The sequence below is a fragment of the Phyllobates terribilis genome, unplaced genomic scaffold (assembly GCF_046119375.1).
Source record: "Phyllobates terribilis strain yellow unplaced genomic scaffold, ASM4611937v1 Scaffold_7__3_contigs__length_470593459, whole genome shotgun sequence".
Classification (NCBI taxonomy): Eukaryota; Metazoa; Chordata; class Amphibia; order Anura; family Dendrobatidae; genus Phyllobates; species Phyllobates terribilis.
Window position 1 is genome coordinate 292,924,847 of NW_027362767.1, and position 144,179 is coordinate 293,069,025.

The 144,179-nt window shown below is 45.4% G+C and overlaps 3 protein-coding genes across 3 annotated transcripts; all 3 read left to right on the forward strand.

Moving 5' to 3' along the window:
* Positions 1-27,586: 27,586 nt before the first annotated feature.
* On the forward strand, positions 27,587-42,519 carry LOC141155503 (mitochondrial ornithine transporter 1-like). The gene is made up of 6 exons (XM_073642370.1): positions 27,587-27,656; positions 32,041-32,299; positions 36,283-36,423; positions 38,650-38,816; positions 38,894-39,052; positions 42,392-42,519. The coding sequence occupies exons 1-6, from the start codon at positions 27,587-27,589 to the stop codon at positions 42,517-42,519; spliced, it is 924 nt and encodes a 307-aa protein (XP_073498471.1).
* Positions 42,520-47,480: 4,961 nt separating this feature from the next.
* On the forward strand, positions 47,481-64,337 carry ITGB1BP2 (integrin subunit beta 1 binding protein 2). The gene is made up of 12 exons (XM_073637880.1): positions 47,481-47,573; positions 48,225-48,439; positions 48,560-48,609; positions 48,702-48,758; positions 50,688-50,851; positions 55,945-56,048; positions 56,133-56,188; positions 56,270-56,340; positions 60,632-60,743; positions 62,515-62,625; positions 63,670-63,732; positions 63,878-64,337. The coding sequence occupies exons 2-12, from the start codon at positions 48,325-48,327 to the stop codon at positions 64,103-64,105; spliced, it is 1,131 nt and encodes a 376-aa protein (XP_073493981.1). The 5' UTR covers positions 47,481-47,573; positions 48,225-48,324; the 3' UTR covers positions 64,106-64,337.
* A 4,170-nt stretch (positions 64,338-68,507) lies between these two features.
* Positions 68,508-74,557, forward strand: LOC141155504 (ras-related protein Rab-38-like). The gene is made up of 3 exons (XM_073642371.1): positions 68,508-68,709; positions 71,736-72,010; positions 74,402-74,557. The coding sequence occupies exons 1-3, from the start codon at positions 68,508-68,510 to the stop codon at positions 74,555-74,557; spliced, it is 633 nt and encodes a 210-aa protein (XP_073498472.1).
* The last annotated feature ends 69,622 nt before the right edge of the window (positions 74,558-144,179 follow it).

Below are 144,179 nucleotides of genomic sequence, written 5' to 3' on the forward strand. Positions count from 1 at the left end.
CTAGCTGTGTGTGGGACTTGTTCTATTAATCAATCTATACTGACCTCCATCAGGTTGCAAACTGAATATAATTTTTTTCTGCATCTACCTCTGAAAAAATATTTGGCCTTCTAGCAGTGTGTGGGACTTTCTCTATTAGTCCATCTATACTGACCTCCATCAGGTTGCAAACTGAATATAATTTTTTTTTCTGCATCTACCTCTGAAAAAATATTGGGCTTCTAGCTGTGTGTGTGACTTGTTCTATTAATCCATCTATACAGACCTCCATCAGGTTGCAAACTGAATATAATTTTTATCTGCATCTACCTCTGAAAAAATATTTGGGCTTCTAGCTGTGTGTGGGACTTGTTCTATTAATCCATCTATACAGACCTCCATCAGGTTGCAAACTGAATATAATTTTTTTCTGCATCTACCTCTGAAAAAATATTTGGGCTTCTAGCTGTGTGTGGGACTTGTTCTATTAGTCCATCTATACTGACCTCCATCAGGTTGCAAACTGAATATAATTATTTTCTGCATCTAGCTCTGAAAAAATATTTGGCCTTCTAGCAGTGTGTGGGACTTTCTCTATTAGTCCATCTATACTGACCTCCATCAGGTTGCAAATTAAAAATAATTTTTATCTGCATCTAGCTCTGAAAAAATATTTGGCCTTCTAGCAGTGTGTGGGACTTTCTCTATTAGTCCATCTATACTGACCTCCATCAGGTTGCAAACTGAATATATTTTTTTTCTGCATCTACCTCTGAAAAAATATTGCGCTTCTAGCTGTGTGTGGGACTTGTTCTATTAATCCATCTATACAGACCTCCATCAGGTTGCAAACTGAATATAATTTTTATCTGCATCTACCTCTGAAAAAATATTTGGGCTTCTAGCTGTGTGTGGGACTTGTTCTATTAATCCATCTATACAGACCTCCATCAGGTTGCAAACTGAATATAATTTTTTTCTGCATCTACCTCTGAAAAAATATTTGGGCTTCTAGCTGTGTGTGGGACTTGTTCTATTAATCCATCTATACTGACCTCCATCAGGTTGCAAACTGAATATAATTTTTATCTGCATCTACCTCTGAAAAAATATTTGGGCTTCTAGCTGTGTGTGGGACTTGTTCTATTAGTCCATCTATACTGACCTCCATCAGGTTGCAAACTGAATATAATTATTTTCTGCATCTAGCTCTGAAAAAATATTTGGCCTTCTAGCAGTGTGTGGGACTTTCTCTATTAGTCCATCTATACTGACCTCCATCAGGTTGCAAATTAAAAATAATTTTTATCTGCATCTAGCTCTGAAAAAATATTTGGCCTTCTAGCAGTGTGTGGGACTTTCTCTATTAGTCCATCTATACTGACCTCCATCAGGCTGCAAATTGAAAATAATTTTTATCTGCATCTACCTCTGAAAAAATATTTGGCCTTCTAGCAGTGTGTGGGACTTTCCCTATTAGTCCATCTATACTGACCTCCATCAGGTTGCAAATTAAAAATAATTTTTTGTCTGCATCTAGCTCTGAAAAAATATTTGGCCTTCTAGCAGTGTGTGGGACTTTCTCTATTAGTCCATCTATACTGACCTCCATCAGGTTGCAAACTGAATATAATTTTTTTCTGCATCTATCTCTGAAAAAATATTTGGGCTTCTAGCTGTGTGTGGGACTTGTTCTATTAATCCATCTATACTGACCTCCATCAGGTTGCAAACTGAATATAATTTTTATCTGCATCTAGCTCTGAAAAAATATTTGGCCTTCTAGCAGTGTGTGGGACTTTCTCTATTAGTCCATCTATACTGACCTCCATCAGGTTGCAAATTCAAAATAATTTTTTGTCTGCATCTAGCTCTGAAAAAATATTTGGCCTTCTAGCAGTGTGTGGGACTTTCTCTATTAGTCCATCTATACTGACCTCCATCAGGCTGCAAATTAAAAATAATTTTTATCTGCATCTACCTCTGAAAAAATATTTGGCCTTCTAGCTGTGTGTGGGACTTGTTCTATTAGTCCATCTATACTGACCTCCATCAGGTTGCAAACTGAATATAATTTTTTTCTGCATCTAGCTCTGAAAAAATATTTGGCCTTCTAGCAGTGTGTGGGACTTTCTCTATTAGTCCATCTATACTGACCTCCATCAGGTTGCAAATTAAAAATAATTTTTATCTGCATCTAGCTCTGAAAAAATATTTGGCCTTCTAGCAGTGTGTGGGACTTTCTCTATTAGTCCATCTATACTGACCTCCATCAGGTTGCAAACTGAATATAATTTTTTTTTCTGCATCTACCTCTGAAAAAATATTGGGCTTCTAGCTGTGTGTGGGACTTGTTCTATTAATCAATCTATACTGACCTCCATCAGGTTGCAAACTGAATATAATTTTTTTCTGCATCTACCTCTGAAAAAATATTTGGGCTTCTAGCTGTGTGTGTGACTTGTTCTATTAATCCATCTATACAGACCTCCATCAGGTTGCAAACTGAATATAATTTTTATCTGCATCTACCTCTGAAAAAATATTTGGGCTTCTAGCTGTGTGTGGGACTTGTTCTATTAATCCATCTATACAGACCTCCATCAGGTTGCAAACTGAATATAATTTTTTTCTGCATCTACCTCTGAAAAAATATTTGGGCTTCTAGCTGTGTGTGGGACTTGTTCTATTAGTCCATCTATACTGACCTCCATCAGGTTGCAAACTGAATATAATTATTTTCTGCATCTAGCTCTGAAAAAATATTTGGCCTTCTAGCAGTGTGTGGGACTTTCTCTATTAGTCCATCTATACTGACCTCCATCAGGTTGCAAATTAAAAATAATTTTTATCTGCTTCTAGCTCTGAAAAAATATTTGGCCTTCTAGCAGTGTGTGGGACTTTCTCTATTAGTCCATCTATACTGACCTCCATCAGGTTGCAAACTGAATATATTTTTTTTCTGCATCTACCTCTGAAAAAATATTGGGCTTCTAGCTGTGTGTGGGACTTGTTCTATTAATCCATCTATACTGACCTCCATCAGGTTGCAAACTGAATATAATTTTTTTCTGCATCTACCTCTGAAAAAATATTTGGGCTTCTAGCTGTGTGTGGGACTTGTTCTATTAATCCATCTATACAGACCTCCATCAGGTTGCAAACTGAATATAATTTTTATCTGCATCTACCTCTGAAAAAATATTTGGGCTTCTAGCTGTGTGTGGGACTTGTTCTATTAATCCATCTATACAGACCTCCATCAGGTTGCAAACTGAATATAATTTTTTTCTGCATCTACCTCTGAAAAAATATTTGGGCTTCTAGCTGTGTGTGGGACTTGTTCTATTAATCCATCTATACTGACCTCCATCAGGTTGCAAACTGAATATAATTTTTATCTGCATCTACCTCTGAAAAAATATTTGGGCTTCTAGCTGTGTGTGGGACTTGTTCTATTAGTCCATCTATACTGACCTCCATCAGGTTGCAAACTGAATATAATTTTTATCTGCATCTACCTCTGAAAAAATATTTGGCCTTCTAGCAGTGTGTGGGACTTTCCCTATTAGTCCATCTATACTGACCTCCATCACGCTGCAAATTCAAAATAATTTTTTGTCTGCATCTAGCTCTGAAAAAATATTTGGCCTTCTAGCAGTGTGTGGGACTTTCTCTATTAGTCCATCTATACTGACCTCCATCAGGTTGCAAATTAAAAATAATTTTTATCTGCATCTACCTCTGAAAAAATATTTGGGCTTCTAGCTGTGTGTGGGACTTGTTCTATTAGTCCATCTATACTGACCTCCATCAGGTTGCAAACTGAATATAATTTTTTTCTGCATCTAGCTCTGAAAAAATATTTGGCCTTCTAGCAGTGTGTGGGACTTTCTCTATTAGTCCATCTATACTGACCTCCATCAGGTTGCAAATTAAAAATAATTTTTATCTGCATCTAGCTCTGAAAAAATATTTGGCCTTCTAGCAGTGTGTGGGACTTTCTCTATTAGTCCATCTATACTGACCTCCATCAGGTTGCAAATTAAAAATAATTTTTATCTGCATCTACCTCTGAAAAAATATTTGGCCTTCTAGCAGTGTGTGGGACTTTCTCTATTAGTCCATCTATACTGACCTCCATCAGGTTGCAAATTAAAAATAATTTTTTGTCTGCATCTAGCTCTGAAAAAATATTTGGCCTTCTAGCAGTGTGTGGGACTTGGTCTATTAGTCCATCTATACTGACCTCCATCAGGTTGCAAACTGAATATATTTTTTTCTGCATCTACCTCTGAAAAAATATTGGGCTTCTAGCTTTGTGTGGGACTTGGTCTATTAATCCATCTATACAGACCTCCATCAGGTTGCAAACTGAATATAATTTTTTTCTGCATCTACCTCTGAAAAAATATTTGGGCTTCTAGCTGTGTGTGGGACTTGTTCTATTAATCCATCTATACAGACCTCCATCAGGTTGCAAACTGAATAGAATTTTTTTCTGCATCTACCTCTGAAAAAATATTTGGGCTTCTAGCTGTGTGTGGGACTTTCTCTATTAGTCCATCTATACTGACCTCCATCAGGTTGCAAATTAAAAATAATTTTTATCTGCATCTAGCTCTGAAAAAATATTTGGGCTTCTAGCAGTGTGTGGGACTTTATTAGTCCATCTATACTGACCTCCCATCAGGTTGCAAATTAAAAATAATTTTTTGTCTGCATCTAGCTCTGAAAAAATATTTGGCCTTCTAGCAGTGTGTGGGACTTTCTCTATTAGTCCATCTATACTGACCTCCATCAGGTTGCAAATTCAAAATAATTTTTTGTCTGCATCTAGCTCTGAAAAAATATTTGGCCTTCTAGCAGTGTGTGGGACTTTCTCTATTAGTCCATCTATACTGACCTCCATCAGGCTGCAAATTAAAAATAATTTTTATCTGCATCTACCTCTGAAAAAATATTTGGCCTTCTAGCTGTGTGTGGGACTTGTTCTATTAGTCCATCTATACTGACCTCCATCAGGTTGCAAACTGAATATAATTTTTTTCTGCATCTAGCTCTGAAAAAATATTTGGCCTTCTAGCAGTGTGTGGGACTTTCTCTATTAGTCCATCTATACTGACCTCCATCAGGTTGCAAATTAAAAATAATTTTTATCTGCATCTAGCTCTGAAAAAATATTTGGCCTTCTAGCAGTGTGTGGGACTTTCTCTATTAGTCCATCTATACTGACCTCCATCAGGTTGCAAACTGAATATAATTTTTTTTTCTGCATCTACCTCTGAAAAAATATTGGGCTTCTAGCTGTGTGTGGGACTTGTTCTATTAATCAATCTATACTGACCTCCATCAGGTTGCAAACTGAATATAATTTTTTTCTGCATCTACCTCTGAAAAAATATTTGGGCTTCTAGCTGTGTGTGTGACTTGTTCTATTAATCCATCTATACAGACCTCCATCAGGTTGCAAACTGAATATAATTTTTATCTGCATCTACCTCTGAAAAAATATTTGGGCTTCTAGCTGTGTGTGGGACTTGTTCTATTAATCCATCTATACAGACCTCCATCAGGTTGCAAACTGAATATAATTTTTTTCTGCATCTACCTCTGAAAAAATATTTGGGCTTCTAGCTGTGTGTGGGACTTGTTCTATTAGTCCATCTATACTGACCTCCATCAGGTTGCAAACTGAATATAATTATTTTCTGCATCTAGCTCTGAAAAAATATTTGGCCTTCTAGCAGTGTGTGGGACTTTCTCTATTAGTCCATCTATACTGACCTCCATCAGGTTGCAAATTAAAAATAATTTTTATCTGCATCTAGCTCTGAAAAAATATTTGGCCTTCTAGCAGTGTGTGGGACTTTCTCTATTAGTCCATCTATACTGACCTCCATCAGGCTGCAAATTGAAAATAATTTTTATCTGCATCTACCTCTGAAAAAATATTTGGCCTTCTAGCAGTGTGTGGGACTTTCCCTATTAGTCCATCTATACTGACCTCCATCAGGTTGCAAATTAAAAATAATTTTTTGTCTGCATCTAGCTCTGAAAAAATATTTGGCCTTCTAGCAGTGTGTGGGACTTTCTCTATTAGTCCATCTATACTGACCTCCATCAGGTTGCAAACTGAATATAATTTTTTTCTGCATCTACCTCTGAAAAAATATTTGGGCTTCTAGCTGTGTGTGGGACTTGTTCTATTAATCCATCTATACTGACCTCCATCAGGTTGCAAACTGAATATAATTTTTATCTGCATCTAGCTCTGAAAAAATATTTGGCCTTCTAGCAGTGTGTGGGACTTTCTCTATTAGTCCATCTATACTGACCTCCATCAGGTTGCAAATTCAAAATAATTTTTTGTCTGCATCTAGCTCTGAAAAAATATTTGGCCTTCTAGCAGTGTGTGGGACTTTCTCTATTAGTCCATCTATACTGACCTCCATCAGGCTGCAAATTAAAAATAATTTTTATCTGCATCTACCTCTGAAAAAATATTTAGCCTTCTAGCTGTGTGTGGGACTTGTTCTATTAGTCCATCTATACTGACCTCCATCAGGTTGCAAACTGAATATAATTTTTTTCTGCATCTAGCTCTGAAAAAATATTTGGCCTTCTAGCAGTGTGTGGGACTTTCTCTATTAGTCCATCTATACTGACCTCCATCAGGTTGCAAATTAAAAATAATTTTTATCTGCATCTAGCTCTGAAAAAATATTTGGCCTTCTAGCAGTGTGTGGGACTTTCTCTATTAGTCCATCTATACTGACCTCCATCAGGTTGCAAACTGAATAGATTTTTTTTCTGCATCTACCTCTGAAAAAATATTGGGCTTCTAGCTGTGTGTGGGACTTGTTCTATGAATCCATCTATACAGACCTCCATCAGGTTTCAAACTGAATATAATTTTTTTCTGCATCTACCTCTGAAAAAATATGTGGGCTTCTAGCAGTGTGTGGGACTTGTTCTATTAATCCATCTATACAGACCTCCATCAGGTTGCAAACTGAATATAATTTTTATCTGCATCTACCTCTGAAAAAATATTTGGGCTTCTAGCTGTGTGTGGGACTTGTTCTATTAGTCCATCTATACTGACCTCCATCAGGTTGCAAACTGAATATAATTTTTTTCTGCATCTAGCTCTGAAAAAATATTTGGCCTTCTAGCAGTGTGTGGGACTTTCTCTATTAGTCCATCTATACTGACCTCCATCAGGTTGCAAATTAAAAATAATTTATATCTGCATCTAGCTCTGAAAAAATATTTGGCCTTCTAGCAGTGTGTGGGACTTTCTCTATTAGTCCATCTATACTGACCTCCATCAGGTTGCAAATTAAAAATAATTTTTTGTCTGCGTCTAGCTCTGAAAAAATATTTGGCCTTCTAGCAGTGTGTGGGACTTTCTCTATTAGTCCATCTATACTGACCTCCATCAGGTTGCAAACTGAATATATTTTTTTTCTGCATCTACCTCTGAAAAAATATTTGGGCTTCTAGCTGTGTGTAGGACTTGTTCTATTAGTCCATCTATACTGACCTCCATCAGGTTGCAAACTGAATACAATTTTTTTCTGCATCTACCTCTGAAAAAATATTTGGCCTTCTAGCAGTGTGTGGGACTTTCTCTATTAGTCCATCTATACTGACCTCCATCAGGTTGCAAATTGAATATAATTTTTTTCTGCATCTAACCCAGCCAATAGTTTTGGCCTAATACCACAGTTTGGCCACTCAGCTCTGCTCGGTTCCCATCCATTGTTTTTTTGTGCAAACAACTCCAGAGTTGTGAATTAGTTAACCACCAAAATGAGTGGAAAAAGGCCTGCTGCTGGTGGAAAGGGGAATAGACGTGTTGGGAAGGGGAAAAAAGGTTGTGTCCGTGGGGTAGGTGTTAAAGCAACAGTAACATCTGCTGAAGAAAGACCATCTTCCAGCCAAACTAAAATGTCTACTTCTTTTAGCGGACAATGTGATAAGATCCCTTTCTTACGGCCACGCCAATCGCTACAAATTCCAGATGAGGCACAAAAACAGCAGGTGCTTCAACGGATATCAAGTGCTCCTTTAAGTGGGCTCTCCTCCACATCAACTTCAACATCACAAATACTCCAGTCCTCAAAGGTGTCACCCCAATCTCACTTGCTTCCTCACAGCTCCCAAATCTCCAGCTGCCCGTCTGAGTATGAGGTAGAACAGATGGTTGAGTCTGCAGAGCTGTTTACTCATACTATAGCCTGGGAATCAGAGGTCGACTCCAGCGCTTCTGTGAATCCAGACGAGGAAATGATCTGCACTGATGCCCAGAATCTTTATGAGTCGGATCCAGGACCAGACGCAGAAGGTTCTGACCATAATGTAGACCCTCATTCCCAAACTGTAACTCCTGTTGGTGGAGACATTGAGGAAGACGATGATGAGACTCAAATACCTGATTGGAGCGACAACTTTAGTTTTTTGTCAGGGCAGGAACAGGTTGGCTCTGAGGACGACGGGTGTGATAACGCACAGGGTGATGATGATGAGGTTGGAGATCCCACTTACTGTCAACCCACAGTCAGCCAAGAGATGAGGTCAGCAGAGGAGGTGGAGGAAGATGCTAGTGACGACGAGGTCAGGTTGCGCCTTCCTGGACAGAGACATAGTACTGGAAGCACGTCAACAACTGCATCCTCAAACACAACTGCCTCTCACCACAAGTCGTGGTGGCTCTTCAGGTCGCATGGGTGCTAAGCCTTGCATAGCCTGGGCATTTTTTCAGATCGATAAAGGTGACCCAACTCGTGTTATCTGTAACATTTGTCAGCAAAATCTAAGTAGAGGCCAAAAAATACATAGTTTGAGTACTTCATGCATGAACCGGCACATGGACATGAAGCATAAGTTGCAGTGGGAAGCTCAGTGTGCTACAATGCGGCCTAGCCGGCCGGGCCAACCACCGTCTGCCATATCTTGTGCATCCGCGGCCTCTTCATCCTCTGTGACTGGGGGGACAGCAGTCACACCTGTTTTGGGGCGCAGACCTGCCACCTCTTTACCCGCAGCAGCCAGCGTGATTGGCAGGTCATCATTTTCTTTGGAGGTGGTAACACCAGCTGGTGTTGAGCGCTGTCCGACATCGATAGCACCACCTTTGGATCAAGGCAACCTAACATGTCCGCCAGCATCTTCCTCACAGACCGGCAGTTTGCCGGGGACACCCTTATCAACCCCGTCTAAGCACAATAGCCAGCCCTTGGTCCCTCAGATGTGGACAAGTAAAAGACCATTTCCTCCTACCCATGAGAAAGCTAAGAGGTTGAATTTCACCATCTGCAAGCTCTTGGCTACAGAAATGCTGCCTTTCCGCCTGGTGGACACAGAGGATTTTCGAGACCTTATGTCCGTCGCAGTGCCCCAGTACCAGATGCCCAGTCGGCACTACTTCTCAAAGAAAGGTGTGCCTGCGCTCCACCAGCATGTCGCACACAACATCACCGCTTCTTTGAGAAACTCTGTGTGTGACAGGGTGCATTTCACCACAGACACTTGGACGAGTAGGCATGGACAGGGGCGTTACATGTCGCTGACTGGGCACTGGGTAACTATGGTGACAGCAGGACAAGGGGCTGCTGTCCAAGTCTTGCCGTCCCCACGAGTTGTGCGTCAATCCTCTTTATGTCAAAGTTCCTCCACTGCTTCTGCCTCCTCAACCTCCTCTCGGTCTTCCACCTGCACCCAAAGCCTGTCTGGTCATGCCACAAGCTTTCTAACTGCACAGAAGGGATCCTGCACACCTCCTTACTATGCTGGCAGTAGGGCTCAACGTCATCAGGCGGTTTTTACTTTGAAATGTCTGGGAAATGTGAGTCACACAGCTGAGGAGTTGTGGTCAGCTCTGGAGAACCAATTTCATGAATGGTTGTCTCCACTGGACCTGAAACCAGTGAAGGCCGTGTGCGACAATGCTGCAAACCTGTGTGCGGCCCTTCGCCGGGGCAATGTCACACACGTGCCTTGTATGGCTCACGTGTTGAACCTGGTTGTCCAGCAATTTTTAGCCCATTATCCCAGACTAGATGGCCTTCTGCAGAGGGCACGGTCGCTGTGTGCTCACTTCCGCCGTTCGCATCCCGCAGCTCAGCGACTTACATCTCTACAGAAGTCGTTGGGCCTGCCACTTCACCGGCTAAAATGCGATGTGCCTACCCGGTGGAATTCAACTCTGCACATGTTGCAGTGACTGTGGCAGCACCGACAAGCCCTGGTGCAATATGTTCTGACGTATAGCCTGGGCCAACGAGATCCAGAGTTGGGGCAAATCACGCTGGAGGAGTGGTCTCAGATCAGGGACCTATGCACCCTTCTGCACAGTTTTGAAATGGCGACGAAGATGTTTAGTGCTGACGATGCCATTATCAGCATGACTATTCCGGTGATTTACATGCTGGAGCACATGTTAAACAGAATTCGGAGTCAGGTGGTGGCACAAGAGGAGGTGGAGGAAGTAGAGGAGGAGTTGTGTGCGGAAGGGCTAACATCTGCAAGGTCCAGACGGTCGGCAGCACCAAGGCGTCAGGCATGTGAGGGTGGGGGAGATGGTTTTACCAGGGCGCATGGTAGCAGCCAAACTAGTGAGGAAGGTGCAGGAGCCCAGGAAGAAGTGGAGGACGAACTGATGGAAGACTCATCAGATGAGGGAGACCTTGATCACATTTCTGTTGTGCGAGGTTGGGGGGAGAGGACAGGAGGAAGGAAGCATGATTGTTACCTCGCCACCAGCACAACAGGGACTTGGTGCTCCTGGATGCGCAACACACATGAGTGCCTTCTTGCTGCACTACCGGCAACATGACCCTCAAATTGTGAGAATTAGAAATAATCCTGACTACTGGGTTGCCACACTGTTAGATCCCCGGTACAAAAGTAAATTTGCAGAAATTATTCCTGCCATAGAAAGGGATGCACGCATGCAGGAGTATCAGCAGAGACTGTTGCAGAATCTTACATGTGCTTTTTCACAAGACACCAGTGGTGCACGTAGTGAATCTCACAGTTCCAACTTGCCAACCGTGGGACCGTCAAGTGTTCAGCACTCAAACCGTAACAGAACCACAGTATCTGCTGGTAACATCAATTTTGCGGAATCATTTCACCACTTTTTTAGCCCATCCTTTGCAAGGCCACAGGAGACAAGAAGTCTGACACATAGTCAACGCCTAGAGACGATGGTACAGGAGTATCTCCAAGTAAACATTGAAGCCATGACTGTGTCACTGGACCCTTGCTCTTTTTGGTCTTCCAATCTGGATAAATGTCCGGAGCTAGCCACTTACGCCTTGGAGATCTTGTCATGCCCCGCAGCCAGCGTTCTGTCTGAACGTGTGTTCAGCGCTGCTGGTGGTGTGCTGACAGATAAGCGCACGCGGCTCTCCACTGATAATGTAGACAGACTCACGTTCATAAAGATGAACAAATCATGGATCCGAAACGACTTTTCTACCCCTGTGTCATCCTGGGGAGAGTAAAAGCTTGATGATTGGTTAAAATCACCCTACCAACCGTTTTAAGCTTTCAAATTACTAATCATGTTTATCTGTATCTTGGCTGGAAAATAATTTGGGCTTTGTAGCAGTGTGCAGCACTGATTCTATTAGGCCATCTATAATAAGCTCCACCAGATTTAAAATTATTAATCATGTTTATCTGTATCTTGACTGGAAAATAATTTGGGCTTTGTAGCAGTGTGCAGCACTGATCCTATTAGGCCATCTATACTAAGCTCCACCAGATTTAAAATTAATAATAATTTTTAGCTGCATCTAGCCCGGAAAATAATTTTGGGGCTTCGAGATGCGCAAGACACATAAGTGCCTTCTTGCTGCACTACCTGCAACATGACCCTCATATTGTCAGAATTCGAAGTAATCATGACTACTGGGTTGCCACACTCTTAGATCCCCCAAACTTTTCGATCAACCTTTTCATTTTAATAAAGACCAAAAAAATGGTCATTTTTGAAATTATAATCATTAGCAGGTTATTAGAAACTGAAATCAAACAGTTTTCAACTCAAAACTTTATTCTAGGTGATGTTACATTTTCACATAGGACCCCTTGTTCGAAAGGAGCTTCTGAACTCTCTCGTCCATTGAATTTGTCAGGTTTTGGATGGTTTCTGCTTCAATTGTTTTGCATGAGGACAGAATACCCTCCCAGAGCTGTTGCTTAGATGTGGACTGCCTCCCGCCATCATAGACACTCCTTTTGATGATGTTCCAGAGGTTCTGAATGGGGTAGAGGTCAGGGGAGCATGGGGGTCACACCATAAGTTTGTCCCCTTTTATGCCCATATCAGCCAGAGATGCAGATGTTTTATGTGCAGCATGAGATGGTGCATTATCATGCAAAAAAATGATCTTGCTGTGAAATACACGGTTCTTCTTCTTGAACCATGGCAGGAAGTGCTGTTTGAGAAAATCCACATACATTATGGAGTTCATCTTTAGCGCCTTCAGGGATCCTAAAGGGGCCGACAATCTCTCTCCCCATGATTCCAGCCCAAAACATTACTCCACCTCCTCCTTGTTGGCGCTGTAGCCGTGTTTGCGTGGGATGTCCATCAACCAGCCATCCTCCACTCCATCCATCTGGACCATCGAGCGCTGCACGGCACTCATCCGTGAACAAAACAGTTTTGAAATCAGTCTTCATGTAATGTTTGGCCCACTGGAGCCGTTTCTGCTTGTGTGAAGTGGATAGAGGAGGTCGACAGGATGGCGTATGCACAGCTGCAAACCTCTGAAGGACCCTGCATCTTGTTGTTCGGGGGACGTTGGAGGCACCAGCAGCTTCAAAAACTTGTCTGCTGCTATGACAAGGCTTTTTTGCCGCTGCTCTTTTAACCTGACGTATTTGCCTGTAGGAAAGAGTCCTCAATTTGCCCTTACCAGCACGCACACGTGTGTACTGTGAATCAGCTACATACTTCTTGATTGCCAAGACACTTCATCCTGATCATCGCACAATGTTGATTGTAGTCATGCCTTGACCTAAATACTCCACAATTTGTTGCTTCTCAGCAGCCGACACATCCTTTTTTTTCCCATTTTGGCAGAAAATGTAGGCTGCTTAATAATGTGAGACAGCCTTCTTAAGTAGTCTTGCCTTTCATTGGACACACCTGCCAAACTAATTAGCACAGGTGTCTGCAATTGCTTACAGTGATATAAAGAGCCCTGACACACCTCACCATCAATGAGTTTAACTGACAAACAAACAAATTCTTCCCTTATCACTCCTAAACACTTTTTGCATAATAATTTGGAACACAGTGTACATGTGCTTTTCCACAAAACACCAGTGGTTCACGTAGTGAATCTTATAGTTCTAACTTGCCAACCGTGGTCTGTATGGAGTTGTTCAATAAAGGGCCCAAAATTAAGATAACATAGATGGGAGAGGTCTCTATGAATAGGAATTCCTAAGTATTTGATACCCTGTGAGGGCCAGGCAAAGGGAAAGTTGGACTGGATGGAATCCTATATGGATTTGGGGAGGGAGACATCGAGGGCCTCAGACTTCGCTGCATTGATTTTAAAATTTGACCATGTAACAAAGTGATCTATTTCAGCCATAACAGCATGGATGGATATATGTGATTGAGTGATATATACTAGGACATCATCAGCAAATAGAGAGCACTTGTACTCGGTGCCTCCCACCTCAATGCACCTAATATTGGGGTTATGGCGAATTGATGAGAGCAGGTGCTCCGTCACTAGGATGTATAAGAGAGGGGACAGAGGACATCCCTGCCTTGTCCCATTGGTGATTGTGAAAGGTGATGAAAATGTTCTGATGCACCCCCTGGGCCTTGGGACACCCGGAGCCGGACCCTTTTTGGTGGATGCTGGTGGTTGTAGTCTTCGTGGCGGCGACCCGGTTCCGTGGCTCAGGGTGGTCAAACCAGTGGCGGAACTATTTATGTGGTTTTGATGTTTAAATGTCCGACTACGCCACCCGTGGATTGCGGTCAGAGTGAACCGCCGCTGCAGGGCAGACCGCTGAGGCTGGTGTTGTGGGTGCAGCAGAGCGTAGCATAACTCCCCACGGGAGGAGTATAGCCTCAGGGCAGTGTATGCGGAGGATGGGGGTGATGGTGCAGGGCAGCAGCAGTAACGACACGGAGTCAGTGATGCAGTCCAGGGCCTTTACTCACAGTTCTTATTATCCAGACCACGTCTGCAGGTAACGGCTGCCCACGTCGTACTGTGCTCACCAGGTGAGGGGCTCAGACAACTCCCAGATAACTTTGGAGCGCTTCACAGGACCCCCTTTGTGTGTCCTTTGTCTGGCCTTTCTTACCAACCCTTCTGTCCGGCTGCCTCGGGCCTCCTCTTGGTAAACTTGGCGCCAGTTTCCCTGACCCTATGTGGTGCCTTCCTAGCGGGTGTAGCGAGGGGCTGCGCCACATAAAATGTCACAGCCTCCGGTTTCTAGCTGAGGGTCGTTTCCTGCCTCCACTAGTTTCGGGGACCGGTCTCCCCCTTTGGCCTGACCCCTCCACGCAGGTGGATTCGGGCGTGCGGTGGCGACTCGCCCGTCCGCACCCCTGGGATCCCTTCATTCCTCGTTCCTGGAGCCTTCTCCGCTCCTCTTCCTTCCTTCTCCCTCTTCCAGGCCTGGGCCTCTGTTACTAGGCCCGCCTCCGGAGCAGAGCTCATGCAGAGCCCCTGCTCCCTGCCACTTCTGCTCAGACTTCTCTGCACTGAACTAAGATGGTGCCCACCTTTTATACTCCCTTCTCAATGCACCCAGGAACTGCTTCCTCCCTGCTCCTGCACTACAGGGTTCCCCTTCCTCAGTGTTCCCTCCCCCCACTCCAGCCAGGGACAGGGACTGTCGTGCCCATTTCAGAGGCATATTGGTCGCCCTGCCCCACGGCAATGTGGTGTAATGCATGCAGGTGTCGGGTCCTGATCCACACTCCATCCTTACCTGAGAGTGAGATATCACACCTCTGGGTGAGGTGCAATACCTCTGTAGCAACCGAGCCCTCAGGGTGCTACAGTTCCATTTATCTTCAGCCTAGGTGACGTATTGTGATACAGGGCCGTGATTTTGGCTATAAAAGGGTCCCCTAGACCCCTACCCCAAGCTTTTTAAGAGAATCATATATGGCGTGCCAGGAGACTCTATGGAATGCTTTCTCAGCATCCAACGAGAGTATCTAATTACAAATTTTTAACTGCATCTAGCCCAGGAAATACTTTGTGCCTAGTAGCAGTGTCTGCTAGTCAGCGGATTATCCCGGCTGTTAAGCAAGCTACACCACCTGTAGTTTGGACACTTAATTTTTTCAAAGGAAATGCTTCGGGACCACGGGATACTCAGTGAAGAGCATCAGGAGGCACCCCAAGGCATAGGGGCTGGGACTGGCGGTAGGACGCCTTGCGGTGGACAGCCGAGCTCGATCCTTATAAAAGCTTTTTAACTGCAGCAGCTTTAGTGGACGCTACTGGAGCTGCAATTACGCGGTTGCTGGCATGAGATCCTTGTAAATGGATTTAAAGTGTATTCATTCAAATTAGAGAGACAATTTAAATTAAAAAGCTTAGAGCTGCCTCCACCACAGGGGGGCTCGCTCGACCCACCAGCGGACAGGCACCAGTATTGGGAGAGAGGGGCTGGCCGTCAGGGTTCACCGCGGCTCTGGCACAAACCCGGCGACACGGAGGTGGCACGGGCAGGAGCGGACTGAACGTGTCGGCTTCTCACTTTTTGGATTTTAGAAGGGCATGACATGCCTATATCTGTGTCTCCCCCTCCTTTTACTCCTCCACCTCTTTTCTTTTCGCATGACTATATGTACTTGTCACTTTTCCATGTGTTAGTTGTGTCTTCTGAGCAGTTTGTCAGCTTTTGGACACCTTTGAAGGTGTTTTCTATGTGTTTCTATGTGTTTTTGTTTGCCTGCCATTGGTTTTAACGGTGTTCGAAGGTGTTCGACGAACAGTTCGACGAACACACGGGTGTTCGACGAACCGAACCGAACTCGAACACTACGGGGGTGGCTCAACACTACCAATGACGTCCCAGATCTGCACGATGAGGAGACAAGTCCGGAGAGGCTGCAGGCTATGGTAGCTACTTTAGGCCATGCAGGCTGCTCACAGTAGGATGACAAACATGGTCTGAGGTTATCATGTTGAAAAATTGTTCCTGGGACACTTTGGAGAAATCACTGGTTCCACAACCGAAGCAATGTAACGCTGAGCTGTTAGTGTACCTGAAACGAGGACCAGGGGGGTCTGGCTACCGTACATTATGCCACCCCACACCATAATCCCAGGACTAGGACCGGTGTGACCTTTTTTTTTAGAATGATGGTCTCTTTGTGGCATTACAAACCCAGTAAGAAAATTTTATTTGCATCAAAATGATTCATGCCTTCGGCTAAAGTGGCAAAACCATATGTGAACTCTGCGTATTTTTTTTTTTTTTTAAATTTGCAAAGAATGTTAACATAAAAAGGTGGGCACTACCACCATACTTAGTGGGGTGCACCGCCATCTCCAAAGCATTCACACATGTAAATAGATGGCACACCCAGGTGTATCACACAATGTTACTGAATCACTACAGAAAGATGACCTGCACATAACAATAGGCAGAGAACATGCCCTAGTGAGTAAGATACCAAGTAACAAAGCAATATGAACTCAATAAAAATCTAAAATCACCATACATACAACCCCTGGCAAAATTATGGAATCACCAGGCTCGGAGGATGTTAATTCAGTTGTTTAATGTTGCTGAAAAAAAAGCAGATCACAGACATGGCACAAAACTAAAGTCATTTCAAATGGCAACTTTAGGGCTTTAAGAAACACTAAAAGAAATCAAGATAAAAAATGTGGTACTCAGTAAGGGTAATTTTTTTCAGACCAAGCAGAGGGAAAAAATTATGGAATCACTCAATTCTGAGGAAAAAAATATGGAATCATGAAAAACAAACACACAAAAGATCACTAGTATTTTGTTGCACCACCTCTGGCTTTAATAACAGCTTGCAGTCTCTGAAGCATGGACTTAATGAGTAACAAACAGTACTCTTCATCAATCTGGCTCCAACTTTCTCTGATTGCTGTTGCCAGATCAGCTTTGCAGGTTGGAGCCTTGTCATGGACCATTTTCTTCAACTTCCACCAAAGATTTTCAATTGGATTGAGATCTGGACTATTTGCAGGCCATGACATTGACCTTATGTGTCTTCTTTCAAGGAATGTTTTCACAGTTTTTGCTCTATGGCAGGATGCATTATCATCTTAAAAAATGATGTCATCATCCCCAAACATCCTTTCAATTGATGGGATAAGAAAACTGCCCAAAATATCAATGTAAACTTGGGCATTTATTGAAGATGTAATGACAGCCATCTCCCCAGTGCCTTTACCTGACATGCAGCCCCATATCATCAATGACTGGAAATTTGCATGTTCTCTTCATGCAGTCACCTTTATAAATCTCATTGGAACGGCACCAAACAAAAGTTCCAACGTCATCATCACCTTGCCCAATGCAGATTCGCGATTCATCACTGAATATGACTTTCATCCAGTCATCCACAGTCCACGATTGCTTTTCCTTAGCCCATTGTAACCTTGTTTTTTTCTGTTTAGGTGTTAATGATGGCTTATGTTTAGCTTTTCTGTATGTAAATCCCATTTCCTTTAGGCGGTTTCTTACAGTTCGGTCACAGACATTGACTCCAGTTTCCTCCCATTCGTTCCTCATTTGTTTTGTTGTGCATTTCCTGCTTTGGAGACATATTGCCTTAAGTTTCCGGTCTTGACACTTTGATGTCTTCCTTGGTCCACCAGTATGTTTGCCTTTAACAACCTTCCCATGTTGTTTGTATTTGGTCCAGATTTTAGACACAGCTGACAGTGAACAACCAACATCTTTTGCAACATTGCGTGATGATTTACCTTCTTTTAAGAGTTTGATAATCCTCTCCTTTTTTAATTGACATCTCTCGTGTTGGAGCCATGATTCATGTCAGTCCACCTGGTGCAACAGCTCTCCAAGGTGTGATCACTCCTTTTTAGATGCAGACTAACGTGCAGATCTAATTTGATGCAGGTTTAAGTTTTGGAAATGAAAATTTACAGGTTGATTCCATAATTTTTTCCTCAGAATTTAGTGATTCCATAATTTTTTCCCTCTGCTTGGTCTGAAAAAAATTACCCTTACTGAGTACCACATTTTTTATCTTGATTTCTTTTAGTGTTTCTTAAAGCCCTAAAGTTGCCATTTGAAATGACTTTAGTTTTGTGCCATGTCTGTGATCTGCTTTTTTTCATCAACATTAAACAACTGAATGAACATCCTCCGAGCCCGGTGATTTCATAATTTTTGCCAGGGGTTGTAATATAATATACATGATGAAGAAGAGATCTGGGTGTAGAGTTCAGTGCGTATCGCAATGAATGTATATAACTTTCATTTCACTTTGACATTGAAGAGACGGTTTTTTTTTTTTGCATTGAAACCAATAGGCAGGGCTCCACAGCTTAGAGGAGAGGAATGCAAGTCTATGGGTCCGCAAAAAGAAAACATCGCACTTTAATGACATCTGAGTGTGGTCTGATTTTCACAGAATGGAGAAGGTAGAGAAACTTTTTTTTTCTCTCCACGCCCGAGAAAAACTCATGCCACTCTTATCAAAGTCTGATCAGAAATATCAAACTGGTTTTTCAGATGTGGAGAAAATGGTCGTGTGACCCTACACCAACCGACAGACTGTCTTACATCTGAAAACAGACAAACTTACTTGTCTGGTCTATTTGGTGTCTTGTTCCACTTGGACAATAAGTCTAGTTAAAGGGGTCTGTGGTGAAAGCTGCCCATGAAAAAGCCACTACAGAGGCACTCGGACCCAGTAACTTTGCAATTGCTCTAACCCATATGAGGTCTCCATATATAAAGCTGCCCCCACAGAATCTGTTCCAGACTTGTCAGAGTCAGGCCTCATTTAGATGTCCGTTTTCATGGATAGTACTCAGACCTGTGATAGTCTATGGGGCCATTCACATGTCTGTTTTTTTCTGACCGAGCGGTCTGCGGGAAATCCGGAGAAGTGTCCGATCTTGATCCGAGGCTCTGATCAAAATCGGCATTGCTAGTCTATGAGTCCATGAAAAAATTGGACTGCACTCTGATGACATCCAAGTGCGGTCTGATTTTCACAAGCAGAATGCAAAAAGTAGAGAAACTATTTTTTTTTTCTCCGCGAGAAAAATTGATCACACTCTGATCAAACTCTGAGAGCTTGTAATAACAATAACATAATTGATCCGATTCTCAGAGAGAAACATTGCTCCCGTGACCCAGGGGGCCTTATCAAAATAATTGGTCAGTTTTTCTCGTACGGGAGAAATATATATATATATAAAAATAATGGAACTTTACTCCACTTAAATAAATATATATATATAGGTCCGCATACTGTATATTTATTGACTAAGCCTGGAAAGTACACAAAACAATCCACAAGATGGCAGCAGAGAAATATTAAGGTGAGCAGTACAAGCTGAAAGACTGGAGCTTCATAGGACGCTCAGCGAGACAGAGCGCAGAGGTGAAATACACTTATAGCTCCCATAAAAATTGCATCTTTAGGCCTCATTCAGACACTGATGAGTCACGTACGTGTTCTATTCGTGTTTTTGAACTCTGCAACCATGACATTATTTTTTGCGGCTACATTTTGTGTGTGGATTTTCCCCAAAGAATTACATTAGATGCAGAAAATCTGCAGGTAGAAAAACACATGTAATCCGCACAGGACTGTTTTTGTCAAAGCCAAATACCAAAAAATAGACATAAACTAGTGTAAAAAATGAGATAATGCATATTAAAAAAAGAAGTAAAACATGCAATGAAAAAACGCAAGTTACTTAATAGGTGCGGAAAATTTTCATCAAAAACTCGAAAGCTCATCATGGAAACGTAGGCTCCCATTATGAGATTTCGGTGAGTCTTTGATTTTCTGCACTTATTAATTAATTAGGTTACTTGCATTTTTTCATTGTGTTCTTGAGTGCGTTTTTCTATATGTGTTTTTATTGCTGCATTTTTTTGTCTCTACACTGAGTAAAGAAAAAGCGCAGTGGGCAGGAGATCTCTATAAATCCCATATACTTTGCTGGGGCTGTAAGACGCTGCATTTTTGAAGAAGCGAAAATACTCAGCGTGAATAACTCATCGGGGACGATTCCTCAAAGCTTTTATGCCGTGATACTGTCGAAAAAACACTTTGAAGAGCCTGTAAGATTCAACTCCACCAAAATGGGCGAAGCTAGGGAAGAGTCAGCACAAGGGTTGCCAACGCACGATCGTCAAGTTCATCCAAACTGTTGGCGTTTCTTATGTCAGAAATACTCCGCCAGTCCTTACATTTCTGACGAGGCGCACAGAGGTGCGTGCCGGAGAGGAGTTGCTCCAAATTCATTAAAAAAAAAAAAAAAGCAAGTAGCTTTACTCCAAAAAACCCATCCAAAGTATGAGGAGTGGGAGCCAAAACCAGGAGAGGAACAATCAGAGAAAAGGTATAATAGAAACAAGTCACCAATTCTGCATTTATCACCCACTCCTGGTTTTGGCTCCCACTCCTGAGAAAAATACTGACCGAATACTGATCAAATACTGATAGTGGGGCTGTGGCCTAATGCTCACATTCAGAAGCAGGAGGTGCCTTGCAGATAGAGGGTAGGACTGACCAGGGAATTAATGAAAGAAGCTGATTCTCATAAGGTTGGGAGATTTTTTGTTCTCGTATTTCTTTTTAAACACAGATATGGATGCCGCAGTAGCGGTGGTGATCTAGAGGGGTGTAATATAGAGGAATGTTTTGGTGGCTGTAGAACACAAGGCTCAGTCATGGTCAATTAGGAACTTCTAAACACATCTGTTTCTAGAGACAAAGGCAAGTACAAAGCCGGCACATGTAACACAAGTAACTGCTTTCATTGTATCACTTGAATTATACATGTGTATATGCAGAAGGATGACTCTGTGCTTCCCACGGCTGCTTCAGGCATGGCCGCATGTATATTGAGTTTCAGTTAAAGGGGTTTTCCCACAAACAAAAGTTCATTTTATTCAATAGATCTTGGAATAATAATAAGTTCCACAATTGGATGTGATTGTATAAACTGTTCCTGTGCTGAGATAATCTTATAAATGTGCCCCTGCTGTGTACTGTGTAATGGCTGTGTCTGACCGTACAGGGACATGATCTGATCATACCACAGCTCCTGGAGAGGGAAGGAAGCAAAAGAGTATACAGACATTACAGCAGGGGATCACAGCTGATTCTTTTTGGGAGATAAATAAAACAGGGAAATGTTTTATTTATTTTTTAAACAATGTTTTACCTCACAGAATCAGCTGTGATCCCCTGCTGTAATGTCTGTATACTCTCTTTTCCCCCAATTCACACTGAGTTGTTTAAAGAGTTCAAAACCACAAGACTTTCCAGTAGAAACCACTTAACTTTTTTTTTTCCTCTCGCCTGAAGCAGTTTTAATGACTCTTTGGAACCTTTTTCTTTTTATCCCGATTCTTTGCAGCCTTTCGATTAGACGTGTGCCTAGTTTGGAGAGATTTCATTCAGGATTTACTTCAAAGAAATGACACACTCTTTCTTCTTCCAACCCAATGTTTTTGAAAACCTCTTCAGAAAAAAAAGCTTATCATACTCCTCATATGAACTGCAAAGTGGGTTTCCCATAAAAATGAATTGGAAGAGCTTTCTGAGAGTTTTGTAAACTTTTTTTTTTTTTTTTTTTTTCCCCTCGGGGGGTGAAATCATTGTGAACATACCCTTTTACCATGTATGTGAAATAATGCATGGTAAAACCTAGGTAAATTAGAGCCAGTTCAGATGGGCAATTTTTCACAAGGACGGGCATCTATTAGTTTATTCTGTTTTTGGATGATATTTATTATTATTATTAATAATTTTTATAGCACCAACATATTCCGCAGCACTTTACAAGCATTAAACTCAATGTAAAAAATAAAAAAGGATGCCTGCATGATACCAGTTTGTAGAGGATCCATTGCAATAATTACAAACTGTATTTAGCCTTTATACATTTTTTATTTATTTATTTTTTTTAATTGTTGATGTATAACATGGATGCCATACGGATGAAACCGCATATGAAAAATCGTCAGATTTTTTTTCTTTTTCTAGATGATATAGAGATTTTTCATACAGTTGCAGGAACCTGACAGTAGGGGTATATTCACACTTGGCTGTAGTGATTCTTGCCCCATTGGTGAGAACGGTGCTCAAAATAAAACATTTGAATATGACATTAAGGCCACGGCCCCCCTATCAGTATTTGGTCAGTATTCGGTCAGTATTTTTTCTCAGGAGTGGGAGCCAAAACCGGGTGAGGAACAATCATAGAAAAGGTATAATAGAAACAAGTCACCAATTCTGCATTTATCACCCACTCCTGGTTTTGGCTCCCACTCCTGAGAAAAAATACTAACCAAATACTGATAGTCGGGCTGTGGCCTAGAGAAAATCAGGCCAAATTCCAGTGGACTCCTCATATATGGAGGTATTCTGACCTAGACACGTTGCCATACAGCTTCCATGGACATGGCTAGTAAGATTTGTGGCTACATTCCCATGATGACCTTTTGATGAGTTTTTTGATGATGCAGATTTTCTGCACCACTTCGGTACTTAAGTAAATTGGATTACTTCTAATTTTTTCATTGCGTTTTTATCACTTTTTTTTGTGACTTTGTGTGTTTTAAATAAATCTGCTTTGTTTTTGATACATCCTGGTATTTGGCTTTGACAAACCTTTATTGATGTAGTCCTGTGCGGATTACATGCTGATGTGTGATTATGATACTGATGTGTGAATGAGGCCTAAATGCCATTCACTTTACTGGATCTGTAAAACGCTGCATTTTTGACTCAGTGAAAATATGCAGAGTCAAAAACTTAGGCTTCATTCACGTGGTACTGTTTTGGATAAAAAAAAAAAAAAAAAAAAAGTTTAATTTTATTTAATTTTTTTTTAGTTTTAATGAAACTAAAATGCAGCCTTTGAGAGTTATGAACTGCAGTTTTGCAAGGCTAAGACTATGTTCACACAACTAACTTTTGGTGACTTTTTGATGCAGATTTTCTGCACCATTTTTGCACCTATCAAGACAATTAATTACTTGTGTTTTGTTTTTTTTTGTGTTTTTTTGCATGTGTCTTTATCGCGTTGTTGTGTTGGTATGTCATATCTACTATATAATTGTCTGTCTGTCTGTCTGTCTGTCTGTCTTGGAAATCCCGCGTCGCTCATTGGTCCGGCAGCAGCCAATCAGCACCGCGGGATTTCTGAAAAAAGATGGCGGCGATGCAGCGGGGAGATGAGCTGCGCTAGCAGCACAACTACCCCGACCGGCGCCGCTGACCTCCATGCAGCTAACGTCGGAAGATCAGCCGCTTGGCCCGCTGATCTCCCGACAGCAAGTGTGAACGGAGGACCGGGGAGCGGCGCCGCCGGTCGGGATGCTTCTGCTGCGAGCAGCCGCTCATCTCCCGGCTTCTCGCAGCAGAAGGAGCCGCACAGGCTGCGCCGCTACCCGGTCCTCGCTAATACGGAGCCGCACAAGCAGCGCCGCTCCCGGGCCCACATTAATACGACGCTGATTGGTCGCGGGCGGCCACCGCGACCAATCAGCGAGATGGGCGGCAAATTTAAACACCGTTTTGCTGATTAGTCGCGGTTGCCGGCCGCGACCAATCAGCGATTTTGGCGCCAAATTTAAACAACGTTCTGCTGATTGCGCCCGGTCGGCCGCATACATATTCTAGAATACCCGATGCGTTAGAATCGGGCCACCATCTAGTTTTAAATAAAGCTGCTTTGTTTTTGATACTTATTTGTAATTGGCTTTGACAAAACTTTATTGATAGTTATATGTGGATTACATGTGCGTTTTTTTTACCTATGGGGAAATATCTGCACCTAAATCTCAGCGTACCTGCAAGAGAAATTTGCATTGTTGGTTTGAAACACGCACTGCAGGTATTCAGCACAGTGCCTGCCAGGATGCGAGCACACAGGGGAACAGTGTCAGTCACTGACACCACTAGCCCCTCTCTGCCTGCACTCCAGCCATTCCCTCCCTCCCCGCACACAATCGTATTTGTGTCTGTTAGATGCGAATATGTGGCGCCCTGCTGCGCTTGGTGCCACAGGACCCAGAAGGGTGCATGGCTGGATTTCTCCACAAGAGGCCCTCACTACATTCAAACACCTCCACCTTCCACCTCATACCGCAGAGGGAGCCCCGATAGGGATATAAAGGGAAGGTGGAGCCAGGCAGAGAGTAGTCAGAGTCTGAGCCTGAGTTGGAGAGTAGTCAGAGTCTTTAGTCCAAGTCAGATGAGTGTTGCAGTGTGCTCAGACAGTGAGCAGCACACAGGCTGCTGTGAGAGGCAAGCTAGGCCTCCAGCAGCTCTGAAGCCAGACGGAGAGCGTGCCGACGCTCAGAGAGCGGTGAAGACTCAGCACGCCAGCTGCCTTGTAGTGAAGGCCCCGAGCGTGGCCGATGGCGAGGAGAGAAGCAGTGATAAAGGGGGCAGAGGAGCATACCAGGCTCACCCCAGTATATTTACCGGACACCGGGTCAAGCCTACAGGGACCCTTCACACCCAGTAGGGTTAACCGGAATCCCAGGAGGACTACAAGTCCCTGGCAGACCTGAAGCTAGACTCACAGGACCAGGAACCACGAAGGCCCCGATGTCCAGGGAAAGTGGTTACCAACCGGAGGTCCCACCTCAGAGCAACAGGTTAAGTAAAAGCAGGACACATAAGCTAGGCACAGTTGCAGGCTGGCCAGGAGCTTACACAGAGACAGACACGGAACAGGAGGCCTTATACCCGCTCACTGGGGAGAAGTCCAAAAGTGCGCCCTTCACCTAGAATACCCTGGACCGTATCTAACAGCTGTACCAGTAAACGTAACGAAGCAAAACCCCCTGTCTCTGTCCGTTACTCCGGCTGCGCCATCGTTCCATACCTGCACCACAGCGCCCAGCGCACCCACCTCCATTCATTCTACACTGCCCTAAGGCCTGCTCCACCTGTGGGGAGCCGTCCCATCAAAGCTGCCCCTAACATCAGCCTCAGTGGACTGTCGCAGCGCTGGTAACCTCTTACCAGAATCCACAGGTGGCGTCACGAACTTTTATTTTGATATTATTAAACCCCCTTTTTTGGCGCACAGTCCGCCCTGGGCCAGCCACCGTGATATACATATATACTGCCCCAGACAGTAAGGCCCCACCGGGGGCGCGACAAATACAATTGCTGTGAGCCACGCCGCCGGCAGAGGAGCTGTGATCAGCTCCGTACTCCACCGGGAACTCCCGCAGGCTACTACCAGTCTGCACGGCGCAGGCAGTGGAGGTCTGATGGCACGATGCAGTGACATCATCACACCGTCCAGCGCCCACTGCTGCACAAGACAGAAGAGGAGACGGAGCTGCCCTGGATGAGGATCCTTGATTAGGTGAGTATAAGCTTCTTTTTTTTTATTTTTTATTTTACATTCGTTTGCCATGGGGTTGGGGCATGTGGGGACTTGTATACGTGGGGCTGCCTCTGGGGACATATATACATGGGGCTGGCTGTGGGTCTGTCAATGGGGACATAGCAAGAGGGGCTGTGGGGAACACTATACCTTTGCTGTGGGAACATCATACTATATACGATATTTGGAGGGCATCATGTTGTATAGTGGGCTGTGGGGGGCATCATACTACATAGGGATTGTGAGGGACATCTTACTATATAGGGGGCTGTGGTGGGTATCATACTGTATATTGGGGAGCTATGGTAGACATACTGCTTGGGGGGCTGTGGTGTATACTAGGTGAGTTTTGTGGATATACTACTTGGGCTGCTGTGGTGACTATAATACTTTGTAGGGGGGCGGAGTACAGTTTGGAGAAAACATGGTGGCAAGCATGAGGGCATAGTGTAAAAATGGAGCACAGAATGGATATGGAGAGGGGGCATCGTGAAATGGGGGCACAGTATGTAGAGAGGTTAGCATGTCGGGGAGAAAGTGTGGAGATCTATAGAGTATAAGTTAAAACAGTGGAGCGGGGACAGCCATGGTGTAGGCAGTGGTTCATAAAGGCGGACGGTGTGGCAGTTACATCTGATAAAGGCAGACAGTGGAGTGGTTATAGATCATTAATTCACACAGTGTGGAGGCTTATTTAGGGCATAGCAGGACAGATATTTTTATGCAGTGGGCATTATAATAACACTCTTATTTTTAAGGGCACTCTGTTGGAATGTGCTGCAGAAGACTGGAGAAAAGGGAATCTGGAGAGATGAGCTGTAGATGTGAAAAGTCATCGTGTCGTCAGTACTGGATGGAGATGAAAAGAAAAAACAACTCGGATGTCACCTACTGTATAAGATACCTGGATGTAAATGTTTACTTGTTGATATGATACTGACTACATCTCATCAGTATTGCGTTTCCTGTACGGTCCGCAGTCTGATAAAACCCGATAACTCCCAGCATCTCCTTTACTATTCTTAAGGACATACTGGGAGTTGTAGGTTCATGAGATACAAATGTATATGTGCCTGACTTTACATTACAATTGATTGCTGTACTAAGCTTGGTGATGTATTCATGTAGTGATGGTGGTTCTGGTGACGTGGTACAGGTACTCGTGATGTAGTCATCTACTGATTGAGACTCTGGTGATACATTAATGTTCTGAGGGTGGTTCTAGTGACCTATTTATTTACTGATTATAGTTCTGGTGGTGTATTTTGTTTTATTTAAAACATGACAAGGAGACAAAAACCGCAGCTGAAAAGTTGATAAAGCATGTAAGTAACATAACTTGGCTAATTGGTGTAGAAATGGTTCAGAAAATCTGCAACATCAAAAAAGGTACAAAATACTTATCATGGGAATTTAGGCGTTGTATATAGTCTCGTCTTGGGTCTTAATTAAGTTAGTGGTCTTTTATGAAATATACAAATACACTTTCGTGACCTGCTGCTCACATCACTCTGAAGAGATCTCTCAGGTTGGCCTCTTTGTCAAAGGCTTTTTAGGCTTTGTTCCCACCATGAGCTTTTGGTGAGTTTTTGTGGTTGCAGATTTTCTGCAATTGCTTGTGTTGTTGTTGCTTTTTTGGCATGACATGTTTTAAACCAAGCTGCTTTGTTTTTGATACTTCCTGGTATTTGGCTATGAAAAAAAACGCTATTGATACAGTCATGTGCGGATTCCGTGCGTTTTTGATGCTTTTCCGGTGCTGAAATGCACTAAAAATGCAGATTTTCTGCATCTAATGCAGGATTATGGTGAAAAAATATGCACATAAAGCCCAAGAGAAATTGGCATGTTGTAGGTCCGTTTACGCGGAGTAAAAAAGCACAGAGGGGATGAGGTTTATTATCAGTCGAAAATGCACAGCGTCAAAAACTCATCATGGCCACACAGCCTTAATATGATCTTTTATTTTTTTTTTCTAGGTCAATATGTCACCTGATCAAAGCCATCCGTCACATTTAGTACAGGTTTTGATTAATTCGACATCAGGAGCAATGGGTGAGTGATAAGGAGAAGAGCAAACACAAATTACTATCCACACCTTTTAAGATGCCAGAAAGTATTAGACAGTCTTAATGAAAGAAAGTTCAGTTATACACATTGTTAAAAGAAAAAAAAAAACCTGAGCTTTCCTTATTCTACTGCTTTTTTTTTTTTCTATTTTGCGCTTTCACTCCATTGAAGAGATATTCACGTTTGTTTGTTTTCTGGAGCGCAGTATGTGAAGTCTCTGATTTTACTGCAACTGTGCGTTTCTTCACAGTCCTATCTTGAATGGCAACGCCTGGGAGGAAGGTGCTCAATCACAGCTCGGCAGCTGATCTAGCAGTCTCAGATGCTGCTGATCTGTGATTTACAGTTTCTGGGAGGAAGGTGAAAGTCGCATGATTGGAAAGGATATCCACAATTGAATTCTTAATTTAAAAAAAAAAAAAGAATAATAAAGAATAAAAGCATGCGCATAAATGAAAACCATTACAGACTACAAAAAAACAAGGGGGGGGGGGAATTGTAAGTACATATTGCAATATAATGTGGTGATTGCAATATATTAAGAGGATAATAACTTTGATGGGAGAAGTGCTTCTTTAAACAGACCTTCAATAATTTAAATTATCGATCACCGAAAGAGAGGGGGTGGGGGGAGAAAAGGGAAGGAAGGAATCAATCAATAAGGCTTCGTTCCCACAATGAGATTTTGGTGAGTTTTTGATGCTGCAGATTTTATGCACTATTCTGCACCTATTTAAATTACTTGCGTTTTTCATTGTGTTTTTTTAATACCCTTTGTGGTGAGGCCAGGGACTGGAAATTCATATTCCCAGTTATGAAGGTCTCGGCAGGAATGCTAGTCTGTCTGACTTCAAAGGACCCCAGGAGAGAATTGAATACAGGTCAGCTAGGATATATACCTTTTGTAGTGCAAACGCCTATTCCTGACAAGAGTATGGGGGAGCTAATTGAATCATGGCAATGAGGAATAGCTAATTGGAGGCTCCGATCGGTTTGTGACAATTGGTGGCAGCGGGTGGGATTTGGATATCTGTGAACTGAGCTCGGTGCTAGTTAGTAGATCAGACATAGTATACAGTGAAAGCGTGTGTGCGATACTGTACCCTTCCCCCTCTTAGTTTTCTGTCCTATCTTTTATTTGGCTACGGTCTCTGGTGGATGGCATACTGCCTCAGAAGCAAAGGTTCCCAGATGAGTGCTACCAGAGGGGACGCTGAGCAGATGGAAGGTGGCAGTGTGGTGCCAGTCGCTGACAAGACTGAGGTGTCAGAGGAGGGTGGAAGTGCCCCCGACACCCACAAAAATCCTGGACATTCTGTTATGCAATCCACAGCTCCAGCTGGAGGGGCCAGTAACCCGGCCCTGGACGCTCTTATGCAGGCCTACCTCCAGGCTCTGAGAGATGGACAGCAGGAGCAGAGCCAGGACGTGCTCCACGTGTGGCAAGCTGAGCGAGATGCCCAGGAGAGAAAGTGGCAAGCTGAGCGAGATGCCCAGGAAAGAAAGGAGGAGAGGCAGTACCAGCTACAGTTAGCCCAGCTGCGGAGCCGGCAGGACCCACCGGCTCAAACAGCACAGACCCCAGCAGCCCCAAAAGCTAAGCTGCGCTCAGAGGCTCTGCCTGTCCTGGAATCGGACGGAGACCTGGACCTTTCCCAGAAAGGGTTTGAACAGGTGTGTCTCCAGTACCAGGTACCCAAAGCAAACTGGGCATGCACCCTGTCCACCAGGCTAAGAGGGAGAGCCCTGGACGTTTTCTCGTCACTCCCTGCAGCCCAGCACCAGGACTATGACCTCATTAAAGCTGATCCTGATGTACCGTCTCACGCCTGAGGTGTACAGAGTGAAATTCCTCAGCCTGAGGAAACGACCGACCGAGAGCCACGTAGAGACTCTGCTCCAGATGAGTGTCCAGCTTCACAGATGGGCAGCGGGAGAGATAGACAATCCCGACGAAGCAACCTTGGATCTGTTCCTCAAGGAGCAATTCTTAAACATTTGCTCGGAGCAAGTGCAACAATATGTCCTGGACCGGAAACCCCAAGATGCCAGAATTGCTGCGGAGCTAGCGGATGAGTACGTCGCCAACCGGACGTCGCGGAGACCCGTCAGCACGGGTTGTGAGGAAGGATCAGGGGCACGTGGCTCTGATCGGTTTGTGACACCCTTTTTGATGCTTTTTTTTTTTTTTTTCTCTTAACATGCGGATTTTCCGCATCTAATGCAAATCTGTGGCAAAAATTTGCACCTAAAATTCAGGTCAGTTTACGCTGAATAAAAAGGAAATAAAGAAACACAGTGGGCAGGAGACTTCTATAAATTCCATCCACTTGGCTTAAACTGTAAGACGCTGCGTATTTGACAAAGTAAAAATACACGACGTCAAAAACTCACCGAAAGCTCATCGTGGGAACAAAGCCTAATAATGTAAAAACAGCACCATGTAAATGGGATGCAACATGTCAAAAAACTCTGCAACAGGTGTATACCATCTGTGCATTTTATAGGGGGAAAAAAACATTGTATATAGTGTCAGTCAATACATGTGTATATATAAAGTATGATAACAAAGAAATTGATTAATATGAATATAAGACGTTCCATATAAAGCAGCTTCATTTTACAGACAAAAGGAAAAAATACATTTTATTACCGAATTTAACAAACATCACATAACGATGTATTTACATGTAATGTTTTGTCCGCACACTTTTATTCATCTAGGGTATTTTTTACACATTACATAAATGTTAAGTATTAGGTGGTAATCATAGTAATGCACAGCTCATATAATTTAAAAATAGAAGTAAAGAGCATCACAATAGGGAAACTTGTGTTATTGGCTGGAATGCATCCTGTGTGAACGGCCTAGAGTAAATAAGACATGGCTGTATATCAAGCATTTCTTCTTATTTGTCTTGGTGTATAGTATTTTGATTTTGGACATTAGTCCAGCTAAATTGTTCACTTTTAGGAGCTTTATTTACAGTATTGGACCTATAAGAAAATTATTTCACATTTTCAAAAGGAGGTTTTCCCACAAACATTTAATCAATAGATCTTGGAGTACAAATAATTTCCAGAATTGAATGTATTAAGAAAAATATGTTCTTGTGTCTGACCGTGCAGGAACATGGTCTGATCATACCACATCTCCTGGGCAAGGGGGGGGGGGGAGCAAAAGAGTATACAGACATTACAGCATGGGATCGCAGATGATTCTGTGAGATTTCCCTGCCTGTTTATAAACCTGTTTTTTTTTTTTCACAGAAAGAAAAAAATCAGCTGCAATCCCCTTCTGTAATGTCTGTATACTTTTTTGCGTCCTCCCTGCCCAGGAGCTGTGGTATGATCAGACCATGTCCCTGCACGGTCAGACACAGCCATTACACAGTACACAGCAGGGGCACATTTATAAGATTATCTCAGCACAGGAGCATTTTATTTAAACACATCCAATTGTGGAAATTATTATTATTCCAAGATCTATTGATTAAAATGTTCTTTGTTTATGGGAAAACCCTTTTTAATTAAGTGGTCTCACCAAACTTTTTATTGCCTAAACTTGTGTATTTGTAATGCAGTGTAATTGTGGTAATAATTTCACTGATGGCTATAGTGGCATTTGACCCAGTAGAGGCCCGGTGTAACAGGCCAAGTTGACCCCTGTCCAGATTAAACCTGGGTATAGTTTGACCCAGGCCAGAGTACACCACTGGGGATAAACTGTCCTAGGCCAAACTATACCCCCTCTAGGCTAAAATATATCCCTCTATTTTGAGCCCTTGTAAATGGGAAGTGGGAAGGTATTTGTGTTAATCACATGATGAAGACTGATCTCCCAATACAATGTGACTGGTAACCGACAAGTCATTACATCTGACTTTGCCAAGATAGTGCTCATACACTTAACTAAAACCAATGCTGATATTCTGCATTACAGCAACCCTTATGTCCCTCATTTTAAGGGTGGGTGTTTTCCAGTTAAAACTAAGTGATCACCTATCCGCAGGTTAGGTGATCACTTCCTGATCAGTGGGTGTCCCAATCAGTAGATCGGGGATCTTTTAAACCTTTTACAAGACATCTTGGCAAGTTGGACTCTATTAGGGCTGCAGGAAAAAGTCAAGCAATCAGAAGCGCGTTGGGAAATGAAAGGAGGAGCAGCAATTCTAATGGGGATAAAAGTTCCCCTATCTGCTGATCAGTGTAGGTCTCTGTGGTCAGACCCACACCGATCAACAAGTTATCACCTAAATTGTGGATAAATGAAGACGTGTTTTCACCGGACAACCCCTTTTAAGTATAGCATGGATTTATGTAATTTTATTTTCTACATGACTTATTTTTTCTTTTTTTTTTTCTTTAGGTGGTGTTGCATGTGTTATCACTGGACAGCCCTTTGACACGGTCAAGGTTAAGATGCAGACATTCCCATCCTTGTATCGAGGTTTTTTGGACTGCACTGTGAGAACATACCACACAGAGGGATTGCGCGGGTTGTATCATGGCACTGTCCCTGCTTTGTTGGCCAATGTGTCAGAAAATGCAGTGCTGTTTGCATGCTATGGGTTTTGTCAAAATCTTGTGTGTCATCTCCTGGGGATGCAAGATCCGTCACAGCTTAGGTGTGTGCTCCTTTACCTTTTTCTTTAATACGGATCTTTATTGGAGCTCCTTTTTCATTTCTTTGTTACACCAATATGTGACCAATAAAAAAGAACGGAAAAGACCTTTCCAACATATGACGTAAATGTACGTCATGATCAGGAAGGTATTTCAGCAAAATGACGTACAGTTACGTCATGGGGAAACCGGTCACCATGTCTTACGACATGGTCACCGATTAAAGATATCTGCTGTCCCTGATATTAGGGCATCCTTTCTCATTGCCTATGGGAGAGGGTTTGCTACCTTCAACATTGGTGATCACTAGAATTGGTCGGTCAACTCTGACCAACAAATTGCAGTAATGTGGAGTGAAAAACCAATAAAAATGCTTAAAATATTGGTGATTGGTCCTGTCACAGCACCGATTATAAGCTGCTGCTGGGATATGTTGGCGTTGCTGCCCCTGGCGCTGATTGGTGTGATCGGACAGTGATGTTGAACAGACTAATCACAGTGCAGGAGGTCAGTTGACCATCTCTGTGACCGAGCTGCCCGCCTCATTTCAGTGTGGAAAAGCAGTCATTGTTCCTAGCTGCGCTATCCTGCTGGGACTTGTGGTGCCGCAAACTATCTATAATATAATTACCTTTTTAATGTCTTCACATCCTGCTTCGTCCAGATGTTTCCGGATCCCAGAATTCCAAGCGGCGGAAGTTCGCCGACTGCCATATTGGGACACCCAAGTGATGGGTATCTCAATATGGAAACCGCTGGTGGTACCAGCCTCTTGCGCTGTACCACTAGCGGAACACGGGATCAGCCGAATGGTTCACTGACCGCCGCCATCTTTGTACAGGAGGAGCGCATGCCCAGTTTTAATGTCACGCTGCTATCTGCTTGCACAAAGATGGCGGCGATCTGACATACTGCACCTGCATGAACTCCGCGCAGGCGCAGTGAATTATTCGGCTGATCCCGGCGGTGTTCTCAAACGAGAGAACACATGAGGGAAGGTGACAGCACAGGGGTGGAGAGAGAGAGAGCAGACAAGGGGGAGAGCACATGGGGTACACAGGTCAAAGAAGAGATCACATGAGAGGAGAAAACAGCACAGAGGGGAGAGAGACAGCACAGGGGGAGACGGCTCAAACGGGACAGCACAGGAAGGAGAGAGACAGCAGATGAGGATAGCACATGGGGTAGACAGGTCAAAGAAGAGAGCACAGACGGGAGAAGTCAGCACATGGGGGGGAAAGAGAGAGTGGATAAGTGGGTGGGTGAGCACATGGGGGTGAGAGATTCTCAACGCTGCAAAGCCTGTCCCCATCGTGACATTACCGCCCTCCCGACGCGATGGCATCAGGCCTCCATCTAGTATGCCATAACAGCCTCCTAATCAGAGACTGCTCCTTGGGTTTTGAATTGTTCCTGTCCCCAGCCTTACTCTAACTCACTCTTACCCCCAATCTTTTATCCCCACATCCCCTCTCGAAAGTCACTGATTTTGCATATGTGTTTGATTTTTGCCCCTTTTTTTTTTTTTTTTTTTTTCTCCCATCGGTTTATTTTTTGTAACACGTCTGTGTGTGCCCTGCAGTCTTTCAACCCTGATAACTGATGCACATCACTGATCGGCAGGCATCCATGTTCACTTTTGGCTCATGACTTATTTTTCCTGCCTATTTTTTTTTTTTTTTCACTCCGCACCGCCTCCGTGAGTTTGTACTGCAGCTGCTGAGTGCTGCTCTGTGGTGCGCATCACTGATCAGAGTCCGCGCAGGATTTTTTTAAATTTTTTTAAATTTCTTGTAATTTTAATGTGGGTACGGATAGTATTCAGACCCCTTAAAATGTTTCACTCTGTTTCATTGCAGCCATTTGGTAAATTCTAAAAAGTTCATTTTTTTTCTCATTAAAGTACACTCTGCACCCCATCTTGACAAAGAAAAACTGAAATATCACATGGTCATAAGTATTCAGACCCTTTGCTCAGTATTGAGTAGAAGCACCCTTTTGAGCTAGTACAGCCATGAGTCTTCTTGGGAATGATGCAACAAGTTTTTCACACCTGGATTTGGGGATCCTCTGCCATTCTTCCTTGCAGATCCTCTCCAGTTCCGTCAGGTTGGATGGTGAACGTTGGTGGACAGCCATTTTCAGGTCTCTCCAGAGATTCTCAATTGGGTTTAGGTCAGGGCTCTGGCTGGGCCAGGCAAGAATGGTCACAGAGTTGTTCTGAAGCCACTCCTTTGTTGTTTTAGCTGCGTGCTTAGGGTCATTGTCTTGTTGAAAGGTGAAACTTTGGCCAAGTCTGAGGTCCAGAGCACTCTGGAAGAGGTTTTCATCCAGGATATCTCTGTACTTGGCTGCATTCATGTTTCCTTCAATTGCAACCAGTCATCCTGTCACTGCAGCTGAAAAACACCCCCATAGCATGATGCTGCCACCACCATGTTTCACTGTTGGGATTGCATTGGGCAGGTGATGAGCAGTGCCTGGTTTTCGCCACACATACCGCTTAAAATTATCACTAAAAAGTTCTATCTTCGTCTCATCAGACCAGAGAATCTTATTTCTCATAGTCTGGGAGTCCTTCATGTGTTTTTGAGAAAACTCTATGTAGGCTTTCATATGTCTTTCACTGAGGCGAGGCTTCCATTGGGCCACTCTGCTATAAAGGCCCGACTGGTGGAGAGCTGCAGTGATAGTTGACTTTGTGAAACTTTCTCCCATATCCCTACTTCATCTCTGGAGCTCAGCCACAGTGATCTTGGGGTTCTTCTTTACCTCTCTCACCAAGGCTCTTCTCCCACGATTGCTCAGTTTGGCTGGATGGCCAGGTCTAGGAAGACTTCTGGTGGTCCCAAACCTCTTCCATTTAAGGATTATGGAGGCCACTGTGCTCTTAGGAGCCTTGAGTAATGCAGAAATTCTTTTGTAACCTTGGCCAGATCTGTGCCTTGCCACAATTCTGCCTCTGAGCTCCTTGGGCAGTTCCTTTAAGCTCATGATTCTCATTTGGTCTGACATGCACTGTGAGCTGTGAGGTCTTATATAGAGAGGTGTGTGCCTTTCCAAGTCAAGTCCTATCAGTTTAATTAAACACAACTGGACTCCAATGAAGGAGTAGAATCATCTCAAGGAGGATCACAAGGAAATGGACAGCATGTGACTTAAATATGAGTGTCTGAGCAAAGGGTCTGAATACTTCTGACCATGTGATATTTGTTTTTCTTTTTTTAATAACTTTGGCAAATTTTCTACATTTTGTTTTTTTTTTCAGTGAAGATGGGGTGCAGAGTGTATTTTAATGAGAAAAAAATGAACTTTTTATAATTTACCAAATGGCTGCAATGAAACAGAGTGAAAAATTTAAAGGGGGCTGAATACTTTCCGTACCCACTGTATACACACCACCTTAATGCGTGCAGCCTCTGGCCCCTGTGCTCTGATCACTGTTGCACATCAGTGATCAGGTCCCATGTGTGGGGGGGGGGATTGCCACAGGATTTTTTTTTTTCTTTCAAATGATGTAATAAAAAAGAACTATATAAAAAAAAAAGTATAATTTGATTAGTTGATATGGCTAGATATAGGGACAACGCAAAAACATAGTACTTGGCTTGTGCTACTGTATTTGGTAATTGTACTGATGTCTATTTAGGAATTTTTTTATGTAGTTTCTGAATTTTAGTGGAAAACTACTGTAGTAATTATCTCAGTTACAGTTTGACATCAGTCAGGGTTCAGTAATTGTTTTTACTAATGTCTGTTTTAGCTTATTATTTTATTAAATTTTTATATTCTACATTGTACATTTTATTTAGTATAACTTCAAAGTATATTGGATACTACTGTAGTAATTATATTTTTTTGTTTTTTCATTGATTTATATGTTAGTTTTCTAGTTACAAGTAAGCTGAGCAGCCTATATATCCTGACCCTTTTATTTAGGGGTATTGTCAGTCATTATGCTTTATTCTAATCTTATTCCCTCTAGAGACTACCACAAGGCTACTGCAGGCTCCTTAGCGTCTGTCGTCTCCTCCCTGGTCCTTTGTCCAACAGAACTGGTGAAGTGCCGTATGCAAACACTGCATGAAATGCGCATATCTGGATACAAGGGCATGCCACCTAAGAGGTCATTATTACAACTGTTAAGTAGGCAGAAGAAAATGAAACACTGCTGATTTTTACTGTCCAGTTGCCTTCTTTTTTAAATTTTTCTTTTCTTTTGTGCGTCAAGACATCATAAGGGAGTAGTTGCATAACAAATATTTTTTATATACCCTATTAGGTCATATGGACATCATAGAGGGATCCCCTCTTGGTAATTCCCATTATCAATCAAAACCGAAAAAAAATAACACAAAGTAACTCCTGCTGTGGCAGGAGGTAAAAATCAGACATCTAACTAAAGCACAAAAGACAACTTGCAAATCGTTTGACAAATTTGTTGCACATCAATAAGTAACTAATTGAGAGGTTGTCACGCCAAAAAAAGTGTCAGAAATGCAATGATGAATTGGGCGCTATGTTTCCAACAAGGCTTAGAGGCAACCAATAGTGTTGCTAGAGAAATTTGCAGTTATACAGCGATATGGGAGGGAAGAGGTCTTGGGGCTTTCTCACACCAGTATATAATCTGTACGAGTGTGGTCTGACAAAACATCAGATCCCGCTCGGACCAATGTTACTCTATGGGGCCGTGAACAAGTCCAATCTTTTTTTTTTTTTTTTCTCTTCAGTCCAAGGAAAAAAATCGCAGCATGCCCGAGTGTGAGCCAATATTCGGATCGCACTTGGCCATACAAGTCAATGAGTCTGTGGAAATCATCGGACTACACTTGGTTGACATTTTGAGTGCAGTTCGATTTCCACGCACTAACACAATGGAGAATCAGATCACACTATGCTGACACTGATCAAACTCTGATCAGAGTTTAATCAGCGTGTCATTTCCATAACTTTGTCTCGGATGAGAGAATCTATGGCTGTCTATCCCTAGCCTTCCAGTGTTACATATTTGCATGGAAAGCTTCCTTCAGGGATTTTGTCAGAAGGAAAAAAAAAATACCATAGAACTGATGGAAGTCCAGCTCACCAGAGTAAGAAAAGTGAAGCTCCTCGGTGCAGGGAACCTGCTCTGACCTGGCATTTTCAATATAGAATAATGAAGAGTGTGTTCTAACTCCAAAAGGTAAAACTTCAAATGCTTGATTTCTTGATGTATTAAAAAGTCATTTTGCATGCACACCAGTGTTCTAGATCAACTATAGTAAATTAAGAATGCCGGTGAGTGTTCACAAAGAACACCACAAGGCAGGATTCAAGTATGGCTCAGCACACGAGGAGGCAGACTCAAAACACCGTCTTTAAGTAAAAGAGGATATATGTCGGAAGATAAAAATAAGTTTTTATAAAAATGATGTTAATAACATGAATAGAAGGAGAAATAGCTGCCGCATATCACAAAACTATGCTTCAGCTATGGCAATGGCAGTACAATACAAACCAGTGAATTAGCCGAAAGTAGTTTGTAAACCTGATTTATACTATCTGGGTTTTCTGCTAATCAGTCCACTCTGCTACAGCGTCCTAACTAAAGAGAAAACTGAGCTACATCCTCACATAGTACTGTACCAGTGTTTCACTCAATTGTGCAGTTTAGGAATAGATAGACAACTGCTGCTTGGTTCTGTTGTAGCTGAGCCGGATGACTTATGCTTGAGTTCTTCCTCCTGTAGATTTGGTCTCTTCTCTCTTCCAGTCAGGCAAGTCTTATTCCCCTCCCAATGACAAGGGATGGCTGAAACACTGTGTTATGTTACCTCCAGTCCCCAATCTTCAGGGAAGCTGTTCAGGAGGAGCAATGCAGCTCTTTGTTTGTCAGGACTTTGTCCAAAAGTAATCTTGCAATAGTCCAGACTTTCTCTTTTCCCCAGAGAACATAATCAAGTCGTCTTATTATCTCTACTTATCAGGACACAGTCAAACATCCTGTCTGTTACCTCAGACACACACCTCTCACTTCCTGGTTCTTCTCCCTTCAACAGCAAGTCCAAGAGCAATAATCAGAGGGAAGCATGGTCTCTTAAAGCCACAGTGTCATTCAATGTCCAGTAAGAGCTGTAACCCCCCCCCCCCTCTTCCTACACAACAAGAAATAAAGCATTTGAAGTTCAACCTCCTGCAGGTGGAACAGTTTCTTTATTCTGCTATACAAAGTTGTGTAGTGTAGCATGCAGCAGTACTTTTTCACAACGCAGTGCACTCGGCCTTACAATACTGGATTGCCAATCAAAGTACATATTTACCACTGATTTCTTAATTCAGTCTCATCACTGCTTTTTTTTTAATATTGTAGCACGCCATATTCCATTGTTTCTGATATCCTAAAAACAGAAGGTGTTTGTGGCCTTTTCCGTGGACTCAGCAGCACGTGGCTGCGGGAAATTCCAGGGTATTTCTTCTTTTTTGGTGGCTATGAGCTGAGTAGCAGTATTCTAAATCGAAATTCCCAAGATCAACCAGGTAATGGGTAAGAACTCCTCTTTGGGCTTGGTTCCTTTATGAAGTTGTATCTAAGACATAGCTGTATGTATTTACAGGTGCACTAGTGGTCACAGTAAGTGGAGGTGTAGGTGGGTCCTTTTTTTGGCTTTGTGTATATCCAGTGGATTCTGTGAAGTCAAGAATTCAGGTTTTACCTGTAGCATCTCCTACTGGAGGTTTCTTTATCTCTTTCCTGCATATCTTGAAGACAGAAGGTGAGCACCCATATTTCTGTGGATTGTATAATATACATCTAATAAGCTGAACCTGTATATTTTGTCTGGACTCTGACCATCTGATGTGTATGGGGGTCTCTGCACTCTCTCGCAACAGAGGATGTTGGGGAACTTAAGAATCAGGCAGTGAAACCAAATGCAAAAATTATAGGACCCCCTTAACACTTTTTATCTTTACCTTTTAGTTTGTTCACCCTCCTATATTACCTTAACTGTTGTATGTTCACATGTGGCATTTTTGCAGCGTATTTGGTGTGTAACATATGCAGCATTTTACTGTACCAGTATAATCTGAGATTTCTAAAATCTCATGCACACGCTGCATTTTTTTTCTGGACATTGCTGCATTTTTCCCTAGACAGAGGATGTTGATTCTTTCAGCGTTATTGCAGTGATTTTCACCCTTTCAAATGAATGGATGAAAAATACAAGAGTAGAGATGCAGAAAAAAAATGTGTATTGTACCAAGTGTTTTTGGTGCAAAACCACAACACTTAATAATTTTATTTTCTACAGCGCCCACAAATTCTACAGAACTTTACAAATTAAAACATGTGAATATAATCTAACAGACGTTGTATGAGACACATAATTTTGCTTTATTTATGGAAATCGGACTGCACTCAGATGTCATCCGCATTCATTGACTTGCATAGCTAAGGCTGTGTGCCCACGTAGTGTTTTTCAAGCGTTTATGCTGCGGAATTTCCGCAGCGGAAACGCTTGTAAAACGCTAGGTAATCCGCACCCCATGGTCCCCAAGGGGATTCCGCATGTTCTATGCACATGCTGCGGATTTTTCCGCAGCGTTTATGCTGCATACAAAAATCCGCAGCATGTCATTTAATTTTGCGGAAGTGCAGCGGAACTCCCGCCATTGACTTGCATTGAGACGCATAGAAACCGCGACTGTACATTTTTACAAGCGGCTTCTATGCGTCTCTATGTGCGGATGGTACCCAGTTCTGGAGGAGAGGAGACTCTCATCCAGACCTGGGTACCATTGTACCTGTAAAAAAAGAATAAATTAACAAATAAAGTTTATACTCACCTGTCCGGCGTCTTCTCTCTGAATGCCGGCAGCGCTGAAGGACCTTCGGTGACGTCACAGTCATGTGACCGCAGGCCCTTCACCGCTCTGTCTCGCGATATGCCGGCAGCCGGGAACCAGCAAGGAAGCAGCGCTGCAGCCACGCCGGGGCCTCGGGGGTGAGTATAGCTTTATTTGTTTTAATTTTTACGGTTCACACTGTATAAATCCATGATGTTTGCATGGATTTATACAGTGTGACCCAGTTCTCAAGCACTTTCCAAGTGATGCTATCGCCTGGAAAGTGCTTGTCAATCTGCATGCGGAAACGCATGTGGATCCGCATGTATTCTCCAGGAAAAACGCATGCACAATCTGCATGCGTTTTTTTCTGCCAGGGAGATGCAGAAATGCTGCAGAAATTTTCTGCTTCATTTCTGCATCGTGGGCACATAGCCTAAGTGTAATCTGAATATCGGATCAAACTCAGGCATGCAGCAATTTTTTTTTTCTTCTCTCTGTCCAAGGGAAAATTGGACATGTTTACAGCACCATAGCATAACATTGGTCTGGGTTAAAGCCGATGCTTTGTCGGCAGGAGCACTCCACCAAAGGTCTTATTCACGTGTCATTGTTTCATCATTGTTTCTAAAGCCCCCGTCACACTAAGCGAGATCGCTAGTGAGATCGCTGCTGAGTCACAAGTTTTGTGACGCAACAGCGACCTCAGCAGCGATCTCGCTACGTTTGACGCGTAGTAGTGACCAGGCCCCTGCTGTGAGATCGCTGGTCGTGTCAAAATGGCCTGGACATTTCTTTGATCGTTGAGGTCCCGCTGGGTAGCATGCATCGGTGTGTTTGACACCATACCAACGACCTTGTTGGCGACTCAGAACTGAGAAGTCGTCCCTCATCGAGGTCTGAATCGTCTGAGTAGCTGCTATGTGACAGGGTCCCAACGACCGCCGACATCGTTATACAGGTCGCTACGGGACGCCGTATCGTTGCTGCGTCGTTGGGAAGATCTGACTGTTTGACATCTCACCAGCGACCACATAGCGACGCAGCAACGATCCCTGACAAGTCGTATCGTTGTCGGGATCGCTGTAGCATCGCTTAGTGTGACGGGGCCTTAGAGGTCCATTTACACAGACTGACCAGCGGCACAACATGGCCATTGATTGGAAAACTTTTGCTGATTGGTTGTCATTGAAATGTCTGTTTACACAGGCAGACCAAAGTAAACGATGCGCAATCTATACTAGATCCCTCAATGCACATAGGCTGCCATAGTTCTCAGCGGCACGATTTTTGTTTACACAGGGCAATGCGCAGCTGAGAATGATCTTTTGTGCTTTCCACACCAATCTCGCCTGGCGTTTTTGATTTTTTTTTTTTCTCGTTGCGCCATTTATTGATCATATTAATTTATTTTAGATTTTGATATGTGTTTTTTATTTATATATATTTTTTATGGCTCAAAAAAGGGGGTGATTTGAACTTTCGTGTATTTGTTGTTTTTTTAAATTTTCTAAAACTTTTTTTTTTTTTAAGTTCCCTTAGGGGATTTGAAGCTGTGATTGTCCAATCACCTGTGCCATACATAGCGGTGCTTCAGCACAATCCTCTGAGTGCCGGCACGGGCCGGCCGGCGTTCACAGGAGGGCCGTGATGACTGGCATCAGCAAACCCCCAGCTGTCATGACAAACCATCAGCACCTTGTGATAACGTCACGGGAGTGTCGGTGCTTCCTGTCTGCACATGTTAAATACTGCTATCAGTGATTCACAGCGGCATTTAACTGGTTAACAGCAGCAGGTGGGTCTCTGACCACCCATGACTGTTAGAAGCACTTGATGGCTGATTAAATAGGCCATCAAGTGCAGGGAAAGATGTAGGCTCAGCGTGTGAGCCTGCATCAAAGGCAGGGATAAGGCCGATGACTTAAATATAATGGGTTAACCTCATGCTGGGTGATGGACAGCCTGTTTGCACTGCAAGATAATTGTCAAACAATCATTTTTACCACTCATTCACTATTATCTTGCAGCGTAAATGCCCCTTAAGCTAAAACCAGAAGTGGCTCCAAAACACCGGAGACGTCCAATTTTTTTTGCCACTCCTGATTTTGACTCACAACTACTGAGGAAAATGCTGACTACACACTGATGTGTGAATAAGGCCTAACGCAGATGCTCTTGCTGAATTGACATGGGGGCTATGAGATACACCAGGCTTTAATCCTTATGACTCTGCTTTCCTAACCATCTACTACTTCCACATACAGGATTCATCACTCTTTACAGTGGACTAATACCCACCATCATCCGGTCATTCCCCTCCAATGCTGCTCTCTTCTTGGCCTATGAAATGACTAAAAGGACTCTTACAAAATGGTCATCTAACCAGAACTGAGTGAAGAAGACAGTGTTTCCACATCATTCTTTTTCTGTTGTCATCTGTATTTTTGTATTGCGAACTTGAAAATCGGACATTTTACTCGTCTTTACATGTAGATTGAATAATAATAGGCTTGTGTACCTAAAATATTATTCTTTCTTTTGATCTTTGTTTTATTCCATTCATATGTATATTTATTATATAATAAATTCAGAATACTGTGTGGATGCTAAATCTTATGCAAACTTGCTGAATGAAATATCACGGGCCTTAGTAAAACTTGGTGTCCTCCCTGCATTATGCATAACTATTAAAGAGTAAACTTTTTTTATTCCCTTTATTTTAAAGATGGTTATGTAATTTGCAAAAAAATATTGTTATAGGGTTAATCAACCTATTTTGCGGTTCTCCTGCAGAAAATGGATACTGAACTTTCCTGTAACATCTACTTAGATCAGTACATCATATCTTGTGTATAGTGTAGCACGGTACGGGTGGTAGCCACGGGCGAGTTACTGAGCTCCTCCTTTTACACCCGCCGCGCTACATGAAAGTGTGGGTCCTGATAGGGTATTTATACTCGTGCAATGAGGGACTTAGTCCTGTGCAGGCCGCCTGCAGCTGGTGGTGTTGGCCGGCCAGGACCATGGATTCCACAGTTCAATAAAGGAGACTGCCGTTCAAAAATAGTCTTTACTGAATGTTAAATTGGTAAGGGTTATGTACAAGGGATAGCGGGTACAAAGTCTTATGGACGTTTTCTTTTACAGTACAAAACCTTTTCATTCACACAGTATCCTTCCTTTGTGGTCTACTCCAGGGCCAGTGAGGCACACTATTTCACCCTACTTCGTCACAACCCAGCTTCTATGCCACAGTCCTGATCAGCAAGTCTCTCCACTCTCTCAGCTGTTCCATGTCCCATTTCTTCCATTACTGGTGCACGGAATCTACCGCTCGGGACCCCCAAACTCAGTCCTGTTTAGGCCCGTTACCTTAGATGTCGGCAAGCTCAGTGTTTTCGTGATTCTGCATCCTATCCATGGACCCTTCTCCAGAAGGCCAATATGACTAGTCAGTCACTTCTCAGGATCTCACTATCCCTGTCCTTGGGTCTCCTTTTTACTGTAGATCACCCCACGGCAGCACTGCTCTTTCTCTAAACCCTATCTAACTAACTACAGGAAGCAGTCTCTTTCCCTAACACTTTTCCCCTCCCACTATGGGCTAATCACAAACATTAACAGTATCCTATCTCACCCTAACGTCACTATCTGTCCCTATATGATCTAAATTACTTAACAATATACATGACCACATTACAACACGATATATACCAAAGACGCCCAATTCACATTACACAATAAACGATTGGTGTCTTCATGGGTAGGAATGCTGCAGCATAGTCCACCACCCTTACAATAGTTCTACCAACTTTGAGCAGTAGGGAGGACAGTGTGCGCTCTGCCTCCTAACAAACATTGTGAGAGGAGTGTAAGAGTCTGCAGAGCACTCCACTGTGGTTATAATTCCAGAGCCACAGAGCGCGCGGGAGCAGCCCCAGTGACAGGTGGGCTGAGGGGACTTGAGCGAGTGCTTGCTCTGCCTTCTTTATAGCAGTAATAGTTAGAGCAGGAGCAGAGTCTGCACTGCTCTTATTGTGACTGGTATAATTACAGTGCGAGTCTGCTCCTGCTCTCACTATTACTGCTATAAAGAAGGCAGATTACACTTCCTCAACATTGAAATTGCAAAACCAAGTAGGAAAAGGTCATGAGATTATGGAAATCACAGCATGGATAGAAACGTTAATGATATGCAAATGATGAAAAACTGGAAACACAATTTTTCAAACATCTCAATTTATTCAGTATGAGCTCCACTCACAGAAATGCATGCACCTTGCCATGATATCAGTGAGGTTATTAATGCTTGTCTGAGAAATGATCTGCCACGCTGAATGCAGTTGGGCACAGAAATCTTCAAGATCCACTGCTGGCAGCTCACATCGTAATTGCTGACCATTGATGTCCTAGATGTTTTGAATGGGAGACAAGTCTGGAGATTAATGGGACACATCACATTGAACAGTGTTGATGTGTCTCGGCCTACATCTGTTGCGATCTGCCGGAGTGATAAACCAGAGTCTCTCAGTTCAAGGATTCTGTCCCTCTCAGTTTGCGACAAATTACGATAACTGGCACATCGACTACCGAGGCATCTCACAAGACGAGATCTGATTTTTGAGGTGGCATGTGGCTTAAAAAAAAAGGCTTTCAATCCAGCTTTTATGCTCCTCCCACTTGCTGCTGATTTGAGCAATGTTCTTGAGAATTTGATTATTTGCAGAGCTTGGCGACACTTGTTTTTCAAAGCACCACTCCAGCGTTTATTTTTTTTATTTCACAGTTGGAGTGGTATCACTAATCCATGTCCCTTTCCCCTAGTAATATACTTCCCAGTGGTGATGGTCACAAGTAGTGATGAGCGAGCATGCTCGTTATTCAAGATTTACGAGCGTGCTTGGGTGTTTTTCCGAGTATCTTCGGTGTGCTCAAATGATATGTTTGAGTCACTCCGTATGCATGATTTGCAACTGTTTGACAGCTTTAATACATGTTTCCTATGCATTCCTCACATGTATTAAAGCTGTCAAACAGTCGCAAGTCATGCACACGGAGTGACCCAAACATAACATTCAAGCACGCTGCAAATACTCGGCGAGCACCCGAGCATGCTTGCCGAAAGGCTTAACAGAACACGCTCCCTCATCACTAGTCACAAGCTCTCAATGGAAGTCTATGAGATCCTCGTTCTGGCTTTCATGGACTTACATTGACCTCTGGCTCGCCCAGCAAACGCTGGAGCAATCCTGTAGGCAACAATTAGCAGAAGATGACCAGAGTGACGCCAAGAACAGCAGAAGATGACGACCAATAAGGATATTGGTGACACCACTCCAGTAGTAAAAGGTAAAAAAAAATGCTGGAGTGGTGTTTTACTGTTGAAGAGTGTATTCAATTTTTTTTTTATGCAGTAGTGCCTTAGGCAAGCAATTAATTAATTCTAGTGATGTCCAGCATCGCCTGCCTGCCTGCCAGCCATAAATTCTTCTTCAGACTACAAAATACTTTTTCCTGCTTGCGCTAAATTAAGAGTCATTCTTTCTTTGAAGTAAAACATTGTTTAAAAACAGGCAGTGAAATGTTTTTACCTCACAAAAAGAATCAGCTGTGATCCCCTGCTGTAATGTCTGTATACTCTTTTCCTTCCTCCCCCGCCCAGGAGATGTGGTATGATCAGACCATGTTCCTGTACCGGTCAGACACAGCCATTACACAGTACACAGCGGGGGACATTTATAAGATTATCTCAGCGCAGGGACAGTTTATTTAAACACATCCAATTGTGGAAGTTATTATTCCAAGATCTATTGATTAAAATAAACTTTCGTTTGTGGGAAAACCCCTTTAATTAAGGTGATACATATCCATACATACTGTGTTACAGCTTAAAAATCTCGGCATAGTACATCTGTTGGATGCTATATATCAACAAAACCGAAGAAATGGGATGGCTATTTATCAGACAGACTTCAGTGCCTCTAGAAGGAAACCCATAAAAGCACGAAAATGTAAGGAGACAAGACACTGTGGAAGCAGAACAGCGAGGAGGCATGGCAGAGGAGAGGAGTTTGATCTGGACTCTGGGGACAGGGAATCCAGCTGAGGAAAAAACAGCACGTGTGCAAGTTCTGAGGTGATTCTGGCGCCAAGGAGAGAGACGGGAGGAGCAACAGCAGCATCCGGAGCTCCTGTCAGGAGGAAAGGTGCCGCTTTTCCGCCCAGCCCAGATGTCGACGGTCAAGCCCCGAAGATCTGAGCGCCGCCAGTCAAGGTTCCCAGCCCAGACATTGATAGTCAAGTCCCGAAGACCCAAGCGACACCAGTTAAGGTTCCTCACCCGGGTGACGTCTGTGGACAGAACGGGAACAGGTTGCGGCAGCACGGTTCTCAGACGTGTGTGCCAGTGACAGGACATTGCAGAAGCTCCGGGGGTGTCGGTTTGGAGATTCACGGTCAGGCCGGCGACCAGGAAGGACACGTGAGATGGGCCGTTACCTCTTACAGAGACATATGGTACTGGGCACGGATAGATGGAAAGACAATAGTCAGACTTCAGACAGAAAGGCCCACAAACAAACAGCAACTGAAAACCACCGCAGTGAAGGCCTGGCAGAGCATCAAAAAGAAGGAAACACAGCGTCTGGTGATGTCCATGAGTTCAAGACTTCAGGCAGTCATTGCCAACAAAGGGTTTTCAACCAAGTACTAGAAATGAACATTTTATTTACAATTATTTAATCTGTCCAATTACTTTTGGTCCCTTTAAAAACAGGGTGGCACATGTTAAGGAGCTGAAACTCCTAAACCCTTCATCCAATTTTAATGTGGATACCCTCAAATGAAAGCTGAAAGTCTGAAATTCAACTGCATCTGAATTGTTTTGTTTAAAATTCATTGTGGTAATGTCTAGAACCAAAATTAGAAAAATGTTGTCTCTGTCCAAATATATATGGACCTAACTGTATGTTCTCCTGATATTTGTTTTGGCTTTCTCTACGTTCCTCCTACACTCCAAAAGACATTCTGATAGAGAAATAAGATTGTGAGCCCCGATGAGGTAGTGAGTGATGACAATGCATGTAAAGTGCTACAGAATATTGGCACTATGTAAGCGAGCAAATTAAATAGTTTTATTTACCCTGTTATGAGTCAAATCCTTGTGCTCATGTGCATGAGGCCTTATACTGTTGCTTTTAGTTTTTTTTCTCTTGTGCCTCTTATTTCCTATGTATCTGGATGTTTCTCTCTCCTCTAGATCTTTCCTGTCCTTTCTGCAGCCTGGCTTGGGGGTTCTGTCTCGTCACCTGTCACAGCTATTGACATTCTTATTTCCATCTTTGGTGCTGGGCTGGCTCCCATTGAGTCTAAAGATAGCGCCATGTGCCCGGCCTGCAGTGTGGAGCTCTCCGCTCAGTCCGCTCCTGTACTACTGCTCATCTACAGGTACTTGCCTCTTATTTTCTCACTTCCTTCTGTTATGCGTCTTTCTTATGACTAATCTGTATTTTTCTTCTTATTAGTCTTAGGGTCAATGGACCGCATTTCCCTCATCAGAGACAATCGGTCCCATTATGCTACTCACACTTTGATCAGAGTGTGATCCGATTTTCACGGATGTGGAGAATGCAAAAAAAAGTTTCTCCTTCTTTTTCATTCAGTCTGTACGTGAAAATCGAACTGCACTGCACTTGGATACCATCCGAGTGAGGTCCGTTTTTTTCAACGGACCCATAGACTTGAATGGCCAAGTGTGTTCTGATTGTCAGAGGCAAATTGTGCTTGCTGCAATATTTTTTTTTCCTTGGACCACTTGATCTGAGGAAAAAAAATCAGACATGTGCACGGCCTTATTGAATAACATGCGGATGAGTACGATCTGTCAAAACGAAGGATAGCACTTGTCTAATTTGTATGGTCGTCTCCACGAGCCCTAATTCTGCTTTGTGAAACTTCTTCTATCATTACCATTAGTACTTATAGATCCCTGCATTCTGACACCTTCTCAGTTTTGTGCGAATACTTATGTGATTTTATACTAATCAATCAATTATCCGTACCCTTCAGTCTATATAATTCTTATGTTTCACTTTTCAGACGATATTGGATTTTTCTCTTCATTTCCGCACCTCTCCTTTGACTACTTCATAGCCTACTTCCCTTCTCTTCTCTTTGGTATTCTGTAGCCATTCCTGACATGATGAGCTGTCAGGGGATTAGTCTGACTAATACACAGAACACAATGGACCATTATTTGCTATGTTATAACAAGGGATGCGGACAGCGATTCCTCCCCGACAGCAATGCTGCAGGTTAGTGTCTTTTATGTTCAGTGTATGTGCATTTTGTAGAATAAGGGTACGGCATGTACAGGTGGGTAGCAATGATGAGGTATTTATGTAGGAATCACTTTGTGTAACTCTTGTCTCCAGACTCTTGTCTCTTTCATCCGGGATACCCCATTTTTCATGATGCTTTGAAGGTCAGTCTCACGTCTTTTCACCCATTATACAATACTTCTGCTTGCTCAAATTGCCTCTTTTAATTCCTTTTATTATGTGTCTCTCCTCTCAGGGCTGGTCTTGCTGTAAGAAACGCACAACAGACTTTTCTGAATTTCTAGCTATAATGGTATGCTATGGTCTTTTTTTTTTTTCTAATTTTAGCTGAGATTTGAAGAGTTTGTAATATTAATATATCTAAAGTAATACAAAATTGGCATAGCGAGACTTATAGGCCATGCAATGCTGCTCTGGGTATTTAAATAGCTTCTTCAGAGAGAAAGCGGACAGAAACGTTAGTGCCACCTATTGGAGGTCGAAATTTTAAAATTAAAGCCTTCAAAGGGTCTTGTCACATGACTTGGTAGCAAAACGCCTGAAACACAGGTCTGCAATTGGAGTGACTGGTTTGGCTCCCATAGAAGGCGGATATTGATTTTTAGGATTGCTACTAGAGATGAGCGAACCCGAAAGGGGTTCGTACCGGACAGTTAATGTCCAGTGGAAAATGCCTAACACTGACTTCTGCCGGAAGTCCGTTGCAGAAAGAGGAGAGAGAGAATTTTCCTGCTCAAAAGTTCAGGTCCTCATTGTTTTCAATGGGGTTTGGCTTCTGGCTCAAGTTTAGGTACAGGTCTGGTACCTGAACCGAACTTTGGAATAAGGTTCGGGTCGGGTACCAGAACCTGAACTTCCACGGGTCCGCTCATCCCTTCATGGAAATTCTATGATCCCTTCTTAGAGGATAGCAGCTTTTATCTGAGCTCTTCCGCCCCTTGGTTTTATCAATTTGTGCAGATGTCCGCTCCGAGACCTACATTGATTCTAACTTCTCTATTACATGTCTAGGTTTTAGAACTGCTCATACACGTTAACAATTTAAGCCTAGTGAAATGTATTCCCTAGGAGCTGAGATCTCTGGAAATAATGCTGCCGGGAGGGAGGGGAAGGATTATCAATGGTTATATGATAGCTGGTCAGCTGTAAGGACAAGCCCCAAGACAGGCAGGGTGTAAATATGTACTGGTGTACTTTGTCATCTAAGATAGATGAGAGAGATTTTTTTTTTACCAGCTCCAAAATTTGGGTTCCAATTGTTTTCAATGGGGTTTGGGTTCTGGCTCAAGTTTTGGTATCCGAACTGAACTTTGGAATAAAGTTTTGAGTCTGGCACCAGAACCCGAACTTCCATGGGACCGCTCATCCCTACTCATGAGGTACATGCCCAACAGTAGCCAGAGTCTGGATGAAAACTTAATAATAGAGAGCCATAGAAGAAATCTATACCACTGTGTACTTTTCTGTGCAGTGGTCTTCTGTATGGGGATGCGCAGTTCACAGCACTTTTCTATATAATTAAAAAAAGGTCTGCAGGCACCTACCAGCCAGACGCAGGAGAAATGGAGACATTTTTGGCCTCTGTCTGGTAAACGACGGCAGCGTTTCCCCAACTCCGTCCTCACGGCCTCCCCACACATCGTGTTTTCAGGATTTCCTTGCACAGCCGAGAGAACTTGTGGCGGTTTCTGATGCCTTAATAATAATTCCATCACCTGTGCCATACTATGGAAATCCTGAAAACATCACGTGGGGGACCATGAGGACTGGAGATTGGGAAACACTGGTCTATAGGAATGTTAAAGTATATGCCGGGAAAGGTCTGTAACCTATACATTCAGGTAAGTGCTCGTAAGCCCCCCCACCCCAATGCATATTAAAATAACATCAGCTGAACATGCCGATATTAACAGATGCAGCTGACAGTCCGTGTATAGGGTGTCCCTGACAGATGATTATTAGGAGATGATGATCCAGCATGTCCAATTTCAGATTACTGATCCTTTTGCTCTCCTTGAGATAAGCCACACTGAGAGGAGTTTGGCAGGAGCTCTCTCATATTATACATAGGAGCGCTCAGACAAGCGGTTGAGTGCCCTTGTATGTGTTTTAGGTTTTAGTGTCCTTGCTTTGTTTACGGAGTTTTCAGTTCTGCACCTTTTATGTGTTACACAATGTTGCGTTCCCGGTTTTTCGGTATCTTTACGTATGTCTATTCCAGGGCTGCACCAAGGGTTTTCACAGCAATGAGAAACCAGCTGAACCCTTAAAGCCTGACATTTCTGGAAGTAAAAATGCATCTGACGGCCCAGGATCCAAATCATGTACAGAAATCATTGTACAAGGTCCCAAATCTGCAGAAAAGATGCAAAAGGAGAGACCGAGGTAATGACAAAACCTGTAATGTATTTGAGAGATTTTAGTGCATGTTAGCAAGATGTAGGGAAAATATGCTCGTGTGACAGCTCAAAAGTTTGTAGTCCGAAATCATGACATTTGCATAGGTTATAGAAGCGCTCCAACACAAAACACTGGGGAATTTTCAACTATTTCCAAAATTATTTATAATATGTACACATATATAATACATGTATGTACAGTATATATGCAGTATATGTACTTGGACTCAATGGAACAACCAGGGCCGGCTCCAGGTTTTTGTGGGCCCCGGGCGAAAGAGTCTCAGTGGGCCCCTTTAACACATACCACGATTCATGATGCACAGATACCGCAGAGAAATATATATACAGTGTGTATGTGTGTGTATATGTATATGTATATATATATATATATATATATATATATATATATATATATATATATATATATATATATATATATATATATATATAATGCACAGTGCCTACAAGTAGTATTCAACCCCCTGCAGATTTAGCTGGTTGACACATGCGGAATTAACTAGGCATTGTGACATTTGTACTGTAGATCAGCCTGGAAGTGGGAAATGCACTGCAGCAAATTTATTTTTTTATTTTTTTTTAAAAACGTTAAAAGTTAATTCAGAGTGTCATTTATTATTCAACCCCTCAAACCACAAGAATTCTGTTTGGTCACCCTAAAGTATTAAGAAGTAGTTCAGGCACCAGGAATAATGAGCTTCACATGTGTGGATTAAAGATCTCTTTTTCCAGCCTTTTCTGACTATTTAAGACCCTCCCCAAACTTGTGAACAGCACTCAGACATGGTCAACATGGGAAAGACAAAGGAGCATTCCAAGGCCATCAGAGACAAGATCGTGGAGGGTCACAAGGCTGGCAAGGGGTACAAAACCCTTTCCAAGGAGTTGGGCCTACCTGTCTCCACTGTTGGGAGCATCATCCGTAAGTGGAAGGCTTATGGAACTACTGTTAGCCTTCCACGGCCTGGACAGCCTTTGAAAGTGTCCTCCCGTGCCGAGGCCAGGCTTGTCCGAAGAGTCAAGGCTAACCCAAGGACAACAAGGAAGGAGCTCCGGGAAGATCTCATGGCAGTGGGGACATTGGTTTCAGTCAATACCATAAGTAACGTACTCCACCGCAATGGTCTCCGTTCCAGACGAGCCTGTATGGTACCTTTACTTTCAAAGCGTCATGTCAAGGCTCGTCTACAGTTTGCTCATGATCACTTGGAGGACTCTGAGACAGACTGGTTCAAGGTTCTATGATCTGATGAGACCAAGATCGAGATCTTTGGTGCCAACCACACACGTGACGTTTGGAGACAGGATGGCACTGCATACGACCCCAAGAATACCATCCCTACAGTCAAGCATGGTGGTGGCAGCATCATGCTGTGGGGCTGTTTCTCAGCCAAGGGGCCTGGCCATCTGGTCCGCATCCATGGGAAGATGGATAGCACGGCCTACCTGGAGATTTTGGCCAAGAACCTCCGCTCCTCCATCAAGGATCTTAAGATGGGTCGTAATTTCATCTTCCAACAAGACAACGACCCAAAGCACACAGCCAAGAAAACCAAGGCCTGGTTCAAGAGAGAAAAAGTCAAGGTGTTGGAGTGGCCTAGTCAGTCTCCTGACCTTAACCCAATTGAAAACTTGTGGAAGGAGCTCAAGAATAAAGTCCACATGAGACACCCAAAGAACCTAGATAACTTGGAGAAGATCTGCATGGAGGAGTGGGCCAAGAGAACTCCACAGACCTGTGCCGGCCTGATCAGGTCTTATAAAAGACGATTATTAGCTGTAATTGCAAACAAGGGTTATTCCACAAAATATTAAACATAGGGGTTGTATAATAATTGACCCACACTTTTATGTTTAAAATTTAATAAAATTCAACTGAGCAACATAACTTTTTGGTTTGTAAGATTTATGCTTCTGTTCATAAAACCTACTCTCGTTTGCAGTTTGAAGGCTCTAACTTATTTGCATCTTATCAAACCAGCTAAATCTGCAGGGGGTTGAATACTACTTGTAGGCACTGTGTGTGTATATATATATATATATATATATATATATATATTAGTACAAGGCCAAAGATTTCACTTCTTACATTACATGAGCGATATCTATAGTAAATTCTACAATAGCTCAGAAACCGGCGAATCCTTGCAGTGCACAGTGCAGACCGAACAGTATAGTCCTCCATACAGTATTATGGGCACCACATAGTCCTCCATACAGTATTATGAGCCCCATATAATGCTCCATTCGAATACTGGCCCTCATATAACACTCCATACAGGATGCTGGCCCTCATATAACGCTCCATACAGGATACTGGCCCCCATATAATGCTCCATACAGGATACTGGCCCCCATATAATGCCCCATGCAGGCTGTGCCCCCCACATAATGCCCCATACAGGCTGCTCCCACCCCCGACACACATAATGCCCCATGCAGGATGTCCCTTCCCCCCTCCATATAATGCCCCATGCAGGATGTCACTCCCCCCCTCCATATAATGCCCCATGCAGGATGTCACCCCCCCCCCATATAATGCCCCATCCAGGATGTCACAACCCCCCATATAATGCCCCATGCAGGATGTCATCACCACCCACCCCCAATCATATAATGCCCCATGCGTCCATACATAAAGAAAAAAAAACAAATACCTCACTTCTCACCTGCTGCCCCTGCTCCGACCGGACTCCTTGCCCGCACCGCCGTCTTCCCGCTCTGCGCTGCCTGTGACGGTTCAGCAGAGGGCGCGGTGGAAAGACATCACAGCACCCTCTGACCTGAGACGTCACAGTCAGAAGATGCGGAAGACATCTGAGCTGCTGCGGAGGCACGGGGAGAGGTAAGTATTGTGCCTCTGGCTGCCGGGGTCCTGAGCAAACAGGGGGGGCGGGCACTGGCACCGCACCACTCACGGGTCCCATATTGCACAGGGGTGCCCGACGGCGAGTGGGCCCCCCCCGCCTACTCAGGGCCCCGGTACTTGCCGGGGTGCGCCGGGTGCTGACACCGGGCCTGGGAACAACAAAGCTCAAAAGACTCCACCATGTCTTTTTGTGCATTTTCACTTCAGAAATTGCTGCCGGTTTCTTCATTATCGAATGGAGAGAAAAAAAACTACCAAAAAAATCACATTACAAAAAGACCCCAAAACAATGGAAAAAGGCTTGAAAAAATGCAGAAGCTGAAAAAATGGCGATGCAGGCATTCGAGAAATTACCAAAATGACATTTCATGAAAAAAAATGCCAAAGTGCCCTTCCACTTGGAAAACTAGTCAGGTTCGCCCAAGTTAAAAAGGATGTTGTATGCACATACCGTAATGTTGGGGTTCACAGGAACCTTTGATTGCTGCCTTCTTTAAATAAAATTCTTTGTGGCATGCAGAGAGAAAGTTGGGGTCATTACATGATTGGAGTCCATACATTGTATGAGCTTAAAGCCCATGGTCCATTGAAGGGCCCAAAGGCTAAGTGACGATATTATCTGTTGATACTGATATATACAGTATACCAGTATCTTTTTAAAGTTAAATAAAAAACAAAAATCCCTCAGAGATGTAAAAAAATACATATAACCAGACTTTTTTTTTTTAATACATTTTATTTCTTGTAAGTGTATATTAAATAAAAGTCCCCAATAATAGAGATTTTTATGTTTATTTGGTATTGTCACATCCATAACATGCGGTACAATATATTTCTAACATAATTTATAATCTTTGCCTGTCATTAAAAAATTATAATATAAACTGTTGTGAAATTGCTTGTTTTGCCAAAATAAACATTAAAACGCATTAGAGCGAATCAAGCTTCATCCTGTACAAAACAGGTCCTCTTGTAGTTAGTTTGTATTAAAAATAAAAAATGATGACCTCCAAAATGCTAAAACAGAAAAAATAAAAAAATAAAGTTTATGCTCTCAAAGTCTTAATTGTCCCCATCCGCGAACTTCCAGGTCTTTTTAGATTATATTTATTAAGAATGCAGATTTGTTGCAGAAATTTTTCTAATTGTCCCATTTTGTTAACTGGGGCTTGTAGAAATCCATTCAGATGGATGGAGAAACAACCTCCTTCAGTTGCATGTTTCGAGAATTTGACTATCAGCCATCATAAGGGTATGGCAGACTTTATCCCAGTAGTCATTAGATGGCCATATAGATCTCATGATGGGTGTCCAAACTGGATGCTTTTGGCAAGGACCAATTGTTAGAACTCGTCGTATATGGTCCAGCCATCATTATTATAAATAAGGGTATTCAAGTACTGCTGCATAAAACGATCATCGAACAGTATCTGTCTAAATACAGATACAAAGTGCTCCTCAGTGCATAGAGGGTGTGGGAACGGATTGTGATTGAATCTTTGTATCTCCCGCATTGTGTCGGGTCTTCTGGATGTCATGGTGCCTGCGAGGGTTCTGCGCACAGGAGGTCATCGGCGTCATAATGTACACTGTGACTCCTGGATGCCATGGCACTCGGAAGACCTGGTACAGTGCTGGAAAAATGAAGTTTCCATCCTGAGCGGTGGAGCTTCCGTAGATGCGGTTAATTGCAGAGGGGCCGGAGAAGTCAGTGGTGAGGTGAGTATAACGATTTTTCTATTTTTTTAACCTTTTGGATGGCGCATTATGGTTCAAAAAATGGTGGCCAGTGGACGCCATTGTGCTGAATTCACGCGGAATCAAATTACAAAAAAATCAGCAGTTTGGCAAATCTAGATTTTTGTAAAATTCGTGTAGAATTTAATTACACTCAAATTTATTCGCTCCTCTCTGGTCACCAGTGCAATGACTGGCACAGCGTGGAGGCATCAGTGTAGGACAGAGAGAGGAAGACCAATTAGTAGCTAGTTGCAGTAAGAGAAATCGTGAAGAGTAGCTTTTGGCTAAAAGTTATCGAAAGTGAATGTGTAGACTGTATATCTGTAATATCATCAACTGATAGATATTAAAGTAGGCTGAACTGAATGTAACTCTTGAGCTGAAGAAAGTGTGAAATACTATTCTGCAGTATAAACACAAGCTCATTGTCCAGTTCTGGTTACTTCTAGGACACAGGAACAGATGAATCCTCTTGTGCTCAAAGTGTCTCGATCACTTGAACAAGAATTGGAGAAGATCACATTGCAGTCAAATAAAGAATCAGAAAACAAAGGTCGGTGATCGTGATCAGACGTATGGATTATATCAGTACTTTGTGTCTGGCTGCACAATTTTTGAAATGTTTGTCTGGTTTCAGTTGACACGTCAGTAACATTATTGGGGACAAGGTGTAAGCACTCAGGATGTAAGGAGGTGAGCAGTCCTAATACTCTAGTGATGTAACACAGCTATCTGGGCGATGAGCAAAGAACATAGTATGGTCTTCTTATACAGGTCTACCAAGGGCCAGAGAGTGAAGTAGCAAGCTGTGTGTATCACCCCGGGGTGCCCGTCTTCCATGAAGGGTAAGACATACAGAATTCTTATTAATACAAAATTGAAGGCCTCTTTTTATTTTACATCCAGATGATCATCTTTGCATATACATAATTTATGCAATACATTCAGTGTATACATAAAAAAAGGGATTATGGATTTGTAAAGTATCTTAATGTTTTTCTTGCTGCTCTGTAGCATCTTCTTTCTCTAAATTTCATGCTTAGCTTATGGCTTTAGGACTTTGTACAACCTCTGAGATAAATAGAGCCACAATATGGCACCTATAGCAGTCATACCCATATTTCTATGAAAACATTATAGCATGTGACATAGGCCCTCACATTATGGGATTTGAATATCTTTATAATGTGGTGCAAGAACCATGAGGTGGCATAGGTTGAAGCCTTAAAGGGAATCTGTCATGTAAGTCATAGGAAGCTGAATAAAATGATACCTTGATGTCTTATTACAGAGAAATCCACATTTTTCTTATATGTAAATGAGCTGTTCAGGACTATGGGCCGGACACTGATCAGCATGAGAATCTGCCTCCAGAGATTACTGAAAATGAAAAGATGTGAGACATGTAACTAACACAGAACAGCAGAACTGAACTTTGTCTTCTTGCAAACACATTTGCTGCAGCTCTCACAGCTCTGCTGTATTGTAACACCCTCTGCCTGTGAGCTGGAAGCTCAGAGGAGCCTGCAAATGTGTCAGGTATAATCACACACAGCCCTGCAGTGACATCAGGAGACCAGAGAGCGGCCATCACACATCACACTGGTATCTCCTCCTTTTATTTATAATAATCTCTGGGGGCAGATTCTCATGCTAATCAGTGTCCGGTCCATAGTTCTGAACAGCTCATTTACATATAAGAAAAACGTGGATTTCTCTGAAAAATAACATCGGATCACAGATATGAAGATATCATTTTATTCAGGTCCTGTGACTTACATGCCCATATAGACGGGCTAGGAGGGTTGGTCCTACTGACAGATTCCCTTTAAATGGAAGTTTTTTGCTGCCCATCTGAGAGCATCATGATGTAGGGGGCAGAGACCCTGATTTGAGCAGTGTGTCACTTTCTGGGCTGCTTGCTGCAGTTCTGATAAAATCAGTTTTATCTGCTGTAGATCTAGCAGTTCTCTGAATGCTGAGCTCTGTATAGCCCCGCCCACACCACTGATTGGCAGCTTTCTGCCTGCACACATTGTACTCAGAATCACAAAAAGCTGCCAATCAGAGGTGGGGGTGGGGCTATACAGAGCTAATGAATATGGAAGGCTACATGGTGGAAGGTGCCAGTACTGATAATCTCCTGCTAATAAAACAGCAATTTTATCAAAACTACAGCAAGCATCCAAGTAAGTGACACATCGCTGGAATCAAGGTCTCTGTCTTTACATCATGCTGCTCTCAGATTAGGTGGCAAAAACCTGGTGACAGATGGGTGGGTGGGCAAATAAATGTTAGTATCAGACCACTGTCCTTTGTAAACATGTCTGCTGATAAATGCTGATAAATGACAAACATGCTTGTATGTCGTTTGCAACTTTTATGCAGACATTGAAATACTCATTTTTAGGTAGCTCATGTAAATATTATTGTGCTGCCGACAATAATATAACTATGTGAACAGTTGCACTAAAGACCATTCAGTCACATATAGCATAATGGAATTTGAAGTACAATCTATTTGGTCCTATATAGGTTCTTCCCTCCAGCTCTTAGGCCTCGTTTAGACATCAGTGATTTTTCTCGTATGTAAAAACACGTGACTTTGATCAGATTTTTATCTGTGTTTCGTCGATGTTCCTTTTTACCATAAGTATTCCATTAGTGTTTTTCTAAACGTAAAAAGAAAAGAAACAATGGAGAAATGTCTCCCACCCAATACAATGTTAAAATGGATTGCACATGAGCAACAGTGTGTGCTGTCATGATCTTTAATGGATCTATAGACTTGTAACGGTAATTTTGATCCAAGACACGTATGAAAAATTGACACGTCGCCTTTATTTTTTTGCGGATATGTAAACAGCTCCATTGATTATAATGGGCACATGTTCTATCCATGAGATACACTGATAGAATATGTACATGATTCATGGATGTTTGAATGAGGCCTAAAATGATGCATAGGGGACCTAGTTTGTGCTTTAGGGCTTACAGCAATTGGTTCAGGAAAAAGAACTTCCCCAATTTTTTTTTTTGCATCCATTTTGATCATTTTTCCCCAATGAGTCAACGTTACCTATGATATCATAAATCAAGAGTCAAAGCTATCTAGAAGAATTTTAACAGCAACATTTTGTAAGATTCAAAAACTATCCATATACAGTGGGTACGGAAAGTATTCAGACCCCTTTCAATTTTTCACTCTTTGTTTCATTGCAGCCATTTGGTAAATTCTAAAAAGTTCATTTTTTTCTCATTAAAGTACTCTCTGCACCTCATCTTGACTGGAAAAAAAAAACAGAAATGTAGAAATTTTTGCAAATTTATTAAAAAAAGAAAAACTGAAATATCCCATGGTCATAAGTATTCAGACCCTTTGCTCAGTATTGAGTAGAAGCACCCTTTTGAGCTAGTACAGCCATGAGTCTTCTTGGGAATGATGCAACAAGTTTTTCACACCTGGATTTGGGGATCCTCTGCCATTCTTCCTTGCAGATCCTCTCCAGTTCCGTCAGGTTGGATGGTGAACGTTGGTGGACAGCCATTTTCAGGTTTCTCCAGAGATGCTCAATTGTGTTTAGGTCGGGGCTCTGGCTGGGCCAGTCAAGAATGGTCACAGAGTTGTTCTGAAGCCACTCCTTTGTTATTTTAGCTGTGTGCTTAGGGTCATTGTCTTGTTGGAAGGTGAACTTTCGGCCAAGTCTGAGGTCCAGAGCACTCTGGAAGAGGTTTTCATCCAGGATATCTCTGTACCTGTCCGCATTCATGTTTCCTTCAACTGCAACCAGTCGTCCTGTCCCTGCAGCTGAAAAACACCCCCATAGCATGATGCTGCCACCACCATGTTTCACTGTTGGGATTGTATTAGGCAGGTGATGAGCAGTGCCTGGTTTTCTCCACACACACCGCTTATAATTATCACCAAAGAGTCCTATCTTCGTCTCATTAGACCAGAGAATCTTATTTCTCATAGTCTGGGAGTCTTTCATGTGTTTTTGAGCAAACTCTATGTGGGCTTTTATATGTCTTGCACTGAGGAGAGGCTTCCGTCGGGCCACTCTGCTATAAAGGCCCGACTGGTGGAGGGCTGCAGTGATCGTTGACTTTCTCCCATCTCCCTACTGCATCTCTGGAGCTCAGCCCCAGTGATCTTGGGGTTCTTCTTTACCTCTCTCACCAAGGCTCTTCTCCCATGATTGCTCAGTTTGGCTGGACGGCCAGGTCTAGAAAGACTTCTGGTGGTCCCAAACTTCTTCCATTTAAGGATTATGGGGGCCACTGTGCTCTTAGGAACCTTGAGTAATGCAGAAATTATTTTGTAACCTTGGCCAGATCTGTGCCTTGCCACAATTCTGTCTCTGAGCTCCTTGGGCAGTTCCTTTGAGCTGATGATTCTCATTTGGTCTGACATGCACTGTGAGCGGTGAGGTCTTATATAGACAGGTGTGTGCCTTTCCAAATCAAGTCTTATCAGTTTAATTAAAGACAGCTGGACTCCAATGAAGGAGTAGAACCATCTCAAGGAGGATCACAAGGAAATGGACAGCATGTGACTTAAATATGCGTGTCTGAGCAAAGGGTCTGAATACTTATGACCATGTGATATTTCAGTTTTTCTTTTTTAATAAATTTGCAAACATTTCTACATTTCTGTTTTTTTTCAGTCAAGATGGGGTGCAGAGTGTACTTTAATGAAAAAAAAATGAACTTTTTAGAATTTACCAAATGGCTGCAATGAAACAAAGAGTGAAAATTTTAAAGGGGTCTGAATACTTTCCGTACCCACTGTATTCTATAGGTTTGGTTACTATTATTTTAAAAATATCATTTTTTTCCATACTTCATTTACTTTTAGTTAGTGAGATCTTCAGATTTGTTATTTTTATTTATAAAATTTACTTTTGGAGACCTCATCCTTTTACCCTTGAGGTCAAACCATTGTTTATCCTGTGGTTCTCTGTCCTGGGAATCCTATTTTTCCTGAATATTTCTGCAGAAGTGCTGACATTTTTGTTTTATAATTTTGTCTTCATGATATTTGTGCCTTCTTCTGGAGGTATTGTACATTGCAGTAAGACGCTGAATATTTTGTATAGATGCATATTGCATCTATTGCTGATGGTTTCTCTACAGGATGAAGTACTGGTCATGCTGTGCCATTCAAACAAGTGACTTCAATGAGTTTCTAGACCAGAAAGGATGCAGCACAGGGACACATCTGTGGGTGCAGCCACCTGAAAAGCAAGTAAGAGATGAATGTACAAGTATGCATGTAGGCTGAATATCTAATTCTCTGTTTGCACTTGTGTTTTGCGCCCCTTCAGGGTTTCCACTGCCTATTCAGGTACTTTACATTGCAAGAATAGAACAGTGAAGAGTAATATTCTTGTCGTCCAAAATCCTGAAACCTGGGCTTGATAACTGTTTTATTACCGGGATGTGATAAAAATAATAAACAGATCATTAAAGGGGTAGTCCACCTTTGGGGACATTTTTTTTTTTTACTTAAATACATGTATTTGGGGCTTAAAATCATTTTTATAATTGGGTTTCATTAAAAATGTTGAAAAAAAATAAATTACTGTGACGTATATTCAAGGTATAATACATTATATACCTAATACTAAAGGGGCATATGCCCAGTTAGCAAAAAAGTCTTCCACTAACAGGCCGATTAAAACTTAACATTTATTACTTATATAACAAAATTATAGGAATTCTAGATCAAGGACATCTGCTAGATGCATTGATCATATACAGTCATGGCCGAAAGTGTTGGCACCCTTGAAATTGTTCCAGAAAATGAAATATTTCTCCCAGAAAATTATTGCAATTACATGTTTTGTTATACATATGTTTATTTCCTTTGTGTGTATTAGAAAAACACAAAAAAAAAATGAAGAAAAGGCAAATTGGACATAATTTCACACAAAACCCCCAAACGTGGGCCGGACAACGGTGTCATCGGAGAATGGGACAGTGGACTTTAATAGTGTGTTGCCCATGTTTTAATCACTTCTTATCTGGATAGGATTCAATAATAATAGTAGACCATAGAAAAGTTCCTGTTAGTGGAAGGCTTTATTGCTAACAGGGATTCTGCCCCTTTTAATATTGGATACTGTATATAATTCATTATACCTTCCCCAGGTTGAATATATCTCATCGTAATTTTATTATTATTTTTTTTCAACATTTTCAATGAAATATAATTGCTAAAATGATTTTTAACCTCAATTACATTCATTAAGCAAAAAAAAAAATGCCCCCAAAAGTGGAGCAACTCTTTTTAAGGGATCATTTTTTTCTAACAGGCTAAGCAGATCTATAATATGGCACCCATTGCCTGATGTAACTTTGATTTCATATAGATAAATGCAGAGGGTGGTGCGGGTGGGGGAAGGGAGTTGTACTGTTTTTTTTGGTCACGGATACATGTGTAATCTGTAAAGAAGAAAAATCGTGGCGTGTCCCACTGCCTCTGCAGGAGATCAGACAGGTATAGAAATCTGCTTGCAAATTACACAGATTATCTAGACTGGCCTGCACAAGACACTTGGTCCTTTTATGATAATCTCCTGCTGATAAAACACTGATTGCATCGAAACTACAGCATACACCCTAGTAAGTGACGCATCCCTGAAATCAGGGTCCTTTTCCCTAAATCATGCTGCTCTCAGATTAAATAGCAAAAACCTACTGACAGATTCCCTTTAAAGAGGTTATTGTCCTGGATTAAGATGCTTATTGTTCTCCAACTTTTGGCATTTGTAGATATTATTTTGCACCCTGGGAGTCATGACATTAGTAGCACCTGTTACTAGGGCCAAAACCATATGGTAAAATACATTTAGTATTCAGTGAGACTTCTTTCCACTTCTATGAGTAGAAAGTGGCTTTCAGCATACAAGACCAACTGCTCTATGGCATATAAATGGTGATATTTCTTATAGTGATTGCTATAATGTACATGGCTTCTATTGGATGTTTCTTACTCTTTTTTTGTTTCTTTTCAGAAAGTGTCATGTCGGTATGACTGGCACCAAACTAGCAGCCTTGTTGTCATCACAGTTTATGCCAAAACGGCTCTACCAGATGTAACTAAGGTTTTAGCCAATCGTACCCAGGTAAGGAGGGAAAAGTGACACAACCAGAAGATGGGTCGGTAAAGGGAGAAAGAAATGTAAAGGAAAGAACTGACGGCTCATATTATTTACTAGTGACTTTTGGGGGCAGGAATGGTAGAGGTCAAGGGGACAAGAACAAAAGTTTTCTTCAAAAGTTTTCAAACATTTTAATCAATAGATCTTGGAATTATAAATTCCACAATGTTATGTGTTAAAAAATGTTCCTGTGCTGAGATAATCTTATACATGTGACCCTGCTATTAGTGATGGGTCGTTTGTGTAAGAACCTAGACAAAGAGTCAGCTCCCTGCTGTGAACGACGGGAGCCAGCACCCCAGTGAGAGCCATTAAATTCTCTAAATTACCCTCACTGGGCGTAAAATTCCAGTGTTCGGCAAACTTAACCCTGCCCACCTGAACCAAACCCAACTCACTCATCAATTTAATTGGCTGGCTGCAAGTAGGCAGAGTTTCAGTCGCGGGTGGGTGGGGTTTCAGCCTTGTTAACGTTATCTTAATCATATTTAATAGGGATCCATTTAGGATCCAAACGAGTCGGCTTTTTGGTGAGCGGAGCCAAGTGAGCCAGGTTGCCAAAAAGAGCCAAACTGTCCATCCCTACCTCCTATGTACTGTGTAATGGCTGTGTCTGACCGTGCAGGAACATGGTCTGATCATACCACATCTCCTGGGCAGGGGAGGACGCAAAAGAGTATACAGACATTACAGCAGGGGATCGCAGGTGATTTCTTTTTGTGAGGTAAAACATGTTTAAAAACAAGAACCAAAAGCTTTACCTTCAAGAAAGAATCAGGAGCGATCCCATGCTGTCCTGTCTGTATACTCTGTTGCACTGTCAGACACAGCCATTACACAGTACACAGCAGGGGCACATTTATAAGATGCTCAGCACAGGAACTATTTTTAACACATCCAACTGTGGAAGTTATTATTGGTCCAAGATCTATGGATTAAAATTAACTTTGTCCATGGGAAAAACACTATAATGTGGAAATGAATAAACCTCCTTCTCTCTCCTCGCAGTTGGACATTAAGATTACTTTTGAAGGCAAGAAGGAATTCAGTAAACAATTGGAGTTGTGGGGTGTAAGTATGACTTTTCTAACCACATTTGTAGAGAAACCAATGAATTGAACACGTCACTTTATACAAAATGAATCTCCATTCTTCTGGCATGCTGACACCTTCCGGCTTCCATTTTGCATATGAAACTTTGTCAAATTTCTTCCAGGTTATTAACCCCGAAAATTGCTTTGTGAACATGCTGCCCACAAAAGTGGAGATCACACTTAAGAAATCTGACCCTGTGACATGGGCCCGACTGGAGCTTACAGTGGCTTCTCCGCAGATCACAGATGACGCAGAAGCTAAGGAGCCTGCGGGAGCCCCTGCTGTGGATATTGATAGAGAGTCGGATGATGACCTCAGCTGGTCAGAAGATGAGGAGCCTTGTGATTGAGACAACGACCATGTATCTGATCCCTGTTTAAATCCTCTATTATGTCCATACTTTATAACACTTCTAGGTAAAAATAGCCTTTTACTTCATGTACATGTCACTTTCCTCTCTTCCATGTGACATATCCCCTCTCAGTGCTACATTTTACATGTCAGTCTTGGACACTGTGTAGCTAATGCACATATTTGGGAAATCATTTTCTCTTTAATAAAAGTTTTGCTACAATATTGTACTTTTTTATAGATTTGATTGATTTTATTTTAAGAGTATTAGTAGTTACTTCTGTATATCTGACTTGGGCTAGATGGCTGTCACAATCTCTGTGTAGGTCTATGGTAGTCAACCATGGAGACTATATGACCTCCAAGAACAACATTCTCATTCATTGTCCAGAAGGGCCACCTCAGTAAATTGTTTTACTGTACTACTGGAACATGCTTTCAAAAACTTATATTGTTTGTGAGTTTACGTCCAATCAGAATGCCATGCCTAATGGTGCCTGCTATTAATAGTGCCGTCAATGTATCAGCAATTGCAGTGCTATCATAGTGTCCTCATTTACAATGACATTTGGACCCCAAACCAGCAGCACTTTGACTATCAGCGACGTCCTCGTGTGGAAGGCAGCAGTACGGTTCCCTGGGGCCAAATCCAATTGCAATTGAAATAATCAGATTTTTTTAAAAAACATGAAGCACACAGTAGATTTGCTGAAACAAAATGCAACAACATTTAGCAAAAGTTTTGTGAGTAGTCCTTATGTTACAGTATAGCTTTTAAGGGGGCTGTCCAGTGAAAATATATGTTATTGCCTTTATTTTGGATAGGCGATAACTTCCTGATTGGTAGGTATCTGATCGCTGGGAGCTGCACCGATCTGCAGAATGGGAATTTTTATCCCTAACAGAGCACCATTAGCCCCGGTACAAAAGGGAGTAGTAGATTGGATGCCCAGCCTCCGCTCTATTCACTCTCTATGGGGCTGCCGAAAAATCCAAGTGCAGAGCAAATGAATGGAAAAGCAATCAAGCATGCACACTGCCATGTCATTCTAAGAGCTCACGCACACTGGCATATAACAGAGCCGAGGGCTATGTGATGTGTTATCAGATAGCACTCGTCCCAATGCTATTCTATGGAGCAGGGCAGATCTGCAATTTTTTTCTCATGCCAATTCGGCAGGAGAAAACAATTGTAGCATGCTGTGAGTGCGTGTGAAACATCAGACTGCACTCAGATGTCATCAGAGTGCAGTCCAATTACTGCGGACGCACAGACAATGGAGAAATTAAGTACTCTGCCTTCTCCACACCTGTGATATGATTGTCATGCGATATAATCAGATCACACTAAGGTGATACTCGAATCAAACGCTGTCAGAGTTTGATCTGTGTGACATTAGCATGACCTGCTCTATTCTTTCCCATGAGAGAATCGGGGGCTGTGTAATCTCAGCCTTACAGGGATAAAGGATGCCTATTCAGCCAATTGATCCCAGCGTCTGGACACCTACTGATCAGCAAGTTCTTACCAATCCCAAAAAGTGTTGTAGGATCAAAGCTTATAAAGGGGTTGTCCAGTGAAAACAAGTTATCACCGACTTCTCTGTGGAATAGGTAATAGTTTGCAGATTGGTGGGTGTCTGATTGCTGGGACCCGCACCAATCAGGGATATGGGGAATTTTTATCCTCTAACAGTATTTTTTTCCTTGTTACAAAGTGGAGTTGTAGATCGGATGCCTAACTGCCGCTCCATTCACTTTATATGGGGCTGCTGGAAAAAACCGAGTGCAGCGCTCAGAAGCCCCATAGAGAGTGAATGTTTTCTATGTCGAGCATGAGCACTGACTCTCCAGTCTAACGGGTCCCAGTGGCCACACTCTCACAGATCAGCAAGCTGTTACCTAACCCGCAGATAGGTGATAACTAGTGATGAGCGCAAGGGCTCGTTACAGGAGTTTGCCGAAGGTGCTCGGGTATGCACGGAGTATCGCGGGTGCCCGAGTGACAGAATAGAGTCCCGTGGCAGCATGTTTCATGGCTGTTAGACAACCACAAAACATGCTGGGATTGCCCATATTTGTCAGACATTCCCCACATGTTTTGTGGCTAACAGCCATGAAACATGCAGCCGCAGGGACTCTAACCTGTCACTCGAGCACCCGCGATACTCAGTGCATACCCGAGCACCCTCGACAAACTTGAGTAACAAGCACTTGCACTCATCATTAGTGATCATTTGCTTTGACTGGATAACCCCTTTAAATTAGCCTGTTATACCATTTACACACATTGGAATTGATTTAGCCTTTTTTTTATTGAGCTGAAGACCTGGGCCAAGCACATAGCTTTGCCACCTGCTAGGAGCCTGTAAAGTCCAAAAGTGTTTGTGTTGCTTTCCCATATATACTCTGTGCACTGCATTATGTCGCTACAGAATTCTCCCATAAAAGCCTTGCATCTGGAGGACAAAACCTCTGTGAAACAGCTGGCAATGAACTAAACCTTTGAGGTTTTTTCTTGTGGACTCATGCATATGACTCGCCCCCAGGGCCGTGGGGTACTCGGCAGCTGGGCCTCTGGTTGCCGGGTGATATCACGGTGGCTGGCCCGGTCCGTGACCCAGGGCGGTCAGTGAAATGGGGGGATACTTTTAGATGGGTTTTTTTGGGGGGTTTTCGTGACGCTACCTGTGGTGTCTGGTGAGGATCACCAGCGCTGCAACAGTCCTCTGAGGCGGATGGTAGGGCAGCTTGTGATGGAATGGCTCCCAACAGGTGGAGCGGGCCTCAGGGCAGTGAAGATGAATGGAGGGGTGCGCTGGGCGTTGTAGTGCAGGGAGGGAAATGGCACCGGCAAAATAAAGGAGTGGAGGCAGCTCAGTGCAGTCATCCAAGCTTTACTCACAGTTCTTTGACAGTCCACAGGTGCACTGTACTGGTGCAAGCCTCCCGCGTCGCACTGCGTTCACCGGGCAGGGGTTCAGTCCTTCCTCAGGCAGATCGGGAGTGCCTGACAGAACCCCACTTTCCAATGTACCTTCCTAGACCGACTTCACGCTGGGTCTTTACTCCCTCCTGCCCTGAGCTTCCCACTGAGGATCCTGTTCGGGTGCTGCGAGGTCCCCCCTGTCCGTCGGAGTTGCACAGACCTGCTCGACCTTACTTTTGGATTGAAGTGGGAGTTTGGCTCCCGGCTATAGAATTCGGAAGCCTCTGGTTTTTCCAGCCGAGGCTTGAAGCTGCACGACTGGGCCAGGGGCCGGTCCCCTTCTTGCGGTCTAGATCCTCCTGACACTTGGCAGGTTCTGGGTGTACGGGTGCCGCCTGCACTCGCCGTACCCCCTAGGATCTCTTCTGTAGAACGGAGCTTACTCCCTGCTCCCCTCCTGGACCTCAGTCCTGGGCCCTTCTAGTGGAGCAGAGCTCCTAAAGAGACTCTGCTCCCAGACTGTTCCTCTGAACTGTCCCTACACTGACTCTCCTACTGTAAAGATGTCTACCTTTTATATATCTACTGTATGAGTGCTCCCATGAACTACTTCCTCCACCCACACCCACTACTGCTTCCCCCTAACTTTGGGTTCCCCCCACCCCAGCCAGGGTCAGAGCTCAGCAGAAAACTACATTGCGTCTTGCTCCTCCAGCCGGCCTGGGGTAGTGTAGTGTTGGATGCAGGTGTTGGGGTTCCGGGCAGCACTCCCTCCTTACCTGAGAGAAAGGGAGACACCACACCTCTGGGTGAGGTGCAGTACCTCTGTGGCGACCGAACCCTCAAGGGCGCCACAAATAATCTGTGAAAAGGAAAAATAATAATGTGCCTTTGTCTGAAATGAAGGAACAGTAAGGTGTAATCTCAGGACTCTGTATAATAAGTCCATAACTATTATGGCAGTATGAAGGAGACCTTTTTTTGCACTTTTTAAGGTCTTATGGATCCAAGTAGAACCCCTCTGCTTAGCGTTACCTTCAGTGGAGCCATTCATTGTACATGTACCAAAAAGGTATACAGAAAATGTCTTGTAAAGTGGTGGGACACTTGAAACTGAAGCGTGGCACTATTTGTTAGACAAGTCCCTTCTAATAGTAACTTATCTTACCAAAAGTTTCCATGATAATGATCCTTAACCACAAGTGTCTTATCCCGGTATAAAATGTCACTCATCCAGAGGATACAGGCAAAGGGTCTTCTAATTTTGATGTCCTTCTTTACGAAGATAAATGCTTAATTAGTAGGATCTCTACACTGTGAATTGGTTCATTATCTTCTATGAAATGGTTAAGACACTTTGTCACTTGGATGTGGAATCCTAAGACAAGGTGCTGAGTACATAAGCGGTGGGCTTATATGCGGAGGAGCAGTCCAGGACTCAGTCTGATTTGTAAACTGCCTCCTCAAGACCATGAGCTCCCCCAAGAGAGAGTTCCTCTTTAAAGTGCTAGTAGTTGGTGACCTGGGAGTTGGCAAAACTTCTATCATCCAGAGATACGTCCACAACATCTACTCTCACTGCTACAGAGCTACTATCGGTGTGGATTTTGCTCTTAAGATCCTGAACTGGGAGAAGGACGCTGTGGTGAGGCTTCAGCTTTGGGACATCGCTGGTGAGTTTATTGAGATTATATTACCTAAAACATACTGAAATACTGAATGATATTTTTTACAATAACAGTAAGTAAAAGTATAATCCATCTGTAGTGGTTCATCCGGTGCTACAAGCAAAAATGATTTCACCTACTAGTGTCTCCTATATATGTATATTGCCATTAGCGCTAGGTGTGCAGACCCTCAATATGTTCACGTTCAGCTGACAATGTAGGTCTTCAACCTATTTGTTTCTGTTTTAGTAAATTTCTTGTTTTTAGCTCAGTCTGTTTATATTGTTAAACCCTGACCTTGGCCGAGAATCAACTAACACCACAACTAGTAATGAGCAGACCGGTGGAAGTTCGGGTTCTGGTACCAGAACTGTACCCAAACTTCAACCAGAACCCAAACCCCATTGAAAACAACGGAGACCCAAACTTTGAAGCTGGAAAAAATCTCTCTCTCTCTCTTCTCTCCCGGACTTCCCCCGGGACTCCAAACACTAAAAAGGACTTCCGGTAGAAGTCAGTGTTCGGAGTTTTAAGTTCAGGTTCAGTCATCTGTAATCACAACTGCTTAATTTTTAAATACAGCACTTAAAGTGGTTGGTCCCTTTCAGAAAATCATCAACCCCTGACACAGTTTGGTACAAGGATGAAAATTTACTGAAAGGGGACGACCTCTTTGAATAATACTGGTGTCAATTACCCACATAATATTGCCATTTATCATACAGTGACAGTAAATGCCCACAAAATACTACCATATACTGCCCAAATAAAAACAATTGGTAAAGGAAATCTGCCATCTAATTTGAAAGCAGCATAATGCAGAGGCAGAGACCCTGATTCCAATTACGTCACTTACTGGCCCACTTTCTGTACCTTCAATAAAATCAGTGTGTTGTATGAGTGGGGTTATCATTAGAGGAGTAGTTGTCTTGTGCCATGCAGCCCTCCTGCTCTGTGTAAACCAGCCATGATCATTGATTGGCAGGTTTCTGCCTATGCACATTGTACACAGAAAATTGTCAATCAGTGGTGTGGGCGGGGTTATACAGAGCGGAGCATTCAGAGAACTGGTAGATCTGTAGCAGAGAAAGCAGTGATTTTATCAAAACGACAGCAAGCAGCTCAGTAGGTAACAAATCACTGGAATCAGGGGCTCTGCCCCATACTGTATATCATGCTGCTGTCAGATTACATAGAAAAAATCTGATGATAGATTCACTTTAAATATAATGGTATTTCCATGGGGGTAGGATAATCACCGGATTTATCAGGCTAGAAATATGCTTATATGCATTGTGGGTAAGATTTTGAAATACCTTATCTACAAGCAGCAGAGAAAATCTGCAGCAATTATTCACCTGTGCTGAGGAAATGACATCCACATTTTGTCAATTTATGCTGTGCATTTCACCCTTTACTACATCATTTCCAGTAAAATCCAGGCCGTTTGGTATAGATTCTGCCACTGCAGATTTCCTGCAAAAATGTCTAACTACATAACCCAAAAGTATTTGGTAATGCCTAAATAATTAACCATAACTGATGAAATATACCATTAACAATTTTAAAGTTTATGTTAAAATTAGTTCATATGATTTTGTAATTTTTTTTTGTCCAAACGTACATAGTGGTAATATGTATGCTCATAGACCGGATGTAATTACGGTATGTATAAATCTCATATTATTGTCAGAAGAGTAGATGGAAAAATATCCAACGAAACTGATCCAATTGTCGATTACAGTTTCAGCATTACTAGCTTTTAAAATTAGAGTATTAACCATTTCACAACCTCAGATGAATTAAATATCAAGGCAGTTACATTATGCTGTACTTTCCAATTCCACTCCTGAACCGAAAGGTACTATGTAGTGATGAGCGAGTATGTTTGATTAAACCTTTCGGCGAGTATGCTCGGGCGAGTACCGAGTATCTTAAGCGTGCTCTGTGATATGTTTTTATCACTCCCGTGGGCATGATTTGCGACTGTTTGACAGCTTTAATACATGTGAGGTATGTTTAACAAATAAGCATACCTCACATGTACCACACCTGCTCGGTCCTCCCTTTTTCGCGGAGTCGATTGAACAGCCATGCGACCTTGGTCAGGCCGAGTAGGTACTTAGTCACGCCCCTCTGGTCCCTCCTTTCACCGCAGCACAGAGGTTCCACCACCCGGACCCGTAAAACAGGGTTGGACTGGCCCACCAGAGAACTGAAGAATCCTCCGGTGGGTCCTGGCTTCTCCTTCAGGAGAGTTCATAGTGCAAACCTTGCAGCTGCTATGGGGCTCTTGAGTAGGGGAGAAAGGTGGGCCCTCAGAATTAAATCCTCTGGTGAACCCAATGTTCTTCAATCTGACACTGCCCGCATATACGGTATGTTAGACTGTCTACCGAACCTGTCAATATCGGCATGTTTGTCCAACATTAGTCTAACATGTATGGGAGGCTTTAGAGTAGCAATTTAGGCAGCTATCTTGGACTACTCTCCAGGACAATAGATTATCTATCCTTGGATTCTGTCAAGATTAGCAATAGATTCGTCTTTAAATAGAACCTGTCATCAGGGTTTTATACGCCAAACTAATAGGCTGTAAATGCAGAGCCCACCCACTGGGCTTGCAACTCATTAGCATACTATTTCTATAAAACAGCAAAACAGATTTGTACAACCAAGTTAAGGTAAAGCACCTTTACATACATGCCATTAATTTGGCGTAAAAAAAGGCTGATGACAGGTTCTCTTTAAGTGTAGTATTAATAAAGATTACAAAATCAGTCCTAAATATGTCGTGATAGTATTTAATTGGACAAGCTGCATTGTACAAACCCTATTTTTGCTGAAGATGAATGCCAATGGTGACAATTATTTTATTTTTACAGGAAATTAGTGTTTTTACTGATTCATGCTATAGATTTTTATAGTTTTTCCTGTTTCTTTATGTCCAATATTCATACATACGCTTACATCTCAAATTAAAGCAAGGAAGAATATAAAAGTATAATGATGAAATCTATGTTTTCATTAAGGTCAGGAGAGGTTTGGCCACATGACTCGCCTATATTACCGTGAAGCAGCTGGTGCATTTGTAGTGTGTGACTTGGGCCGTGCAGTCACTCTACAATCCGTTCAGCGCTGGAAAGATGACCTGGACTCAAAGATTATGCTAAAAAATGGAAAACCAATTCCAATGATTCTAATTGGGAACAAAAGTGATCTGCTTCCCCATGGAATAAGAATCCAAAATGTAGAGGACTTGGGCCGAGAGCTGGAGTTTACAGATTGCTATATGACTTCTGCTAAGGTAACTCATTGCTGACTGGCTTGTACAGAATACTGCCTTCTTTTTTTTACAGTATGCTCCTAGGTTTATTTACCAGGCAAAAATTCTCATGCAGCAGATCAAGTTATGCCTCAGATTTTACAACAGAATTCACCAATTGCCCCAACTGACAAAACTTTATATTATGTGACAATTAGAGCTAGGGCAGAGACAGACTGCCGTATCTCTCGTGCGAGGATCACATTGTAAACCTTGTACTGGCCAGTACCTCTCCTGACCAGACCATGACAGCTGCATAGAAATCCATCACGCTGTCATGCTCAGGTCAGTAGAGGTGCCTGCCAGTCCATTCAGTGCGATGCGATAATCGCACGAGTTATACGGCAGTCTGTCTCTGCCCTTAAAAGAAATCTGTCAGCAGGTTTTTGCTACCTCATCTGAAAGCAGCATAATGTAGGAAAAGAGACCCTGATTCCAACGATGCATCACTTAGTTTACTGGGTGCAGCTGTTGCAACACAATCAGAGTTCTCAGTCTAACCAATATAGAGGCCAAAAAAATATTTATTTAGAATATTGCCACACAATACAATATATAATCCTATTCAAGGAGGAGGCTTCCATTATAAAATGTCAAACTTTATTAGTACAAGTTACAAAAAAACAACAATAAAATCAGAGCAATGAGGTAGTATAAAAAGAACAGACCATGTGATGTAGCCTAAAGAGTATACAGCACATGTAAGATAGCTGACAAATGAATTGATTTATTCATAGGGACAGAAAATTATTTATGTATGGATCTTTATTATAATGCTGACAGATAGTTAATAAATATACAATCAGTATCTCAATTCTGGCAAAAAGTGTCAGATGCAGTATAAATAGCAACATAAGAATTGAAAGGACACTGGGATATATAATACTGTATAGTCAACCACAAAAAAAGGATAATAAAAGTGCTAGATGTAATAATTTTACTTATATGAAGCATGTATATAAGAGCTGACAATATAGTTATTTCATTTATAATCCCAGGTTAAATCTGAATACACATTGATTATCAATTCATAATTCCCAACACAAGAACAAAAAAAGTACCATGATGCAATAAATATATTCTTAATACTTAGGAATTCCCAATTTATAATATTGCATAGGCTACACACTGTAATGAAACCTGCTTTACTACATAAAGTGCAAAGTGCAAAGACCATTTTTCAGTGCTCAGAATAAAAGTTACTTTTGGTAAATACATAAAAAATGTTAAATAAAGCAAAGTAAACAATTCTCATATTTCCATAGTTACCAATTGCTTTCAGGCTAAATGCACCTGGGATCCCCCTGATGCGCGTTTCGCGTGGGCTTCTTCCTGTTAACCAGTTAAATGCCGCTGTCAATAACTGAAAGCAGCATTTAACACATGCAGACAGGAAGCGTGGCATTGATCCTGCCTATCAGTGCCTCTGTCATGTGATCGCGGGGGCTGATGGGTTGTCATGAGAGCTGGGGGTCTGCAAAAGATTCCATGCCTGTCATCACAAACCTCCTGTGCCACAGGCTGGCAGTCATAGGAGATCATGATTTTTGCTATACATAACAGCTTCAAGTCTCCTAAGGAGACTAAACTAGAAAAAAAAAAGTTTTAAAAATATTTAAAAAATAAAAAAAACACAAGTTTAAATCACCTGCCCCTATGCCTCATTAAAAATAAAATAATTACAAAAAATACACATTTGGTATCGCCGCTTTCAGAAATGTCTGATCTATCAAAATATAAAATAAATTAATCTGATGGGTAAACGGCGTAACGAGAAAAAAAATCAAATCGCTAGAATTACTGTTATTTTGTGGCTGCAAAATTGCAATAAAATACAATAAAAGGAGTTCAAAGCATTGTATCTACCCCGAAATGGTATCAGTAAAGAGTCATCAACTTAGGGCAAAAATAATAAGCCCTCACTCAGCCCCAGATCCTGAAAATGAGATTGTTATGGGTCTCAGAAAATGGCGACAAAAGCTAAATTTATTTTTTGACAAATTTCACATTTTTTTTTCACCACTTAAATAATAAAAAAAAACTATATATGTTTGGTATCTTCGTAGTCGTTCTGACCTGGGGAATCATATTGCCTGTTCAGTTTTATCATATAGTGAACATGGTAAATACATTTTTTAAAAAAAACATGGTGGAGTTGCACTTTTTTTTACAATTTTTTCGCACTTGAATTTTTGCCCCCATTTTCCAGGACACTATACGGCAGAATGAATGATGTCATTCAAAAGTACAACTCATCCCAAAAAAAAGTGGAGCGAAAAACGGAAAATCGCACGGGGGTGAAGGTCTTAAGAGTAGTGCAGGAAATCAGTACAATCCAAAGCACTTTGATATGAGTCTATATTCCTCCTGCAGGACAATGTCAACATCGATCAAGCAATGTCGTGTTTAATTAAAGAAATGATTGCAAATAAGGAGGACAGTGAACCAACAATGGATCCCAACATTATTAAATCATCTCAACTGAATTTTCATTACACAAAAGACTGCTCACGATGCTGCCGCCTCTGAATTATGGGACTATATCTGTGTGCTCTTCGATGGGATGTGAATGTGTGTGAAATGACTGTATAAGAAAATTGTATGCATTCATGTGACTACAGTTCAGGAGGAAACCCTGATCATGGAAAGGAGCTGCAGAGGAATGAGGATCCGCGTCACAAGTAAACTAAAGAAAAATGTCAAATTAGTCATTACACATGCAAAAATGCTTGGCATGGATCAGGGGAGGACAAAGACAGTAAAGGGCCCCTGTGCAGGACTTGTGACTGAGCCCCCCTAAGTCAGGCGCCACCCTTGTAAACACATTGACATTTTCATGTATATTCACATTAAGAACAATATAATAAAATGTACACAAGCTAATACATAACACATGTAAAATTCCACATTATGCACCACTTACATAGTACACACACACCAATAAGAAATGTACATGCACATTACACATGCACATACACAGTGTCGTACATGTATTTGTGATGCACATGTTCAGTCATCTAGACAATGTATTTCTTTGTTCATTCATAGTTGTAACTGTTTTTGTTTTCGAAGGCGATCTGTAGTTTTAAATGTAACTTTGCTAAATGTATGGAAGAGTTACATTTGTATTAACATTTCTATAGATTAAATAGAGAAAAAATAACAATCCGACAATTTTTTACGCCATTTACAGATCCCCATAAATAATCTGTTCACTGCATTGTATGGGTTGATACGGTTACAGCGATACCAAATAAGTGCATGTTGTTTACCGATTTTGATGTTTATTTAAAAAAAAAAAATGTATGGAGATCATTGTTTTATTTCAATGTGTTTTTCAATCATTTTTAGGAGAATTTTTTATATTTTTTGTTTTACTTTTATTTTACCTCTAATATACAGGTATAGACATGCAATGATATATAAAGATGTATCTCTATAGGCTAGCACAAAATGCCTGTAAGGATGAATACCATTTAAAAAAAAACGTAATTGATTATAAATGAAAGCACTGAAAGAAGCAGGGGCCTGGGTCATATAAATGGATAACACGTTTGAGCACCCTGCAGTCCGACTGGAGCTTTTGTGAAGCTGAATTGGCTGTATGTTGTGTCCTTCTCTGGTATGGATAAAAAAAACACCTATGGTATTCAGATCTATACTGTGTTTAATATATTGTACTAAAATGTATGGATCTTGAACTGTATATATCTTTTAGCTTGAACAGTAAACTTTTTAAGAAAAGAAGTAGAAGTTTTGCAATGTCTTTCTTCCTCTTCTCTACTCAAGGGTGTTATTGACGCGGCCCCTGGGCTGTGGGGTACTCGGTAGCCAGGCTGGTCGATGCTGGGGGATGTCACAGTGGCGGTGACCCGGTTCGTGACCCAGGGCGGTCAATAAAAGGGGGAAAGTAAAAGGGGAATGAAGTTTTTAAAGATAATGTTCGTGACGCCACCTGTGGTATGCGGCTATATGGAGCCACTGCTGCGGTGCAGAACCTCTGGAGCTGATGGTGACGCAGCAGTGTTGGTTCAGCTCTCCACAGGCAGAGCTTAGCTCCAGGGTAGGATATAGTGATGCTATGTGGTAGATGTTGCTGGTGCGGTGTAGTGCAGGTGATGGCGCAGATAATGACCAGTCCACAACTTAATGGCAGTTTCCTCTTATCTTTACTTGCGGTGGTTAGGCAGACCGGGGCACGGGTACTAGCTGGTAGTAGAGGTCCGGGCGGCCTGGAAGCAAGTTGGGAATCCACCTCGCTAGGTGAAGTTGTAGGCCTTCCCTCTGCGCTAATCTCTTTGGCCCTGCTGCTTATAGCTGTGCTGTGGACCTCATCCCTGAGCAAAACGTCTTTGTGCTCACCCGTATGGCAGGCTGCTCGGGCCTTCCTGGAGTGTCGCTCCCACGTGGCGGTGCTGCTGAGCCTCCGGGCGTCTGATGGGGCCCGGAGACCTGCAGTCTCCTGCCCTCCGGTTTCTGCTGCTGGGCCTTCAGTGCCCCACAACCTCGGACTCCGGTGTCCGGTTCTTCTACGCTCCTCTCTGGGGTGAGCTGCCGTGCAACTCCACTCCCTGGGTCTTTCCTCTTCACTGTCCTGTATTCAACACCTCTCACTAACTCTAACTAACCCCGCCTCCAGATCCCAGTTGCTAAGGGGAGGAGCTCTCCTTTCTGGTCTGGAGCCAGGAAGTGTTGCATGCTAGTATACCTGATTAGGGGACCCCTGCTTGCTTCCAGGCATGGCATCACCCCTTGTGAGGGAGGCAATGCCACTGTGGCAACCGGACCCCTGGGGTCCACATTATCGTATTTGCACTGTTACCATTTGATTACAAACATATCTCACTATTTTTTTTTTCATTCACTGTACAGTTTCTACTTGGGTGGACTAAGGGTAGATTCCCCACTGTTGCAGAGGTAAGTGGGTCCTGCATCTGAAAGCCATGCCAGAAAAAAACAATCCTTGCAGATGTAAACTACCATTTTAGAATTGATGGAATCAATAGGAAGAAAAAAACGCAACATAAAGCCCAGTACTATAGTTCAAAATATAAAAATACAAAGCTTTATTACATATATTTCAATAAAAATCCATTAAATTACAAACAGAGTGTAAAGCATCAATGGTCATGTACAAAATTGAACAACGGACATACCACTCCACCAGCACAGATGGCCCAACACTATCAATCATAGCTCAATTGTTAACCTCCAATTATAGTCTCCATTATTTCTATGAGTACCCATGTATCGTGGGATATTTAACAAATCATGATTCTATATAGAGTGTGTGATACACTTAAATATAAGGAGCAAAAATAAGTAAGTCAAGCAGAGAATATAGCTACCTTGGTATAGGATATAGAGATTGGGCCAACGGTTGTAGGGTGTACATCCACCCCAATGCGCGTTTCGGCGAACCTTCTTCAGGGGGTATGCATCCATATGTCTGTGGTCATTTTTATATACAGTGGGTACGGAAAGTATTCAGGCCCCTTTAATTTTTTCACTCTTTGTTTCATTGCAGCTATTCGGTAAGTTCTAAAAAGTTCATTTTTTTCTCATTATAGTACACTCTGCACCCCATCTTGACTGAAAAAAAAACCCAGAAATATAGACATTTTTTCAAATCTATTAAAAAAGAAAAACTGAAATATCACATGGTCATAAGTATTCAGACCCTTTGCTTAGTATTGAGTAGAAGCACCTTTTGAGCTAGTACAGCCATGAGTCTTCTTGGGAATGATGCAACAAGTTTTTCACACCTGGATTTAGGGATCCTCTGCCATTCTTCCTTACAGATCCTCTCCAGTTCCATCAGGTTGGATGGTGAACGTTGGTGGACAGACATTTTCAGGTCTCTCCAGAGATGCTCAATTGGGTTTAGGTCAGGGCTCTGGCTGGGCCAGACAAGAATGGTCACAGAGTTGTTCTGAAGCCACTCCTTTGTCATTTTAGCTGTGTGCTTAGGGTTATTGTCTTGTTGGAAGGTGAACCTCCGGCCAAGTCTGAGGTCCAGAGCACTCTGGAAGAGGTTTTCATCCAGGATATCTCTGTACTTGGCTGCATTCATGTTTCCTTCAATTGCAACCAGTCATCCTGTCCCTGCAGCTGAAAAATACCCCCATAGCATGATGCTGCCTCCACCATGTTTTACTGTAGGGATTGTATTGGGCAGGACATGAGCAGTGCCAGGTTTTCTCCACACATACCGCTTAGAATTATCACCAAAAAGTTCTATCTTCGTCTCATCAGACCAGAGAATCTTATTTCTCATAGTCTGTGAGTCCTTCATGTGTTTTGAGCAAACTCTATGGGGGCTTTCATATGTCTTGCACTGAGGAGAGGCTTCCATCTGGCCACTCTGCCATAAAGGCCCGACTGGTGGAGGGCTGCAGTGATCGTTGACTTTGTGGAACTTTCTCCCATCTCCCTACTGCATCTCTGGAGCTCAGCCCCAGTGATCTTGGGGGTTTTCTTTACCTCTCCTACCAAGGCTCTTCTCCCACGATTGCTCAGTTTGGCTGGACGGCCAGGTCTAAGAAGACTTCTGGTGGTCCCAAACTTCTTCCATTTAAGGATTATGAAGGCCACTGTGCTGTTAGGAACCTTGAATAATGCAGAAATACTTTTGTAACCTTGGCCAGATCTGTGCCTTGCCACAATTCTGTCTCTGAGCTCCTTGGGCAGTTCCTTTGAGCTGATGATTCTCATTTGGTCTGACATGCACTGTGAGCGGTGAGGTCTTATATAGACAGGTGTGTGCCTTTCCAAATCAAGTCCTATGAGTTTCATTAGACACAGCTGGACTCCAATGAAGGAGTAGAACCATCTCAAGGAGGATCACGAGGAAATGGACAGCATGTGACTTAAATATGAGTGTCTGAGCAAAGGGTCTGAATACTTATGACCATGTGATATTTCAGTTTTTCTTTTTTAATAAATTTGCAAAATTGTCTGCATTTCTGCTTTTTTCAGTCAAGATGGGGTGCAGAGTGTACTTTAATGAGAAAAATAAATGAACTTTTTAGAATTTACCAAATGGCTGCAATGAAACAAAGAGTGAAAAATTTAAAGGGGTCTGAATACTTCCCGTACCCACTGTATGTGCCCTCATTAATCACCGCACGTGTCAAACAGCGGTTTGCAATTTGGCCTGAGGACCTTAGATGACGCTTATCGTGTCATGGTGGGCGGGGCGGCCCGCGGCGTCTGCATCACGTGACTCCCACGTGACGGTCAGCTGACCACCGCGCAGGTCCTCACAATGAGATGCCGAGAGTCGGGGGACGCGCAGCCAGCATGACGCGCAGCAAGCATGACGCGCAAGCGTACTCTGTCTCCGGGGCAACTATGCAGGAGCCAATCAGGTACATTACCTTAGTTAAATCTTATCCTCGCAGTGCCTATCCACCTAAGGACAAGCTTACCCTATCCACACACAGATAGATAATCGCTAAGTAAATCTTAAAAAGAAATCGCTATAAGGGAAGATCTACTACTACATACATATAATGTGACAAGGAAATGCAGTATCATTTAGAGCATTAGAGACATTATAAATCAATGTACATTAGACACGCACAACAGCAATAATTGTCAAAACAGATGGCTAATGTCACATATGTCAGCAATCACAGATTCGTCATAAAGCGATTTTCGTTTTTTACGAAAAGATATACAACAATTCTTCTTAGCCTTGATAGATGATTTCAGATATACGTATCTTCATAATTAGAAGTATGGTATATACGAAGACAGCTCCTGCCTTATATACATGAGATGGTGGAGCAATGTCGGCATCTAAAATAGGTCAAAACCAGACATATCGATAAACGTGCGAACATCTAGGATTAATTGAAATAGCATGAATAAAAACTTTTAAAAACATAAAATAACTAAAAAATGCACATGAATTTGCAGCAGGTGATCACAAAAATGGGACAAAACTCAGGTTTTCATTAAGCCCCTTGGGATGGACAGTATCCAAAGTCCAGATCCAGCGGGCTTCTAATTGCGCCAAACGTTGGCTCATCTTTCCACCTCTGATGGTATTGCCAAGTTGGTCAATACCTCTCACTCTAAGTAATGTACTGTCACAGTCATGGTATAATTTAAAGTGACGGGGTATGGTCCTGAGCGTGGATACATCCGAATGACCAGCTGCCGCCTGAATGCCTAAAACGTGCTCTCGGATCCTCACTTTAAGCTGTCGAGAAGTAAGGCCCACATAAATAAGTCAAGGACATGTAGCAAAATAAATAATATATCTGGATGTACAATTAATGGATTTACGGATGTCATACAGCTTTGATCCTGAAGAATCATAAAATTGGGTAGCACTTTCGACATTTGGGCAGGCAATGCAGTGGCCACACGGCCTGCATCCAGGCGCAGGACCAACCCCATCAATGAACGCCTTTTCTTGCACAGGTTGGTAATGGCTATGTATTAGAATTGAATGGATTCACTGTAAAACCACATTCTGTTGCAGACATTATCGTTCCTGCAGTTCTAGGTATCACCTTGCTGTAGGAATCATTATGAGCCAATACCAATCATATAGTCATGATCCGATTTGGGGGAGCTAAAATGTATTTGAGGAGCACTTATTGCTGTAAGCGATCAATAACTTTTTACTTATGTATAAATAGGGATCATAAGATAGGGTTCACCACAAGGACTGTAATAACTTTTTGTCAATGCCATCAAGTCAAAATCACCAGAAGTGAACGGTATAGTAGACTGCAAGCTGATTGAAGCTGAAAGAGCTTAGGGGAAAACCAACAATTAGTGAAGGTCTCAGTACGTAGAGTGCAATGATAAAAATATTCTCAATTTTAAAAGTTAGTTAAAGCAAAAATGATAGTTGAGGAGTTAATTAATTGGAAAGTTTCCATTTGTGTAAAATGGAGGGTTTATTTACTTCACAATCTCAAGGAATAATTGTGCAGTGTGAAGACCTGGGGTCTTCCGTGGGCATAACGCTACTCAGACAATGCAGGGTGAGGGTAAAACAGCGTGGCAATACTTTACTGAACCACAAAGAGGACTAAATACAATAAACATACAGAACAGTTCCAGCAAATACCCAAGATGGTACAACATTACACAGTCTCACCCTTCCTTCTCCTCTCGCCTGGGATAGAACAGCTGCGACTTTGGAGACTTCCAGGGCCGACTACCTCAACCAGTGGCCCCCCGCTTCTGGCGGGCCCTCACAGAGAGAAGGTAGCGGCAAGCTTAGGAAGCAAGCAGTCCATTCAAGTACAAGGCCTGGAGACCCGAGGGTCCTGCCCTGGCCTCTCTGAGAGTTTCCATGGGCCCAGATGAGCAGCAGGTCCCAATCTGGCTTCTCCGAATGTCTCCGTGGGTTGCAGGCAACAGATGTGTCCCTCCTGGCAACCCCAAACAACATATCCATGGGGCCGGGTGACTTCTTCGTTCCAACCTGGTCTCCCCAAAATGTATCTATGTCTCTCTGATGGTCAATGGAGCAGATCCGAATCTTTCCAGTCACTGCCAGTATCCTTAGGCTAAAATCATGTAGAATACAAATCTGCATCTCTTTGGGTAATGCCATGCAATCCATCTGCTGTCCTGAAGGATGTCTCTCATTCTCCTTGTAAAGTCTTTCTGATGGTCCTTGAATCTGATTGCAGCACTACAGACATCCCTGTTTAAAGTCTCTCTGCTACAGAAGCACATGTCCTTTTTAAGTACACATCCACAGGTCAAGGGTCATTAGTCACATGTCAAAGGTAAAGGTGCAGGGCTCACCTATCATTGTTTGAGCTAATCTATTTACATAGTTTGTATCACAGGGGCTATTGTAAATAAACCTCTAGCTGGCTTTTAGCACAATTTGTCATTAGCATAGTAAACATGATTGTTTCCAAAGGAATAGAATTCAACATTCAGGGTTATACAAATACTGGTCTGTTCTTATTGACCAGACACAAATACACAAAGATAATAGAGTATTTCTCTTGGCTGAACAAATCTAAATGTCTGGCTTATTAAGATTTTAGGCTGTATCGTCACATTCAGCTAGACTATGAATTCCACATGAGCCTGTGAATTCAGTACCTTTGTGCTTGTAGTTATATTTGTACGTTATCATTTGTATGCCGAACTTTTATTGTCCTCCGATGCTCATCCCTGGCCAATTGTTTCACCATATAATCTTACAGTTTTTTTATTGTCATTTAAAGGGAGCCTATCACACCCAAAATGCATGCTAAACAAGCTGTACAGTGATATAGGGAACATAGCCCCAATAAAAATTACACTAGCACTGAACATTTTAACGGTACAGTGCCTGAAAAAATTACTGTTCATTCAAATGCAAAAATTATTATTATTATTTATATAGTACCATTGATTCCATGGCGCTGTACATGAGAAGGGGTTACATACAAAATACATATATAATTTACATTAATGAACTAACAATGATAGACTGGTACAGAGGGAAGAGGACCCTGCCAAATCCAACTGGCATGGATTTATATTGTGTGACCAACTTATGAGGAGAGATCTGCTTTCAAATGGTGCATCTATACTAAAAAAAAGAATGAAAAAGTAAAAAGAAAAAAAAAACGTTATACTCACCTCTCCGGCGGCCCCTGGTCTCCTCCCGGCGGCGATCCTCTCTCCTCGGCGGCCTGCGGTGTACTGGCTGGACCTGCGGTGACGTCAATTAATCAGCTGATGGTCACGCGACCATCACCAGACCGTTGCGGAGGAAACCGGGGGCCGCCAGAGAGGTGAGTATGAATATTTTTTTTTAGTTTTTACTTTATAACTTGCCGGTACGATTGTACCTGGGTCGGATGAGAGTCTCATCTTCTCCCCTGCAATCCGCGCATTGAGCCGCATAAAATCCGCATGTATAAATCTATACATGCGGATTTTATGCGGTTCAATGCAAGTCAATGGGCGCGATTTCGCCGCGAAATTGGTTGTGCTGCGGATTTTTCCGCAATGATAATCCGCAGCGGAAATTTCCGTTACATGTGCACAGCACATGCGGATTATCATTGGGAAACATGGCAGACATCTTAACCAGCGATTTTACTGCGTTTCCGCGGCAGAAATGACGCTGTGGAAACGCATTAAATCCGCATCGTGGGCACACAGCCTAAGTATCAAATCTACTTGGGACACCCAGAGTTAAGAGTTATATAATTCCTTGAAAACTAAAGAATTATAAATTCAGTTGCTAATCCTTGTATTTTCACTGCTCAGTCTCAGGCACCACATGTCCTTCCTAAAGCTGGCCATACAATAGCTAACAGATGAACGCTTGCTTGTCAAATAGCTATTCCTTCTGGCTACTCACAAACTTTCCAACATGATCATCTTTCCGCAAAGAGTTGTATAGTTCCAAACACAATATATTTCTGATCCCATAAAAGTAGGTGGATTCTTCCAAAATGAATCTAATGTGTATCACCATCCTAAATCTTAAAGTTTGAACAAACAGATTAAACATTATATTTAAAGGGTTATCCAATAAATATTTTTTTTAATTCCATAGGCTGGCAGAGGTTACCTTCTTATATATTGTCCATAGACTTAAAATGTCCGGGCGATCTGCATTCTACTCTGCAGTTCTTACCTTTTACTATTTAAAGGGGAGTTCTTAACAGGATTTTCCCCCCAACAAAAGTTCATTTTAATCAATAGATCTAAGAATAATTATAAGTTCCAAAATTGGATGTGTTTAAATAAAATGTTCCTGTGCTGAGATAATCAGATAAATGTGCCCCTGCTGTGTACTGTGTAATGGCTGTGTCTGACCGTACAGGAACATGGTCTGATCATACCACATCTCCTGGGTAGGGGGTGAGAAAAACAGCATGGGATCGTAAATGATTCTTTTTTTGAAGTAAAATATTGTTTAATAACAGTCAGTGAAATGTTTTGCCTCACAAAAAGAATCCTCTACGATCTTGTGCTGTCCTGCTTGTATACTCTCTTTTGCATCCCCTCCTGCCCAGGAGCTGTGGTATGATCAGACCATGCTCCTGCTCGGTCAGACACAGCCATTACACAGTACACAGCAGGGGCACATTTATAAGATTATCTCAGCACAGGAACATTTTATTTAAACACATCCAATTATGGAACTTATTATTATTCCAACATCTATTAATTAAAATCAACTTTTGTTGGTGGGAAAACCCCTTTAAGTTTGAGAGTTATCATTTATCCAAAGAATAGGGGATAACTTTCTGATTGCTGGGGGTCTGACCACTGTGGCCCCCAGTAATCCCTAGAACCAGCCCCAGCTGAATGGAGCAGAGATCACTCATGAGGACTGCCTCTCCATTCATTCTAAGGCTATGTTCACACACATTGTGTTTGCTGCGTATTTTGCATCAGATTTTTATGTACGTTTTCAGCTGCGTTTTGCAGTACCAGCAAACTAGAATTCTCTGTTCACACATGTTGCTTTTTGTTTGCTGCGTATTTTCTGCCTTGCTTGTGTGACACCCCAGGGGTCTGGTTGCCACAGTAACAGAGATATTATGTCTGAGAGCAAGTGGGAGGTTTCTCTGGTCAGGAGCCCTAAGCATGCAACACGGCCCACCCAGACCTGGGAGGGGAGGAATCTGCCCTTATAAACTGGGTCTGGGGCAGGATTAGGAAAGACAGAGACAGAGCCTGCAGAACAAGCAGAGCAGTCAGAGCCTGGAGAGGGAAAGTGAGAACAGGAGCTCTGTAGGAGCAGCAGCTGAAGGCCAGGGGCTGTGAGCAGAGATATAGCTCGCCCTGGCTGAAGTTACTAAAACCGGACACAGGAGTCCGAGGCTGTGGGGACTGATATATACCCAGCAGCAGAAACCAGCCGGCAGGGGATTCCAGGTCCTCTGGCCATAGAAGCCCGGAGGCTCAGTCACAAAGAAGGGACCAGCGCCGCCATCCAGGAGCGGAGGCTAACAGAAGGCCCCAAGTCACCAGCCATACGGGTGAGCACCACACGGTATACTCAGGGACGTGGGCTACTTGTAACCGCTGACAGCAAGGTAGCCAGGAAGACTGCAGATAAACGGGGAGGCCTACAACTCCACCTGGCCAGGGGAACTCATGCTTGCTCGCAGACTGACCAGGCCCCTTATACTAGCCAGTACTTCCGGGAGGGTCTGCCTTGTACCATCAGTAAAGACCCTGAACTGCACCTCACGTCTCTGTGATTCCTTGCCGCACCAGCACCATTAGCACTGGGACCCTCACACCATCACTCCCATCATCTCTCACATTAGCTGCCCTGAGGCAATACTTCTCCCGTGGGGAGTTATCCCATACTCGGCTGCGCAAACAACATCAGCCTCAGTGGTCGGCAGCGCAGCGGCGGTCCCCACTGAAAGCAATCCACGGGTGGCGTAGTCGGACATTTGCTATACATTAAGACTGCCACTGGTTTGACCACCCTGGGCACGGACCGGGTCACCGCCACACGGAGACTACAACCCCCAGCATTCTACAACAGGCCCGGTTCCGGGTTCCCCTGCACAACACAGGCCCAGGGGGCGCGTCAACTTTGGCGTAGTCGGCAGGATTTCGTGCCCGCAACCACCGGGTACTGCGTGCCTGAAAAAGAGACTTTTATACTTACCTGTGGTGAAGTTTCCCGCCGTCTGGAGTCGTTTCCCGCTATCCGGAGCCGATTTCCGCCATCAGACGCCATCTTGGACCATTTCCCGCCGTCTTCTGCCTTCTTCCCGCCATCCGCAGCTGCTTCCCACCTTCGGACGCCATCTTCGGGACGCCGCACGGGAAGAAGAGGGGCGTGGACGCCGAAAGCGCGCGAGATCCGAAGCTCCGCCCCACGCTCCGCCCCACGCTCTAACGCTGCGCAAGGTCCTGGAAGGGAGGAAGAGCGACGCTGACGTCATCGGAGCGCGACGCCAGGTCCTCAACCCCGACGATCGACTGCGGAGCCGCGGCCTACGGAAGAAGAGCATCGCAAGGTAGGCCACGGTCCACTAGGGGGGAGGAGGATGCCGGATACCGAGGGGAGCTCCACTGCCACAGCCACCGCCAGCGCAACCGCTGCAGCAGTCATGCCATTCACCATGCCCTATATCCCGGGGGCAACCTGGCTACCCCAGTACTCAGGGGAGTCACATACTCTAAATGACTTTAGAGAAAGACTGGATAGCCTCTTCCAGGTGTACCCCCTCACAGAAGAGCAAAAAGTGAGCATCCTGGTGGCCCAATTAATCGGGGCAGCCCAAAGGGAGGTAAAGTCCTGGCCACCTGGGAGGAAGAGGACTGTCAGAGAAATACTAGCCCGGCTGAAAGATACATTTGATACCCGCACCTCAGCCGAAATAAAGCTCAGATTTTACGGGTGTAAACAGCGGGCACATGAGAGTATAGGAGACTATGCTCTAAACCTATAAGAGGCCCTGAGAGCCATTAAGCAGGCAGACCCTGACAGCGTGGGAAATGAAGATAAGCTGTTGACTGAACAATTTATTGAGGGTCTACTGTGCAATGCCCACCGAACCCAGTTGCGGGCAATGGCCTTACAGGACCCTGACCTGGACTTTGCACAGTTCAAGGACAGAGCCATCCGGGTGCTCCGAGAACCGGCACCAGGTGGCGCTGTGACCCACAGGCGCCCTGCTATCACTTACCACCAGGAGACGGCGCCCTTGTCTGCAGGGCCTGTGGGAGCTGATGCGCAGGCTTTAAACAGTGACCCGGCTACAGACCTGCACCATCAGGTCCAAGAGCTGACTAAGAGCGTTGCCGCGCTAACCAGAACTGTGCAGTCTTTACAGGTCTCTTCTCCAGGAAAGATACAGCTGGCATCCGGACCGGAGGACGTCCCGTGGCGCCGACTGAGGAGGACCCCACCGGCCAGAGGAAGACCCAGCGACAGATACAACGAGGACGGACGACCCATCTGCCGCCGCTGCAATCAACCCGGACATGTGGCAAGGTACTGTCATTTAAACGGGCACAACCTGGGGTAGAGGGCCAACCCCCAGGCATAAGACCATCAGGCCCATCAAACTGGCGTGATAAATACATAGGGGGATGTCCAATCTTGCCTGTGGTACTGGATGGCATTCCTATGAGTGCCCTACTAGACACTGGGTCACAGGTGACCACCATCCCGTACGTGCTCTTTAAACAGTACTGGAATGACTCGGACATAACCCGCTACCCAGATGACGACCTGAGTATCATCGCCAGCAATGGTCAGCCCGTGCCGCAGGTGGGATTCAAAGAGGTGACCATTAAGATCGGTAAAGTCGAACTGGCGGCACAAGGACTGATTATAGTGGACATAGACCGTCATGAGAGTCACCCTAGAATAACCTTGGGAACTAATGTGATTGAAAATTGTCTTGCAGAGGTGATTCTCATTTTACAGCAGGTTGCCAAGAACGCCAGTTCCGGCCAGCAGCGTGTGCTCCAAAAAGAGATCCGGGCACTGATGAAGCGGCAACAGGTGGAACTATCTGGTGGTGAGATAGGTAGCGTGAGAATGTGTGACCCGTTCCCTATTGCCATGCCCCCAAAAAGTGAGATGATGATTTGGTGCCGGGCAGCTATTGGTCTAAGAGGTAGAGACTACCAAGCAATGGTAGAACCCGTCTACTCAGACAGTAGGCCCACCATTTTGACAGCACGGGGGGTGGTCGATGTACACCATGGGAGGGTGCCCGTTCGCATCATAAATATCGGGGAGAGAGAAGTACACCTGCCCCGGTATGCCACGCTAGCCAAATTGTTCACCATAAACCAGAATTCTGTACAGGCCGTGGAACCCTTGCCTCCATCTCAACCAGAGGAAGGTAACGGCTCTAAGAAACCAATGGAGGACTGGTGTCAGCAACTGCATTTGGGTACTGACTCCACTCCCTCACACCAGAAACAGGGAGTCTATCGGGTGGTTCAAGAGTACGAGAGAGTGTGTAGTAAACACCCGCTGGACTTCGGGCGAGTAACGGGGGTAGAACATCACATCCCCACGGGAGACCATCCTCCCATAAAGGAGAGATACCAACCCGTACCCCCTGCACACTACCAACACGCCAAGGGGATGCTAAAAGACATGAAGGAGGCTGGGGTAATTAGGGACAGCTGTAGCCCCTGGGCAGCTCCACTAGTCTTAGTGAAAAAGAAAGACAACACCATGAGGATGTGTGTAGACTACAGGAAGGTCAACCGTATCACACACAAAGATGCGTACCCGTTACCAAGGATAGAAGAGTCCTTAGCTGCATTAAAATCTGCTAACTTCTTCTCTACTTTGGATCTCACTAGCGGGTACTGGCAGGTTCCTGTAGCAGAGGCAGACCGGGAGAAGACCGCATTCACCACCCCGATGGGTCTCAGCGAATTTAACTGTATGCTCTGCAACGCACCAGGAACCTTCCAACGGTTGATGGAATGCTGTCTGGGACACCGGAACTTTGAGACGGTCCTGTTATACCTGGACGATGTCATCGTCTATTCCAAGACCTACGAGGATCACCTGAAACACCTGGCAGAAGTGTTCGAAGCTCTGGCAAACTACGGCCTAAAGGTGAAACCCTCCAAGTGTCACCTCCTGAAACCAAAGGTGCAATACCTGGGACACGTGGTGAGTGCTGACGGAGTGGCTCCTGACCCTGATAAGATCACCGTGATTAAGGACTGGCCAAGACCCTCCAGCATAAAGGAAGTGCGGCAGTTCCTCGGGTTGGTAGGCTACTACCGAAGATTCATTCCCAGTTTCACCAAAATGGCAGCCCCTATGCAGGACCTCCTGATTGGTCAATCTCGGAAAGCCAAAAACCAGAAGCCGCCCTTTAGGTGGGAAAAGCTGGAAGAGGAGTCCTTCTGCCAGCTGAAGATGGCCCTCACGGGGGATGAAATCCTGGCATATCCAGACTACAGCCAGCCCTTTATCCTCCACACGGACGCAAGCAACATCGGGCTAGGAGCCGTACTGTCCCAGATCCAGCAAGGGAAAGAACGGGTGATCGCTTACGCCAGCCGAAAGCTACGGCCCACGGAGAGGAACCCTGAGAATTATAGCTCATTCAAGCTGGAGTTCCTGGCAGTAGTGTGGGCAGTGACCGAACGTTTCAAGCATTACCTTGCCTCCTCCAAATTCACCGTGTACACGGATAACAACCCGTTGACACACCTGAACACTGCAAGGCTCGGTGCCCTGGAACAGAGATGGATGGCCCGCCTGTCCAACTTTGAATTCACCATCAAATTCCGGGCAGGACGCTCAAATGCCAACGCGGATGCCCTGTCTAGAATGCCGAACTTACCGGACGTAGGGGAAGATCCAGAAGATCTGGAAGAAGTTGAGCACCCTGCGTTCCACCGTCATGGGATTACCCTGTATTCCCACCGTGTGAAGGACAGGCGCTCCGTGACGTTCAATCCCTTGCCCCACTACAACTGGGCGGAGACGCAAGACAGTGATCCCACAGTCCATTTGGTGAAGGAAATGCTGACCCAGGCCGATGCCCGTCTTGACCCAGATGCTCCGGAGGAGACCAAGCAACTGTGGAAGGAGAAAAGTAAGCTGTTCCTCTACAGGGAGAAGCTGTGCCGGAGAATGGTTAACTCTCGAACACATGAGTTGACCTGGCAGGTAGTGGTCCCAAGACGAGACGCGGCTATGGTTCTGGAGGCATACCACAACGGAGTAGGTCATTTCGGATGGAAGAAACTGGAGTTCTTGTTGCGTGAACGGTTCTACTGGGTAGGCATGAGAGGAGCCATCGAGAGGTGGTGCAGAGACTGTGGCCCGTGCCACCTGAGAAGAAAAGACCGAGCCAGCCAGAAGACTCCCCTGCAGCCCATCATCACCAGACAGCCACTGGAACTGGTAGCCCTGGACCATGTGAAACTGGCTCCAAGCAGATCTGGGTATGTCTACGCCCTCACAATCGTAGATCATTACTCCCGGTTCCTGGTGGTGGTCCCGGTCAAGGACTTAACGGCTCAAACAGCAGCTAGAGCCTTCCAGCAGCACTTCTGCCGTCCACACGGGTACCCGGACCAAGTGTTGACAGACCAAGGACCAGCCTTCGAAGCGGAGGTCTTCCAGGAGTTCTGCAACCTGTATGGCTGCAAAAAGATAAGAACAACGTCCTATCACCCTCAAACCAATGGACTCTGCGAGAAGATGAACCAGGTGGTGATAGATCTGCTAAAAACATTGCCCCTGGAAGAACTCAGTCTGTGGCCTGAGAAACTGCCCGATCTGGTGGACCTGTATAACCACATCCCTGTAGGTTCCACCAACTGTACCCCGGCTTACCTAATGAGAGCAAGACCTGGTAAGCTGCCTATTGACCTGGATATGGGAGTCCTGACGCCTGAGGACACCTCGCCAGAGGCAGACTGGGATACAGAACGGCAGCAGCAGTATCGGAAAGTACAGGAGAGCGTCGAGCGAAGTCTGTCTCAAGCTAGAGAAAGGCAAGAGAAGGCTTATAACCAGTATGCTCCCGCGGTCCCCCTGGTACCTGGAGAGCAGGTCTTGAAGAGGAAGAGGCGGCTCCACAAGTTGGACGACCAGTGGGAGAAGGACCCGTACACCGTACTGCCATCAAGCCATGAGAACCCAAAAATCTGCGTAATCAGTAAGGATGGAGGAGAAACCACAGCCATTGTCTCCAGAGACCACCTGAAGAAGTGTCCCGAGCAGCTGCAAAGCCCTGAAGAAGATCAAGGAAACCCTCAACCCGCAGAGGAGAGGGAAGAAATGATCAGTACCGTACTCAGAGACTTCCCCCGGTCTTGGACACAAGTAAACGGCGCTGTCGTGGTACCCGTCCTCACCTTTCTCCAGCCAGCCCCGCAAGTGCCTACAGAGGAACCGGTAGAGCTGGAAGAGCAGCCGGCCCAAGAGGCAGAAGAGTCCACACCAGCAGTACAGGAGGATCAACCCTCTGCTAGTAGTGAGCCTGCCGTGCCCCTAGTGAGCCAAAGAGTGCGCAGACAGCTGCCCAGCTTACCCATAACACCTCCTACACCCTGTAGTGCAGAACCAGTTAGTGAGCTCCGTAGGTCCACTAGAGTCACTAGAGGTCAGATGCCCGCTCGCTGGAGAATCTAAACTAATGCACTGTGAATTTAACTGTTAACTGTTTATGGTTTATGTTTGTTGCCTGTTATTAATTATGTTTCTCAGTTACCCTGCAGATTTTTATGGACTAACAGGTTATGGACGCTGGATAACCGGAACAGTATTGTAGATAGTTGCACCTTGGTGCCTCTTGCGAAGATGGCCGCGGAAGATAAAACCTGTCTGGCGTGGCCTACTTGCGGCCCAAAGTAGCTAGCTCCAGCCTTGCAGCGACGCCCAAGGACAACGCAAGGGGTTTGCTTTGGATAGGTCCCCTACTTCCCTTAAAACTTCACCTTGGGTGATATGGACACCCGGTTGCGGACACGCCGTGACCTTTAAAGAACTAAAGCTTCTTGTAAATATGTTATCGTATTATTGTTTGTACCCTGTTATTATGTTTTAAAAATGTGTTTAGTCCCGGAGTACTAAAATTTACTAGGGGGGAATGTGACACCCCAGGGGTCTGGTTGCCACAGTAATAGAGATATTATGTCTGAGAGCAAGTGGGAGGTTTCTCTGGTCAGGAGCCCTAAGCATGCAACACGACCCACCCAGACCTGGGAGGGGAGGAATCTGCCCTTATAAACTGGGTCTGGGGCGGGATTAGGAAAGACAGAGACAGAGCCTGCAGAACAAGCAGAGCAGTCAGAGCCTGGAGAGGGAAAGTGAGAACAGGAGCTCTGTAGGAGCAGCAGCTGAAGGCCAGGGGCTGTGAGCAGAGATATAGCTCGCCCTGGCTGAAGTTACTAAAACCGGAAACAGGAGTCCGAGGCTGTGGGGACTGATATATACCCAGCAGCAGAAACCAGCCGGCAGGGGATTCCAGGTCCTCTGGCCATAGAAGCCCGGAGGCTCAGTCACAAAGAAGGGACCAGCGCCGCCATCCAGGAGCGGAGGCTAACAGAAGGCCCCAAGTCACCAGCCATACGGGTGAGCACCACACGGTATACTCAGGGACGTGGGCTACTTGTAACCGCTGACAGCAAGGTAGCGAGGAAGAGTGCAGATAATCGGGGAGGCCTACAACTCCACCTGGCCAGGGGAACTCATGCTTGCTCGCAGACTGACCAGGCCCCTTATACTAGCCAGTACTTCCGGGAGGGTCTGCCTTGTACCATCAGTAAAGACCCTGAACTGCACCTCACGTCTCTGTGATTCCTTGCCGCACCAGCACCATTAGCACTGGGACCCTCACACCATCACTCCCATCATCTCTCACATTAGCTGCCCTGAGGCAATACTTCTCCCGTGGGGAGTTATCCCATACTCGGCTGCGCAAACAACATCAGCCTCAGCGGTCGGCAGCGCAGCGGCGGTCCCCACTGACCGCAATCCACGGGTGGCGTAGTCGGACATTTGCTATACATTAAGACTGCCACTGGTTTGACCACCCTGGGCACGGACCGGATCACCACCACACGGAGACTACAACCCCCAGCATTCTACAACAGGCCCGGTTCCGGGTTCCCCTGCACAACACAGGCCCAGGGGGCGCGTCACTTGCGTATTTGGAAAATAGAGCATGTCACTTCTTTCAGCGTTTTTGCAGCAGAAAACGCACCTGAGTTTTGCTGTGTATTTGCTGCGTTTTTTCACCCATGGGAAGTAATGGGTGGTGAAAAAAATAAATGCAACAAAAAACCTGCGTTTTTTACGCAGCTGTTTTCCTGCCAGTGAAAAGTTAGCAGCAGATTTGCAGCAGAAAAAAAACACAACATGTGTGAACATAGCCTAATAGAAGCGCCAAAGATCTGCTAACGCTGCTCTCGGCAATCTCTGGCACTCCCATTAAAAGATAATTTTCAAACTCGAGAAAACCCCTTTAAGCTTAAACAAAAAAAGGTTAAACACACAGTGATAAAAATGCAGTATGTACTGAAAAAAGGACACTGTCTACAGTAATTGCTTCCACTAGGTGGTGCAGCCTCCTCTAGTAATGGGAGCTGAAAAGTGACCCATGCTCAATGTAAGAACGATTGTTTTATACGTTAATGCACAAATGAAAATTATTAGACTATTTCAAGCCTGGTATTTATTAATTAATTAATTCTTTAATTTACCTTTTTTTAAAAACAATTTTTATCAATATTTTTCCTTCTCAAAATAATACGCATAAGGATTTACTTGCGAAAGCAGTTTTTTCACCATTGTGCTTTTGGTTTTTATAATTTTTATATACTACATTTGGATCAGTATCACTGCTAGGTTAAGTTTAGACAAAATGCCCAATTCATTTTCCTATGCAAATTTTGCAATGGATCCATTAAAAATGGATGCCGTATGGATACTGTCAGTATGGCACACCGTTTTTAATCCAAATAGATGAGATTTGTACATGCAGCAGTTTTTCCAAACAGTCTCTGACTTTGTGTTGAAAAGGGTTCATGTGAACTAGGATGTTGATTAGTATAGGTCCGTTTTTGCCCACTGACAGCACACACTCCCCCTGACGAAGGCAACAGTTGATACGCGCGATGAGGTGGACACCACAATCTCTGGGAGCTCCTCCTCACTCAGTTTATGTATCCTGCAATTATCCAGCCATTTATACAGTATGTCTGTAATATGTTGTCTCTATCGGGGCATATAACTACTTCTATTCATATATGAGGCTGTGGCCCCTTTTGGATCATGGTATCTAATATATATAATCGTCTTATCCCGTCTGTCTGTCTGTCTGTCCAGGAAATCCCGCGTCGCTGATTGGTCCGGCCGCGGACAATCAGCGACGTGGGATTTCAGAAAAAGATGGCGGCCGTTAGCAGCTCATCTGCGGGACGGAGGTCAGCGGCAATGGAGCCGGGAGATGAGCGGCGCTAGCCGCTCATCTCCCGGCTGCTGGCAGCACAAGTACCCCGACGGGCGCCGCCGCTGACCTCCATGCGGCTACCCTCGGGAGATCAGCGGCTTGGCCCGCTGATCTCTCGACGGCAAGTGTGAAAGGAGGGACGGCGCCGTTGCCCGGTCCTCAGTAATACGGTTCGCTGATTGGTCGCGGCCGGCGGCCGCGACCAATCAGCGATTTTGGCGCCAAATTTAAACAACGCTCTGCTGATTGGTCGTGGCCACTGGCCAGCCGCGTCCTATTAGCGATTTTGGCGCCAAATTTAAACACACTCTCCGGTCCTCACTAACACGGTTCGCTGATTGGTCGCTGAGGGGACCATGCATACCAGGATTGGGAGTGAGGGGACCACACATACCAGGATTGGGGGCTGAGGGATACCATGCATACCAGGATTGGGGAATGAGGGGTACCATGCATACCAGGATTGGGGGCTGAGGGGTACTATGCATACCAAGATTGGGGGATGAGGGGTACCATGCATACCAGGATTGGGGGATGAGGAAGAAAGGTGAGTATAAGTGTTTATTTTTTTTGTATGTGTACACCGTGAAAGGGATGAGGGGTACCATGCATACCAGGATTGGGGGGTCACACATACCAGGATTGGGGGATGAGGGGGCCACACATACCAGGATTGGGGGATAAGGGGTACCATACATACCAGGATTGGGGGTGAGGGGACCATGCATACCAGGATTGGGGATGAAGGGGCCACACATACCAGGATTGGGGGATGAGGGGTACCATACATACCAGCATTGGGGGTGAGGGGACCATGCATACCAGGATTGGGGATGAAGGGGCCACACATACCAGGATTGGGGGATGAGGGGTACCATACATACCAGCATTGGGGGTGAGGGGACCATGCATACCAGGATTGGGAGGTGAGGGGGCCACACATACCAGGATTGGGGGGATGAGGGGGCCACACATACCAGGACTGGGGGATGAGGGGACGATGCATACCAGGATTGGGGGATGAGGGGGCCACACATACCAGGATTGGGGGATGAGGGGTACCATACATACCAGGATTGGGGGTGAGGGGACCACGCATACCAGGATTGGGAGATGAGGGGGCCACACATACCAGGATTGGGGGATGAGAGGGCCACACATACCAGGACTGGGGGATGAGGGGGCCACACATACCAGGATTGGGGGATGAGGGGTACCATGCATACCAGGATTGGGGGATGAGGAAGAAAGGTGAGTATAAGTGTTTATTTTTTTTGTATGTGTACACCGTGAAAGGGATGAGGGGTACCATGCATACCAGGATTGGGGGGGTCACACATACCAGGATTGGGGGATGAGGGGGCCACACATACCAGGATTGGGGGATAAGGGGTACCATACATACCAGGATTGGGGGTGAGGGGACCATGCATACCAGGATTGGGGATGAAGGGGCCACACATACCAGGATTGGGGGATGAGGGGTACCATACATACCAGCATTGGGGGTGAGGGGACCATGCATACCAGGATTGGGGATGAAGGGGCCACACATACCAGGATTGGGGGATGAGGGGTACCATACATACCAGCATTGGGGGTGAGGGGACCATGCATACCAGGATTGGGAGGTGAGGGGGCCACACATACCAGGATTGGGGGGATGAGGGGGCCACACATACCAGGACTGGGGGATGAGGGGACGATGCATACCAGGATTGGGGGATGAGGGGGCCACACATACCAGGATTGGGGGATGAGGGGTACCATACATACCAGGATTGGGGGTGAGGGGACCACGCATACCAGGATTGGGAGATGAGGGGGCCACACATACCAGGATTGGGGGATGAGAGGGCCACACATACCAGGACTGGGGGATGAGGGGGCCACACATACCAGGATTGGGGGATGAGGGGTACCATGCATACCAGGATTGGGGGGTGAGGGGTGCCATGCATACCAGGATTGGGGAGTGAGGGGTGCCATGCATACCAAGATTGGGGGATGAGGGGACCATGCATACAGGATTGGGGGTGAGGGGACCATGCATGCCAGGATTGGGAGTGAGGAGTGCCATGCATACCAGGATTGGGGGGATGAGGGGTACCATGCATACCAGGATTGGGGGCTGAGGGGTACCATGCATACCAGGATTGGGGGATGAGGAGTGCCATGCATACCAGGATTGGGGGATGAGGGGTACCATGCATACCAGGATTGGGGGATGAGGAGTGCCATGCATACCAGGATTGGGGGATGAGGGGACCATGCATACAGGATTGAGGGTGAGGGGACCATGCATACCAGGGTTGGGAGTGAGGGGACCACACATACCAGGATTGGAGGCTGAGGGATACCATGCATACCAGGATTGGGGGATGAGGGGTACCATGCATACCAGGATTGGGGGCTGAGGGGTACCATGCATACCAGGATTGGGGGTTGAGGAGTGCCATGCATACCAGGATTGGGGGATGAGGGGTACCATGCATACCAGGATTGGGGAATGAGGAGTGCCATGCATACCAGGATTGGGGGGTGAGGGGTGCCATGCATACCAGGATTGGGGGATGAGGGGACCATGCATACAGGATTGGGGGTGAGGGGACCATGCATACCAGGATTGGGAGATGAGGGGGCCACACATACCAGGATTGGGGGATGAGGGGTACCATGCATACCAGGATTGGGGGGTGAGGGGTGCCATGCATACCAGGATTGGCGAGTGAGGGGTGCCATGCATACCAGGATTGGGGGATGAGGGGACCATGCATACAGGATTGGGGGTGAGGGGACCATGCATACCAGGATTGGGAGTGAGGGGACCACACATACCAGGATTGGGGGCTGAGGGATACCATGCATACAAGGATTGGGGGATGAGGGGTACCATGCATACCAGGATTGGGGGCTGAGGGGTACCATGCATACCAGGATTGGGGGATGAGGAGTGCCATGCATACCAGGATTGGGGGATGAGGGGTACCATGCATACCAGGATTGGGGGATGAGGAGTGCCATGCATACCAGGATTGGGGGGTGAGGGGTGCCATGCATACCAGGATTGGGGGATGAGGGGACCATGCATACAGGATTGGGGGTGAGGGGACCATGCATACCAGGATTGGGAATGAGGGGGGCCACACATACCAGGATTGGGGGATGAGGGATACCATACATACCAGGATAGGGATGAGGGATGGGGTACCATGTATACCAGGATGAGGGGCGCCATGCATGCCAGGATTGGGATGAGGGGTGCCATGCATACCAGGATTGGGGATGAGGGGTGCCATACATACCAGGATTGGGGATGAGGGGTGCCATGCATACCAGGATAGGGATGAGGCGTGCCATGCATACCAGGATAGGGATGACTGGTACCATGCATACCAGGATGAGGGGTACCATACATACCAGGATGAGGGGTACCATACATACCAGGATAGGGATGAGGGGTGCCATGCATACCAGGATTGGGGATGAGGGGTGCCATGCATACCAGGATAGGGATGAGAGGTACCATGTACATCAGGATAGGGATGAGGGGTACTATGCATACCAGGATGAGGGGCGCCATGCATGCCAGGATTGGGATGAGGGGTGCCATGCATGCCAGGATTGGGGATGAGGGGTGTCATGCATACCAGGATTGGGGATGAGGTGTGCCATGCATACCAGGATTTGGGGTGAGGGGTGCCATGCGTACCAGGATTGGGGGTGAGGGGTGCCATGCATACCAGGATAGGGATGAGGCGTGCCATGCATACCAGGAAAGGGATGAGAGCAGCACATAACAGGATGGGGGAACAGGATTGGGGAGCACAAATACCAGGATGGGGGCAGCTCAAATACCAGGATGGGAACAGCACAAATACCAGCATGCGAGACCATATACCAATAAAAATGTTCGCCACCCGGGCGTTGAACAGGCTAAATAGCTAGTACAATATAACACATTTCAACAGTTACAGGAGGGGGTAAGGTGTGCTATGCATGCCAGGATTGGGGGGTGAGGGGACCATGCATAACAGGATTGGCGGTGAGGAGACCATGCATACCAGGATTGAGGGTGAGGGATACCATGAATACCAGGATTGGGGGATGAGGGGTACCATGCATGCCAGGATTGGGGACTGAGGGGTACCATGCATACCAGGATTGGGGGATGAGGGGTACCATGCATACCAGGATTGGGGGATGAGGAGTGCCATGTATACCAGGATAGGGATGAGGGGGCCATACATACCAGGATTGGGATGAGGGGTACCATGTATATCAAATTTGGGATGAGGGGTGCCATGCATACCAGGATGAGAGATGGGGTGCCATGCATACCAGGATTGGGATGAGGGGTGCCATGTATACCAGATTTGAAATGAGGGGTGCCATGCATACCAGGATTAGGGATGGGGGGTGCCATGCATACCAGGATTGGGGATGGGGGGTGCCATGCATACGAGGATTGGGGATGAGGGGTGCCATGCATACCAGGATTGGGGGATGAGGGTTGCCATGCATACCAGGATTGAGGGGTGAGGGGTACCATGCATACCAGGATTGGGGGATGAGGGGCACCATGCATACCAGGATTGGAGGATGAGGGGTAGAATGCATACCAGGATAGGGATCTGGGGGGCCATGCATACCAGGATTCGGATGAGGGGCCATGCATACCAGGATAGGGATGAGGGGTAACATGTATACCAGGATAGGGATGAGGGGTACCATGCATACCAGGATGAGGGATGTGTGCCATGCATACCAAGATAGGGATGAGGGGTACCATGCATACCAGGATGAGGGATACCATACATACCATGATAGGGATGAGGGATGGGGTACCATGCATACCAGGATTGGGTATGAGGGAGCCATGCATGCCAGGATGAGGGGCACCATGCATGCAAGGATTGGGGATGAGGGGTGCCATGCATACCAGGATTGGGAGTGAGGGGTGCCATGCATACAGGATTGGGGTGAGGGGTGCCATGCAAACCAGGATTGAGGGTGAGGGGTGCCATGCATACCAGGATAGGAATGAGGGGTGCCATCTATGCCAGATTTGAAATGAGGGGTGCCGTGCGTAACAGGATTGGGGATGGGGGGTGCCATGCATATGACGCGCCCCCTGGGCCATATTCTTTAGGGGGAATACCCGGAGCCGGATCAGATGGGAGTTGTAGTCTTCCGAGTGGCTGTGACCCGGTCCGTGCCCAGGGTGTCAAGCTCAGAGTATGTGGCAATCCTACAGATGTTATAAAGTTCTTAATGTCGACTACGCCACCCGTTGTATTGCGGTCACTAGGGCCGCCGCTGCAGCAGGGTCCGCTGAGGCTGATGGTGTTGGTGCAGCTTTTGATAGTATAACCCCCAACGGGTGGGGTATAGCCTCAGGGGGTCAGGTGCAGAGGATGGGGGTTGTGCAGCGTAGATGTTAAGTGAAGACAGAGTCGGGTTGTGCAGTTTAGGGTATTTACTCACTGCTGATGTTCCGGTCACTCCAGCTTCAAGTGACCACCCGAGCCGTGCTGCGTCCACCAGGTCCTGGATTCAGCCAACCCCCAAGCAAGTCCGGAGCGTGACCCTGAGCTCTCCTTCTGTCCTTTCCTCTGGCCGTCCCCACTAGTGATCCACCTAGGTCCAGCTCCCTCGGGCCTTCTGTTGGGAGACCCTTGGCCTTGGGTTCCCTGACCCTCCACGTGGTTTGCCTTCGGGGTGGATGTGGTGGGTGGCCGTGGCAGACGCTGCCCACGGCCTCCGGTCTCTGGCTAGGGTGTGCTTTTGCCCCCACCAGTTTGGGATCCGGTACCCTATTGCCGACTCTTCACCCGGGGATTGAATTTGGGTTCTCAGAGTCCTTTTCCTTCACCCTCTGGGTCTCTCTTTCTCTGCTCCACTCTCTCTCTGCAGGCTCATCTGGACCTCTGCTCCTCTTCCTCTGACTTCTCACAGACTGACCCTGATCTAAGATGGTTCCCACCTTATATACTCCCTCTATGTGTGAGCTCAGGTGACCAGCACCCAATGAGCTCCTAGCTTTACCCAGGCTGCTCCCCCTATCTGCCCCTACACTACTGGGATGTTCCACCCCCCTCCCACTCCAGCCAGGAACAGACACTGTCGTACCTGCACATTTCTCTAGTGGGAGTACCATCGGTCTGTTCCTCGGAAATGGGATGTGTGTAGTGCATGCAGCTAACTGAGCTCAGTTCCACACTCCATCCTTACCCGGGAGTGGAATACCACACCTCTGGGTTGAGGTGCAATACCCCTGTAGCAGCCGAATCCTCAGGGTGCTACACATACAAGGATTGGGGATGGGGGGTGCCATGCATACCAGGATTGGGGATGAGAGGTGCCATGCATACCAGGATTGGGGATGAGGGGTGCCATGCATCCCAGGATTGGGGGATGAGGGGTGCCATGCATACCAGGATTGAGGGGTGAGGGGTACCATGCATACCAGGATTGGGGGATGAGGGGTACCATGCATACCAGGATTGGGGGATGAGGGGTACAATGCATACCAGGATAGGGATCTGGGGGGGCCATGCATACCAGGATTCGGATGAGGGGCCATGCATACCAGGATAGGGATGAGAAGTACCATGTATACCAGGATAGGGATGAGGGGTACCATGCATACCAGGATGAGGGATGTGTGCCATGCATACCAGGATAGGGATGAGGGGTACCATGCATACCAGGATGAGGGATACCATACATACCATGATAGGGATGAGGGATGGGGTACCATGCATACCAGGATTGAGTAGGAGGGAGCCATGCATGCCAGGATGAGGGGCACCATGCATGCCAGGATTGGGGATGAGGGGTGCCATGCATATCAGGATTGGGGTGAGGGGTGCCATGCATACCAGGATTGGGGTGAGGGGTGCCATGCATACCAGGATTGGGGGTGAGGGGTGCCATGCATACCAGGATTGGGGGTGAGGGGTGCCATGCATACCAGGATAGGGATGAGGGGTACCATGTATACCAGGATAGAGATGAGGGGTACCATGCATACCAGGATGAGGGATGGGGTGCCATGCATACCAGGATAGGGATGAAGGGTGCCATGCATACCAGGATTGGGGATGAGGGGTGCCATGCATACCAGGATTGGGGATGAGGGGTGCCATGCATACCAGGATAGGGATGAGGGGTACCATATAAACCAGGATAGGGATGAGGGCAGCACATAACAGGATGGGGGAACAGGATTGGGCAGCACAAATACCAGCATGGGAGACCATATACCAATAAAAATGCTCGCCACCCGGGCATAGAACAGGCTCAATAGCTAGTACAATATAACACATTTCAACAGTTACAGGAGCAGTGAGGACCCTGCTCGCAAGCTTACAGTCTATATGGAAATAGGGGGACACAATAGGTAGTACGTGCTGTTATGTATGGTCCAGCCATCAATGTTATAATAAGGGTTTTCATATTAAGCTGCATGATCCAGACATCAGCCAGGATCTAAGTGAAGTTACCGTGTGCTATTGGGTGTATGGAGTGTTATGATCTGCTACAGGGACTAAGGAAAGACAGGAGAACTGTCCCTACAATAGAACTAAACTAGATCCCTACGATGTAACGGGGAACCTGATCCTGCGATCAGACCCGCTAAAGTCCTCGGCTAGTCTGAACGAAGACCTATAGATGTGAGGGAGGGATCCCTACAAGAACTAGGGACTGGGATAAGTTGGACACCTCCTAGCAGAAATAGTAGCAGTCAAAGACAAACACACAACAAAAACCATAGAGGTCAGAAGACCTAGCAAAACTAACAGAGAACGGCAACAGAGCACCAAGCTAGCTCAAGAGTAGTAAATACAATGAAGTCCAGCAAGACCAGGAGGGCGGAGCCGGATTAAATAGGCAAAAATGTTCATGTGACCAGCAAACTAAAAAAAAACCTAACAGGAGAGTTCTAACAGTACCCCCTCTTCTAAGAGGATCCTCCGGATCCCCTAGGCCCAGGCTTACCAGGAAACCTCCTGTGAAACGCTCTGACAAGTCTGGAAGCAGAAACATCATCCGCCCTCACCCATGAGTTATCCTCAGGTCCGAAACCCTTCCAAGCGACGAGATACTGCAAACTCCCTCTATACCGTCTAGAATTTAGGATGCGGGAAATTTCATATTCCCCGTCCTCCTCCACCGGAGGAACAGTGGCAGAGGCGTCACCATCAGACACATCAGCTTTTTTCAACAGAGAAACATGAAACACCGGGTTAATCTTCCAGGACGTAGGAACCTCCAACCTAACAGCAGATTGGTTAACTATCTGAAGCACCTTAAAGGGCCCTACGAACTTGGGACCCAATATTTTAGAAGGAATCCTCAATCGCAGATTCTTAGAGGACAACCAAACCATGTCACCAACAGCAAACAAAACCTCTTGCCGTTTCCTATCAAAGTACCTTTTAGATTTTTTGTTAGCCTCCTGAAGATTACCACGCACATCCGTCCAAACTCTCTCCAAATCACCGGAAAAACTCTCCTCCTCAGGCACAGCCGAAACCAATTTGGAGAATGACCCAAAAGACGGATGTCTCCCAGAACAACAAAAAAAAGGCGAACACCCAGCAGAAGAGGATGTATGGTTGTTAAGAGCAAATTCAGCAAGTGGCAGAAACTCAGACCACCCCTCTTGATTGTCTGCCACAAAACAACGCAAGAACTGCTCAACATCCTGGTTCTTCCTTTCTGTCTGGCCATTAGACTCAGGATGATATCCAGATGAAAACGACAAATGAACTCCCAACCTGTCACAAAAGGCACGCCAAAAACGAGCCACGAACTGAGGTCCCCTATCAGAAACAATGTCAGTAGGAACACCATGTAGTCTGACAATTTCCTTGACAAAGGCCTTAGCGAGTGTCTTAGCGCAAGGCAGTTTGATGAAGGGAACCAAGTGACACATCTTGCTAAAACGGTCCACGACCACCCAGATGACCGTGAAACCTTCAGAGGGGGGAAGGTCAGTAATAAAGTCCATAGCCAGATGTGTCCAAGGTGCACTAGGAACCTCCAGAGGGAAAAGCAACCCCGCAGCAGGAGCATGCGAAGACTTGGATCTAGCACACACAGTACATTGGCGCACCCACTTAATGACTTCCTTCTGCCATCCAGGCCACCAAAAACTGCGACCCACAAGTCTCTTGGTCTCAGAAATTCCTGGATGACCTGCCAACCGAGACTCATGACACTCAACAAACAAATCTCTCCTAAAGGTCCTAGGCACAAACAACCTCCCATGGGGAGTGTTAGATGGGGCATTCTCCTGAGCTTTAAGAATCTCATCCTCCAAAACGGAGTCCAAAGCAGCAATCACAACACCTTCTTGTAAAATGCTCTCCTCTTCCTCCTCAACACCGACCATGGGAGAAAAGCTGCGAGACAAAGCATCCGCTTTAACATTCTTGGTACCCGGGATGTAAGTAACGGAAAAATTAAACCGCGAGAAAAAAAGTGCCCACCTAGCCTGACGGGCATTCAAGCGCTTGGCAGCATCAAGATAGATCAGATTTTTATGATCAGTGAAAACCTGAATGGGAAATTCAGCACCTTCCAAGAGGTGACGCCAGTGTTCAAATGTGAGTTTAATCGCCAGCAATTCCGGATTACCAATATCGTAATTAAGTTCAGTCTCAGAAAATTTTTTTGAAAAAAAGGCACAGGGATGTACTCCATCCTTGTTTTCCTGAGACAACACCGCACCGACCCCCACCGAAGAAGCATCAACCTCAACCAAAAACGGCTTAGTCACATCAGGCTGCATAAGGATGGGAGCAGAGGTGAACCTCTCCTTTAGAAACACAAAAGCTTCAATGGCCTCAGAAGTCCACTGAACAGCATTAGCACCTTTCCTGGTGAGATCGGTCAGCGGTTTGACAATAATAGAAAAATTTTTTTGAATTTTCTGTAATAATTGGCGAAACCCAAAAACCTCTGTATCGATTTCAAATCAATAGGCCTAGGCCATTCCTGCACAGCTTGAACTTTAACCGGGTCCATCTCAAAACCTTCACTGGAGATAATGTAGCCCAAAAAACTAATTCTCTGTACAGCAAACTCACATTTCTCCAGCTTAGCAAAAAGCGAATTGTCCATTAACAACTGCAATAACTCACGTACGCTCCGCCAATGAGACTCCAGATCAGGCGAATAAATCAGAATGTCATCCAAATACACAACCACATTTTTGCCGATTAAAGGTCTAAGGATGTCATTAATAAGATTCTGAAAAAATGCTGGAGCATTGGTAAGACCAAAAGGCATAACCAGATTCTCAAAATGACCCACAGGAGTGTTAAAAGCAGTCTTCCATTCATCACCCTCCTTCATGCGCAACAAATTGTATGCCCCCCGGAGATCAATTTTAGAGAACCACTTGGCCCCCACTAACTGGTTAAATAAATCAGGAATCAATGGCAGTGGGTAAGGATTGCGTACAGTAATTTTATTAATCTCACGAAAGTCCAGACAAGGACGTAAACCGCCATCTTTTTTTTTTACAAAAAAAAATCCAACAGCCACAGGAGACTTGGAAGGCCTAATGTGACCGGCGGCCAAGCTTGTCTGTATGTATTCCTCCAAAGCCTTTCTCTCAGGAATAGTAAGATTAAATAAACGACTTTTAGGAAGAGTTGCTCCAGGGACAAATTCAATGGTACAATCATAGTCTCTATGGGGAGGCAAAATTTGTGACTCCTCCTCAGAAAAAACTCTCCAAAAATCCTGAATAGGTGCAGGCAATTCCCCTTTATCCACAGCAGCAATACGTCCGTTACAACACTTGTCATAACACTTAGGGCTCCAGGACTTAATTTCATTGGTAGACCAATCCAGTACAGGATTGTGCAATTTTAACCAGGGTAACCCCAATATTACTGGAGAAGGCAAATTATCCAATACCACCAAATCCAAATTTTCTTGGTGAATACCATTAATAGTGAGGGGAAATTCACAGACCTTATGAGTAACACTCTTCAAGGGAGAGCCATCAACAGAAACCACAGCAATAGGGGATGACAAAGTTTTAGGTTCTAATCTAAGTTTTTCCAAGAATCCCCCATCAATCACATTCAGAGTAGAACCACAATCCACAAATACCCGAAATTCAATTAATTCATCCTGAGCAGCAGTAGTGGCAGATAGGAATACTCCCTTAGAATTTAAACAGGCAATACGGGCATAACTGACCATTTTTTTTTCTTTCTTCAAACGAAGCACACAGTTCTTAATAAAATGACCAGATTTTCCGCAATAGAAGCACAAGCCTTCAGAAAGCCTGCGATCTTTTTCCTGAGAGCGGGGTGCCATCGCCCCAATCTCCATCGGCTCTCCATTGTCAGCACAGACCCTCTCAAGACTCGGAGCTGACATAGCAGAGGATTTGCTCTCATTAACCCTTGCACGCAGTCTCCTGTCCACCCGTATAGCTAATTGCATTGCCTCCTGCAAGTTTCCAGGTGTGGGATAAGCAATCAGTAAATCCTTAACCCTTTCACCTAGCCCTGCAAGAAACAAGCTTTTCAAAGCTGAATCGTTCCACCCCACCTGGGCAGACCACCGACGGAAGTGAGAACAATATTTTTCCACATTACCTGATCCCTGCCTCAAACGTCTCAATTCAGACTCAGCAGATGAGACACGATCAGGATCATCATACAACAAACCCAAAGCAGAAAAAAAACTATCCACTGATCTAAAGCATGGATCACTAGGTTGGAGAGAGAAGGCCCATCCCTGAGGATCTTTGCGCAAAAGTGACATTATGAACCCTATGCGCTGTGATTCATCACCAGAGGATCCGGGTCTCAAACGAAAATACAATAAACAAGCATTTTTAAAAGAAAAAAAATCTTGTTGTTCGACAAAAAATAAATCAGGCAGACGTACCTTTGGTTCCACAAAATGTGCTCCAGAACAGCTACTCACGTGTTGTTGGAGCTTGGCCACCTTCAGAGAGAGTCCCTGCAAGCGTTGAGCCAAATCTTGAACCGAGACCATGATGGAAAACTGGAGGTCTTTCCTTAGAGAAAATTTTTTTTTTTTTTCTTTTAGGGCTGGACTTACTGTTATGATCTGCTACAGGGACTAAGAAAAGACAGGAGAACTGTCCCTACAATAGAACTAAACTAGATCCCTACGATGTAACGGGGAACCTGATCCTGCGATCAGACCCGCTAAAGTCCTCGGCTAGTCTGAACGAAGACCTATAGATGTGAGGGAGGGATCCCTACAAGAACTAGGGACTGGGATAAGTTGGACACCTCCTAGCAGAAATAGTAGCAGTCAAAGACAAACACACAACAAAAAGCATAGAGGTCAGAAGACCTAGCAAAACTAACAGAGAATGGCAACAGAGCACCAAGCTAGCTCAAGAGTAGTAAATACAATGAAGTCCAGCAAGACCAGGAGGGCGGAGCCGGATTAAATAGGCAAAAATGGTCATGTGACCAGCAAACTAAAAAAAACCTAACAGGAGAGTTCTAACATGGAGGATGTGAAAACAGATGAATAAGAAGGAACAAATTATGATTAACATTTAGAAGCAGGGAACAGGGGAGAGTTAGGTTGGTGAGTTGAGGTGATAGGCTTGTCTAAACAGATGTGTTTTTAAAGCTTGCTTAAAAACATGGGTGCTAGATATTAATCTGATCGTTTGGGGTAGTGCATTCCAGTAGACTGGCGCAGCACGAGAGAAGTCTTGGTGACGAAGGTACGAGGTTCGGATTACGGAGGATTTTAGTCTTAGATCAGTTTCAAAACAGAGGGCACAGGTCGGGTGATAGATGGAAATGAGGAAGGAGATATAGGCTGGTGCAAAACTGTGGAGAGCTTTGTGGGTGGGAGAGATGAGTTTATATTGGACCCTGTAACGAATGGGTAATCAGTGCAGTGACTGGCACAGGGTAGAGGCGTCAGTGAAGCGGCTGGACAAAAATATGACCCTGGCTGCTGCATTCAGGATGGATTGTAGAGAAGAAAGTTTAGTTAGCAGGAGACCAATCAGAAGAGAGTTGCAGTAGTCCAGGCGAGAGTGAATAAGAGCGACAGTAAGAGTTTTTTGCAGTTTCAAAAATTAGAAAAGGTCGGATTCTGTTTTTAAGGTGAAGGTGACATGAGCGAGTGAGCGATTGGATATAGGGAATAAAGTAAAGTTTTGTGTCAACTATGACGCCAAGACTGCGAGCTTGCTGCTTGGGAGTTATGGTTGAACCACCAAAGGAAATTGAAAAGTCGGGTATAGGTAAGGTTAGTAGAGGGAGGAAACACAAGGAGTTCAGTTTTGGAGAGATTAAGTTTCAGATAGAGGGAGGACATGATATTAGAGACAGCAGACAAACAATCCCTGGTATTTTATATTAAAGTGGGGGAAATGTAAGGTGAACAGGTGAATAATTGGGTGTCATTAGCATAGAGATGATACTGGAAAGCAAATCTACTGATGGTTTTGACCAATATGAGCAGTATATAAGGAGAAGAGGAGGGGGCCTATGACTAAGCCTTGAGGAACCCCAACAGTAAGGAAAAATTAGAGGAAGAAGTGTCGGCAAAAGATACTGTGAAGGAGCAGTTAGAGAGACAGGAGAACCAGGAGAGAACGATGTCCTTGAGGCCGATACAGCAGAGCATGTGTTACATGCACGCCGCTGTACACCTGCATCCTTCCGCAATCTCTTAGTCGGGAACTACTCTTGACCAAGGCCAAGACATCCTTCTACATTATATTTAAGAGAGAATACTATCATAAAGTTGTTCAAGCTCCTGAATTATACCGACCCCCTTACAAGTTATTTTCGCTAAAAAGAGAGCAGACGTATTTACACACTTTATTACTTTTTACATAGGACAGCATAATCTGGTGATAGAGCAGCTGTAACTTTAGAAAATAATTTTGGTGAGTCCCAAAAATAATTAAAATCCTCAATTTATTTCAAAATAATTTAAAAGATCATACAGGTTGGGAATACATCATTCTCAGTGAATAAGGGGTTTTTGCTAGAAACGCGTTGAGATGTATTCCCAACCTGTATGATCTTTTAAATTATTTTGAAATAAATTGAGGATTTTAATTATTTTTGGGACTCACCAAAATTATTTTCTTATGTAAAGCCGTAAGTCACAACTACTGGTTGGAGACCCATATCATTGTAAGACGGACTGAGTCATATAAATAGGACACGGTGAGGCTGCTTTTTGTTTATTTACATCTGTAACTTTATTATTATTATTTATTATTATAGCGTCATTAATTCCATGGTACTTTACATGTGAAAGGGGGTATACATAGCAAACAGCAAGTACAATAATTTGAAGAAAAATGAGTCACTGACAGGTACAGGAGGAGAGAGGACCCTGCCTGCGAGGGCTCACTGTCTACAAGGGATGGATGAGGATACAGTAGGTCGGGTTAGAGCTGGTCGTGCTGCGGTATGGTGGAGCGAGGGTTACTGCAGGTTGTACGCTTGTCGGAAGAGGTGGTGTCTTCAGGTTCCTTTTGAAGGTTTCCACGGTAGGAGAGAGTCTGATATGTTGGGGTAGAGAGTTCCAGAGTAAGGGGGATGCAAGGGAGAAATCTTGTATACGATTGTGGGAAAAGGAGATAACAGGGGAGTAGAGAAGGAGATCTTGTGAGGATCTGAGGCTGCGTGTGTGGCACCCCAGGGGTTCGGTTGCCAGAGTGGCATTGCCTCCCTCACAAGAGGTGATGCCATGTCTGGAAGCAAGCAGGGGTCCCCTAGTCAGGTATACTAACATGCAACATGTTCCTGGCTCCAGACCAGCAAGGGGAGCTCCTCCCCTTGGCAACTGGGATCTGGGGGCGGGGTTAGTTAGACTTAGTGTGAGGAGTTGAACGGAGGACGTCGACGAGAGAGGAGCTGGGGAGTGGAGCTGAGCGGGAGTTCACCCCAGAAGGAACCAACACAGAGGAACCGGACATGGGAGTCCGAGGCTGTGGGGCACTGAAGGCCCAGCAGCAGAAACCGGAGGGCAGGAGACTGCAGGTCTCCTGGCCCCATCAGACGCTCGGAGGCTCAGCAGCACCGCAGGGCCCAGCACCGCCACGTGGGAGCGTCGCATCAGCAAGGCCCAAGCTGCCTGCCATACGGGTGAGCCCAAAGACGTTGCACTCAGGGACGAGGGCCACCGCACAGCTACAAGCAGCAGGGCCAAAGAGATTAGTGGAAAGGGAAGGCCTCCAACTTCACTTGGTGAGGTGGATTCCTTACTTGCTTCCAGGCTGCCCGGACTTCCACTTCTAGCCAGTACCCTAGTCCCGGTTCGCCTAATCACAGCCAGTAAAGATAAGAGGAAACCGCCATTAAGTTGTGGACTGATTATTGCTGCGCCATCAACCCCTGCACTACAACCCCCAGCATCACCTATAACATCTACACTGCCCTGGAGCTAAGCTCTACCTGTGGAGAGCCACACCATCCCTGCTGCACTAACATCAGCTCCAAAGGACCTGCTCCGCAGCGGCTGCTCCCTTTAGCCGCATACCACAGGTGGCGTCACGAACTTTGTACATAAAAACTATAAAATCCCCACTTTACTGACCATCCTGGGTCACGGACCGGGTCACCGCCACTGTGACATCTCCCCTAACAACGACCAGCCCGGCACCGAGTACTCCATGGCCCAAGGGGCGCGTCAACTTGGCGTCACGAACAGGATTCACGAAGCCCGGTATAACCGGGTCCTGTGTGCCATAGACTTTACTGAACTGCGTTATCACTTGGTTTGCCGCCCGCCGAGGAAAAGCAAGAGGCCCGATCCAGAACCGCCGGGTAAGAGATCCCTCCGCCTGCAAAGCAGCATCCTGGTACGTCAGCAGATGCCCAGAACCTGGCTGAGGTTCAATAGGGGGGAGGAAGATGCCCAACCAGAGGGAGGATTCAGCCGCAGGCGCGGCCGCCGCCACTGTAATGCCGTTATCAATGCCATACGTACTGGGGGCGGCGTGGTTGCCCCAGTACTCAGGGGAGTCGCACACCCTGAAAGACTTTGAGGAGAGACTGCGCAGTTTGTTTAAAATGTACCCCCTGTCTGAGGAACAAAAAGTCAGCATCCTCATAGGCCAGCTAGACAGAGACAAAGGCACTGTAAAAGAAATACTGGCCCGATTGAAGGATACCTTTGACACCCGCACCACAGCAGAAATTAAGATGAAGTTCTACGGGTGCAAACAAAGGATGCAGGACAGTGTACGGGACTATGCTCTAAACCTGCAGGAGGCGCTGCGGGCCATCAAACAGGTAGACCCCGACAGTGTGCATGATGAGGACAGATTGCGGACTGAGCAGTTTATTGAGGGGCTCCTGTCTGGCGCTCACCGGACACAGCTGCGCATTATGGCTCTGCAAAACCTTGATCTGGACTTTGCGCAATTTAAAGACAGAGCCATCCGAGTGCTGCGAGAATCAATCCCAAGTGGCACTGCATCCCTCCGGCGTCCAGCTATCACATATCACCAGGAGGTGGCGTCCTTTCCCCCAGCACCTGTGGAGGCTGACGCGCAGACCCTAGATAATGACCCCTCTGCAGACCTACGCCTTCAGGTCCAGGAGCTGACCAAAAGTGTGGCTACACTAACCAAAACCGTGCAGGCCATGCAAGTGTCTCCAAAGGAAAAGATGCAGCTGGCTTCCAGTCCAGATGACGACGACAGAGAAGAATTCCACCGACCAGAGGGAGGAACAGCGATCGCTACGACCAGTACGGACAACCCATCTGCCGCCGCTGTCAAAAGGCGGGGCACTACGCAAGGTTCTGTAATTTAAACGAGCAACCCCTGGGGCAGAGGGCCAACCCCCAGGAGTAAGGCGACCAGGCCCACAAAGCTGGCGGGACAAGTACGTGGGAGGACGACCGGTCCTGCCTGTCGTGCTTGATGGCATCCCAATGAACGCATTGCTGGACACTGGGTCCCAGGTGACTACGATGCCATATATCCTTTATAAGCAATACTGGACTGATTCAGACATTACACACTGTCCAGATAAACATCTTAGTATCTATGCCAGCAATGGTCAGCCCTTGCCTCAGGTGGGGTATAAAGAGGTGACCATAAAAGTTGGCAAAGTAGAATTGCCATCACAAGGAATGATTATTGTTGATATTGATCGCCGAGAAGGTCATCCCATGATAACCTTAGGCACCAATGTGATAGAAAATTGTCTTGGTGAAATTATTGTTTTGTTGCAACAGGTCACAGAGACTGCCAGTTTCAGTCAACAGCGAGTTTTGCAGAGGGAAATCAGAGCCCTGATGAAAAGACAACAGGTAGAGCTGTCTGGTGGAGAAGTTGGAAGTGTCAGGATGAGTTATCCATTCCCCATTGCAATGCCCCCTAGGAGTGAAATGTTAATATGGTGTCGGGCAGCAATAGGTCTTAGGGGTCAAGATTATCAGGCCCTGGTAGAACCCGTGTACTCTGACAGTAGGCCCACCATCTTGACAGCCAGGGGGGTAGTCGATGTCCGCAAGGGTAGAGTACCGATACGCATCCTGAATTGTGGGGAGAAAGAGGTCCATTAACCCCGGTATGCCACCCTTGCTAAGCTGTTCACTGTCAGTAACAACTCAACAAAGACAGTGGAACCCTTGCTTCCGTCCAAACCGGCAGAGGATAATGGCTCCAAGGGGCAGATGGAGGATTGGTGTCAGAAGCTACAAGCGGGCACTGACTCCACCCCTCTGCACCAAAAGCATGGAGTATACCGGGTGGTCCAAGAGTATGAACGAGTCTTCAGCAAACACCCACTAGACTTTGGGCAGGTAAAAGGGGTCCAACATCATATCCCCACGGGAGATCATCCGCCCATTAAAGAGAGGTACCGGCCTGTACCCCCAGCTCACTATCAATGTGCCAAAGGAATGTTACGGGAGATGAAGGAGGCTGGGGTGATCATAGATAGTTGTAGCCCCTGGGCAGCTCCATTAGTTCTAGTTAGAAAGAAAGATGGTACAATGAGGATGTGTGTTGATTACAGGCCGATTAACCGCATTACACATAAGGACACCTAACCATTACCCAGAATTGAGGAATCATTAGCAGCATTGAAATCAGCTAACTATTTCTCCACTTTGGATCTCACCAGTGGGTACTGGCAGGTTCCTGTGGCAGAGGCGGACAAAGAAAAGACGGCGTTTATAACACCAATGGGTCTCAGCGAGTTCAACTGCATGCCATTCGGGCTCTGCAATGCCCCAGGAACCTTCCAGCGGTTAATGGAGTGCTGCCTAGGACACAAAAACTTTGAAACCGTCCTGCTGTACCTAGATGATGTAATTGTCTACTCAAAGACATATGAAGACCACCTGGAGCACCTGGCCGAGGTGTTCGAAGCCCTATCTGGTTTTGGCCTGAAGGTAAAGCCGTCCAAGTGCCACCTGCTGAAGCTCAAGGTGCAGTACCTAGGTCATGTGGTAAGCGCCGAAGGTGTAGCACCAGACCCTGAAAAAGTCACTGTGATCAAGGACTGGCCAAGACCCTCCACTATTAAGGAAGTGCGGCAGTTCCTCGGGCTTGTGGGCTACTACAGGAGATTCATCAAGGGTTTCACCAAGATTGCAGCACCCATGCAGGACCTCTTAGTGGGCCAGTCCAAGAAGGCCAAGAACCCGAAACCTCCGTTCAAATGGGGTAAACCGGAAGATGAATCCTTCTCTCGACTGAAAATGGCTCTCATCGGAGACGAAGTCCTGGCCTACCCCGACTATGGCCAACCCTTTATACTTCATACAGATGCCAGCAACATGGGATTGGGAGCGGTGCTGTCCCAGGTTCAGCAAGGCAGAGAGAGAGTGATTGCCTTCGCCAGCAGGAAGCTCCGTCCTACGGAAAGGAACCCCGACAACTACAGTTCCTTTAAGTTGGAGTTTCTCGCCATAGTCTGGTCCGTAACAGAGCGCTTCAAACACTATCTCGTCTCCTCCAGATTTACAGTCTTCACAGATAACAACCCGCTGACGCACCTGGAGGCTGCGAAGCTTGGTGCCCTAGAACAACGATGGATGGACCCACTGTCTAACTATGAGTTTACCATCAAGTATCGGGCGGGGCATAAAAATGCAAATGCTGATGTGCTATCCAGGATGCCCAACTTGCCAGATATGGGAGAAGACCCGGAAGGGCTGGAGGAGATAGAGCTACCCGCTTTCCATCGTCACGGGGTGACCCAGTGCTCCCACTGTGTAAGGGACAAGCGCTCCGCCAACAGAGAGGCCACGTTCAACCCATTGCCCCACCATGGATGGGCAGAAACGCAACATAGCGACCAAGCTGTCCGCCTGGTAAAGGAGTTGCTGACACAAGCTGACTCGCACCCTGATCCAGATGCTCCACAGGAGACCCAACAGTTGTGGAAGGAAAAGGGCAAGCTGTTCATCTACGAGGGAAAGCTGTGTCGAAGAAGTATCAACTCCCGGACACACGAACTGGTCTGGCAGGTGGTAGTCCCGAAGCGGGATGCGCCAATGGTCTTAGAAGCGTACCACGATGGAGCAGGACACTTCGGGTGGAAGAAGTTGGAAGTCCTGCTACGTGAGCGATTCTACTGGGTTGGCATGAGGAAAGCAATCGAGAGATGGTATCGAGAATGTGGTCCATGCAACCTGAGACGGAAAGACTGTGACAGCCAGAGGGCTCCCCTGCAGCCCATAATCACCAAACAACCACTTGAACTGGTAGCCTTGGACCACGTGAAGCTAGCTCCAAGCCAGTCAGGTTATGTCTACGCTCTCACCATAGTAGTTCTTGGTAGTAGTAGTAGTAGTAGTAGTAGTAGTGCCAGTGAAAGACCAGATGGCTCAGACGGTAGCCAAAGCGTTCCAACAGCACTTTTGTCGCCCGCACGATTAGCATGAACGGGTGCTTACCGACCAAGGTCCAGCCTTTGAAGCAGAGGTGTTCCAGGAATTCTGTAACTTGTATGGCTGCAAGAAAATAAGGAAGACGCCGTATCATCCCCAGACCAACGGGTTGTGTGAGAAGATGAACCAGGTGGTAATAGACCTGTTGAAGACGTTGCCCCTTGAAGAACGTAGCCTGTGGCCAGAAAAGTTGCCAGATTTGGTGGACCTGTATAACCACATCCCGGTGAACTCCACCAACTGTACACCCACTTACCTGATGAGAGCAAGACCTGGTAAGCTACCCATCAACTTAGACATGGGAGTCTTAACACCAGAGACGACATCACCAGATGCAGATTGGGATACAGAGCGGCAGCAACAATACTGCAAGGTGCAAGAGTGTGTTGAGAAAAGTTTGTCCCAGGCGAGACAGAAGCAAGAGAAAACTTATAATCAGCACGCACCTGCCGTTCCCTTATCACCTGGAGAACAGGTACTTAAGAGGATAAGATGAGTCCACAAGTTAGATGACCAGTGGGAGGTTGAGCCATACACCGTCCTACCCTCGAATTACGACAACACCAAAGTGTGCCTCATCAGCAAAGATGGAGGGGAAACTTCAGCGGCAGTCTCAAGAGACCACTTGAAGATATGTCCTGAACAGTTGAAACACACAGAAGAAGATCAAGACAGCCCTCAGCCCACAGAAAAAGTGGAGGAAACGGTTCAGACAGTCCTCGGAGAATTTCCCCGGTCTTGGACGCAGGTGAACAAAGTGATTGTAGTACCGGTCCTGACCTTTCTCCAAGCGGCCTCACCGGAAGCTGCAGAGGCTCCAGAACATCTGGAAGACCAGCCGACCCCAGAGACCGATGTTTCATCATCAGCAGATCAGGAGGATCTACTCTCTGCTAGTAGTGAACCTGTCAGTCCCATGGTGGGTTTAGGAGTCCGGAGAAGGCAGTCCGGTATACCAGTACGGAGTAGGTCCAAGAGAAATGTAGAGGATAGTGAATCCACTACACCAAGGGTAGACAATAGGGACCAGGGTAGGACAGTGACAACAAATGTACTACGTAGGTCGACCCGGAGTACAAAAGGTCAGCTTCCTGCCCGCTGGAGGAACTAAAGGATAAGAGAATTAAAGCGTATGTTGTATATAGTTGTACTCGTTAAATAATCTTGGATATGTATATTTGTTGAATTTATGGACAATTGGGCCACAGGACTAGGTGTGGTCAGGACAATATTGAAAATAGTTACTAATCGGCCTAGAAAATAAACCACAGGCGTGGCTGAAGACCAGGCCCAACAAAAGAGTGCCCTGAAGCCACGCCCAGGGACGATTCACAAAGTGGGTTGATACGGTTCCCACCAGCCCAATTTCAATTATCCGGAAAAAGACAATCCCCGGATTGTGGCGTAAAGACTAAGCGCCGCAGTGACTGCTTTCAATTCTTGTTGGGTTTTTGTAATTTTTGACTTTGTAACCTGTTTGTAATGTGAATTGTTATGTGTTAACTTTAAAAGGTATCTTCAGTCCGGGAGTACTGAAGTTAACTAGGGGGGAATGTGGCACCCCAGGGGTCCGGTTGCCACAGTGGCATTGCCTCCCTCACAAGAAGTGATGCCATGTCTGGAAGCAAGCAGGGGTCCCCTAGTCAGGTATACTAACATGCAACACGTTCCTGGCTCCAGACCAGCAAGGGGAGCTCCTCCCCTTGGCAACTGGGATCTGGGGGAGGGGTTATTTAGACTTAGTGTGAGGAGTTGAAGGGAGGACGTCGACAAGAGAGGAGCTGGGGAGTGGAGCTGCGCGGCAGCTCACCCCAGAAGGAACCAACACAGAGGAACCGGACACGGGCGTCCGAGGCTGTGGGGCACTGAAGGCCCAGCAGCAGAAACCGGAGGGCAGGAGACTGCAGGTCTCCTGGCCCCATCAGACGCCCGGAGGCTCAGCAGCACCGCAGGGCCCAGCACCACCACGTGGGAGCAACGCATCAGCAAGGCCCGAGCTGCCTGCCATATGGGTGAGCACAAAGACGTTGCACTCAGGGACGAGGGCCACCGCACAGCTACAAGCAGCAGGGCCAAAGAGATTAGTAGAAAGGGAAGGCCTCCAACTTCACCTGGTGAGGTGGATTCCTTACTTGCTTCCAGGCTGCCCAGACTTCCACTTCTAGCCAGTACCCTAGTCCCGGCTCGCCTAATTACCGCCAGTAAAGATAAGAGGAAACCGCCAATAAGGTGTGGACTGATTATTGCTGTGCCATCAACCCCTGCACTACAACGCCCAGCATCACCTATAACATCAACACTGCCCTGGAGCTAAGCTCTACCTATGGAGAGCCACACCAGCTTTGATGCACTAACATCAGCTCCAGAGGACCTGCTCCGCAGCGGCTGCTCCCTTTTGCCACATACCACAGGTGGCGTCACAAACTTTGTACATAAAAACTATAAAATCCCCTTTTTACTGACCGTCCTTGGTCACGGACTGGGTCACGGCCACTGTGACATCTCCCCTACCAACAACTGGCCCCGAGTACCCCACGGCCCAGGGGGCGCGTCACGTGCAGGTAGAGTACAGGGCGACTAGGTCACAGGAGGTTGTGGATGGTTTTGTATGCCAAGGTTAGGGTTTTGAACTGGAGTCTCTGGGCAATGGGGAGCCAGTAAAGAGATTGATAGAGAGGAGCTGCCGGGAAATAGTGGGGGGACAGGTGGATTAGTTGGACAGCAGAGTTTAGGATAGATTGGAGGGGTGCGAGAGTGTTGGAAGGGAGGCCATAGAGCAGGAGGTTGCAGTAATCGAGGCAGGAGATGATGAGGGAATGCACTAGTGTTTTTGCAGATTCGTGGTTGAGGAATGTGCGGATTCGGGAGATATTTTTGAGCCGGAGTTGGCAGGAAATGGAAAGGGCTTACTGGGTTACCCAGAGGCAAAGAGCTTGCTGGACTGGGAAGAGCGAGCAGCCATTGAGTTTGATGGATAGGTCAGTTGGGGGGTTGAGTGAGATGGTGGAAAAATGATGAATTTGGTTTTATTCATGTTAAGTTTTAGAAATTTAGCAGAGAAGAAAGATGAAATAGCGGACCGACATTGAGGGATTCTGGTTAGGTAACCTTATGGCTTTATGGCTTTGTGAAGCTCTCAATTATATATATGGCAAACTTGAGCAACCCGACACGCAGGAGAAGACATAAGACCGATTGGGAAATTAATATTTATATCACAATCCAATAAACTAATTTCATAACGTTTTCTACAGCTTAGTAGATTTGTTACCGTAAGTAGTTGGCCCATGTTACTCAACGGGTGTAAATAATCATTGCTTAAAATGTGTTTCCCAAGAACCTCACAAATACACTATATCATCAGTGCACCTGGGCCAAGAGGGCCATGACCATTTCACTAAATGGAACCCAAAAATTTCTAATAGTGGAGCTGACAGCAATGGGAAATCCTGCTTGTTATACTACACATTTAAGCAGAGCTAAAATAATCTTTAGTGCACAGCCAAATTGCATCTTCTCTATGTTTGTAGACCAACGTAATGCAATACTTGGCTACATAATTTGTCATATATGTGTGGAGTTGCTTTAGGGCCGCAAACTAATACCAGGAGTGCTGGCGTAAAATTGTCACCAGCAATAATAGCTTGCATCCCATTACTGTGATTGAGCATATCACTTTGCTCTACGGATAATAAGTGCTCTTCAACCACAGTCGCAGTCCTGCTCTTTTGATCACTCCTTGCTCTGATCTCTCTGAGTACCAGGAAGCTGAACGTTACTAGAGTCCTGCTGATGCCTACAAGCCATAGACCACCAGGGAAGCCGAAATGTACTGGTTTCTTTCATAGACTCCCTAAGAAGTTGACATCCAGGGAAGCTAACATAAACCCCTTACCGCTGTTAGACAACCGAGGATGCTGATATTGACCCTTACATTGCCATATGCCGCTAAGGATTTGCGCATTTAGGCATGAACAACTTCCTTGTCACAGTTCACCAGGCAAGATGTTGTCTAAGGCTGCATGACCACTATGTGTTTTTCAAGTAGTTTTGCCGCGGAATTTCCACACCGAAAACGCTTAAAAAAACGCTTGGTAATACATGCCCCATGGTCCCCAATGATAATCCGCATGTGCTGTGCACATGCTGACGAAATTTCGGCTGTGGATTATCATTGCGGAAAAATACGCAGCATGTCCATTAATTTTGCCGACATACAGCGTAATTGCCGCCATTGACTTGCATTGAAACGCTTAATATCCGTGTCAGCACATTTGCACACACGGATATTAAGCGATTCAATGTGCAGATGGTACCCGGGTTTGGAGAAGAGGAGACTCTCCTCCAGACCCGGGTACCATAGAACCTGTAAAAAAAAGAATAAAATAAAAAATAAAGATTATACTTACCTTCCGATGGCCCCCGGTCTCCTCAGCGATGCGTCCGGTCTCTGGTACGGCTTGTGGTGGTGTGAGGACCTGCCATGACGTCATGTAGTCATGTGACAGGTCACGCGACCGCTGACGTCGGCAGTCGCGTGACCTGTCACATGACTCAATGACGTCATCGCAGGTCCTTTCGCACCACTGCGAGACACCGGGGAGACTGGACAGAGTGGAGAAAATACCGGGGGCCATCGGAAGGTGACTATAATCTTTATTTTTTATTTTTTACCATTCTTATTCTTTTTTTTTAACTATTACTTGGTCACACTATATAAATCCATGCCTTTTGCATGGATTTATATAGTGTGACCAAGTTGTCAAGCACTTTTCCAAGTGATGCTAAAATCGCTTGGAAAAGCGCTTGATAACCCGCATGCGGAAATGCATGTGAAAAACGCTTAACATCCGCATGTCCCTGGCAGGAAAAACTCATGTACAATCCGCATGTACAATCCGCATGTACAATCCGCATGTGTTTTTCCTGCCAGGGAAAAGCGGAAAAAATATGCAGCATTTCTGCATCGTGGGCACATAGCCTTATTCTGAGCACACTGATAATGAGGAAATGACTGACCATTCATTCTGGCTCTTAAGGTACGCGCACACTGGTGTCGATTCTCTAATGCGAGAGAATCGGGCCAATTATGCTAATGACACTTGGCTTAAATGCTACTCGTTTGATCCGATTTAAATAGCAGGATAGGAAGTATTTCTGCGCTCTCCAGAATACACCACAAATATTGGTAATACAATTGTAGGTTTAAAGTCAACTCGTTTCAGAGTCCACGGACTCCTTCATCAGGACTACCATACATCTGTAACGTAACGTGGATAAGAACCTATTGCGCTCTTGTATTTCTTTAGAGTTTGATCCGAGTGTTAGTGTCGCATTAGAGAATTGAGTCACAGGTGCGGAGAAGACAGAGAACTTAATTTCTCCATCTTCTCCATTGTCTCTGTGTGAGTATATCGAACTGCACTCGGCTGTCATCCACGTGTAGTCTGATGTTTCACACGCACCGATAGACTTGTATGGGTGCGTGTGATCCGAATATCAGAGCCACATGTAGCATCTTGCAATTGTTTTCTCATGCCGAATCGGCAAGAGAAAATAATCGCAGATCTGTACTGCCCCATAGTATAACATTGGGCCGAGTGCTATCCGATAAAACATCAGATTACACTCGGCTGTGTTATACGCCAGTGTGAGCGTACCCTTAGAGGGAGGTTCTGAGCTGGGGACCACCCAATATGTCCAAATAGGGGTTGTCCTAGACCACCAGGAATTTGGGCTTGGACCTCCTATCTAATATATATAATTGTCTTATCCCGTCTGTCTGTCTGTCTGTCCAGGAAATCCCACGTCGCTGATTAGTCAGGCCGCGGCCAATCAGCGACGCGGGATTTCAGAACAAGATGGCGGCCGTTAGCGGCTCACACTCACACGCTCACCCTCAGACGCTCACCCTCACCCGCTCACCCTCACACGCTCACCCTCACATGCTCACCCTCACACCCTTAGACGCTCACCCTCAGACGCTCACCCTCAGACGCTCACCCTCAGACGCTCACGCTCTGACGCTCACCCTCAGACGCTCACCCTCAGATGCTCACGCTCAGACGCTCGGACGCTCACGCTCTGACGCTCACGATCGGACGCTCACGCTCACGCTCTGACCCTCACGCTCGGACGCTCACGCTCAGGCTCTGACGCTCACGCTCGGACGGTCACGCTCTGACACTCACGCTCGGACGCTCATGCTCTGACGCTCATGCTCACGCTCTGACGCTCACGCTCTGACGCTCACGCTCAGACGCTCACCCTCAGACGCTCACCCTCAGACGCTCACGCTCAGACGCTCACGCTCAGACGCTCGGACGCTCACGCTCTGACGCTCACGCTCGGACGCTCACGCTCTGACGCTCACGCTCGGACACTCACTCTCACGCTCTGTCCCTCACGCTCGGACGCTCACGCTCAGGCTCTGACGCTCACGCTCGGACGCTCATGCTCTGACACTCACACTCGGATGCTCACGCTCTGACGCTCATGCTCACACTCTGACGCTCACGCTCTGACGTTCACGCTCAGACGCTCACCCTCAGACGCTCACCCTCAGACGCTCACGCTCTGACCCTCACGCTCGGACGCTCACCTCTGACGCACATGCTTGGACGCTCACGCTCAGGCTCTGACGCTCACGCTCGGACGCTCACGCTCTGACACTCACGCTCGGACGCTCACGCTCTGACGCTCATGCTCACGCTCACGCTCTGACGCTCACGCTCAGACGCTCACGCTCGGACGCTCACGCTCTGACGCTCACGCCGAGTAGTGCACAACCCATTTAAACAGTGCTTCGCTGATTAGTCGCGCCCGGTCGGACGCATACATATTCTAGAATACCCGATGTGTTAGAATCGGGCCACCATCTAGTATACAATAAACCATCATAGATTTTGGCATCTGACGCTCACGCTCTGACACTCACGCTTGGACGCTCACGCTCTGACGCTCATGCTCACGCTCTGACGCTCACGCTCACGCTCTGACGCTCACGCTCGGATGCTCACGCTCGGACGCTCACGCTCTGACGCTCACGCTCACGCTCTGACGCTCACGCTCGGACGCTCACGCTCTGACGCTCACGCTCTGACCCTCACGCTCGGATGCTCACGCTCGGACGCTCACGCTCTGACGCACACGCTCGGACGCTCACGCTCAGGCTCTGACGCTCACGCTCGGACGCTCACGCTCTGACGCACACGCTCGGACGCTCACGCTCAGGCTCTGACGCTCACGCTCGGACGCTCACGCTCACGCTCTGACACTCACGCTCGGACGCTGACGCTCTGACGCTCATGCTCACGCTCTGATGCTCACGCTCACACTCTGACGCTCACACTCAGACGCTCACGCTCTGACGCTCACGCTCGGACGCTCACGCTCTGACGCTCACGCTCACGCTCTGACCCTCACGCTCGGACGCTCACGCTCGGACGCTCACGCTCTGACACACACGCTCGGACGCTCACGTTCAGGCTCTGACGCTCACGCTCGGACGCTCACGCTCTGACACTGACGCTCGGACGCTGACGCTCTGACGCTCATGCTCACGCTCACGCTCTGACGCTCACACTCAGACGCTCATGCTCTGACGCTCACGCTCTGACACTCACGCTCGGACGCTCACGCTCTGACGCTCACGCCAAGTAGTGCACAACCCATTTAAACACTGCTTTGCTGATTAGTCGCGCCCGGTCGGACACATACATATTCTAGTATACCCGATGCGTTAGAATCGGGCCACCATCTAGTATACAATAAACCATCATAGATTTTGGCATTGACCCCTTAATTACCCTAGCCTGACGCTCACGCTCGGACGCTCACGCTCTGACGCACACGCTCGGACGCTCACGCTCAGGCTCTGACGCTCACGCTCGGACGCTCACGCTCATGCTCTGGCACTCACGCTCGGACGCTGACGCTCTGACGCTCATGCTCACGCTCTGACGCTCACGCTCACACTCTGACGCTCACGCTCGGACGCTCACGCTCTGACGCTCACGCTCACGCTCTGACCCTCACGCTCGGACCCTCACGCTCGGACGCTCACGCTCTGACGCACACGCTCGGACGCTCACGCTCAGGCTCTGACGCTCACGCTCGGACGCTCACGCTCTGACATTCACGCTCGGACGCTGACGCTCTGACGCTCATGCTCACGCTCTGACGCTCACGCTCACACTCTGACGCTCACACTCAGACGCTCACGCTCTGACGCTCACGCTCGGACGCTCATGCTCTGACGCTCACGCTCACGCTCTGACCCTCACGCTCGGACGCTCACGCTCTGACGCTCACGCCAAGTAGTGCACAACCCATTTAAACACTGCTTCGCTGATTAGTCGCGCCCGGTCGGACACATACATATTCTAGTATACCCGATGCGTTAGAATCGGGCCACCATCTAGTATACAATAAACCATCATAGATTTTGGCATTGACCCCTTAATTACCCTAGCCTGACGCTCACGCTCGGACGCTCACACTCTGACGCTCATGCTCACGCTCTGACGCTCACGCTCACGCTCTGACGCTTACGCTCGGACGCTCACGCTCTGACGCTCACGCTCACGCTCTGACGCTCACGCTCGGACGCTCACGCTCTGACGCTCACGCTCACGCTCTGTCCCTCACGCTCGGATGCTCACGCTCTGACGCACACGCTCGGACGCTCACGCTCTGACGCTCACGCCAAGTAGTGCACAACCCATTTAAACACTGCTTCGCTGATTAGTCGCGCCCGGTCGGACACATACATATTCTAGTATACCCGATGCATTAGAATCGGGCCACCATCTAGTATACAATAAACCATCATAGATTTTGGCATTGACCCCTTAATTACCCTAGCCTGACGCTCACGCTCGGACGCTCACGCTCTGACACTCACGCTCGGACGCTCACGCTCTGACGTTCACGCTCACGCTCTGACGCTCACGCTCGGACGCTCACGCTCTGACGCTCACGCTCACGCTCTGACGCTCACGCTCGGACGCTCACGCTCTGACGCTCACGCTCACGCTCTGACCCTCACGCTCGGACGCTCACGCTCGGACGCTCACGCTCTGACGCACACGCTCGGACGCTCACGCTCAGGCTCTGACGCTCACGCTCTGACGCACACGCTCGGACGCTCACGCTCAGGCTCTGACGCTCACGCTCGGACGCTCACGCTCACGCTCTGACACTCACGCTCGGACGCTGACGCTCTGACGCTCATGCTCACGCTCTGACGCTCACGCTCACACTCTGACGCTCACACTCAGATGCTCACGCTCTGACGCTCACGCTCGGATGCTCACGCTCTGACGCTCACGCTCACGCTCTGATCCTCACGCTCGGACTCTCACGCTCGGACGCTCACGCTCTGACGCACACGCTCGGACGCTCACGCTCAGGCTCTGACGCTCACGCTCGGACGCTCACGCTCTGACACTCACGCTCGGACGCTGACGCTCTGACGCTCATGCTCACGCTCTGACGCTCACGCTCACACTCTGACGCTCACACTCAGACGCTCACGCTCTGACACTCACGCTCTGACACTCACGCTCGGATGCTCACGCTCTGACGCTCACGCCAAGTAGTGCACAACCCATTTAAACACTGCTTCGCTGATTAGTCGCGCCCGGTCGGACACATACATATTCTAGTATACCCGATGCGTTAGAATCGGGCCACCATCTAGTATACAATAAACCATCATAGATTTTGGCATTGACCCCTTAATTACCCTAGCCTGACGCTCACGCTCGGACGCTCACGCTCTGACACTCACGCTCGGACGCTCACGCTCTGACGTTCACGCTCACGCTCTGACGCTCACGCTCGGACGCTCACGCTCTGACGCTCACGCTCACGCTCTGACGCTCACGCTCGGACGCTCACGCTCTGACGCTCACGCTCACGCTCTGACCCTCACGCTCGGACGCTCACGCTCGGACGCTCACGCTCTGACGCACACGCTCGGACGCTCACGCTCAGGCTCTGACGCTCACGCTCTGACGCACACGCTCGGACGCTCACGCTCAGGCTCTGACGCTCACGCTCGGACGCTCACGCTCACGCTCTGACACTCACGCTCGGACGCTGACGCTCTGACGCTCATGCTCACGCTCTGACGCTCACGCTCACACTCTGACGCTCACACTCAGATGCTCACGCTCTGACGCTCACGCTCGGATGCTCACGCTCTGACGCTCACGCTCACGCTCTGATCCTCACGCTCGGACTCTCACGCTCGGACGCTCACGCTCTGACGCACACGCTCGGATGCTCACGCTCAGGCTCTGACGCTCACGCTCGGACGCTCACGCTCTGACACTCACGCTCGGACGCTGACGCTCTGACGCTCATGCTCACGCTCTGACGCTCACGCTCACACTCTGACGCTCACACTCAGACGCTCACGCTCTGACACTCACGCTCTGACACTCACGCTCGGATGCTCACGCTCTGACGCTCACGCCAAGTAGTGCACAACCCATTTAAACACTGCTTCGCTGATTAGTCGCGCCCGGTCGGACACATACATATTCTAGTATACCCGATGCGTTAGAATCGGGCCACCATCTAGTATACAATAAACCATCATAGATTTTGGCATTGACCCCTTAATTACCCTAGCCTGACGCTCACGCTCGGACGCTCACGCTCTGACACTCACGCTCGGACGCGCACGCTCTGACGCTCATGCTCACGCTCTGACGCTCACGCTCACGCTCTGACGCTCACGCTCGGACGCTCACGCTCTGACGCTCACGCTCATGCTCGGACGCTCAACCTCTGACGCTCAACCTCTGATGCTCACGCTCACGCTCTGTCCCTCACGCTCGGACGCTCACGCTCGGATGCTCACGCTCTGACGCACACGCTCGGACGCTCACGCTCAGGCTCTGACGCTCACGCTCGGACGCTCACTCTCTGACGCACACGCTCGGACGCTCACGCTCAGGCTCTGACGCTCACGCTCGGACGCTCACGCTCTGACACTCACGCTCGGACGCTGACGCTCTGACGCTCATGCTCACGCTCTGACGCTCACGCTCACACTCTGACGCTCACACTCAGACGCTCACGCTCGGACGCTCACGCTCTGACACTCACGCTCACGCTCGGACGCTCACGCTCTGACGCTCACGCCCACGCTCTGACCCTCACGCTCGGACGCTCACGCTCGGACGCTCACGCTCTGACGCACACGCTCGGACGCTCACGCTCAGGCTCTGACGCTCACGCTCGGACGCTCACGCTCTGACACTCACGCTCGGACGCTGACGCTCTGACGCTCATGCTCACGCTCTGACGCTCACGCTCACACTCTGACGCTCACACTCTGACGCTCACGCTCTGACGCTCACGCTCGGACGCTCACGCTCTGACGCTCACACCAAGTAGTGCACAACCCATTTAAACACTGCTTCGCTGATTAGTCGCGCCCGGTCGGACACATACATATTCTAGTATACCCGATGCGTTAGAATCGGGCCACCATCTAGTATACAATAAACCATCATAGATTTTGGCATTGACCCCTTAATTACCCTAGCCCATTAAAGACCAAAAATTATTTTTGTGGGACTATGCTCTCAAGATCACACTCCCTTTTACCCCAGACAGTATTTGGTGGAAAAGATGGCACTACTAATCTTACCACATGTTACAGCTATAGCCTTATTTATTGATTCAGAGAAACATTTCATTTTACGCAGATAATAAACGATAATACAAGCTAATACACAAAGTACTTAAACATGCCCTAATATTGCAGCTTTTACACCCCTAATGCGCTCTTACCTGTTGGCATAAGTCTGAATATCCTGGCTAAACAATAGAACAAACTGTCCCAATTGAATTGCTTTTCTTCAAGGCTGGAATCTCACAATGACTTCTTGTGAATGAAAAGAATAACACTGTATACTTCTGACTCAATGTCTTAATCATAGTTTAGCAATGGGAATTGTTTATACAAGATTATATCTCCAGGGTCTCTGTCTTTTATATGAATTAATTTGATGTGGGACTGACTCAAATTATAAGAACAAGAATTTCCTGAAAGCGAATCTTTACCAACACTGCTTAGGGAAATAGTTTCAAAGTCTAAAGCTTTTATTAGATCCAGCCGTCAAGTTGTTTTCAAATACTTTAATTAGACGTTATAGTTCTTTACTTTTCGTTACAAAGTCAACTTTATTATATTGTATATTTTATCACTGGTGTAGATGAAATAAAAAAGGAGGTCAGCCTGTTTTATGTTAGTGCCCCTGGTTTTACAGTATTCTTCAGCATGTTTATATTGGAACCAGGCAATGGACCATTGGTTGAGTATAACCCTGCAGAGCTGTTATGGTTCCAGCCCTCCTAACATCATACACTGCATCTATTGAATGACATCTGTTTTATGTGCGGTGGAATATGATCCTTTAACTCGGAGTTTACTGTATCACTAACGTGGTCCATGAAGCAAATGGACATCACTATTCTAAATAACATAATAAGGTACGTAAAATATATGTGCAACAGGAATTTCATATCTTTAATTTGTGTTATGGTGAAATATTTCTCATTGTAAAAAAATATATACAGCTATTTCCAATTACTAGTTCTGCTTTAAAATCAGGACCATGACGTTTTAGGAACAGGATGTGTGTTCTGCTTATGAGGGTTCGTTTTAAACCAAGTCTTGGTTTGCGTGAGGCTAAATTCACACTAGATTTGGGTTCAAAGTTTGGCAGGAAGATTTGAACGGTGTCGGCAAATTACAGATGTACAGTTGTGGTCATCGACATTATTGGCATTTCCGAATAAAGGTAAAACCACTTGGAAACATAAGACACAGAATGAAAACTTGGCAGAAAAAAAATTATAAAAAATTGAAAATCATGCCAGGATACAAATAATGACACCCTTTATTCAGTTTTAAACAAAAAAACACAATCAGATTAACCTGTGAATAATTAGAAATTTGTTTCACCGGTCCCCATCTTATCAGGTGACTTGAATTAACCTATGGATGGTGGCTTTGATTCTTAAAATGACAAGTTTTATTCCTTATTTCTTGTTCTCAATGGATAAAAAAACAAGAGAGCTGTCTAAGCAGACCATAAATGCTATTATCACCAAGCACAAGCAGTCTCTAAAGAGTACAACACTATCGCCAAAGGTCTTGGCATCACGACTACAACAGTTTTGAATGTTATTAAGAACTTTGCTCCTTATGGCATAGTCATGGACTTTCCAGGACATGGCGGAAAGAAGAAAATTGATGAGAGAACCCAACGAAAGTTATATATAGAAAATATGGCAGAGAAACTACATGCAACATACAAAGAACTTTAGGCTAAGAGGGAGACATATGTAGCAATCAATCTGTAGCAATCATTTCAATCCATACAATATACCGCACAATGAACAAAACAGTGCTTCATGGGCAACAGCCAAGCAAGACCCCAGTGCTAATGAAAGTGATAAAAGACTGACCAAACTCTGTCAAAAATTACATAGACAAGCCAAAATCCTTCTGAAAAAAACATTCTGTGGACAGATAGAACCAAATAATTACTGCTCTTTGGCAATACATACCAGCATTATGTTTAGACATGAGGAAATGAAGCCTATAAAGTAGTGTGCACCCTACCTACAGTGAAACATGGTGGAGGATCCATAATGTTGTGTGGCTGCTTTGCTGCCTATGAGACTGGAGGCCTTGTTCTTTTTACAGGAACAATTAAATCAGAGGATTATAAGGGCATTTCAAAGCAAAATGTATTCCATATTTTTTTTTTTTTTAAAAAGAGATTTGAATTGAACAAAATGGGTCCTACTGCAGTCTAGTGTCATACATCCAAACGGGCACAATAATGATTAAAAAGAAAAGTCAATAAGGCTTTTCCATCAGTCAAAGGAAAGGTATATCAGCATAAGTCCACTTTTGGCATATGTCTATCTCGTAGAAGTTTATGGGCATTGGTGTAAATGTATGCCTGGCTATCTTGGGCAATGCGATAGACAATTAAAGTGGCAGTGGTGTACATGTGCAGCCATCACTTCATACTAACGTTGCACTTTATATCCTCAATCTGGTGATTAGTATGGGTCCCAGAGGTCAAGCCCTCAGAGATCATCAGCTTGGATAGGTGATAACTTGCCCAATTGGAAAAACCTTGTAATCATCTCGAAATTTTAAACCAAAAAGCTAAATAATGCTCATCTATGGACATTTACATTAGAGGGGTTGTCTCTGAAAGAGAACCTCCTCTTTGAAATGTCCTATTAGGGTATTATGTACATAAGGATTAATTAGTAATTAGCTGCAGCGCTGTCGATGTGACGTCACCGCTGCAAACAATAATAGACATTGGGAGCAGCCTTTGAGACTCAGCGCTGGACTCGAGTAGCACAGTTTGTGTTCCTAAAACACACTGCGACTGGGGGAGAGAGTTTTCTGAATCCGGAAAAGCCCTTTAGTCCATGTATTACAGTCAATCATACTTTTGAAAAGCCACATTTAATGCTACATTTCACCTGCAGCAGCCGCCAAGGTCGTATAGCCAATGGCAAATTCTCTCCCTAAAATCAGCTGTTTGCATGGGGTTTGAAAAGTGGAATCCCCATCTTTGGGTTTTCTTTGTCACCCCACTTACGCTTATAATTCATCAATCATTTTCTCCAAAAAGGACATTATTAAAGTAACTATTGTACACTGCTCAAAAAAATAAAGGGAACACTCAAATAACACATCCTAGATCTAAATGAATGAAATATTTTCATTGAATACTTTGTTCTGTACAAAGTTGAATGTGCTGACAACAAAATCACACAAAAATCATCAATAGAAATCAAATTTATTAACCAATGGAGGCCTGGATTTGGAGTCACCCCCAAAATTAAAGTGGAAAAACACACTGCAGGCTGATCTAACTTTGATGTAATATCCTTAAAACAAGTCAAAATGAGGCTCAGTATTGTGTGTGGCCTCCACGTGCCTGTATGACCTCCCTACAATGCCTGGGCATGCTCCTGATGAGGTTGCGGATGGTCTCCTGTGGGATCTCCTCCCAGACCTGGACTAAAGCATCCGCCAACTCCTGGACAGTCTGTGGTGCAACGTGACGTTGGTGGATGGAGCGAGACATGATGTCCCAGATGTGCTCAATCGGATACAGGTCTGGGGAACGGGCGGACCAGTCCATAGCTTCAATGGCTTCATCTTGCAGGAACTGCTGACACACTCCAGACATGAGGTCTGGCATTGTCCTGCATTAGGAGGAACCCAGGGCCAACCGCACCAGCATATGGTCTGACAAGGGGTCTGAGGATCTCATCTCGGTACCTAATGGCAGTCAGGCTACCTCTGGCGAGCACATCACAGCCCTCCAAAGAAATGCCACCCCACACCATTACTGACCCACTGCCAATCCGGTCATGCTGAAGGATGTTGCAGGCAGCAGATCGCTCTCCACGGCGTCTCCAGACTCTGTCACGTCTGTCACATGTGCTCAGTGTGAACCTGCTTTCATCTGTGAAGAGCACAGGGTGCCAGTGGCGACTTTGCCAATCCTGGTGTTCTGTGGCAAATGCAAAGCGTCCTGCACGGTGTTGGGCTGTGAGCACAACCCCCATCTGTGGACGTCGGGCCCTCATACCACCCTCATGGAGTTGGTTTCTAACCATTTGTGCAGACACATGCACATTTGTGGCCTGCTGGAGGTCATTTTGCAGGGCTCTGGCAGTGCTCCTCCTGTTCCTCTTTACACAAAGGCGGAGGTAGCAGTCCTGCTGCTGGGTTGTTGCCCTCCTACGGCCCCCTCCATGTCTCCTGGTGTACTGGCCTGTCTCCTGATAGCGCCTCCAGCCTCTGGACACAATGCTGACAGACACAGCAAACCTTCTTGCCACAGCTCGCATTGATGTGCCATCCTGGATGAGCTGCACTACCTGAGCAACTTCTGTGGGTTGTAGAGTCCGTCTCATGCTACCACGAGTGTGAAAGCACAACCAACATTCAAAAGTCAACAAAACATCAGCCAGAAAGCATTGGTACTGAGATGTGGTCTGTGGTCCCCACCTGCAGAACCACTCCTTTATTGAGGGTGTCTTGATAATTGACAATAATTTCCATCTATTGTCTATTCTATTTGCACAACAGCATGTGAAATTGATTGTCAATCAGTGTTGCTTCCTAAGTGGACAATTTGATTTCACAAAAGTTTGATCTCCTTGGAGTTATATTCTGTTGTTTAAGTGTTCCCTTTATTTTTTTGAGCAGTGTATAAACATGCGCAGTGATCTAGAGAGTACGAGCTGTAGTAATAGGCGCATGTGCTGCTCCTTGAGTAGACGAAGTGTAACTATCTATGATCTGATTCGGAGTGATCATCTTTAACCGATTGAGGAACATTTACATCCTGACAGGAACTGAATGCTCCGGAACAGCAGTAATATCTTATTTTTTACATTTCCCAGCACATCCACTATCTATGATCCTCAGCAAAATACATCCGATCTATATCTTCTATAAACGCAATGTCAGAATTGACGGGTGGTCTCCATTATGTTGCAGTAGATAATACTATTTATATCTGGCTCGGTTTAAGAGCAGTTTCCTTGTCTTATCAGCCTATCTATGAATGTGGTTGTTGGACGGCTCTTCTGAGTATTCTTAATAGAATCTTAATCTTTTTCATTTGGCCAAAAAAAAGATAAATGCGTTTTTGGCTGATGGCTGTTCCTGAAATGTTAAAAATCGTCAGTGAATAATTCTCTTTACAATATGTCCTTAGTTTATCTGATCTGGAATCACTTGCTCTGGTAAGAGAGCGCAGAGAAGGCTGACTAAGCAGTGTAACAGCTTGTTCCAAGGCTGTTTATGATATTAATAATGCCGAATTCACACTTCATTTATTTTTCTCATATGCAAAAAATGGGGCAATTGGAGGGTTGGATTTGTTTTTGAACCTTGTGTCTATTTTTACTAGTGTGTTCTTGTATGCCTAAAAAACTGCTGGAGGATTCCCATGATTCTACTAGCAACCAGTCAGATGGCATAGCGGCTCGGAGGTCATCCATATGCTGCCCATTTTTGTTCAAACCCTTTAAGGCTATGTGCCCACGATGCAGAAATGAAGCAGAAAATTTCTGCAGCATTTCTGCATCTCCCTGGCAGAAAAAACGCATGCAGATTGTGCATGTGTTTTTCCTGCAGAATACATGCGGATTCACATGCGTTTCCGCATGCAGATTGACAAGCGCTTTCCAGGCGATAGCATCACTTGGAAAGTGCTTGACAACTAGGTCACACTATATAAATCCATGCAAACAGCATGGATTTATACAGTGTGAACCGTAAAAATTAAAACAAATAAAGCTATACTCACCCCCGAGGCCCCGGCGTGGCTGCAGCGCTGCTTCCTGGCTGGTTCCCGGCTGACGGCATATCGCGAGACAGAGCGGTGAAGGGCCTGCGATCACATGACTGTGACGTCACCGCAGGTCCTCAAGCGATGCCGGCATTCAGAGACAAGCCGCCGGACAGGTGAATATAACTTTATTTGTTATTTTATTCTTTTTTTACAGGTACAATGGTACCCAGGTCTGGATGAGAGTCTCCTCTCCTCCAGAACTGGGTACCATCCGCACATAGAAACGCATAGAAGCCGCTTGTAGAAATGTACAGTCGCGGTTTCTATGCGTTTCAATGCAAGTCAATGGCGGGAGTTCCGCTGCGCTACCGCAAAATTAAATGACATGCTGCGGATTTTTGTACGCAGCATAAACGCTGCGGAAAAATCCGCAGCATGTGCATAGAACATGCGGAATCCCCTTGGGGACCATGGGGGGCGGATTACCTAGCGTTTCACAAACGTTTACGCTGCGGAAATTCCGCAGCATAAACGCTTGAAAAACGCTACGTGGGCACTCAGCCTAACTTCAATGAGCTCATTTGCTCATCAAAAGTAGGATATCTCTGTTTATTTATGTGGACCATTGGCCAGCAAAATAAAACTTAAATGTGAAAAGGCCCCTAGAGTATAAAGTACTAGTGTGCTGTCAGTAAAAAAATGAAATGTGAGTAGCTCCATAGAATATACAGTTGAAACCAGAAGTTTCCATACACTATATAAAAGACACATATGCATGTTTTTCTCAATATCTGACATGAAATCAGAATAAACCTTTCCTGTTTCAGGTCCATTAGGATTACCATAATTTTTAATATTTGCCAAATGCCAGAATAACGAGACAGAGAGAATGTTTTAACACATTCTTAATACTTACTGCAAAGTCAAAAGTTTACATACATTTCATTAGTATTTGGTACCATTGCCCTTAAACTGAATGACTTGGGTCAAATGTTTGAGATATCCTTCCACAAGTTTCTCACAATATTTGGTCGGAATTTGGGCCCATTTCTCCTGACAAAACTGGTGTAACTGATCCAGGCTTGTAGGTCGCCTTGCTCGCACCTGCCTTTTCAGCTTTGCTCATACATTTTCAGTAGGATTGAGATCAGGGCTTTGTGATGGCCACTCCAAAACATTGACTTTGTTATCCTTAAGCCACTTTGTTACCATTTTGGCAGTATGCTTGAGGTCATTGTCTATTTGGAAGACCCATTTCAGCCCAAGCTTAATAATAATAATCTTTTTATTTATATAGCACCAACATATTCCACAGGACTTTACAATTCAGACAATTTAAAGACGTTATGGGCACTGTCCCCATTGGGGCTCACAATCTACATTCCCTATCAGTATGTCTTTGGAGTGTGGGAGGAAACTGGAGAATCCCACGCAAACATGGGGAGAAGATACAAACTTCTTGCAGATGTTGCTCTTGGTGGGATTTGAACCCAGGACCCCAGTGCTGCAAGGCTGCAGTGCTAACCACTGAGCCACCATGCTGCCTCAGCTTTAACTTCCTGGCTGATGTCTTGAGATCTTGCTTCAGTATTGCCACATAATCTTCTTTTCTCATGATGCCATCTATTTTGTGAACTGCACCAGTCCCTCCTGCAGCAAAACAACCCCACAACATGATGCTGCCACATTCACAGTTAGGATGGTGTTTTTTAGGTTTCCAAGCTTCTCCCTTTTTCCTCCAAATGTAATGATGGTCATTATGCCCAAAAAGTTCAATTTTAGTTTCATCAGACTACAGGACATGTCTCCAAAAGTTAAGGTCTTTGTTCCTGTGTGTATTTGCAAACATTAATCTGGCTTTTCTTTTGGAGTAATGGCTTCTTCCTGGTAGAGTGGCCTTTCAGCCCATGTTGATACAGTACTCATTTCATTGTAGATACTGACACAATCTTACCAGCTTTCACCATCATCTTCACAAGGTCTTTTGTCCTTGGGTTGATATGCACATATAGGACCAAAGCACGTTCATCTATCGGACACAGAACCCGTCTCCTTCCTGAGCAGTATGATGGCTGGACATTCCAATCTTGTTTGTACACATGAACCAAGCACCTTCAGGTATCTTGAAATTGTACCCAGTTATGAGCCAGATTTGTGCAAGTCCACAATTCTCTTCCTGATATCTTGGCTGATTTCTTTAGACTTTCCCATAATGCTACACAAAGAGTCAGTGTGTTTCCAGTGTGCATTAAAATACATCCACTGGTGTGTCTCTAATTAACTGAGATTTTGCCAAAGAACCTATCAGAAACTTCCAAACACATGACATCATCATATGGGCAGTCCAGAATTGTTAAAAGGTATAGTAATCTTACTGTATGTAAACTTTTGACTTTGCAGTAAGTAATAAAAATGCCTGAAAACATACTATCTCTCTCATTATTCTGCATTTGGCAAATATTAAAAATTATGGTAATCCTTATTGACCTAAAACGGAAAAGGTTTATTCTGATTTCATGTCAGATATTGAGAAAAACATGCACATGTGTCTTTTTATAAAGTGTATGTAAACTTCTGGTTTCAACTGTATATATTAATGTGCTGTCAATGAAAGGCATAACACACATGCTTTGGCTGCTATCAATTGAGTAAGTAATAGTTTTCTGATGAATGTTAGGAGTGTACTTAATTTTAATGTTGAGGTAGGCCAATGTACATAGGCAAAGGATACTAGAACCAAATACGTTGGTCCCTACAGTCTACTACCCCATGTCTCCACATTCATATCTATTTAGCATCAAGCTTATCATAATCTTGAAACTGTGTTTAGTGTGATCTAACAGAGAAATGTAAAATGTATATGTGTAACAACCAATTTAGTACTGGTGCAGGCACTTAGGTTGGGAGAAGCCCTAAATCGTATTCACAGGATATTTTAGACAAGTGGTGAAGTTAGATGAAAAGAAATGTAAAACTCCCTGAAAAAAAAGCCAGATGATGCTTGGGATAGAATGGGAACAGAAGCAGGAAACCTCTCCATGATATCTCTGGTCAGCAGCCAGCATACAGCATTCTTCTCTAACCCAGCTTTAAGGTCAATCTGTTCTATGAGCCACAGCACAAACCTGTTGTGAAGGAGTGTATGATAATACGCAGAGCAGACTATGGAATTATCTACTTTACTTTGTGTCTTTTTAGCACAGCAGACTATATATTCTATGCAGAGGACATCAGAACAGTTTGAACTTGAAGCCTCAACAGCTCGAGAACTTGAGGATCCAGCTGTGACGAACCTGTCTCAGATACTTCCTGTTTGTCTAGGAGACATACTGTACGCTCCTTCAAGACTCATTGTGTGTGACTGAGGTGACCTTATTGTGTGACTTCCGTTTTCTCACTTAATATTTTTTACATAAATTAGCCTTCTAGGTGGCAGGAGGAGGGAGTGGATTGTAATTTTGACAACTGCTTTGAGCCCTGTTAAAGGTTGTCTTTGACCAAGCTGTCTGTACACCTGTTTTGCTACATTTATAAGGCTATAATTTTGTGGGATGAGTTTTCCCATACCACACTTCAAAGCCTCTATAGTGTAAAACTTGTTCGACTTTGGTCACCTTGTAATGACCTTTGCAAATAAGCATAATCAGCAAGTCAGATGGGCAATAAAATGTCCTCATACTCCCAACACATATAAGATCAATTCTAATGTTTGGGGTCACAAAAATCACCAGTGTCAATCATCTACAGGTTAGTATAAGTATGCTTCCTCATTATGGATCGTTATGTGGAGAGTCCTTCTCGCAGGTATAAATTTGATACTGCTGCTCCCTTCGCTGACATCTGCTTCAGTCCCTCAGAAGGAATCATTACAAAAGTAGATTGGCTGTAGGTTGGTTCACACAATGTCCTACAATTACTGCATATGCTGGGAAATTCTTCCAAAAGATATATCTAATGAGATCATTGACTTTTCATCCAAACATATAAAAAGGAGTGTCCTATTGGCATATGTTTCGCCAGTATAGGTTAGCATAAAGCTGTCTCAGGTGCATTTAAACATACAGTCAAAAACGCAACTGTATAGGTATACTTTTTTATAAACAAAGGATTATTCAGCTTCATGAACGTTAAATTTACATTTACTGGTAAGTATATAAAATCATGATAACATCCATAGAAAACCTCATCAGTCCAATAGCTGACACTCACTTCTTCATAAAAAGTGCTATATTAAATCCAAATTAAAAATAGCAGCAACGTTGGACACAATGGCACAAAAAATGTTATGAAGAAGACTGGCAAAAAACACACACTGCGCTCTCAAGCGACGCGTTTCTGACCTACATGGTCCTTTGTCAAAGCCAAAAACCTCTTGTTAGTGTAAACAGGTTACTTGGATGCAACAGAGCAGACAACGAGGAGACAGTAGCAATCAACCAACACTATTTATTTGACTAACACAGAAAGAAAATCTATCAATATATTTATGTATACAAAAAAGCACGGTATTATCGTAGGTGACAGTAGCAAAATCAATACAGTATGTTATAACACTATCAGAACACAGAGGCGCCTAAATACGATATCTATGCAATGTTCTATTATATACACTGTCCTTATTATCTTGCAGTTAAACGACGGTTGATTAGTAATGCTTAGCCTTCATGTTTCAGCTTAACAAGCATCGCTATCACTACTAGGCTCGTCACCATCTTATTCTCTTTAAGCGACTCCAGTCGCTACACTGGCCCTAACGGTGGTCACTGGTATTTCCCGCTAGGCCACAAGTACTACATATGTGAGTCACAAGGTATACAGTGTGCTCGTCACACTGGCCATCTTCGTTCACAGAAGCACGGCTTCAGCCTACACCCTGTACCGTATGTCTATGCTGAAAGTAACAGCCCGATTCACTCAGAACTTCTTCTAAGCATGACAGATGTTCCTTACTATTCGAAGATCAGCGTCTGGCCTTCGGTGCTCGACCTGCGAAGTCAGGTCTTCAGTACTTGACCTGTGAAGTCGGGTCCCCTCCAGAATCAGATAACTCTCAGGTACTTCTGCTGTAGCGGTGGCCAGTAGCTCGTTCCACTGTTCATGCGTCCTCTTCCTTTCACATCTTTGCGCCAACTGAACTTCACTTCGCTGTCCTGGCCTTTTATATTAAGCAACTGTGCCACAGCTGTTACCTGACCAGGCATCCCCTTCAAATTATCGCTGCAGGGAACACACTCTGTGAACAGCCAGCTTCTTTAGCAATGACCTTTTGTGGCTTACCCTCCTTGTGGAGTGTGTCAATGACTGCCTTCTGGACATCTCTCAAGTCAGCAGACTTCCTCATGATTGTGGAGCGTACTGAACCTTTTTAAACGGTTCGGAAGCCTTTGCAGGTGTTTTTTGTTAATTATTCTAACTTACTGAGATAATGACTTTTGTGGTTTCATTGGCTGTCAGCCATAATCATCAACATTAAAAGAAAATAACACTTGGAATAGATCACTCTGTTTGTAATGACTGTATATAATATATGAGATTCACTTTTCAAATTGAAGAACTGAAATAAATTAACTTTTTGATGATATTCTAATTTTGTGAGAAGCACCTGTACATATAGTTGCTGAAGCATGCCATCATATAACATTTCAGAAAGTGCTTGACGATAGTGTGGTAACATCTGTCAGAAGATTGAATCTCAAACATTTCACAGCTGAAAAATTCTCCATGGAGGAGTGGAAAAAATGTCTCCAAGTTAATGTCATAGAGTGTTAAAAGAAATACCTTCCAGAGGCTGTTTCTGCCAAAGGGGACAATAACTGGTATTAGAGTCAAGAATGTAGCTACTTTTTCCGCTGAAGGAAATGGCACATCTGTGGGTTTTTTAATAAAACTCAATTTTTTTAATTTAATATGCCGTTACGTGATTTATATCTTTATATACCATTTGAATGACAATGCTAAACAGTAAGAAATGAGTCATCTAATCAATGATTGACCCAGAACAAAAGATCAATGAGAAGACTAGCTGATATGCAGTAGGACTATTTTGAATCAAGTGAACATATGGTAACATAGCATCATGGGGTGCGGGTACTCTTTATTCCTATGATGAACTTTAAAATGGTGAAATTATGGTGGTCCACTTTGCATCTTCATTCTTTTTAACTCCCTCTGGATCTTCATTATGTAGGTGTAAATCACATCATACTTTCTGTTGTACAGCCTGGCACAAAGTTCCCCTTGATCCAGTGCCAACCTGTACAATTAAATACAATGACTTCATTTCTTGGCAGCTTTATGGTAAATCCCTCTTTACTCCTCAATGAATGAGGTCACCCAGCAGTGAATGGAGCAGCTTTGCCCATGGTGTAGGTCAGCTTGTCTTTAGCTCAGATTGACTAAGTAAATCACAATTTGGGAAATCTGCAGGTTTCCTGTGGCAAAACAGAAGGGCCATTCCTCCCACCCAGAACTGGCACAAAGAGGCCATTTATTTGCTGTCTATTTAAAGGGATGGTAAGGGGGTACTGTGTGAAGGGACTAATAAAAGGTCAAGCGATTCTTAGGCACAGCAGACATCTGGTGCCTGTCATCTCCTACAAAAAAACAAAGACCACAAATGTGGATAAACCAGTAGGGACACCTGCCAAAGATGAGTACAACACACACATCCTGCCAAGCACACATAAAGGAGCCTCCTCTCCCTCTCATCTCCACTCTCCCTGCGATAACTAGGTCACTGTGTAAATGTACCGGGCGTTTATTGCGGTTAATGAGCCCCTTGGCAGTAAAATGCAGTTTATGTCTTTTCAAATCTGCTGAGTCTCATCCCAAAATTGTTTCCTTCTTCAATTCTAAGCAATTATATTTAGGAAATAGTCATTTACTGTAAGAGCATAATCTACATTGTGTCATTTCTATGATTTCTATTTCTCGCAAAATGCTAAAAACATGGTTTGTGTTTTTTTCAGTAGCACCTCCAAAAATATTAATTTGTGCTGACAGTTGCACCAACACGTAATAATGTAATGATGAAGGGCCAAGCTGAGAAAAAGTGGAAAAACTTGGCGTGCCCCTCACTCAATTTACTCAGGAACAGAGAGTAACAGCAAAGCCAATGAAGACCAGTTAGTGACGCGCCCCCTGGGCCTGTGCTGCTTCTGCTGCGCAGGGGGATACCCGGAGCCGGATCTGCTGGGGATAGTAGTCCTCGTGGCGGTGACCCGGTCCGTGCCCAGGGTGTCAAACTAAGCGGCGGAGTTTAGTATAAGATGTTATAGTGTTCGACTACGCCACCCGTTGAATGCGGTTATGAAACCGCCGCTGCAGGGCAGACCGCTGAGGCCGGTAGTACGGTTGTGCAGCGTGGATAGTATAACCCCCAACGGGAGGGGTATGGCCTCAGGGCAGCGGACGTGGATGATGGGGATAGTAGAATTGCTCGCAGGCACCAGGAACCACTCAGAGACGGTGCGGTGTAGTTCAGGGTCTTTACTGGTGGCAAAGGTAGACCCTTCCGGGAGTACTGGCTAGCGATCGGGGCCTGGTCAGTCCGTGAGCAGATAGGATCTCCCCTGGCCAGGCGGAGTTGTAGGCCTCCCCACTAATTGTACTCTTCCTGGCTACCTTGCTAGAAGCGGGTAAAAGTAGCCCACGTCCCTGAGTGTACCGTGTGGTGCTCACCCGTATGGCCGGTGACTCGGGGCCTTCTGGTAGCCTCCGCTCCATGACAGCGGTGCTGGTCCCTTGCGTGTGACAGTGCCTTCGGGTTTCTTGGCCAGAGGACCTGAAATCCCCTGCCGGTCGGTTTCTGCTGCTGGGTATGGCTCAGTCCCCACAGCCTCGGACTCCGTGTCCGGTGAGATCTCTTCAGTCAGGACGAGCTCTACAGCTTCCAGTCTCTGACCCCTTTTATCACTGCTCCCACAGAGCTCCTGATCTTGCTCTCCCTGTATCAGCTCCACTCCAGACCAGACTGTGTCTCTGTCTGGGACTCCTCTTCTTCTCCCTAACCCCGCCTCAGCCCCAGTTTATATAGGGGAAGTTCTTCCCCTCCCAGGACTGGGCAGGAGATGTTGCATGCTTAGGATTCCTGACCAGGAGACCTCCCACCTGCTCACAGACGTAATATTGCTATTACTGTGGTAACCAGACCCCTGGGGTTCCACATTCCCCCCTAGTAAAATATAGTACTCCGGGACTAAACATATTTTTGAAAACATAACAGGGTATAAACAGGAGCAATACAATAAGGAAAAACACATTAGGGTGGTCACGGCGTGTCCGCAACCGGGTGCAATTTTTGAAGCAAAAAGGGTGTCCATTTCACCAAAGAACAGGGAGCCGTAACCAGGTAGGGGTCTGTTCTGCCCCGAGTCTTTAACAGTCTTTAGTCCGTTCCTGGGTTACGCTCCAAACATATATACAACAGAGTTCCGGTTAATCCACAAAAGACACCTATAAAATAACTAGAAAAAACATAATTATTTACAAGCAACAGTAAACAGGTAAATACCAATAAAACAGTCTGAACACTTTAGATCCTCCAACGTACGGGCAACTGGCCTCTAGTGGCCCTAGTAGACCTACGGAGCTTACTGACCGGTCCTGAGCTACAGGGTGTAGGAGCTGTCAAAGGTAAGCTGGGCAGCTGTCTACGGACTCTTTGGCTCACTAGGGGCACCGCAGGCTCACTATAAGCAGAGGGTCGATTCTCCTGGTCTGCTTGTGTGGGGTCTTCTGCCTCCTGGACCGGCTGCTCTTCCAGCTCTACCTGTTTTTCCGTAGGCACTTGGGATGCTGGCTGGAGGAAGGTGAGGACGGGTACCACAACAGCGCCATTTACTTGTGTCCAAGACCGAGGGAAGTCTCCGAGTACAGTACTGACCATCTCTTCCCTTTCCTCTGCGGGTCGAGGGTTTTCTTGATCTTCTTCAGGGTTTCGTAGTTGCTCGGGACACTTCTTCAGGTGATCTCGGGAGACAATGGCTGTGGTTTCTCCTCCATCCTTACTGATTGTGCAGATTTTTGGGTTTTCATGGCTTGATGGCAGTACGGTGTACGGGTCCTTCTCCCACTGGTCGTCCAACTTGTGGAGCCGTCTTTTCCTCTTCAAGACCTGCTCTCCAGGTACCAGGGGAACAGCGGGAGCATGCTGGTTGTAAGTCTTCTCCTGTCTTTCTCTTGCTTGACAGAGACTTCGCTCAACGCTCTCCTGTACTTTCCGGTACTGCTGCTGCCTCTCTGTGTCCCAGTCTGCTTCTGGTGAAGTGTCCTCGGGTGTCAGGACTCCCATATCCAGATCAACAGGCAGCTTACCAGGTCTTGCTCTCATTAGGTAAGCCGGGGTACAGTTGGTAGAACCTACAGGGATGTGGTTGTATAGGTCCACCAGATCAGGCAGTTTCTCAGGCCACAGACTGCGTTCTTCCAGGGGCAATGTTTTCAGAAGGTCTATCACCACCTGGTTCATCTTCTCGCAGAGTCCATTGGTTTGCGGATGATAGGGTGTTGTTCTTATCTTCCGGCAGCCATACAGAGTGCAGAACTCCTGGAAGACTTCCGCTTCAAAGGCAGGTCCTTGGTCCGTCAGCACCTGCTCTTGGTATCCGTGTGGACGACAGAAGTGCTGCTGGAAGGCTCTAGCTGCTGTTTGAGCTGTTAAGTCCTTGACGGGGACTACAACCAAGAACCGGGAGTAGTGATCCACGATGGTTAACGCATAGACGTAGCCACTTCTGCTGGGGGTCAGTTTTACATGGTCCAAGGCTACCAGTTCCAACGGCTGCCTGGTGACGATGGACTGCAGGGGAGTCTTCTGGCTGGCACGGTCCTTCCTTCTTAGGTTGCATGGGCCACAGTCTCTGCACCACCTCTCGATGGTTCCTCTCATGCCTACCCAGTGGAACCGCCCGCGCAGCAGGAACTCCAGCTTCTTCCATCCGAAGTGCCCAGTGTCACGCTGTCTCTGTATACTGGAGGTAGGGGGCCTAAGCTGACCCTAAGCTGGGGCCCTGACTAATCCCTCAACCTGGAGGTACTGTTAAAGGTACAGAGGTCCAGGCCGCCAGCGTAACCCCTACCTCCTGAGGATCCCTGCACCTAAGTAATCTAGTCCTGAGAAGGACCCCGATCACAACAAAAGGGGACAAGTAATAATATGCCCACACACAGTACTTAGACGAACGAGACAGTACAAGGGAAAAACCAAAACCACCTTGCATACAAAAACTACACAACTACAACAGAGGGAACACCAACGGGAAAGGAGATAAATGATAAAGCGAGGAAGGGAAAAAACGCTCCAAATACACTTAGCTCTGAAACTCCAAATACCACAATCCGCTCTGTTAGTCTGCATGAAATGCTTTCACCGACACTTCCCTAACAGACCGGCAGGCATTTGAAGGAGTCTCACTACAGCAGCATTGATTGCAGCTGGGCGAGGCTGGACCTCGTCTAGCACAGAGAGAGAGAGAATTAACTCCCTCACTGCCGAAAAACACAAAGCACCAAAAAGTCAGCTGCGAGAAGTCAGGCTGTGTAATCGTGACGATCTTCGTGGCGACACACCCGTGACAGTACCCCCCCTTCTACGAGGGGCCTCCGGACCCTCAGGGCCAGGTTTATCCGGGTGAGTCGTGTGGAAGGCCCGAACTAATCGGTCTGCGTTAATATCCGACGCAGGAACCCACATCCTCTCCTCAGGACCATACCCTTTCCAATGAACCAGGTACTGAAGGGACCGGCGATTAAAGCGTGAATCGATGACCCTCGATACCTGGAATTCCAAGTTACCATTGACCACCACTAGAGGAGGAGGTAAAGGTGACGTTATCACCGGCGCCACATACCTCTTAAGCAACGATCTGTGGAACACGTTGTGAATTTTAAATGTAGGGGGGAGGTCAAGACGGAATGCCACCGGATTAATAATAGAACTGATTCTGTACGGCCCGATGAACCTGGGACTCAGTTTCCAGGAGGGAACCTTAAGTTTTATATTCCTGGTTGACAACCATACCCGATCGTTCACACTTAGGTCCGGACCAGACACTCTCCTCCTATCAGCCATACGTTTGTATCGGTTCCCCATAGTATTCAGATTCTTCAGCACCCCTCTCCATACTGAAGCGAGTGATGAGGAAAATCGTTCCTCCTCAGGAACCCCCGAAGAGCCCTCCCTACTGAAAGTACAAAACTGGGGGTGAAAACCATATGCCTCAAAAAACGGGGACTTACCAGTGGACTCGCTCCGCCTATTATTAAGAGCAAACTCTGCCAGAGGTAAGAAAGAAGCCCAGTCCTCCTGGTTCTCTGACACAAAACACCGGAGATATGTCTCCAAGCTCTGGTTCATACGTTCCGTCTGACCATTGGTCTGAGGATGAAAAGCCGATGAGAACGACAAATGCATCCCCCGCCGTGCACAAAACGCCTTCCAGAACTTGGACACAAACTGAGACCCCCGATCAGACACCACCTCGGAGGGTACCCCGTGAAGCCTCACAATCTCCCCAATGAACACCTGCGCAAGAGTTTTAGCATTAGGGAGAGCCGGAAGAGCGATAAAATGTGCCATCTTGCTGAACCTGTCCACTACAACGAGTATGACCGTTTTACCCGAAGACGGAGGGAGGTCCGTAATAAAGTCCATAGACAGATGAGTCCAAGGACGCTCCGGGATCTTCAAAGGTAAGAGGGCCCCAGACGGACGGGTATGTGAGGTCTTAGAGCGCGCACAAACCCCACAGGACGCGACAAAAGTTACCACCTCCTTATGTAAGTTAGGCCACCAAAACTGACGCGAGAGGAGATCCACAGTTGCTCTACTCCCCGGGTGTCCTGCAAAAACTGAGTTATGGTGTGCCTCGATCACCTTTTGTCGCAACTGATCTGGAACAAACAGTCTCCCCGGAGGTCCAACAGGGGCGTCCCCCTGAGCCTCCAATACCTCCTCCTCCAGCTCAGAGCATACTGCCGAAACCACCACCCCCTCCTGAAGGATAGGAATCGGGTCGTCCGTATTCCCGGCCCCAGGGAAACTACGAGATAAGGCATCCGCCTTTACATTTTTTGACCCAGGACGATATGTAACGACAAAATTAAACCTGGTAAAAAACAATGACCACCTAGCTTATCTGGGATTCAGACGTTTCGCGGACTCCAGATATAGCAGGTTCTTGTGATCGGTGATGACGGTGACCGGATGGACTGCCCCCTCCAAAAAATGGCGCCACTCCTCAAAAGCTAACTTAATGGCCAAGAGTTCCCTATTGCCGACATCGTAATTCTTCTCAGCGGACGACAATTTTTTAGAGAAAAAGGCGCACGGATGCCACTTACCAGGGGACGAACCTTGTGACAATACTGCTCCCACCCCTACCTCGGAAGCGTCTACCTCTACAATGGATGGCTGTGACGCATCAGGTTGAATGAGTATGGGTGCCGAGGCAAAACATTTTTTCAAGGAGGAGAATGCTTGACAAGCCTTGTCAGACCACCTAGAAAAATCCGTCCCCTTTTTAGTCATGTCTGTGAGAGGCTTAACCATGGACGAGAAATTACGAATGAACTTCCGGTAATAATTAGCAAACCCCAGGAAACGTTGTAGTGCCTTAAGATTCTCTGGCCGATCCCACTCAAGAACTGCCCGCACTTTCCCAGGGTCCATACGAAAACCGGACGCTGAAACCAGGAAGCCTAAAAACTGGAGTTCCTGTACGGCGAACACACACTTTTCCCATTTGGCATACAGTTTATTATCCCGCAAGATCTGTAACACCTGCCTAACGTGCTCCTGATGAGACACCAGATCCGGCGAGTAAATTAAGATATCATCCAGATATATGACAACAAACTGTCCCACCAGGCGGCGAAAAATGTCATTAACAAAGTGTTGGAACACCGCCGGGGCATTAGTCAGACCGAATGGCATGACAAGGTTCTCAT

Excerpts from the sequence above, each read along its gene's own strand:
- LOC141155503 (XM_073642370.1), top strand. The coding sequence starts at position 27,587 with ATGTCACCTGATCAAAGCCATCCGTCACATTTAGTACAGGTTTTGATT. Across the intron at positions 38,817-38,893 it reads AAATTCCCAAGATCAACCAG|GTGCACTAGTGGTCACAGTA; the intron begins GTAATGGGTAAG and ends ATGTATTTACAG. Across the intron at positions 39,053-42,391 it reads GCATATCTTGAAGACAGAAG|GATTCATCACTCTTTACAGT; the intron begins GTGAGCACCCAT and ends TTCCACATACAG.
- LOC141155504 (XM_073642371.1), top strand. The coding sequence starts at position 68,508 with ATGAGCTCCCCCAAGAGAGAGTTCCTCTTTAAAGTGCTAGTAGTTGGT. Across the intron at positions 68,710-71,735 it reads TCAGCTTTGGGACATCGCTG|GTCAGGAGAGGTTTGGCCAC; the intron begins GTGAGTTTATTG and ends GTTTTCATTAAG. Across the intron at positions 72,011-74,401 it reads GCTATATGACTTCTGCTAAG|GACAATGTCAACATCGATCA; the intron begins GTAACTCATTGC and ends TTCCTCCTGCAG.
- ITGB1BP2 (XM_073637880.1), top strand. The coding sequence starts at position 48,325 with ATGATGAGCTGTCAGGGGATTAGTCTGACTAATACACAGAACACAATG. Across the intron at positions 48,759-50,687 it reads CTGAATTTCTAGCTATAATG|GGCTGCACCAAGGGTTTTCA; the intron begins GTATGCTATGGT and ends TGTCTATTCCAG. Across the intron at positions 56,049-56,132 it reads TAAAGAATCAGAAAACAAAG|TTGACACGTCAGTAACATTA; the intron begins GTCGGTGATCGT and ends GTCTGGTTTCAG.